Source organism: Chlorocebus sabaeus, chromosome 12 (genome assembly GCF_047675955.1).
Source record: "Chlorocebus sabaeus isolate Y175 chromosome 12, mChlSab1.0.hap1, whole genome shotgun sequence".
Lineage (NCBI taxonomy): Eukaryota > Metazoa > Chordata > Mammalia > Primates > Cercopithecidae > Chlorocebus > Chlorocebus sabaeus.
The window spans coordinates 1,678,364-1,800,259 of NC_132915.1; the positions used below are offsets into that span (position 1 = coordinate 1,678,364).

A 121,896-nucleotide genomic window follows, 5' to 3' on the forward strand; every position below is an offset into this window, starting at 1 on the left:
TGGAATTTAGAGATAACCAATCAATTCTTTTCTGGAATTAGCAGAAAGCAGTCAGAGAGAGATTATCCAAAGACATTTGAAGATCACAGGGAACTTTAAAGGCTAAAGAGCTGCAGCTTTACAGAGCTGTAGTATTACATGTGAAAGAACCAAGCGTTCTTTATTTAAAACAACACAGGAAAATGTGGGGGGAAGGTAATAACTGTCAAATTTAATTTGAGATTTGCATGACAGTGCTTATATTCCTTTAAATCTTGCTCTGAAATTCATTATGCTTTAAAATTAAAGGGCATTTAAACATTCTTTTAAATATCAATATTAGGAGACATTATGCTTTTGGTTTTAATAAGTTATATTTTAAGGAAAAAAAAAAAACAGCTTAACTAAATAGGAAAACGGTCCATATCCTTTTTACCTCAGTCAACCACAACTATGGGAAGCTCCCTCTTTGGTCCACAGAGCTTGACTCAGGAATCCCCATTCCTGAGTAACATGTGCATCAACACGCCCAGGAAATAAAGGTTTCCCATGAGCATCTCAGAAACCTGGGAGTGATGAGAAGCGTCTTCAGCACTGCGAACATGCCTTTGACGTTTCCTATCTAAACTCTCAGTCTTCCTGGCTGAGTAGATGAGTCACCATTCTCAAGACAAGTATAAAATGCAATTCAAATTCACCTCTACTCCGTTTCTGTAATTATAAGATTTAAGTTATAAGATTTGCATAATATTTATTGAATGTCGACTATACACAAAGGACTGTGCAAAACATTTCCAGGGATAGGAAGATGATCAAGACGTAGGTCTTGATCTTCAGGGAACTTATCAGCTACCAGAGAAGAAAAAATGTGTGACAAATAATATCAAACTATGTCAGTAAGTTCCTTAAGGGAGGTGCAGTATTCAGAAGGTAGCTTAGAGATGGAGGTTCAGGGGTGATACGTGGAGCCACTGTCATTTACTCCAGATCTTGACAAGCAGGAGGGCATTTAGGGGAAGGAGCGATGACACGAAGCCATGGAGTTTATTGGTTAAAGCTGGAAATCACAGCCCACGGCCAAATCCAGCCAACAGATGTGTTTTGTTTGGCCACAGCAATGTTTTTAAAAAATTTGAATCGGTCACCAGCATCTTAAAATTGAGATTTCACATACAGTTCTGGACCTTGCAGCTTCTCTTTAAAAACTCAGCTGTTGACACTGGGTGCACATCCCCACATAATCCTAAGAGCCAGCTGGGACTCCACAGCAGCTGCTCGCCTAAGACAGGGCACGCAGCTCAGCAGGGCCCTGTGCTCCCCATGCTGCCCGCCTCAGCCTTGTGGAGTGTCTTGAGTCTCCTGTGGGAGGCGGCCTCGTGGCTCTTGATTTAAAGTCTGAGGGCGGGTCACACCAATGCTGGTAAAAGTTTAACAACAGACACTCTCTTGGAAAAAAAAAAAGGTAAAGATCTGATTGTAGCATTTGCCAATTTCTGTGGTATAAATATTCTCACCATAGCCAATTTCAAGCTCCCAACATTACGTCATTGAAACTGGAGTTGGGGAAGAGATGCACGCAACTGGCTCTCACGAGCCGGTGAAAGCCAGCCCCAGCACACTGCTTGGTTGCATGGACCTGAGAGCAAGTGCAGACCCCCCTAAGGAAGTTTCTTACCTCCACGAGCCAATGTCCTCCTGTATTAACAAGGAGAAATCGTTGTCTGCCTCCTAGTACTATTGTGGGGTTTAAATAATTTCCAGTTCATCAGCTCACCATTCAAAGAGCCTCGTGTTTAATCCTTACCCTGGGGTTTTTGTCAATGCTGCATTTTTTTATTTTTAAAGTTTAGATTTTTTTCCCACATGTTTCTGTTATTTCTAAATAACATCTTGTTTCTGCCTTACACAGGGACAGGACGCAGGCATTCCAGGCATCCTGTTGCCTGTGTTCCTCCAGTGTGAGATCTCTGGGCATTGCCTCTGCACACTCTGTTTCAGAGTGCTTGATTTCCACTGCAATTAGAAGTTTTTCCTGAGAAATCATCTTGGGAAAGAGGTTGTCAGCAGTAGCATTGCTGCCTCTGCTATGACACATTGCAGGCATGCAGGTCTAACCCATGTTTTATATTAATGTATCAACTCGGGCTTCCCACAGTGCCTGAGGAGTGTGGGCCCCCAACTGCAGGAAGGCAATCTCTGCTTCACATCTTCAGGAGGCTCTTCTTCTTCCCCGACCCTAAATAGGCAACCCTTCTTTGCCTGAGCCAGGGGGTGGACAGTTCTTACAGACCCCAACTCTGTGCAGCAGCCCCTCCCAGCTCCCCACTGGCCTGGCCCCAAGGCCCTCGCCCCACAGTGTGCCCCTGGCTCCAGCCCTCTCCCTGACTCTGAGTCCACTCCGGCTCACCATGCTGGCTTTGCTTCGGGGACCTGGGGATTCCCTCTCTGACTTTTGAGTGCACTGTGAATTTTGGAGTTAAAATTGTTACATTTGGGCAGCAGGAGGGGACTGGATGTATGTATGGAATGAAGAGTACAGTTCCTGGCACACACGGGGATTCCACAAACAGGGGACTGTCCTCTGGGAGCAGGAAAGGGCACAGCACAGTCCGTTTACAGGGATACGGATGGGGCCATGCCAGGCCACAGGGGAAGAGATGGAAAAGGTGGGTGCCATCCAGGGCGTGGGAAGGGAAGGAGGCTGTGCTTGGGAGTTTAGAAGATGGCCTCAGACAAGGGCACATTGAGGAGTTCTGAGCAGAAGACTCCATGCAGAAGTTCTGCCTTTAGAATTCGATTCTGGAAGCAGAAGCAGGAAGGTTAATTAGGAGCCTCCTGCCACAGTAATAGGAAGGGGCCACGGGAGTCTGGGTTAAGGGACTCGGTGTGGGGTGAAAACAGGAGATGAGATGCAAGAAACGCTGCTGGGTGAAATCTGGTACTCACAGGCCCCATTGGCTGTGAGCGAGAGGCAGAACATCAAAGGCACCCACTACTGGACTGTTAACAGGAGCACCGAGACAGAACACCCAGAACACAGGAAGCTAAGGATGTATTTAATCATATTTTGGCTGAAGTCGGATCAACAGCAGAAAATGGGTCAGGTGTGGTGACTCACACTTGTAATTCCAGCACTTTGGGAGACCAAGGCAGGCGGATCATGAGGTCAGGAGTTCAAGACCAGCCTGACCAACACAGTGAAAACCCATCTCTACTAAAAATACAAAAAGCAACAAAAAAATTAACTGGGCGTGGTGGCAGGCGCCTATAATCCCAGCTACTTGGGAGGCTTAGGCAGGAGAATTGCTTGAACCCTGGAGGTGGAAGTTGCAGTGAGCTGAGATCGTGCCACTGCACTTCAGCATGGGCGACAGAGCTAGACTCCAACTCAGAAAATAAATAAATAAATGGAAGAAAATAGGAGTTGTAAAGGATTATAAATCATGCTGCTATAAAGGATGATAAATCATGCTTCCTGTCAGGATTATAAATCACGTATGTTTATTGCGGCACTATTCACAACAACAAAGACTTGGAACCAACCATCAAGGACAGGCTGGATCAAGAAAATGTGGCACATATACACCATGGAATACTATGCAGCCATGAAAAAGGATGAGTTCATGTCCTTTGTAGGGACATGGATGAAGCTGGAAACCATCATTCTGAGCAAACTATTGCAACGACAGAAAACCAAACACCAAATGTTCTCACTCATAGGTGGGAATTGAACAATGAGATCCCTTGGACACAGGGAGGGGAACATCACATACCGGGGCCTGTCATGGGGTGGAGGGAGGAAGGAGGGATAGCATTAGGAGATACACCTAATGTAAATGATGAGTTAATGGGTGCAGCACACCAACATGGCACATGTATACATATGTAACAAACCAGCACATTGTGCACATGTACCCTAGAACTTAAAGTATAGTAAAAAATAAATAAAAAAAGAAAATGGGAGTTGAGGCCAGGCACGGTGGCTCATGCCTGTAATCCCAGCACTTTGGGAGGCTGAGGCAAGTGGATCACCTGAGGTCAGGAGATTAAGACCAACCTGATCAACATGGTGAAACCCCATGTCTACTAAGAATACAAAAATTAGTTGGGTGTGGTGGCACATGCCTGTAATCCCAAGGGGGCTGAGGCAGGAGAATCGCTAACCTCAGGAGGTGGAGGTTGCAGTGAACTGAGATTGCACCACTGCACTCCAGCCTGGGCAACAAAGCGAGGCTTTGTCTCAAAAAAGAAAATGGAATGCCATCTGGAGCTCACTGTAAACGGACAGTAAGTAGGTAGCAGGCTTGTCAGCAGGAACTCCTCTGCACACCTCTCCAGATTTCCTCACCCTTGTAGTTCCCATTGTGCTTGGGTAACGAGGAGCTTCAGCGGGAACTAGAGGGAGGGAGGAAGTGAGGTTTGATATTGACTCCCTCTCCTTCCTTTCTCCTCATGGATTGCTCTAGGCTTCCTGCACCCTCAACTGCAGCTTCCCGTCAGGAAGTCTCTGCCCTGAGCACTCTCTAGTTTCTAGTAACTGAGTCCTCCCCTCATGCATTCGGGTCTCTGTGACTAGGCTCAGGTACTGCAATATTCCCTGTGGTTTCCCTACCACAAGCCCCTTTCAAGCATTTCAAGCTGGAAACAGTCACAGAAATCCTTCTGGCCAGCTTCTGAATTGTGTTGAAGAGGAAACTGGAGCCAGCACAGTGATTTGCACAAAGTGGCTGGTGGCAACAGAGAAACTAGACTGGACACAGGTGACCTGCATCTGTGTCCAGAACTCTCCATCCTGACCATGAGCACTGGCCTCCATAACGATAGCGTCACCCTTCCAAAGCCATGGATGAGCCTATTGTGTGGGCACACATACACACACACAAGAGTGCACACACATATAGACACAAGTGCACAAAAACGTACACACACAGATACACACACACTCACACCATGGGATGCAGGCACAATCAGGTTAAAGGGTTATGAAAAGGCATCCCAGGAGGAGCATCGTGAGGGTGCGTAGGAAAGGGGAAAGGAGAGGGCACCCACACCACTCGCCACCCTGGCATTGGAGAAGTTTCTGGAGAATGGCAGCCCAGCTGCAGGTCTTCCCCTGCACCAGCAGGTTGGGTCACCTCCTCCCTCACTGCTTCCTGAAGACATTGCCTGGCAAGTGCCAGGCCCAGCCGGTATGATAACCACGCTTTCCAATCCCAGTCAGGAACACACGCTCCAACAAAGACCTCTGCAGTTGCTTCCAGGTACAAGAGGCAGTCCAGGAGATGTGGTTTGAGCACTAATGTTTTGAGATTTCTGGGCATCTCCATAGTTTATGGGGGAAAGGGAATAAACCATGGGATACTAGGATTGTATCCCAAAATTCAGGACCTGTGGTTGCTGGAGGCAGGGGAGTCAGGAGAAGGAAAGGAGGGCATTAAAACAAGGTGAAGTGAGCCCTAACTCTACGAATGTGGAAGCAAGTTCTGTAGACAATTATGTCTTATTCAATACCCTTATCAGGGCTGACGCTGTCCAGTAAGTTCTAGCCCCCCACATACTGCCAGGCATCCTGAGAATCTATGATCTCCTGACTGTACATCCCACAATCTAGTGGAATAAAGAGTAGCCCAAGAAGTTTTGGGACAATTTATTTCTGTAAGTTAAAACACAAACAGCAAGATTCATATTCGCTATACACTTATACAATCCCATTCCTTGATGCAAACTATCACTTTTGTGACCACCATATCCAGGTAACTTCTTGGTCTTCCCAGAACTATGTCCAGAGGCCAGGACTCAAGTAGAGGAGTTTATTTAGGAGATGCCAGGACACTGGAAGGGGCATGCAGAGGGCATACACGGAAGAAAAGGCAAATGATAGAGGGTGTTCCATCAAGCCAGCTATCACAGTAGGTAACTACAACTTCAGCTTGTGGGGAAACCCTAAGAAGCAGCACAACTCATATCTCAGAGTCATCCACCCACAGGGCAAGGGAGCTGGGGTATTTATACACCTTCCCCAGAGCCACTGACTGAGGGCTACTTCCCAGGTGTATTCGTGTGGGCGACAGGCAGGCCGCAGGGTTTTCTGTAATTGAGGGACGAGGTTGGTGGGGAATGAAACCTGGGAAATGAATCTGGACATTGCTAGTTGGAGGATGGCAAGAAGGTACTAAAGGTTTCCAGAAAAATGGGTGCCATGGGGAGATCATTTAATACCCAGGATATTAGCAAATCCACAATGACTGACACCCAGCCTACAAAAATAACTGTTGAACGCTGCTGGGGGGCAGGGGCTGAATCTTTCTCACCTTTGACCTCCCCTAGCTGAGCTGGACCACTATACCTGGGGTGGCCAAATGGCCCAGGCAGACATATTTTCACCCTGTTGGAGGTCACGGGTCTCCATGTGGGGGGAAGGAAGGAAGGAAGAAAGGAAGGAAGGAGGGAGGGACGGAGGGAGGGAGGGAGGGAAGGAAGGAAGGAAGGAAGGAAGGAAGGAAGGAAGGAAGGAAGGAAGGCAGGCACAAATTTACCAGATTTACATAAATTTACCAGAAACGTCTACCAGCAAGGACCTATTCCTTTCAAGTACTAATCACTACAAACCTTTCATTTCATTTCAGGAACTCATAGCAGTGTTCTGAAAATAAATAAATGAAATGAAAGAACCACTTGACAATGGTTTGAGTGGATTGCAAGTCACCTGTCCGGATCTTTTTCTGATGTAGATCTCAGACAATGTTCCCAAGTAAAGTGTCTAACTTTAGACAAAATTTAGACAAACCTCGACAACTACAGCACCAACAAACAATTGGCACTAAAGAGATGTCTTAACTAAAAGTTTTAGAAGTCAGTTTTCCTATAGCCTTCCTAACGGACAGGGAAGTGGAAGTACCCAGGGGAGAAGACTGTTCAGAAGCAATGGAAGCCAAGCTGGTGAGGACTGTGAGGCCGAGGAGGCCCACAGCAGAGCCCTGGGCTCCCGCCCTGCTGCCTCTGCGGGAGATGGAAGCGGTGGGGTTGCAACAGCTTAGAGGGGACTATTGGCTACGGCAGCCTTTGTGCGAAAAGCTATTGTTCAATAGCATTTTAGGACTGCACAGCTTTTTAACAAGAGGAATCTTAACAAGGAAAATGTCCTTCGGGACGGGCAAGCCACGTTCACTGTTCCTCCCCCCGAGAGAGGTCTCTCCTGGGTGCTCTCTTATAGTCTTTCATATGCTTTTTAAAAAAAGAAAGAAAGAAAAATCGTTGGATTCGTTTATTTCAGGACAATTATAAACAGAGAACAACTTTTGTAAAAAAACAGAGAGGGCCGGGCACAGTGGCTCACGCCTGTAATCCCAGCACTTTAGGAGGCTGAGGCAGGCGGATCACCTGAGGTCAGGAGTTTGAGACCAGCCTGGCCAACATGGCAAAACCCCGTCTCTACTAAAAACACAAAATTAGCCAGGCGTAGTGGCACATGCCTGTAATCCCAGCTACTCAGGAGGCTGAGGCAGGAGAATCGCTTGAACCCTGGAGGTGGAAGTTGCAGTGAGCCGAGATCATGCCACTGCACTACAGCCTGGGAGACAGAGCAAGACTCCATCCCCCTCCAAAAAAGAGAGAGAGAGAGAGAACAAGATTGCATCTGAGGCTGTGAATCTTCTCTCTGAGGCTGGTCTTCTCAAAATTAAGACCCTGGAGGCACAGGCAGCTCCAGCGTCTCAGGGTGTGTGGCAGAGCTCTCAGCTTTTCCATGGCTTTTATTGTGGGAACTAATGATTTTTCTTCATTTAATGGTTTTTAATCATTTCTTTTGGGAAGTGATTTGGAAAACCAGTAATGCTGCCCTCAGATCACAGGAACTCAATCTCACAAATCAGGAAATTGAAGTCCCTTCAACAGCACCAAACAAAAACCAGCCTCAGTGAAACATCGCCCCTTGGGAGGCGGACATCTGGAAAATGATCCAGCCCTCCAATGGGGTGCCTCCCTGAGTTCGGAATCAGAGGCTACTATTCGCACTCACCCCTCTTAAGGATCTGTAAGGAATGCATAGCTGTCCATTGCAGAGTTCAGTGATACAAGACAAATTTGGGCCGCAGGATCCACCGCTCCTGTGTGACCGAAAGCGGGCCACTCCCTCCTCTGAGCACCAGGCTGTTCACTTCCGCATGACGTCCTGGCTCCAACCCCATCTCAACATGCCGCGAAAATAGATAAGGAGGAAAAAAAACACACAGGAAAACTCCTTGCCCAGTAAAGAAGTGACGGTTAGTCACCCTGTGGATAGTCTGCAGGCTCCAGGCCAAATCATGCTAAGTGGGAAATTGTCTCATATAGCCGAATCCTTCTTTCAAATCTCATTTATGGTCATCAAGTTCTAACAGTTATTGTGTGCTCCCACAACATGCAGACCACCGTGACAGGACTGCGAGAAGGACAAAAGGAATCAAGACACAAAGCCGTGAAGGCATCATTTGTGGGTCAGTTTCACCATCTGCCCACTCAGTTCCTTTCACCCACGTGGGAGGGGCCCCTTTCCCCCCTCTTCCCTGCTCATTGCTGTCACGGTTCTTATTTCCTTCTGTCTTCCTCCGACCCCACTCCTCATATCAAAACCTGCTTTCCAAAAAAAGACTCTGGTGCTTATTCATAGTGGGGTGCAAATGACAGATAGCTCAGAATTCCCTAGAGAACCTTACAATTTCCCAAAGCTCAAGGTCTTTAAGCAATGAGGCTGCTCTAGTGGGATTTCTGCCACCATTGTCCAAAGCAAGAGATACCGTATGGGCTGCAAGTTCTATTCAATATGCCCAAAGTCACTTTCTGTAAGTCCCGCTCAGATCAGTGAGTGGGAGCCACAGATGTCATTTGAAAATTTCTAGTGGAAACATCAAAAAACATCATTATCAGAAACAGGTGAAATTAATTCTAATAACAGATTTTATTAAACCTAATATATCCAAAATATTAGTTCAACATATAATTTGTATGAAAAAATATTAAGTTATTATACACTCCCTTCCTTATACGAAACCTTCCAAACCCAATGCTTTTTATGTTTGCAGCACATCTGTTTGCACTAGCCACATCTCAAGTGTTCAGTTGCCACCGTGGCCAGTGACCACCACACTAGACAGCCGAGGTATAAACAAATGACTGCGTAAGACACTCCCAACTTTGACAAATTGGTCAATACATAGCCAGTAAGACTACCCCTTCTTCCACGATACCTCTTCTTCCTCTGCATTCCCCTGCTCCACTGCTCCTCCTCACAGCTAACATTCAGGGAGCACCTCCAGGACTTAGCTCGCTGAAGCCTTATAATTACCCTACAGGGCGGGTACAGGTGAGGAGAGGAGGGACATGGAAGTTGAGAACTTGGCAGCAGTCCCACAGCTGGGAAGTGGTGAAGCTGGAATGAACTGCTAAGAAATCATCGCAAAGTGAGGAGCAGAAAAGCACACGGAGGAAAGAGGCAAGTGCTAGAGCACCTGAGAACATGTATATTATACACACATGTAAGTCTCTTGATTGGCAGAGGGGCTGGGAAGTGTAGGGTCACAAAGTCTGTCTCCCCTACCAGCTGTCTGTCCTTTTCTTCCAAACGAAGTCATGCAAAGCAGGAACCCGCAATCACACAGCCCTAGGTGGCTCTGGGCCCAGGTCCGTTGGCCCTTCCAGACAACCAGTACTGCAAGAATGCAAAGGCAGAGAGGACACAAGCCTGCCTTCCAGGAGCATATAATCTAGTTGGGTAGACAATGAAAATACACCATGTAACTCAGCCCTGACAGTCAATAAACAGGCTAAGAAATCAGGGTAATCCAGGAAGGCTTTGTGGAGGCGAGGGGAGTGAAGCCAGGTGTGGACGGAGGGCAGGAAGGCGGAAGCTGTTCCAGGCGGAGGGAGCTGCTTCAGCTAAGGCTTGCAGGTGGAAAAGAGTGGGACAGGAGATCAACATCAGGGGCTGTGTGAGGTGAGCCCTGGTGACCGAGGGTCCCGGCCAGCACATGGGGCTTTGGGAATAGGGCCAGGGCGCCCTGCCTCAGGTGCCAGTCGTGCTCTCTACACTCTGGCTTATTCATCATCCCACCCTCCAGGTTCTCACCAGGTGGACAAAACACAGCATGATGTCTGCTCCTCAATAGCCATCAACGTTCTAACTGGGGATCCCAGTTAGGGAAGACAGCTATGTAAGGGGGAAGCTCCGAAAAGGAGAATAGGATTGAGATCAAGTTGATTCCCTTGGGAAGACATCCCCACATGAACCCCAGACTGCCAACCCCCAACAGTTGAGTCCCTATTGCAGTTCTAGTTTGCTAAGTGGGAGACATTTATTCCCCCAAGATATACGGTGATTTATGTCAAAAAAAAAAAAAAAATTCAAAGTGGTCCCAGCTATGCAGGAGGTTGAGATGGGAGGATTGCTTTAGCTTGGGAAGTTGAGGCTGCAGTGAGCTGTGATCACACCACTGCACTCCAGCCTGGGTGACAGAGAAAAACTCTGTTTCAAAAAACAAAACAAAAGCAAAATGCAAGTGACTGAAGTAAAAGCAGAGGGCAGATCAATTTTCAAACTCCAAGTCCTCAGGGTTTGGGATCCCTTTCCTACCTGCCTTTCACTCTGATCTCTCCTAAGTGTCAGTTCTCACTCCCTCCTACTCTGAGAGGGAGATCTCCTGTCCCAGCACTCCCAGAAAATACCTGGAGTTCCCTTTGCGTGGGTCACACACCCACCCCTCTGCCACTGGTCTCTCAGGCCAGGATGACCACATGCCTGATCTCTCAACCTCAGCCACGTCCTCCCCGCAGGATCTGGAATTGGTGTGGGTTCACCAGAAACCCCTGGAGATCCTGCCTAGCAGTTGCAAAAAGGCATAAAGAATGGATGAGAAGACACTGGGAAGCAACCATCAGTTGTTCACTAGACACCACCTCTAGGTGTGTAGATCTTGCCCAGGTTTTAAGGAGAAAGTATTGTAGGGTTTGGTTTGGTTTCCAAACATTTGCCATGGGTGACCATTTTCGGGAGTAGTTTTGCTTTCACAATCCAGTTTCCCCTCCAATTATTCACAGCATAGCAAACCACATTAAACATAAATGTCACAAAATAGAAACATCTATGGCAGGGCTTCTAGTCCTTGACACTATGGACATTTTCAGTGGGATAATTCTTTGTCATAGGGGCTGTCCTGTGCAGTACGCTTAGTGACATCCCTGGCCTCTACCCCCTACACACCAGTAGCAAGCTACTGGTCTCAAAAATGTCTCCAGATTTTACCAAGTGTCCCCTGGGGGAACAAAATTGCTCCCAGTTAAGAACCACTGCCCTCTTTGGGAGGCAGCTATGGCCGCCCAGTCAGGTTCAGGAAGAAAATACTGCCTGGGGTCAGGGGCGTGCTGGAGGGCCAGCCAGGCCTGGGCTGGAATTAGCAGCTGTGCCATCCTGGCACCTCTTCTGGCCTGCAGCTTGGGGACAGTGAAGTACCTACCCCAGTGGGTTGTAAAAAATCATGCTGGACCACATACAGACATGTACACATGACAACATTTTGGCCAATGGATGGCGTATACAATGGTGGTCCCATGAGAATTCTATTTTTACTGTCCCTCTTCTATGTTTAGATACACAAATACTTACCTCTGTATTCCAGTTGCCTACGGATAGTCAGTTCAATCACATACTGGACAGGTTTGTAGCCTAGATGTATATACAGTAGGCTATACTATCTAGGTTTGTGCAAATGTCACTGTAATGTTTGCACGACCATGAAATTACATAAAGATGCATTTCTCAGGATGTGTCCCCATCGTTAAGCAACACATGACTGCATACGGAGCCCTCACTAAAAAAGGTAGTCATCAATACCGTTTGCTATTTCCTGACACTGCAATAAAAATTGATATATACTTGTTAGTCTGTGTGTCTTAGGAGAACGTCGTTCGCAGAGGTCGTGGGGAACGTTTGTTTGTTTGTTCTTTTTCTTTCAAAACGGAAGCCCTGCTTTGGAAGAGCAACAAAGAAAATTCTGCTGCTGTTTCTGTGGTTAGACCTCCTTGAGTTTTCCCTCTTTAAACAGCCACTCCTTGTCCTTTAGAAAGGAATGCAAAGAGAAACAAAAGTCAATCAACCTGCTGGTTGGCCGAAGGCTTCCGCGAGGCTGCGTAGTGACAGAGCTGGGTGGCGGCCCAGAGCCCGCCTGCAGCCCGCAGCCGGCCCAGCTCAGGCTCAGACACGCGCGCAGCTGCGCGGCAGGCCCCGCACTCGCAGTCTGCGATAAACAGCTCAGGCTGTGTCTCTCCGTGTGTGGTCCCGGCTGCAGGGGTCCGGGGGCTGCCTGCCTACATGCTTCTCATGCTAGAGAATGGCATTCAGGATTGCAAATCGCCATAAATAACTAACCCCTCTTCCAGAGAAAGCCCAGGTTCGCTCCAAAATGTTGGAGTTTGCTTTGCTTCCCTCCCCGCTCCACCCTCTCTTTTTTAAAAAAATTATGTTCAGTGTCAATCTACACGAGAGGGTTGAAAATACGCAGTGGCAGTGATCAGGAACTTTGGAGTTTCCCAACAGGACATGGAAATCTGGGAAACCGTACGGGGCGACCACACTCTAATTTTATGACCCCAACTTTACTGCCAGCACAGAGGCAATAAAGAGAAATAATAAATGAAACAGCATGCTGGAGCTCAGGAGGCAGCACCCCCAACCGAAGCTGCGCGGGGCCAGGGGCAGAGCCTTTCTGTGCAGCAGCTTTTCTCTTGCCAGGGAAGGGAAGGCTAAGGTTCCCTCAAACACAGACTCCAGGTGGCTTCGTAAAAAGATACGGCGGAGGCGGCCTTTGCGGTGAGCCTGCGCACAAGTTGGCTGCATCAATGCCGAGTATCACAGATGGGAAGGCAAACAAAAGCGTTAGGGTTGGGATTGGGGTGAGATTGGGGGCAGGGCTCGGTCAGGATTAGGGTTGGCATTAGGGTTGGGGTGAGGAGTAGAGCAGGGTTAGAGTTGAGATTAAGGTGTATTCTCAACTGGGTAACCCAGCACACTAAAATATTAAAGCAGCTGAAAATAAAAGTAAATTGTTTGGCTTATGTGTAAATCCACAATACGATCACTCTAAGTAAATTCAGCGTTAAATCCTTGATTATTAGCATATTTTTATGTAAGAATTTGTTCCACTACATTTTTACATGAAAAAGAAAAATTCCTCTATCTTGATTATTAGCGTATTTTTAAATTCGTGATTATTGGCATATTTTTACGTAAGAATTTGTTCCACTACATTTTTACATTAAAAAGAAAAGATTCCTCTATCCTCATCAACATTTTTTTGGAAGAGCATTTTGTAAATTAAACTCTCATCTCTGGCACTTGTTTCTCTTGTTGAGAAACTATATGAATCACGAAAAGTTTAACAAACATGAAAGTCTCAGTACATTGGAACTATTGGCAATGAATGGATATTTCTGTTTTACAGATTCCAGAATTTTTTTTTAACTAAGATATTCTGCCTACATTAAAACGAATTATGTCCACATATTCATAAAAACAATGTGTAATCACACCGAAGAAATGGGAAGCCCATGTTAGTGGTTTTAAATTCTTTTAATTTCATAAAATCATCATGGTGTTGACTCTTAGTGACTATTAAATAAATTTTTCCAACATGGAATCAGTGAACAACAGAAAATTGAGAGAAAAATAATAGAAGTACATGCACACACCTATATATCTATGAATAGTTTAGAAAAGCTGATTTCGTAGACATAACTGAAGTATGCTGCAGAAAATATTTAACAGTAAGTTGTAAAGTATGTCTGACTAAATGTAAAAGGACCAACTGCAGTGAGTGAATTCTGGAAAGTGGAAATCCGCATCCCCATTGTTGCTCTCAGCGTTGGCACTGACTTCTGGGAGACGCTGCGAGTGCGCCGCATTGGCCACGGAACTCAGGGGTCTGCTAAGGTCCCTCCCGTGGCTGTTAACTCATTCCCATCACCTCTGATTCACGGTTGGCCATCCTGCCTTTGTCCTCAGGCTCCTGACCTTTGGAAATGAGGATAAGATCCCACGGCCAGTTGAAGACCCAGTTATAAAACATAAATGAAATCAAAGGGGCCTAATTCACATACCACTAGGAACAGCCACACAGAATCCTCATAAGAAGTTGTCCTGGAGCAAGATAGCTCCGTCCCCACTGTCATTTTGCCAAAGAGGTTTTTCTCCTTTATTTTGAGGTTTTCCTTAAACTCGTTTATAAACTCGTTTTGTGACACACACAAAAGGAACCAAGCCAGAAGTCGCCCTGCGCATGCAGAGGCTTAGCCCCAACACAGCTTTTTGTTCCCACACACTTTCACCCTGAAGGAAGACGATGAATTTTGTTTTCTCGTATTTGGAAACGTTGCCCATATTTCTGTCTGGGAATGGAATCGGGCATCAAAATCGAGGTGACACAGAAGCCAGAGCCAGCTCTGGACTTGGTATAATGCTGGGTTTGGTCTGTGACCTTGGGCCTCCAACAGCAGCTGACAGTCTTTTAAACATTCTGAGCTGTGTTTTCATGGGAGTCCCTAAGGAAGTGATCTGTGGAGACCATTCTTATGAGGGTCCCTGCCCCCAACTAGCCTGTGGCCACGGGGTTGATGGGGTTCTCCTCTGGGTCACTGGTTCACAGCACCATGTCAGCCTTGGCTGAAGAACTGGGCCTTCTGCAGACAGACCCCAAACTCTGAGGTATGGGGGTCAATAAGGAGAGCTGGGGGTCCTCCAGGCCATTCTATTCCTATGTAGCCATTATTTCTATTCCTCAGGCATCCTTGCATTTCATCACAGAGGTGAAATATAGGCCACAGAATCTCCTCACCTCTTGATTTGCTACTTCTTCCCTACTCCTGAGTATCTATTTAGCACCCTTATGGGACCCAAAGATAGATCCTCCCTGGGGTCATCTAAAATATACCACAAGGCCAGGTACAGGGGCTCATGCCTGTAATCCCAGCATTTTGGGAGGCTGAGGTGGGTAGATCACTTAAGGTCAGGAGTTTGAAACCAGCCTGGCCAACATGGCAAAAAACCTGCCTCTACTAAAAATACAAAAATTAGCTGGGCGTGGTGGCACATGCCTATCATCCCAGCTACGCAGGAGGCTGAGGCACGAGAATCACTTGAACCTAAGAGGTGGAGGTTACAGTGAGCTGAGATCGTGTCACTGCACTCCAGCCCGGGTGACAGAGCAAGACTCTGTCTCAAAATAAATAAATAAAATGCCTCACCAGCCCTCAGTGTACTCACAAATTGAGGTCCTCAGGCAAAGCTACCATTTTAGGTCCCACTGGCTAACCAAATCTCTGCCTCCACCACACTCTGGGTTTGCAGGTAATTGGTAGGAGATTGTCTTTCTTTGGTGTTGAATCTAACAAAGGATCACCCTCTCCAGGCTCCCTCAAGAAGATCTTCTCCCTCAAAGATAGGTTGATAAAGAGAGGCAGGTACCTGCAGCAAATAGGACCTTGTTCCAGATAACTATTGCTTCTTAACAAACTACTTCGAAACTTAGTGGATTAAAACGAGCTCCTTGTGAAAGTGCCCCTACCTCCCACCCAACCATTACCCATACCTGCAGGCGTGTGCCACTGGCGACTTATACCAGGCTCTTCTTCAGAAACATGATTTGACAAAACTTGTTCAAGCCCCTCAAGACACATGCTAATAAAATGAGTCTTCTTAAGTCCCTGGGTTGAAAACCTCAATGACTTACCACCACACACAGAATAAAATCCAAACTCCTTACTGCAAACTCTAACAGTCTGTTAGCCTGCCCTTGCCTGCCTCTTCAAGACTTCATTTCTGTTTTCTTTCCCCACTTGTCCTCTCCAGCCACACTGGCCTTCTTCTCTCCAACTCACCAAGCTATTCTCACCTCAGAGCTTTTGCATGTCCTGTTACTTCTGCCAAAAATGTCTGTTCCTTCCTCTTCACTTTGCCATGTGCTTTGAATCTTTCAGGTATATCCCAAATGTCATGAACTCAGGCCTCTCCCCACCATCCATTTTACTTTTTATTACATTACTCTGGTCTACTGACTTCATGCAGGCATCTAACATTATCCCATGAACTAATGTTAATCTACATGAGAGTACTTTGTCTGTATTCCTTGAACTCTGTTCTGTTCCTGGCACATGGCAGACACTCAACTGATACTGAATGAGTGAATGAATGAAAGAATAAGTGAATGAATTCCCCTGGCTGACTTCTCAACCTCACTGGCAGGACTTCTCTCTTTTTGGTTCAAAGTGATACATCACACAACTGGATCAGAGCCCTCCACCCACCAAAGTCACTTGGAAGGAGTTTTAGACAATCTATCTCACGTTTCTAGCTGTGCCTGGACTCAGACATGTGGGAGACTGGGTAATGCCTCTCCATATGTACCCCAGGAACAAAATGCAAATGCAGGCCCAGAAAAAGTCTGGATGTCGAATAGTGCTCCAAGGTAATTCTGCACCTTAAGCCAATAGCATACCTGATCTTCACTGAGAATCCATGCACCAGATTTGTAAATGAAATCTTCATTTGCCAGGAAGGTCAGTTAAGACTACTTAACCTTAACAAGAGACAGTACAGCCAGATAGCCAGTGTTCATAACCTGCACTTCACACTTACTCCAACTGGGACACTTATCTAACCCTTGTGTTTCTCAGTTTCCTCAGCTACCAAATGGTGTTGGCAACAACAACCACAACAGTACCTAACTCATGAGATTGTTATGAGAATTAAAATATATGTAAAGGACTTAGAACACCACATGGCACCTAGTAAGCAATCAGTAAGTATCAATTGATTATTCACCTAATTTTCAAAGCCTTTTACAAGCCAATCCCTACCTACTTTGATTTTTAAAAATGTTCTCTCCTTTAGTCAGTTTACCTGACCCTCTTCCCAAGCCAGACTCATCTTCTCACTCTGAGAATCCAGTGTGAGTTTCAACATCCATGCACTTGCCCATGCTGGGAATCTGCCTCTGTATAGTTAGCCTGATTCCTGTGGCCACACCATATAGCCAAATCCCAACTTTCCTCCCTAAATCAGCTCAAACCCCAACTTCTTCAAGCCATAAAAATTTCTTTTCTTCCTCCAAAGCCCTCTATATAATAGCACAAGATATATAACTCATTGATCAATTAATCCTATGGTTTCCAGTTATTTAAATCCTTTATTTATTTGTCAGTTCATTTCTCATGTATAGAGAGGTCCCACCTCCTCAGCTAGACAGAGTCTCCTGGAGAACATTACCACTGGACCTGCTAGAGAACAGGAACTTGAAATATTAACCTTGAATTGCCACGATTGCTACATGAAATTTGTCCAGTACATTTTAGACACAACTGGACAAATAACCTTAATAAAGTTTAAGGCGTATTAAGGCACTCAAGTCCCATCAGAAGAGAGTGTTTTAAATAGTAGCTTTCCTGTTGACAGCACCACAGATCTCATCAGTCTCTTTTTAAACAGCCAGACTACCAGTATTCATCCTCAGAGGAGACAGAGAAAGAATGGATCATATCCACAGTCAATATCTTGACTCTAGGACTTGTACTTACCTGATTTTAAAAATTACTTTTACTTTTAATTTTTATTAAGTAAAAGTAATTTTAATTAAAATTACTTTTAATTTTAAAAATTAAAAGGATTCATGATTGTGCGAAGCAGAGTCCACACCACCCAACAGTCTAACTCTATAGAGAGAAATAATGACTAGTCCCAAGCAGGGAGTTCAACAGCTGAACTGCCAGCCAACAACTCAAGAAAGAAGTGTCAACTGAGGGACTGAATGACAGACCACAGCCATGCCCAACTGCCCTGCTGAGAAAGAATCAAGAGAGCTTGCAGATAAAGAGGATTAATCAGTAACAGAAGTGTCTTGAAGCTAAATGTGGCTGGTAGAACTGGGACAACTGCCTTCATGTATAACCTCTTTTGCTTGAGTCCTTTTTTTTTTTAGATATGTTTTTTAAAATTTAGAACTGCAGCTAAACTCAGCGCCATCTTCCTTTGAGCAGTCACTTGCCCAGTTTCTTAGTCCGTTTTGTGTTGCTATAACAGAATCCCCGAGACTGGGTAATTTATGAAGAAAAGAGGTTTATTTGGTTCATGATTCTAGTGGCTGGAAAGTTCAAGATTGGTCAGCTGCATCTGGTGAGGACCTCAGGCTGCTTCCACTCATGGCAGAAAAAGGGAGGAGAGCAAGTGTGTGCAAAGAGATCACATGGTAAGAGAGGCAGCAAGAAAGGGAAGCCAAGGAAGCTGAACTTTTTTTAACCTAATCCATTCACAAGAGCAGGAACTCACTCACTCCTGAGGGAGAGCATTAATGTATTCATGAGGAATACACTCTCATGACCCAAACACCTCCCATTAACCCGCACCTCCTGACACTGCCACAATGAGATCAAATTTCAATGTGAATTTTGGTGGAGACAAACCAAACCGCAGCACTCAGCATCACAGCAACTTATCCCTAAGACACTCCTGGAAGGTCCCTGGTGGTTTCCTTTTAAGTCTTACTTTTCTCAGAGTTGGTCTATGGTCTGTATCCTACTCTGTGGTCCATAGATATGCTGAGAACCCTGTGGTGTAAACACCTTGCAGACTAGCATTCATCCAAACCTTTTTGAATATCTATTGGGAATTAGGACAGTCTTCTGTTCTCATATTTAAGTATTTCCTGGGGTGTTGGGAACAGGCCCCTAAGTCTGGCCATAAACTGGCTCCAAAACTGGCCATAAGCAAAATCTCTGCAGCACTGTGACATGTTCATGATGGCTGTGGGTTTACCGGAATGACGGCAAGGGAAACCTGGCCCACCCAGGGCAGAAAACTGCTTAAAGGTGTTCCTAAGCCACAAACAGTAGCAGGAGTGATCTGTGCCTTAAGGACATGTTCCTGCTGCAGATAACTAGCCAGAGCCCATCTCTTCGTTTTGATCCCTTTGTTTCCCGTAAGGAATACTTTTAGTTAATCTATAATCTATAGAAACAATGCATATCACTGGCTTACTGTCAATAAATATGTGGGTAAATCTCTGTTTGGGGCTCTCAGCTCTGAAGGCTGTGAGTCCCCCTGATTTCCCACTCCACCACTATATTTCTGTGTGTGTGTCTTTAATTCTTCCAGCGCCGCTGGGTTAGGATCTCCCTGACCGAACTGGTCTCAGCACTGGGGCACATTTCCACCTGGAAAGGCCAAATAGCCTAGACTTCTACCTTTGCCAGACTGCAAGGGGATGACAAACCCTTATGCCAGAGTGGTGTCAGAGCAGGCAGAGTGGGGAGCCAGGACCTTAAATCCACTGGGCAGTGACCAGCCTCTCTCACATACACACACACAAAGCCCCAAAGTGTCAGTGGAGACCATGTAGGGAGCCCAGAGTCCCAACCCCACCCAGCAGTAATGAGGCATCTCTCCCCTCCCCACTGAAGTGGGATCAGAAGAGGCCAAGTGAAGTGTCTGGGCCATATCCCCCCACAGTGTCAGAGGAGGCCATGTGGGAGCAGTAACATGACAACCCTCCCTATCCCAGCCAGGATGGTTTCAGGGGACTCCTAGTGGGAAGCTGGAACTTTTGAAATTTAAATATGATTTAAATGCAAGACACTCAGTGGCCCCGGCTGGTGTGTACAGGGGCCTGATGATGGAAGGGGAAGTGGTATTCTGATTAGGCCGGCAGGACCAGTTTCTCAATGTGAGCCTGTCCCACTATCTTACAAGACCTCATTCATGTGACTAGAACAGCCCTAAACTGTGGCCACAACTACAAACATAATGCCAACCGTAATCTGAATTTTCAGACCTGTCCACTTCGGGGAGGCAATTGTCAGAGGCTCACTTTCCTGTGTCTCCAGCTGAGTCCTCTATTTTACCAAATCCAAAATCAGTGCCCATCAATGCCTATGGAGTTGGGATTTTATTTTAAGCACGACGGCAAACCACTGGAGTGGTTTAAGTGAGGTCGTTAAATTTGATTTCTGTGTTTTACACTTATCTCTCTTAGAGTTCTGAGGGTCACAGATCTTCAGAAAGGGCAAGAGTGACCACAAGGAGCTCAGCAAAGGCCACGGTCAGGTGGCAGACAAGGATGGCGTGGACAAGGGTGATAGCAGTAGAAACCATGAAAAATGACCAAATTTAAGACACATTTTTAGGGTAGAGCCAGAAGGACTTGCTGTTGGATTGGACATGGAGTGTGAGAGAAGATGAGGAACTGGTGTTTCCAGTCAAAACACTGAATGGGGAAATCATTAACTGGTCTGGGAAAGGCCAAGGTAGGAGTGGGTTTGGACATGAGGAAGGAATTGTGTTTTAGACACTGTAAGTCTGAGATGCCTATTAGACATCCATGCTTTACAGAGAAAATAAACAACATCATCAGCCGGGCACTCCCTCATCTTCCACCATCTAACCCTGACTCCAGAAGCATCTCTGTGCACCTCCCTGTCTCTTCCTACTGCCATGGAGGAAGTCCCAGGTATCCACTTCCATCCTCTACCTTACTTCCTCTCACCTCCACAAGGCTTTGCCTCTAGAAACGTTTTCCTCTCTGGTTTTTGTTTTTGTTTTTGTTTTCAGACAGAGTCTCACTCTGTCACCCAGGCTGGAGTGCAGTGGCATGATCTCAGCTCACTGCAACCTCTGCCTCCCAGGTTCAAGTGATTTTCCTGCCTCAGACTCCTGAGTAGCTGGGATTATAGGCACCCGCCACCATACCTGGCTAATTTTTGTATTTTTTGTAGAGACAGTGTTTCACCATGTTCGTCAGGCTGGTCTTGAACTCTTCACTTCGTGATCCGCCCGCCTCGGCCTCCCAAAGTGCTGGGATTACAGGCGTGAGCCAGCGGGCCTGGTTATCCTCTCTGCTTTTGGAACATGATGCTCTCCTGGTTTTACTGTAACCCCCAGCCATCCTTCTAGACCCATTTTGTTGGCTTCTCCTTCCTCTACCAGACCTCTCAGCCTTGGGGAGCTTGAGGACTCATCCACGCTCCAACCTAGTGATATCATCCAGTTTCATGATTCTACATTCCACTTACACCCTGATGCCTCTTAAATTTTTTTATCTATCACCACTTCTCTCCCGAACTCCAGACTTATCTAGCCTGCTGCCTATTTGACATCTCTCCTCAGATGACTTGGGAAAGAAGAAGGGAATGGAAGAGTCTGAGGCAAGAAGAAATGTGTGAAATAGTCCGATGACTATAACAAGAGCAAACATCGTGGGATTGCTAGGCGTGGTGCCATTTGATATTTAAAGTGAAGCCAGTCATTTCTGTTTAGCAATTTTCAATTTTCTCCAGCTGCTCAGGAATAGGAACAAAAAAGGCAGACAACGGGGTCCAATCAAGCTTGGGGTCTTTACGTAGAGTACTCTGTCTTGATTACTACACGGCAAACCTCCTCGAAACGTGGTGGCTCTAAAGAACAGCAATTTGATTCTATCTCAAAAGTCAGGAATTCAGGCAGGTCTCAGCTGGATGCTTCTTATGCTCCTTGCAGCATTGGCAGAGGTCACTCAATGGGACTCAACTGGCAGACAGGCTGGTCTGGAGCATCCAAGACAGTTTTCCTCCCACATCTGGCACCCTGAGATGGCAGGAAGGCTGGGACCACAAGGACCACTGGGACTGTTGACTCAAGAGCTTATGCAGTCTTTCCAGCATGGAAGTTTCAGGGCTATTGGATTCCTTACTTGATCGGCTGATTTCCCCAGAGTAAGGATCCCAAAGGGACCAGGGGACAGCTGTAGGGCCATTTCCAAGCTAGAGCTGTTACTTCTACTGCATGATTTTATTTTATTTTACTTTATTTTATTTATTTTTACTTTTGTAGAGACAAGATCTTGTTATGTTGCCCAGGCTGGTCTCGAACTCCTGGCTTCAAGCAATCCTCCCACCTTTGCCTCCCAAAGTGCTGGGATTATAGGTGTGAGCCACCATGCCCAGCCCACTGCATTCTTTTAGATATAATGAAGTCATATGGCCAGTCCAGATTCGAGGGCAAGGAATCAGACTCCACTTCTCAATGGGAAATAGCAAGGTCACGTTATGGAGGAGTGGGTGGAAGGATCCCCTTTGGAAAACATAGCCTGCCACATGCAGGACAGAAGACAGCCAGGAAAGGGCACACAGGTTTTTTTGAAGAGAATGATTATACACATGACCACAACATCTAAGTGGGGAATGAGTTAGGGGAAGCCTTTGACAGGCAGAGTGTAGGGTTTAGTGGGTTACAGCCTTTAATGAGATTGAGGAATCTTAGCAGCCAGGAGACTAGAGCAACAGGGAGTGCTTGTCAGAGCATGGAATGCTTGAAAATGAGATTTGGATAAAATGGCTTCTGTGAATGACAAACTCAGCATGTGACCATGGAAGTGGATGGTTGCAGTGGAGGGGAAAAAGGGTCATTAGCAATACAGTGTCAAGGACAAATAGCCAAGGAGGCGGATGGGTGTCTACTTGGGTACTGAACTCCCTGTGACTGAGGACATGAATGGGGGTGAAGAGGGAGGTCAGGCGCTGAAGTCTGTAACCAAGAGGAACGAAGAAGCCAGGCCCAGGAGTCACCATGAAGCTAGCCGGTGCATGGCTAGATGGCTTGACTTTTGGCCAGGAGAGGGATAGAGACCATTTAGAAACAAAAATCAGGGGTAAGAAGGCCACTCAGCTCCACTGCCAGCCACGAGGGCCTCCATTCCAGCCAGCAGGGAGCTCAGTGCTCAGGGGGAGGCCAGGTCCCTCAAATGCCAGACTCAACAAGGATGCAAGGAGTGGATTGAGGGCTTGGGGAAATTGGTTTATCCCAGACTGCAAGCCTTGCAGAGACTAGGGGAGGGCTGGGAAAAGAAGTCAGAGAGCTGGGCGCAGTGGCTCATGCCTGTAATCCCAGCACTTTGGGAGGCTGAGGCGTGAAGATTGCCTGAGTCCAGGAGTTCAAGATCAGCCTGGGCAACATGGTAAAACCCCATCTCTACTAAAATACAAATATTAGCTTGGTGTCGTGGCAGGCGCCTGTAGTCCCAGCTGCTCAGGAGGCTGAGGTGGGAGAATCACCTGAGGTCAAGGTTACGATGAACCGAGATCGTACCACTGCCCTGCCACAGCCTGGGCAACAGAGTGAGAGTCTGTCGCAAATTAAAAAAAAAGTGGGGCAGGGGGGACGCAGAGGAGCCACAAGGGGCTGGGTGAGGCCAGGAAGCCTGAGGGTGACTGCAGAGGCTGCCGCACAAGAGCTAGACAGAAACGGGAGGCAGACAGAATTTGCCCTGACAAATTCTGGAGCCGGAAAGAAGAGAAAATCAAACCTGCAGCCCGGAATACCTTCCTCCGAGGAAGTCTGCTTTCTCCCAAGGCCACACGGGAAGCATCGTGGTGACCTCCAGCCTCTCTCCAGAATGTAGGCAGCGCTCCTAAGGGGACCCTACTCCCTAGCCCAGTTTTCTCTTCTCCCAGAAAATCTGTCTGTCCCTTCAGATGAGGAAGCCCAGGGCTTTGAGCTCCTCTGTCTTCCTCCTGCTGAGAGGCTCTGCTCAGGATACTAGTGGGCTCGGGGCTTGCCTGTGACTTCAGAGGGAGCCAAGGTAAACGTGGCTACTTTTATCCAGCTGTGGCCAGCTTGCCCCAAAAACAGCCAAAAGCAAACGTCACACCACAGGAGGCCTGACTTCATTCCTAAGATGCTCCTTTCTTCTCTGTATGAGAGATCATGTCCCTTCTACTACTGTGATGTTCGTCATATTTCCTAGGAAATAATAAGCTCGGCATCATTTTGCTAAGGAGACATCCATGGCTTCCCTGCCCTGGGTTACATCACAAAGTGTCCTCATCAGAACAGTCCTCATTCATTCATTCATCCAACAATCCTTAATGAGCACCTACTACATGTCAGGCCTTGTCCTAAGTGCTGGGGAGATGCAGTGAACAACATGGAGAAAAAAAACACAAAAACAGACATAAAGTCACCACCCTGGTGGAGCTTATGCTCTAATGAGGGAAGGTGGAAAGTACTTTTAAAATAGTGACAAAACAAAGTAAGGAGGACAACAGCATGTTAGCAGGTGACAAGTGCTAAGGAGAAAACAGGGCAGGGGCAGGAGAGTGGGAGTGGGTGCGTGTGCCTGGGAAGGCAAAGCCTGGAAGAACACGCTCCAGCGTGACCAATCCACTCCCGTAGAGGACCTCAGACCCTTTCCCGGTTGCTCCCTGAGGGAAGGATGAAGTTCCCATCCATGCCAGCCCCTCTCACCCTCCGGACAGGAGCCGGCTGGGGCAGCAAACACAGCTGCCCTGTTTTCTCACGAAGGAGGCACCATCTCTGGCTGCTCACCCTGCCCAAGGGTCCTGCTTCTCCCACCGCCCTGCCTTCTAACAGCCACCGCCTGAGCCACCGGTGCACATTGCTCATGAGTTCTGGGTTCAGGTTGGAGGGATGGAGGAAAGCCGTCCCCACTAAGCCTTCCTGCCGTGGCCTCCTTCTGGCGGCTGGGCCTTCCTGCAAAGCTTCCTTCTGTCACTCACACGCATTTCCTCAAGTTTACTCGGTGCCCCTCGTCTTCCCGTCTTCTCACTCGCAGGACAATTTCACCTCCCTCCATCTCTCTGTTCCTAACAGGCAGCTGTGCGCTGTTGGGTAGAGGGGCGAGCCGATGAGGCACCCTGATGTCACCTATGTGCTGGCTCTCTGTAACATGCTGGGCAAGTCCTTTTCACCTCCTTCTGTTCCACTCGGCTGGGAGGCTGGATGGCTGAGCAACACTCCCTACAGACCAGAAATAACATCATCTCCAGGCAGAACCCTCCTGGACTAATATATTTACCAAAAAGAGAGATCTTCAATTGCCAATAAAAACATCTTGTGTCAATCACTGATGTGAAGGAGTTGCCTTGGGAAAAGCTGCACTCATTCTTTAGGGAGAAGAAAAATCACCAGAAAGAAACGACAGCGTGTCAGAGGCAGCAAGAGGAGCTCTCAGGAAACCAAGTTGAGACAGAGAGTGCATGAGAGGAGAAGAGGCAATGTCATCACGGGCAGAAAAAGAAGGGAAGACAGGAGATGCCAAGTAAACATGAAACACAGAAGTTAACACAGGGGCTGAAGACAAAAGCTGAAAGAAAATTGAGGAATAAATGTGTAACTATCCTTCCCTTCAGCAACTGGGATACGTGACGTGCAGAGCAAACTAGGCTCAGGCTAGCGGCTCCCAGCTGAGGCATTCGCAGAGGAGGACTTCCTGGTTGGGCTCATCTTTTCAGTAGTTCAATATCAATCCCAAAGGAATCTGTTTAGGTAAATGATGAAAACTGCAAAAGAGTGAATATAGTGCATTACCATTGTGTTCTTCCCTACGTAGACACGGACATTCATGCACACACGCACATGTGTCTGTGTGGACGCAGGTCCTATCTGGTTGGAGAGCAAGATGACTGACGGAGGCTGGTTGGAGACAGGAGTGGGAGGGTAACTGACTGATTACTGTATACCCTTTCAAATATTGTCCATGGGTCAGGCGCGGTGGTTCACACCTGTAACCCCAGCACTTTGGGAGGCCAAGGCAGGCGGATCACCTGACGTCAGGAGTTTGAGACTAGCCTGGCCAACATGGTGAAACTTCATCTCTACTAAAAATACAAAAGTTAGCCAGACATGGTGGCGGGCGCCTATAGTTCCAGCTACTCAGGAAGCTGAGACAGGAGAATTGCCTGAACCCAGGAGGCAGAGGTCACAGTGAGCCTAGATCATGCCACTGCACTCCAGTCTGGGTGACATAGTGAGGCTCCATCTCATAAATAAATAAATAAATAAATAAATAAATAAATATCGTATATGTCTTTATAATGTTATACATATCACCTATTAAAAAATAGGAATAGAAGAAGAAAAATAGACAAAAGATTTTAAGCCCCTGAAAACGCCCAAAGGTATTCTCTGAGCTCCATAAAAAGCTAAACAATAGGGAAGGGGGAAATCCACAAAGTAAATTTTATCTAAAACTCTACATCCCCCATATTACCTCCAAATCTCAGCAGAATGAGGCATGAGATGAGAAAGTGTGATACCACAAATGGATCAATTCCAGCTGCCTTCCCTTTGATCTTCCTGGGAGCAAATCCTGACTTGACGAGATATTATATAAAATAAAATGATCTGCTCAAATGTGAATTTACCCAGGGTTTATGCATATGTGTCATAGGGAGTAATAAATCACTAACTCCCTACAAATGTATCTGCAGTACTCCGTCCCACTGTGACTATTTTTTTCCAACATACCTAATTGTGGCTTCTTCAGGTCTCAAGCATTATAAAAGCCAAAATGCCCTAAATCCTGCATTTCTATAACCATTGGCATGGCCCGTGGTCCAGATGGCGGTGATGTGACTCCTTGCTTCTCTGAATCCATCTCACATCTCTGTTTCTTGCTAAAAGCTTCAGGCCTATTTCTCAAAATTAGCACTTCCTTTTCCTTCCCTCCAAGCATGGCTTTGCCTGCTCCCCAGTGAATGAAGAATTGTGCAGCAGTGAAATCTCTCCTCAGTAGATCAATTCAAGCTACAGGAGAAAGTAAACGAGACTTTTGCCTCTATGCTCACCTGAGTGGCTTTTTACTCATCCAGGACGGTAAACAAAATAGCAGCACAAAAGGCAGGCAATGTGCAGACCTGAGAAGACAGGCCATCCCCAGGAGAAAACCTCTAACTGCAGAAAACAGGCTTTATAGTTGGAGCTTCTCACAGGGTGTGAGAAAGCCCACGGAGGTCTTGCCCTGGCTCTGGGTTTCTTCCCCACCATGACTATTTTGGTAAGGAGTAATTCATACCACTTTCTGGAAGGCTTTTTGCTTGCCTGCAGCGTGGGAGAGATGGCCCCAGGACGTTCCCGCCAGGATGTGCCCCTGGGAGCTCAGCTCCCCGAGCTGCCCTGTGCTCCCTCAGTGGGGTGCCTCAAACAACACAATATGTTATTCCTGGGAAACTTGCAGCTCTTTCTCTGGAGGAACTTGGTGACTTTCGGTCCTTGAAGATTCTTTTTCTTCAAGCACATGTGCAAGACACCAGAGTTGCTTCACTTAAGCAACGGTAATTTACACCAAACCCTAAGCGAGGAAAGCTGTGCGGCCAGCAGGAGCCACAGATGTGAAATGGTCCCATGGAATCATCTAATTTAGGAACGCCAGCCCCCAGGGAAGAGTCCTCTAAGGGAGCAGAGTTGTGCAGAAGAGAAAGACGGTTGTTACAATGGTTTTTCTTCCTGCCTCAGACACCGGTTCTCAGACGAGAGCATCAGCAGTTAGAGGCGGACCGATTCCTGCCACCTACCTACTTGTTGGTCAGCTGTGTGCAGGCCACCTCCCTAGTTCAGGCCCTTTTCAAAGGCTTCTTGCATCACCTTTGTAGCTGGTCCGCTTGCCTTAGCATTTCTACATGCTGACATGGCCAGCTAATGTAGACAACAGCTTCAGGTAGTTCACACCTGACATACAGGCTTCCCACAAAGCCCCGCTTGACAAAACCTTGCCTGGCACTCAGCCTCCAATTGCCTCTTCCGGAGTCATGGCTACATCTCCTTCAAGCTACAGACTTTCGAGCTCAACGACCAGAAAGAGTCAGTCAGTGATGACCTGAGCAAGCGTGCTCCAGGCCGTGCAGAAGGCCTGTGCAAAGACCCTGAGCCCACAGGAGTTTGAACAAGATCAAACAACTTGCAGAGGCCAGCATTGCTGCAGGGTCATAAAGAAAGGATCATAGCAGCTTAACACGGGGCAGGAATGAGAATCAGGAGCAGCCTATGCTGGAGAGAGAAGAGTGTGGTTCTCTACAGGGTGTCATGCCTGACCCTGCCATGGCCTAGTTTCTGTTAGGAGACCCCATTGAGACCCCAGAAGAATGAATGGGGGCGAGGAGGACAAGAGCAAAAGTGAGAGCTCATCTAACAGTCCAGGCGTGAAATGATGGAGGCTTGCAGAGGACCAGTGACCACGAAAGCAAAGAGAAATAAACAGACTCAAGATATGCAACAGGCCCGGTGCAGTGGCTCATGGCTGTAATCCCAGCACTTTGGGAGGCCGAGGTGGGTGGATCCCCTGAGGTCAGGAGTTTGAGACCAGCCTGGCCAACATGGTGAAACCCCATCTCTAGTAAAAATACAAAAATTAGCTGGGCATGGTGGCGGCGGCCTATAATCCCAGCTACTCAGGAGGCTGAGGCAGGAGAATAGCTTGAACCCGGGAGGCGGAGGTGCAGTGAGCCAAGATCATGCCATTGCACTCCAGCCTGGGTGAAAAGAGCAAGACTCCATTTCAAAATAAAAAAAAAAAAAAGATATACAACAAAGGTAGATTACAAAAACTACTGGTAGATCAGATGGGAGAGGAGTAGAGTGGACTGAGGAGAAAGAGAAGGGAGAAATCTACCAGTTGTCTAACTGGAGCAACTGGGAGGGTGCTATGGTTTGAACGCACCCTCTAAAACCCATGTGGAAACTTAATCCCCAACACAGCAGTAGTGAGAGGTAGGGCCTTTAAGAGGCTCTGCCCTCATGAATGGATTAGTTCATTCATGGATTAATGGATTAATGGGTTATGATGGCAGCGGGACTGGTGGCTTTATAAGAAGAGGAAGAGAGGCCTGAACTGGCACACTCAGCCCCTGTACCCTGCACCACTGGGACTCTGCAGAGTTCCCATCAGCAAGAAGGCCCTCACCGGATGCAGCCCCTCAACCTTGGACCTCTCAGCCTCCATCACTGTGAAAAATAAATCCCTTTCTTTATAAATTACCCAGTTTCAAGTATTCTGTTACAAGACCAGAAAACTGATTAAGACTGAGAGGGTGGCAACTTTGAGACTGCGAACTGTTGGAGAAGCAAATGTCAGAGTCAAACATCTTGAGCTTGGTTGGGATGTGAAAGTTTGAGATGGTACTGAGATACCCAGGTGGAGATGTGAGAAGGCAGCTGGCTATAGGAGGGTGGAGCTGGAGATCTGGAGAAAGACCTGGGCTAAAAATAGAAACCTGGACACACTGGTGTGTGGATGGTCTTGCAAACCACGGCAATGGCAAGGGCAGTTGGTGGCCCAGACACTCAGACCTTAGCAGATGTCCTGCCTGCAGCAAGTTCACTGCTTAACTGCCCCACGAGGCCACGTCTCCATGCCACATGGACTCAGAAACATCTATCTCCTGCCAGTCATTGAGATTTCACAAGTTATCTGTCCCAACTTGATCTAAGGGATGTGAAAAGAGACTGGTTTGGAAAGCCAAAGGATAGGAAAAGCCTACGGACAATGGGAAGAACCTGATCTTGCAAGCACAAAATGGTTCCCAGTTGCTGCCGCGGTTTCCACACCCCTCTGCCCACACAGGAGCCATCTGCCTGCTGGTGGCCGCTCAGCCGAGGCCAGCAGCTTCAGTCAGGGGGAAAGTGAGCATCTATCTAACAGCATCTGATATCAGCACCCCAACTTCCTGCCCCTCCTGTGAAAAATTCTCCACACCCCCAACCCCCAGCCTCAGAAAGCCTCTGTATTACCATCACGAGCCCTGCGAGGAGGGGGCCTGGCCAAGGATGTGCTGAAAGCCACAGAGTGAGATTGATGTGGGGAGCGGCCGCCCCGGGCATGTGTTCGCCATCTGTCAGGCGGAGGGATCCCTGCCAGCCCTACATGGTTATTCAGTATTAAAAGAATATTCTTTAGTTTGACTGACACCCTACCCTGGGCAGCCTCAGCCAAGACGGTTGGGCTCTGGGATCCAGATGGGATGGAGGGGCCTCTGCTCTCCTGAGGGAGATGCCTCCGGAGGGCTGGGCCACCCAGGGTACTAGAGGGGAGGGGGCTCTCCAGGGCCCGGGAGCAGAGTGTGGCTTGGCTGGCCAGGGCTGGGCAGGCCTGGGCCTGAGCTGGGGCTTTTATGTGGGGCTCAGTTTCAAAGGCAAGGGTGGGACTGAAAGAAAATGTTCCTCACACATTATCCGTGCTTCGTAGGGTCCTTTGGAGAACAGGAATACCGGGCTTGCGGGGTGCCTCCTGCAATGGAATACCCAACGTTAGGCTTTTTCCTGGAAAGTTGTATGTACAGATAAACCTTGCTTATTAATTTCAGGTCAGACACCAAGAATAGACAGAGGGCCCCTTTTCAGTGCTAGCCCTGTTGCCTTTGCCAAATATCCAGGTTTCCCTTCCAGAAGCCACCCTCCTCCAGGAGGGATCTTGTGGATGTGGCCCCTTCCCACTGAACTGAGGCAGAGCCAAGTGACTCCCTCAGGCAATGGAACGCAGGTTGAAGTGGCATGTGCCACCTCTGGGTGGAAGCACTCGAAGGCAGCATGTAGTTGACCTTGTTTCTCTTCCTCCGTCACACCAGCAAGTGGCAGAAAGAGGACACTCCTTAAGCCTGGGTCCCAGGGCACAGCTAACATGGAGCAGAGTGGCAGCCAACCTGTAACGAACCCATGATGTGACTGAGACATGAGCCTTTCTTTCTAAACTGCTGGAATCAGGGGTCTGATTGTTTTTGCAGCAAAACCCAGCTTATCCTGACTGATACACTCATATGCTTGCCAACTCACATCGCCTGCTGTCTTTATATGCACTGCATGGCTTCAGAAGTTTTAACTGGCAGTTGGAAAAATACCTTTGCAATGAGAACATTTAAAGGAAAAACTAAGGGCAGATAGTTAATTAAAATGTACTGCCATGTTAAGTTTTCACAGCTAAGAACAATACCAGGCCTGGGATTCCAGGAAGGTTTCTTAAGAGGCATTGTGTTTGTGGCAGAAATGAAAGCTGGGTACCCAGACCAAAAACCTCCTCAACCAGTGACGCCAAGGCAGAGGGTCTAAGAGTTGGAGATTCTGAGCAAGGTGCAGGGGGCACGCAGAACATGTTTGCAGGTCATTAAAACAGCTCTCTTCTATGCACACATGTGAGTTCTTTTCTTTTCTTTCTTTCTCTTTTTTTTTTTTTTTTTTTAAATAGTGGATGCATGCTTTCACGCAGTCACCCAGGCTGGGGTACAGTGGCATAATCATAGCTCACTGCAGCCTGCCTCCTGGGCTCAAGTGATCCTCCCTCCTCAGCCTTCTGAGTAGCTGGGACTCTAGGCAGGTGCCACCACCCCCAGCTAATTTTTAAAATTTTTGTAGAATTGGGGTTTTGCTGTGTCCAGGCTGGTCTCAAACTCCAGGACTCAAGTCATCCTCCCCTCTCGGCCTCCCAAAGTGCTAGGACTATGCTTGAACCACTGCACCCAGCCATGGGCTTCTTTTTGTTATTAGTCTGCATCTCCAACACTTTCCTCTTGGGGTTTGATCTAATCTCTCTGGGGATGGATTGATAAAAATCAAACTTTAACAGTAGTGCCCATTTTGGTTCATGAAGACAGAAGAATTCTGCTCCTCTGAATCCATTCCAAGCGTATCCTCGAATCCTTCCAGCATGAGAGCTCCTTGCAAGTTCCCAGAGCTGCTGAGAACATGGAGATTTGCCTGTGGTTGAGATGGTTCCCTTTTGGTTACCAGGACATTTCCAGTTTGGTTGCTAGAAGCTGAACATCTTTCTGGTGAGCCATTCCCCTGAGATGCCCGAGTCAACTCTCAAACCCAAATCTCACATTTTCCATTGTGTTTGTCAGCTACGCAAAGAGTGGGCTTACCCCCAGCTACAAGTGGCTCTGAGAAACCTGCATCTGATTTAGCGTTCCGCTAACAACTCAGCACTCCCAACAGGTTGTGGTCATGTGAAGTAGGGTCACAGTACTGCTTACACACATTCACATGGCTATGTGTGTCAAACCGCAAATGCTCCTTCTGCCACGAGGAGGGTCTGCCACGGTGGGTTTCAGTGCCAGCCCCGGAGGCCTGGGTTGACTCGCCCCCTCCCGAGGGCACTCTGTGGCTGGAGCAAGGAGGGGCTGGATGGATGCCAAGTGGCTCTTGAATAAGGAGATGTTTGCCTTGCTATGCCTCCCCATTCCCAACTTTTCCTTAGACATATACCCAGATGTACCCACATGCACCCACACGCATCCACACACACCCACATGCATCTATACACACCCTCACACTCACACACACCCTCTGCCTCCTCCATTCAGAACTGCCCGTGGTCTTGCCTTTTTTCCATGAATAAGCTTCAATTTCATGGCAGCAGAAAAGGAAAGAAAAGCACTGCTATGAAAGTCTAATGCTGTCTTTGACATTAGTTGATAGCAATACAAACAGAAGCTTATTATAGAAAGTGATCACTCTCACCAGACTTTAACACACATTAGACTGAAGCCTAAATGAATGAAGGGATAGAGAAGGAAGTCGCATCTGAGATACCCTGGGCATGCGGGGTAACAGCGTGCAGACAGGTTTTGAAGTCACACCCTCCAGCAAGGCTTGCTGGATTGCCTCTGCAGTCACTGCAGCTGGGCCCTCCTTCACAGTTTTTATTGAATGGGATTTCAGGCCTTAATTCTTCCCTCTGGATTCTTGCTAGTTAAAGAAGCGAGGCTTCATGAGGTTAAGGGGTTGGGGTAGCCATTGTTTCTCCCCTTTCCTCCCCATTAGGCCCTCCAATGCTTTGCTGAGGAACTCACCATGACACACCCATGACAGGGCCCAGTCTGGGGAGTCCTTTGGAGTGAATGCCACCCGTGGGCTGTGTCTTGAGGCCCTGCTAGGAAAAACCTTCTCTTAAAATCACCCAGACCTGCTGGCCTGATGTTTCGTCATGGGCAAGGGCCATTGTTCTGGGGCTGCTGGTTTTAGGACTCAGTTCCAGGAATAGGAAAACTGCTCTGGGTCAAAGGCCAAATCAAAGGCCCCCAGACACAGCCTTGGGGGCGATAGGGTCCAATGGTTAGAGCCAAGACCCTGGAAACAGAGGTCTAGCTGTGTGATCAGGGCAGGTTACTTCACTTTTCCTTTCTCTTTTCTATCAAATGGACAGAGGAGGACCCACCTCTTGGGCCCAGGATGACAGAGAAACAATGGAAGTTACGCTTCACCTGCATCGCCAGTGTCTGGCCCTGGAAAGGGTGAGGTGAGCTCTGCCTATTCTCAGGGCCGCGCCTTCAGCAGAGGGCATGAGGAAGCCAGGAAGAAAGAAACGACACCAGGCCACAGGAAAGAGGAAAAGCAGCTTTGGCCGGGCTTGTGATTCTGGCTCTCTGTTCCCTTGCTAACCCTCATTAGGGCAGATGCGAGAATCAGGAGCATGCAGGCCTGGCGCAGGGGCTCACACCCAGTACTTCGAGAGGCCAAGGTGGGAGGATCACTAGAGCCCAGAGTTCAAAACCAGCCTGGGCAACATAGTGAGACCCTGTATCTACAAACAAGAAAAATAAAAAATTAGCCTGGCATGGTCATGTGCACCTGTAGTCCCAACTACTCAGGAGGCTGAAGTGGGAGGATGGCTTGAGCCCAGGAGATCAAGGCTGCAGTGAACCATAATGACACCGTCGCACTCCAGCCTGGGCAACAAGTGAGACCTTAACTCTAAAAAGAGAGAGAAGGAGAGCGACAGAATGTGTAGAAAGCACACGAAGTGAGAGGACGTGTAGAAGGTAGGCCCGGCATGTTGTAAGTGCCCAATTACTCTTACAGAAATTGAATATTTTGTATCAGTGAACTGGGGGACTGAGTCAGTCAACACTGGAAGTTCACGATCTGGGAGCTTCCTGCACGGTCCCCATCAACCGAGACCCATGGTTTCTGCCTTCCTCTTTTTTTTTTTTTATGATGGAGTCTCACTCTGTCGCTGAGGCTGGAGTGCAGTGGCCCAATCTTGGCTCACTGCAAGCTCCGCCTCCTGGGTTCACGTCATTCTCCGGCCTCAGCCTCCCGAGTAGTTGGGACTACAGGCGCCCGCCACCACGCCCAGCTAATTTTTTGTATTTTTAGTAGAGACGGGGTTTCACCGTGTTAGCCAGGATAGTCTCGATCTCCTGACCTTGTGATCCACCCGCCTCGGCCTCCCAAAGTGCTGGGATTACAGGCGTGAGCCACCGCGCCCGGCCGGTTGCCTTCCTCTTCTTTGGGGTTACCTCCTGGAACCTCCGACTCAGAGAGCAAGCCTTGCTTCTCCTGCTCCGTGTGGAAGAGGTGACCCCCGACACCCAGAGTTGGGGCAGTCCATCTCAGTGTTACATCCACCACTTTCTCGGGGGATGGGATTCTTATGCAAAGGGCCTTTGGAGGCCTTGCCCAATAGCTCAGAATTTGGGGGTGAGCATGTAATGCGGTCTTCAATTAGATATTGCCTTAGCCTGCACCAAGTGTTGGCAGGAATTGGTAGCTGGTGGCAAGGTGAGAAGAGGGCTGAGGACAGGGCAACAGGGACGTGAAGGACTCAGGCTGCCACATGGCTGGGAGGCATTCTCGGTCCAGCTAGGACCTCCAGGACAGTGGAGGTCTTGACTAGAATTGGCCACAGCAGATATCCTTGACTTGTTTGCAGCCTCAGGAGGAAAGTGTCCAGTATTTCATCTTTCTGTAAGGTGTCAATATTTCATCTTTGTGTAAGGTGTCAATATTTCATCATTGTGTAAGGTGCCACACACAGATCTTTCGGAGATATCCTTTAGCATATTATGGAGGTGTCTCTTTCTAATTAGTCATAAACAGGTGCTGGATTTTATCTAATGCTTTGTTTAGGATCTATTGAGATTATCATATGACATGTTTTATTCTCCTTTATTCTATTAATATGATTATTATATTGAATTTTAAACCAGCCTTATATTCCCAGGACAAAAAAACCACTTGTTCATGATGTATTATCTTTTGTATATATTTTTGTATTTTATTTGCTGCATGCCTGCTCATAAGGGATGCAGGTCTGTGCTCTCCTTTCTTATAAGGTCTTGTCAAGTTTTGATATCAATGTTATGCTGGCCTCATAAAATGAACTGAGAAATGTTCTTTCTTTTTCTAGTCTCTGCATCGCTTCTGCACTATTGATATTATTTCTTCCCTAAATATTCAGACTACTTCTTAACATCTGTAGTGGTTTTTAAAATAAGTCCACAAATCATCTGATACTCTTCTCTCCACGTGGTAGAGCTCAATTCTCTTTCTCGTGCGCGGAGCCTTGATTAGGGACTTTCTGCTAATGAGTGGAATAATGGCAGGTCACATCCAAGATTACTTCATGCACTGCAGTTTCTGTCATGGGTTCTCACTCCCATCGGTCCCCCTGGAGAAGCCACCTGCCATGCTGGGAGCTGCCAGTGAGGACCCAAGGCCTCCCAACAACCACGTGAGTGACCTGAAGTGGTTTCTTCAGCCCCAGGCAAGTCTTGAGGTGACTGCAAAGCGACAGCTTGACTGCAGCCTCATGGGGGACCCTGAGCCAGAACCACCCGGCTAAGCTGCTTCCGGACTCCTAACCCTCGGAAAGCAGATGAGATTAGAACACGTGTTGCTTTTAGCTGCCATGTCTTAGGGTGATTTGTGATGCACCAACAGGTGACAGGTGCTGTGGCTCGGAAGTTAACTCTCTTAAACTCACCTCTTGCTTGTTCTTAGAATACCTTTACATTCCACTGGAGCACATCCTACATTAACTTCCTAAAAGGAGTACAAGAGTAGTAAAATTGTCAGTTCTTGCAAGTTTGAGATGCCTTCATTTTATCCTCACACTTGATTCATAGTTTGGCTGGATGTAGAAATCTGGGTGGGTCACAAGTTTTCCTGAAAAGTGTGAGGACATCATTTGACCGCCTTCCAGCTTCCAGGACACTATGGTGAAATGCAGTGTCATCATGATTCTCGTTTCATTGTGTGTCATTGCTTTTTCTTCTCTTCTAGAAGCTTCTGAGATATTAGTTTTAATCCCTGGGGTTATAAAGAATGAGTATTTTTTCACTAATTGTGAAATTAATGGATTCAGTGCAGAGCAGCCCCACATAGTAGGGCTTTCTGTGATGAGGGAACACTCCTCATCAGCCTGCCCAGTAGAGCAGCCACCTCCCACGTGCAGCTCTCACGCACTTGAAATGTGGCTAGCGCAACTGAGGAACGAAAGTTCAATCTCATCTAATCTCAGTTAATTCTCATTTTAACTTAGTTACCCATGGTAGCTAGTAGCTACCATCTTGAACAGTGCAGATCTAGGTATCCTGAGTACGTTCTGATAGAGTGTATTTTTCTTTTTTATTTCTTCTCCTTTCTCTGGCTTCGTTTTTCGGTTCATCACTATTAGATATCCTTGACTGGTCCTCTTAAGTTTCTTTCATTTATGTTCTTCTTGTCTATCTCTGCCTTTTTGTTCCTCCTTTGGAACGTTCCCTTTGTTTTCTACTTTAACGTGACTTTTTTTATTTTGCTTTTTTTCTTTAAGTTTCAAAAGCTCTTCTTATTGTCGGATTGTTTATTTTTAAAGGGTCTCATACTTGATATATGGATGCATTATTTTACTTTATCTCTGAGAGGTTTTTTTTTTTTAAGTTTTTGTGTGTTCTATGCATTTTCTCTTTCCTCTAAGTTCACTTTATTCTGTCTCTGTCATGTGAGTGTTGCTCCTTAAATGTCTGATGATCTGGGGCTATTTGCTCATATTTAAGACTTAAGTGCTAAAAGCCTAAATGAAAGCTTTGGAGGGTGGGCAGAGCTTCTTAGTGGGTGAGAGTCCTTTCAGAGTCCTCAGGTGACAAGCGTCCTGATGGAGGTCCCTAAGAGGTCAGCATCAGGAGGTCTCCTCTCTGGGTCCATTTCATTTCTTAAGGGAAGCATCCTTCAGTCCCGTGCCTGCAGGAGGGCGGGGCCGCAGGTGTGTGTCTGCCTTCCCGTGTTCTGAGAGCAAAGAAAGGTAAGAAAGCTGGAGACCTCACCATTCAGTATGAAGACATTCCCCACATCCCCCCATTTTTAACCCTGCATCTGAGCTCTGTTCTGCACTGTGCTGTCTGATGGCCCCTAGTCCAGAGCAGAAGAGCTAAATTTCTCACCAGATAACCCTCCAGCCTCCTTAGGGGAGAGGGTGGCAATTGCCTGGGTGGATGGGCAACTTCATCCAGACCTTTATCAACCCCTTGGTTTTTGGCTTCACTGAGCATGGCACCTGGTGCCTTTGAGACCTGACAGGTTCTAGGGGACAAGGAAGCTCCTTCTCACCTGTGTCCCCTCTGCTGACATTCAGGATGGACATTTTTGGCCTGTTCTGTCCATTCCTACTTCTTCAGCGTCTCTCTATCTTTCAGGGATATCCTACAATCTCTCTTCCACAGCTATGTTGGTCCTCGTGGGTTAACCTTTGCGTTTCCTTTATTGTCATCCTGGTGAGCTTTTGGAGGGATAGGAAGCAAACCCACAGGGCCCCTGCCCATGTCTAATAAGAAGCTTTGTTTTTGAGTCTGACTCGAGTTCTCCACACTGGCTTTCCTCCACCAATGAGCCTCACCTGCCTGCGCACGTCTTCCCCATTCACTCAGACAGCTTCAGCTGCAGCCAGCGCCTTCTCAATCCCAGCTGCCTTCTTCTGAAAGCTCACGTTGCTTTTCTTCCCTCGGTATCCCTCCCATTTAATTCAACCTCAAATCCCACTATCTCCATGGAGTACTCAATGACTAGTTCAGCCCATAATAAACTTTTTATTCTCCAATTCTCTTAGCACCTATAGTTTGCACATATACTCTAACTCTATTTATTGATTTACTTATTCCTGGATTCATTCCTTTACTTATTAGCTGGGAACTTGTCTCCAGAGCCTTTTGCTTTGTTAGGGTACATAAAATGCAGTCATATAGAGCGTATTAGAATCACGTGGGAAAGAAAAGGAAAAGGCCAAGGTAGACATGTAAACTGGGGCCAAAAAGGAGCCGATACAAGAGCATGCACTGTCACATAATGAGTCTTACATGCTCAATGGGTGCACCAAAAAATCAGCTTCAGGCTGGTGCGGTGGCTCACGTTTGTAATCCCAGCACTTTGGAGGCCAAAGCGGGTGGATCACCTGAGGTCAGGAGTTTGAGACTAGCCTGGCCAACATGGCGGAACCCCATCTCTACTAAAAATACAAAAATTAGCCAGGTGTGGTGGCGCGTACCTGTAATCCTAGGTCCTCGGGAGGCTGAGACAGGAGGATCACTTGAGCCTGGAAGCAGAGGTTGCAGTGAGCCAAGATCACGCCACTGCACTCCAGCCTGGGTGACAGAGCGAGACTCCATCTCAAAAAAAAAAAAAAAAAACAATCAGCTTGAAGTTTTCTAGCAGTCAGTATAAAGATCATTTATCCAAACAACAAGTGTCCAACATGACAGAATCCACCTTAGGAGAGTTCCATTATCCAGCCTCTGCTAGTACTCAACAGGATGGTTGCTGATACGTCGGGCTTTTTTACGAGGGGATCCCATGTCCTGAAAGGCACATATTGTCAGCTCCACCCTCGCAGACACGGGGGGTCTCAGCTCCACCCTCGCAGACACGGGGGGTCTCAGCTCCACCCTCGCAGACACGGGGGGTCTCAGCTCCACCCTCGCAGACACGGGGGGTCTGATAGGACTGTCATGAAAGGTCACTGAGCTTTCCCAGCTAATATGGTGGAGAAAATTGCCAGACTCTTTCATCAGAGAATATTGAATGCCCTTGTCAGAAACAAGATGCTGGACCTCTGGGCTAACACAGGGTGGCATTTCGCCTGTGACCCCAGCAGTGTTTTCTGGGCAGTGCGTAAGACTTGAGTTACAGGCCCAGCTTTTCACTTTTATGAGAATCCCCGGTTTTCTCTGAATTTTGGTTTCCTTCCTTGTAAGATGAAGATATACTTACCCTGCCTACTACTCAGGACTAATGTGAGAGTCAACTGAGTTAATATCCAAATGCTATATAAATCGAATTTAAAATGCTATATATCTGTCTTCTTATTGTCTATGCTTTTTCCTGAAGTCTAAATTACCCTTTTGAGAAACTATGCTGTCCAACCTCATATGGTTCGAAGATGCTAAAGGAAACATGCGTATGACACGTGACAGGGCCTTAAAACATATCGGGCTAAGCTGCCTCTGGAAACAGAAAGCCTTCTCCCAACACTGAATACTCTGAACTTAGAACAGAGAATCTAACACAGCAGATTTTTTTTTTTTTTTTTTCAGAGACAGGGTCTCACTCTGTGGCCCAGGCTGGAGCGCAGTGACACCATCATAGCTCACTGTAGCTTTCATCTCTTGGACTCAATAGCTCCTCCTGCCTCAGCCTTCTGAGTACCTGAAACTACAGGCACGCACCGCAAGCCCAGCTAATTTCCTAAATCTTCTTGTAGAGATGGGGTTTCATCATGTTGCCCAAGCTAGTCTCAAACACCAGGGCTCAAGTGAACCTCCTGCCTCGGTTTCCCAAAGTGCTGGGATTAGAGGTGTGAACCACAGCACCTGGCCTAGCAGATCTTTCATATACGCAGACACGAAACCAGGCTAGATGGAGACTGTGTCAAGCTGCATCTCAGAAAGCCCTTTCGCATTCTCTATCGCATTAAATGCCCACAACAATGCAGTGAGCTAAGTATGACTACTCTCAATTTAAAGAGAAGTGACAGGAATTTTTCAAAAATCAGTCAGTAAGTGGGAAGACACTTCTCAGTCCTAAATCTTGCTCAGCGTCCACACAATCTAAAGAATTTGTCTAACCACGGACTATGATGAGAGAGAGCACATACACGCTCTAAATCAGGGGTCCCCAAACCCCAGGCCGACGACGGGTACCAGTCCACGGCCTGTTAGGAACCAGGCCACAGAGCAGGAGGTGAGCGGTGGGCGAACGAGCATCCCCACCTGAGATCAGCCTCCTGCCAGATCAGCGGCGGCATTAGATTCGCATGAGGGTGTGAACTCTCTTGGGAACTGCGCAGGTGAGGGATGTAGGTTGCATAGTCCATAACAGAATCCAATGTCTGATGATCTGAAGTGACAGCTGCATCCCCAAACCACCCTCCCCCTTCCCTTCGCCCCCGCCCACCCGTCTTCCACGAAACTCGTCGCTGGTGCCAAAAACTTTGGGGATGGCTGCTCTAGAGGACTCCTCATAGTCACTGGCTCTAGGAATGAGTGACAGGCACACAACAGTACAGATAAAGGAAATCCTTTTGAAGGATGGGCTGAACATGTCCTTTGAATTTGGTTTCAAACTGGACTGAAAAGAAGATGCTTCATAGGATCTCTGTTTAAAACTGTGGGGTAAAGTCCTTTGTTGAGCATCTGGTTCCTGCCCTAGGAAAAGAACATTGTCTTTCTTGAGCTTTGCCTAAAATCCCTAGAGCAGACAATTTTCTGTTCTCAAACCACCACTTCAAACATCTCAGGATAGGGGTTAAAAACAAAAGAAAGCTCTTGTTTTTCCCACTACAGCCACCAGCCAAAATGCCAGCGGCTCATGGCTCACCCCAAACCGCTGGGCACTTAGGAATCCATGGTGGCCATTGAAAGGCAACAAGAGATGGAGAGTTGAAGGCAAAACCACTTATGGCAAAATAGTTTGCCTCATCGCCAATGCCCGCATGACTGGCAGAGTGCATGAGCCTGGGGTAAGAGGGGACGGGCATGGAGGGCTCAGGGAGGAGTTGCTGGAACGTTCAGTACCATGGCTGTCTAGTGCTTAAACCAACCTTCCCACTGAAAACCACCAAAATGCTAAGGAAGAAAAAATGTACCTGCACCAAAACCTGATCATTATCAGACCAAACCTACAAGAAGCCAGAACCCCAAAGAGATAGCTGTGATTTGAAGCTCTTTAGCCCCGTAGGCGTTTGCTGAACTCAGCACATTTGAGCTCCAGTTTTTACACTTCCCAGAAGATACTTCGGGACCACCCAAGGTGGGAAACCTAATAGAATAGTGTGGCCTATAAGCTTCCCCGCCCCTTCCCCAAGGCACTGCAAAGAGAAGCTGCAGTGCTAAGCAGAGCAGGGGGAGGCAAAAGCTGCACCCGCATAGCAGCCCTCTCTGTGTTTGCAGCCAAACATACGAAACGTCAAGCTGTGAATTTCGTTAAAAGCACTGCAGGTGGATAGTGGCCTCCCGGGGCAGAGGTAAGTGCAGATGCTCTCCGAAGAACACCCCCTCACTCCAAGCCTCAAAGAGGCCCCACAAATAACCTTCTAAGGCTAGGGAGTGGCCCTGTGAAAAATAAAGCACACAAGGAAAAAGGCATCATGAGTGGGAAGCGGCAGAAACCAAGTCAAGGTACCAGGCTTTCGTTTGAAGCTTACGGACTTTATTACAGGGGAGCCCTGTGGACCGTATCTGACCACGCTGAGATCTAAGAACATTTTAGCCAAAAGGAGAATAGCATCAGAAGAGGAGATTGTCCCCAGTGTGCAGGCTCACACCTCCGACTGACAGATGGCCTCATTCCCCGGAACTTAAAGTTCCTGGAAAAGCAGAGGACGCAGTGTGGTTTCTCTTCTGCTTCTCTTTCCGCGGCTGTTTTCACCCTCCCCTGCCTCATGAAAGAAGCTGACTGCACTCTGTACCTTCCCCGCTGCCATGGCTCTTCCGCTGTGCTCTGGATAACCAGCTCACCTCCACATGTGACAGAGCCCACTCAGCCTACTCTCCAGACAGGATCTGGAGGGCGCCCTCAAAATTAATCCATCTGTCGTCCATCCCATCCACAGGAAAGCATTTCCTGCTCATCTGGCCAGTTTGGCTAATGGTGATTAAAAACCATTTTCATCTGCTTCAAGATCTTGAGACTCTTGTAAATAACCATTTTCGACTTCGGTAACCACGTCCGTGGCCCCAGGAGATCCAGCTCATGAGTCCTCCATTGCCTTCACTCGTACAGCACTGGGGCCACCAGCGCTTGAGTCAGGGTCTATGGACTATGTTCGGTGTCCCAGCTGTACCCCACAACTCTGGGTTCCCTCGGTCATATCTGCAACTCTGCCCTGAGAGCTTTCCCCCCAGAACCTCGGAGGTCACTCTCACCGTATGCCTGCAGGTGGCAGGAAGGACTGAGGAACCGCCACACACCGACCACCCCCACTAGCAGGCCTGAATTAACTACTTTTAAGACTTGGTGTATACATACCCCAGCTCCCTTGCCTCTTGGGTTGGATAATTCTGAGAGGCGAGTTTCCCTGAGTTCCCACAGGATGGGGCTCCTTAGCACTCACCTGCCCTCCTTCCTCTCAGGCCTTTCCAGTAGAATGAGCAGGAGGCACTGAGCTCCCTAGTGGCCTCTGTGAGCACAAGGTCAGTCCCAGGCCGTTCCCTTAGTTCCCAAGTGACTGGAGCCCGGACCTTCTGAGTGGCTGCCTTAATTTTCCCCTTGTCCTCCTGGAAGGAGGGCCCAGGATGTTGAATTCTGGAGTAGCTAAAAGCCTCCACTTTAAACTTCTCCCTCCTCCCTGGGGCTACACCTAAAAAATTCTATTAGAATCACACCTCTGTTTCAGACAGAATCTCCACAGCACCCCCAGAAGAATGGGACAGGGGATGGGAGAGGCTGTGTGGGGCTCAGCCACAGGGACACGTCCTACCAGCAGGGTTAGCGGATCCCAAAGAGAGCAGAGACTCCAGGGAAAGGAAGAAGAGCGCTGAGTCGGCACGGAGACAGTGCTTATCTCCGGGTGGCGGGCCAGGAGGGATTCTTTGCCCTTCTTCTTGACTATACTTTTCAAATTCTCTAAAACGTTTCAGAAATAAGATAATCACAAAGTCTGCAAGTATCTCCCTGCAAGGTATAATCACTTTACAGTGGAGAACACAGCAGACATCACCTAACTAAGTGATAAAGGTGACATCTCCAGGAACGGCTCACATGGGTAACGGCTGCTCCCCGGCGGGGGCGGGGGTGGGGGGTGAACCCAGCACTGCCCCTGAGATTCCGAACCCATCTGATCCTGAGGGAACGTCAGACAAGCCCAAGTTGAGGGACTTCCTACAAGATAACTGGTCCATATGCTCAAAAAATGTCCAAGTCATAAAAAAATGAAGAAAAACTGAGGAACTGTTCCAGATTAGAGGAGACTAAAGAAAACAATAACTAACTCAAGGTGTGATTCAGCAAAGGCCCATTCGTGGGCCTAGGGGAAATATGATGGGGGTCTGTGGAGGGTAACACAACTATATCAATGTTCATTTCCTGATTCCGTCAGTAGCCTGTGCTTATTTTGGGGAGAAATATAACCGAGGCATTGATAGGGCATCAATGTGGGTGAAGGGTGCATGCAAACTCTTTGCATAATTTTTACACTTTTAGAAGCTTCAAATTATTTCAAAATAAAAAGTTAGAAAAGAAAATGGCCATTAACTTTATAATCCGAAAAAAAAAATGTTTTAGGACAAAAATATGTCTCTGGTCACAGCCTGTGCTGTGAATCCATGGAGTCGATTTTTGCTGTCAGCGAAGTTCCCAACAGCTGGAGAAGAACAAGGAACAAAAGCCGAGCTGCCATCCTGAGCTCCCAGGGTCCCAGACACAAAGCTGGCCTCTCCGGCTTTACTGAAAGATAAGTGCTGATAAGGCCTGCGGGTCATCTTCGTCAGCACGGGCCCCCCAGCTCGCTGAGAGGGGCTCGCCCTTCCAGAGCTCAGCCAGACATAAGCCAGAGCAGAGCGTGTTTCTTTTCAGCTGAAAGCTGCAGCTGGTGCATCCACCCTGGGTAGGAGCAGACTCTCAGCAGGGTGCCCACCAGAGTGGGGGCCTGCAGACGCCCCTGCCCAGCGAGGCTGGGAGGCCACAGCCCAGGTCTTCCGGATGGAGATTGAACTTCAGCATTCCGTTTGGATCAGGCCAGAAAAAAAAAAAAGCAGCAGCAGCAAAATCTCACTATCACTCTTAGTAAAACAAGATAAGCTACAAAAACAACTAATGCAACTACTGGCTTACACCCAAGTCTCACCAAGTTCCCCATAAGAACGACCACAGGGTGACCACACTGACTAGTTGTCCTGGCCTGGTTGACCACACTGACTAGTTGTCCTGGCCTGGTTGACCACACTGACTAGCGGTTCCAGCGAAGTGTTGCCGGAAACACTGTCAAGGTAGGGTTTGTGCCTGGTCCCCTCGAGTCCAAGGCTGGAGGTGGGCGTCTCCGTGCCAGCTGGGCCAAAGGGCAGACCTGGCTGCATCAGGGCAAAAAAAGGCCATCATCTCCATAGATGCTGGAAGCTGCTCTCTCGCCGACTTTAACTGTGGGGGCCTCGGCCCCCCGTTTTTTAACTACTGGAAGACGTAGCCCTGAGTCCAACCTCTTCCACGCCTGGCGATGCTGCTAAGAACGCGGAGCAGGGCCGGGAGCGGGCGCCGAGGCACGGAGCCACACTGCCCCCTGGCGGCCGCCTCCCCGCCCCGGCGCCGCCTCGCGAGGCGGAGGTTCAATGTCACTACTGCGGTGCTGAATTCGGACTCGAGACGATTAGTGCGGGGCGTCGGGTCCATCCAGGGGAGGAGAACGTTCCTAATGCGGAGTGTCACGAGCCCTGCGTTTAAGGTCTGGCTCTGGAACTCTCTGATCTCAGCTGTGAAAGGAGGAAAATAATTAAAGCCTGTGTTGTAAAGATCACACGAGGCGATGTGTGTGATACAGGCTTTCCCCGCCCCGACCCGAACACACATGCACAGAAGACGAGGTCATGAGGGATATATATATATATATTTTCGGAGTCTCGCTCTGTCACCCAGGCTGGAGTGCAGTGGTGTGATCTCGGCTCACTGCAAGCTCCGCCTCCTGGGTTCAAGCGATTCTCCTGCCTCAGCCTCCCAAGTAGCTGGGACCACAGGCGCCGCCACCACGCCCGGATATTTTTTGTTTTTAAGAGATGGGGTTTCACCGTGTTGGCCAGGCTGGTCTCGATCTCTTTTTTTTGTTTTTTTTGGTTTTTTTTTTTTTGAGACAGAATCTCACTCTGTCACCCAGGCTGGAGTGAGTGGCGCAGTCTTGACTCACTGCAAGCTCCACCCCCCGGGTTCCCACCATTCTCCTGCCTCAGCCTCCCGAGTAGCTGGGACCACAGGCTCCGCCACCGCACGGCTAATTTTTCGTATTTTTAGTGGAGACGGGGTTTCACCGTGTTGGCCAGGATGGTCTCGATCTCCTGACCTCGTGATCCGCCCGCCTCGGCCTCCCAAAGTGGTGGGATAGGCGTGAGCCACCGCGCCCGGCCGACGGTTATTTTTTAACCCAAACACTGTCCCTTCTAATGTTCTCCGCTGCCGCCCAGTGCAGCTCCGGACGCTAACCCAGGTTTCTGGGGTGGAAGCAGCAGAGGCCCCCGCACTGCACGGAGCCTGAGGGCAGCCCAGCAGTGGGGCCTGAAGAGCCTCAGCGGACCCCACCCGCACTACGGCCAGCCGCGCTGCCCCGCTCCTCTGCGCGCCTCCCCAAGGGCCTCGCTTGTCTGACCCACAGTACTCTCCGCCCGGCACCTCGTGGCTTTGGTGGCTGCGTGGCTTCCGGCTTTGGTGGCTGCGTGGCTTCCGGTTTTGGTGGCTGCGTGGCTTCCGGCTTTGGTGGCTGCATGGCTTTCCACCTGGGAAGGCTATGCCTCCGCACCAAGGAGCCGTTCACAGCTGCGCATTTGAAAACCCCACCGCCAGCCGCGTGTCCTGGAGGAGGGGCACAGTCAACCTGCATGCCCCAAGGTCTGGGCCACCAGTAAAGACAGGGTTTCACCATGTTGGCCAGGCTGGTCTGGAACTCCTGACCTCAGGTGATCCACCCACCTCAGCCTCCCAAAGTGCTGGGATTACAGGGGTGAACCACTGTGCCTGGCCAACAACATGGGTGACTCTCAAAACAATTATGTTCAATGCAAGAAGCCAGACTAAGAAGAATGCCTACTGTGTGGTTCCATCTGATAAGCTTCTAAGAAATGCAGATGAATGTATAGTGTCAGAGCAGATCAGTCATCACCAGAGTTTGGGATGGGACAGGAAGGACATATTTCAAAGGGCACAAGGATATTGGGGAGGGTGAGGGGTGATCAGTATTGTAGTCATTGTGATTGATTGTGATAGTTTCAAAACGTATCAAGTTATGCAATTTTAAAATGTATAAGCTTATTGTATGTAATATGTCAGTGTCACCTCAATAAAACCATTTTTTCTAAAAAACAACAAACTTCAGGTCTCTGGGCTTAGTACCCCTTGGAGAAAGAGGCTACAGGTGGTCAGGAGTAGAGCCTGCAAATCTTTATTTTTCAACTTATCCTAATGATTCTAGGGCATGGTCCTGTTTGAAACTCAATGGTTTAAGCAGACCAAAGCAGAGAAGTGGGCAGCCCAAAGTCCACAGACAGCACTGGCCTCCACACCCAGGCATCCTCAAAAATGTTTAGGGGCAATCAATTGCTCTACACCCCAACAATCAACACCAAGCAATGGCACCATCAGGGGACACTTGGGGAAAGTCAGACCCTCAAAAATCCCATTTTCCCATACCCTCAGCCACCCCAGGAAACACACCATCTAAATAAAATAGCACATCTAGCCCCTCCCCTCAGAAGACAATTCCTAAAACATTCTTAAATAGAAATTCTAAGCCATAAATTTATTTCCCCTTATGCCTTGGTCAGTGACTAACACGCCCACCACTACTCATGACACATTGGTTAGTGCCCCTAATCTTCCTCATCTCCCTAATTTTGGGACCCCAGCGGAAACGGTTCAGTCTTGCTGAAAATGTTCCCACTGGCCACTAGGGGAAGTAGTGCCTGGATTATACACATCCCCAGAGCCCCCAATCCCCAGCTCCTGAAAACTGCCAAGCATGCAAATTTCTCTTTTGGGAGGTAGTCTGTAAAGCATCTTCAGATTCAAGACCCATGTTGTAATGATTCTGGACTTGGTTCTAACTCAGGGTAAAATTCAAGCAGTCTTTTAACTTATCTGAGCCTCAGTTTTCTCATCTGTAAACTTAGCACAATGAGCCCTTTGGGACTAGCCTCCTACAGCACCGGCACCCTTAGTGTAGCATCTCCCTCTCCCTTGGCTATTCCTGCATCCACAGCCAGCAGCAAATGTGGACGAATGGGGTTGAGAGTAGGCAAGGAAGTCCCTGGAAGACAGCAACCAGTGAACTGGGTCATGAGTGTAAACGGCAAGCCCGTTCTTCCCTAGTTCTGCCAGGAGGGTGGAGTGTCAGCAGAAGTCTATGGCGGTTCCTCCCAATTGACCACACTGGGAAATTCTCCCAACAATGACTCTTCAAAGCCATCCTGGTAAATTCTTCCTCTTGAGTGGTTCCCAAACAGTTGTCTCATTTTCCCCAGAACTTTACAAGTTCAACATCCATGGTTTGGATCATGGTTTGGGCTCAAATTCGTGTTTGTCCCTATACATTTATATATTTTTTAAGGAAGAAGAAAAGGTCGATTATGCGTGGTTTATCCAAACAGGTTTGCAGCTTCAAGAGTTTTAAAACTAGTGCTTGGATTCGGGGCTGATTTTCCTTGGTAATTGAGGGCAGTTTTGTTGCTAAAAGGCTAAGTTGCTTCAAACTTCCTTTTATTTCCCTTAATCCCAAAGCCTGTGTGAGACAGTCATTGATGAACATTGCAAACATCCTCATTCTCTTTAACAACATAATTCTCTAGGCCTAAATAAATAGAATAAACTAGAATGGAAAGAAAGGACCATTCAACATAAAAAACTTCTAAGCCAATAGTCCATGTTTTAAATCACTATCCAACAAGCAAGGAAAAATTGGGTAAAAGAAACAAAATCTCAAGTGTCAATAGCAGTGAAATAAGCTGATTACATTAAGAATCACCTCTTTAAAAATATGCTGGCCCAGGCAATTTAGAGATGAGTTATGTTAAATCTCCAAGGAACTGAAAATACTTCTGCTATTTAAACTGTTCTGAAGGATAGAAACCAATTTCAAAATTTCTAAGTTCATTTTACTAATCTAGCACAATCCTGATGCCATGACTGGTGGGAGGATAAATCAGTAGCTATGTTCTGGAGCAGCCAGTGAGTTACAAGGAAATTAGAGTGTAATGTCATGAAGTAACATGAAGAAAGTGTTCCAAGAAGAGTCAGTGACAACTAAAATAAGAACCAAGAAGTGACCATTGGATTGGCAACATAAGGTCATTGCTGACCTTGGCAAGCATATTTTCCATGGAGAGGTGAGAACAAAGGCCAATTTTCGTGGGTTGAGGAGAGAATGCGAAGTGAGGAAGTAGAGACTGTGACAAAGAAAAACTCAAGAAGTTTCATGAAGAGAAACAAAGAGGAGGCAGCAGCTGCAAGATGATGTGGAAACAAGGAAGGAATATTTGTTTAATAGTATATGCTAGAGCTTGTTTGGATGCTCATGCAAATGATCCAGGAGTTGGAGAGAAACTGATGGTGAGGAAAGGAGAGGAGATAGTTACAGGTAATATGGGATAGAAACCAGAGGACCATAGGCCTTGAATGAGATCCTTCATCCTTAGTAAAAAGGGGGAAACAGAGAGTGTGGGCATTTGGAGGGTGTGTAATTATGATGTGCATAAAGATTTTTCTGTATGGACATTTATTGAAACATTGCTTATAATAGCAAAAAATAGGAAACAACCTAAATACCCAAAAGAACATTGACTAAATATTTCAGAGTATTAAGCAGTCATTAAAAGCAATGTTATGTACCTATAACTACCATTAAACTTAATGGTAAAGGCTGAATGCTTTCCCCTCAGATTAGAAACTAGGCAAGAATTTCTATTTTCACCATTCCTATTCAACATAGGACTAGAAGTCCTAGCCAGTGCAATAAGGCAAGAAATAAAAAGGCATGCAGATTGGAAAGGGGGGATGGAGCCTGTCCTTATTTTCAGATGACATGACTATGTAAAATATTCCAAGAAATCTACCAAAAAGATCTCTTAGAACTAATAAATGCATTTAGCAAAGCCACAAGATACAAGGTCAGCATGCAAAAATCAATATATTTCTATAAACTACCAGTGGACAACTGGAAACTGAAATTTAAAACACAATACTGTTTATCATTGCTGGGAAAAGAAAGGAAAGAAGGACAGAAGATAGAGTTGAGTATATATCTAATAAAACATGTACAGGATCTGTATGCTAAAAACTACAAAACCTGAAAGAAATCAATTAAGATGTAAATCAATGGAGAGGCATACCACGTTCATGGATTGCTAAGACTCGGTATAGTAAAGATGTCAATATAGCAAAGGTGTCAATTCTCAAATTGATTTGCAGGTTTAATATAATTCTTATTAAAATCCTAGCAGGGCTTTTGAGAAATATGGACAAACTAAATCTAAAATTTAGATGGAAAAACAAAGCAACCAAATCACTAAAACAGTTTTAAAAGGGAATAAAGTGAGAGGAATTGTATTACCTGATTTTAAGACTTACTGTTACTACAATGATTAAGATAATGTGGTATCGACAAAGTCATAGAGACATAAATCAGTGACAAAATAGAGGGTTCTGAAATAGACCCACACAAGGATGGCCAACTGACTTTTAACAAAGATGCAATAACAAGTCAATTGGAAAGGGATAGTCATTTCAACAAATGGTGTTTGAATACTTGGACATGAACTTCAACCTAAACTTCACATATTAGTCAAAAAACTAAAAACGGATCATAGATCTATGCGTAAAATATAAAACTATAAAACACTTAGAGAAGGCCAACCTCAGCAGCACATGTCTTTAATCCCAGTACTTTAGGAGGCTGAGGCAGGAGGATTGCTTGAGACCAGGAGCTTGAAATCAGCCTGGGCAATGTAGCAAGACCCTGTCTCTACAAAAGAAAAAGAATTTTTTAATTAGCCAGAAATGGTTGCACATGCCTGTAGTCCCAGCTACTTGGGAGGCTGAGGCAGGAGGATTGCCTGAGCCCAGGAGTTCAAGTCTGTAGCGACCTATGATCATGCCACTGCACTCCAGCCTGGATGAAGAGTGAGACCCTGTCTCTAAAAACAAACAAAACAACAACAACAAAAAAAGAAGAAGACTTTTAAAGAAAAACATAGGAGAAATTATTTGTGACCTAGGGTTAGGCACAGAATTTGTAGATATGACACCAAACATATAATCCATAAAACAAAATATTGATCAATTGAATTTCATCAAATTAAAACCATATACTCTCAAGACTGATAAGAGCATGAAAGGAAAAGCCACAGATGGGAAAAAATTTTCAATATCCTATCTGACAAAGGAATTACATCATCCAGAATACATAGAGAACTCTCTAAACTCCACACTAAGAAAATTAAAAATTCAATTTAAAAATGGTCAAAAAACTTGAACAGACAATCATCAAAGAATATACATGGGTGGCAAAAAAGAATGCTCATGAAAAGATATTCATTATCATCTATTCATAACCAATAAAAGTAACTCTGCGCTAAGTCAGAAAAGACAACACTGCAGTTTCTACAAATTTACTGGGACGTTCACTGTTGAAGCCCTGTGTTGTCATGTAAGAAGATATCTATGCTGCAAGGAAGCCCAAGCCACATGGAGAGGCTTCAGTTGAGAGCCCCAGCTGAGGCCCCAGCCAATAGTTCACATCAATTGCCAGATGTGTGAATAAAGAGACATCCAGATGATTCTAGTCCCCAACCATTGTCACTCCCATTTACCTAGCCTTCCCAATTGAGGTTCCACATCTTGAAGCAGATGCAAGTCTTTTCTACCATTCTCTATCCGAATTAATAACCTGCCAAATTCATTAGCCTAATAAAATGATTGCTTTAAGCTGCAAAATTTGGGAACAATTTATTATCCAGCAATAGTAACAAGAACAAACTGGTACTCTTTGTTCCTATTGCAAAACATATTGACTGCAAATCAGTGAACATGCTTACTAACATCTACTAACAAGAATGAAGCCACTCTCTGTCATGTTCGCTTTCCTTTCTTCCTTCCAGTTCAGTTGTATGCTTATGAAGAGACATGTGTTATTTCCAAATCTGTTAATGTGAGCTGTATTTATTACGAAAATGACACAATTGAATTAAAAATATATAAGCCAATAAAGCCTTGGCATGAGAAGAGAGTTACTGGCCGGACACGGTGGCGCATCCCTGTAATCCCAGCACTTTGGGAGGCCGAGGCGGGCAGATCACGAGGTCAAGAGTTCAAGACCAGCCTGGCCAATATGGTGAAACTCCGTCTCTACTAAAAACACAAAATTAGCCGGGCGTGGTGGCAGACGCCTGTAGTCCCAGCTACTCAGGAGGCTGAGGCGGGAGAATGGCGTGAACCCAGGATGTGGAGCTTGTAGTGAGCTGAGATCGTGCCACTGCTCTCCAGCCTGGGCAACAAGTGAGACTCTGTCTCAAAAAAAAAGAAAAAAGAAAGAAAAAGAAAAAAAGAAAAGAGAGTTACCATTATTATGAAAACTCAATGAAAATAAAAGTTATTATTGTAGAGGTAGGTATCAACATAATATCTATAAAATATTGTTGGGGTGATTTTGCAAATCCAAAACAATTCTGCATTCAGATCTCTTTCAAATGTCATTAAGTTCTCATTCCACTTTAAGGAAATCCAAACTGCATATTATAGGTGATGCATTAGATGAGTGTGATTTATGTAAGAAAGACAAGCTGCAATTCCAATCAGTGGCCCCACATTTAAAGGAAAGGACTTGGCCCTGCATCTAAAGATTGGCAAAGGAATATATTTTTATATGTTTTAAGTTAAAATAAAATGTTTAATGTGCCAACCCTTTGACCCAGCAAATCCACTGGTGGGTATAAACCTAAGAGAAATGAAAACATATGTCCACAAAAATACTTAAGCAAAAACGTTCATAGCAGCATTATTCATAAAAACCCAAGCTGTAAAACCAAATGTTCTTCAAGAGGAGAATAGGTCAACAAAATTGTGATATATTCCTACTGAAATAATACTCAACAATAAAAAGGAGTAAATGCAACAACAACATGGGTAAATTTCATGGACATGACACCAAGTAAAAGAAGCCAGACCCAAAAGAACCCATCCTGTATGAAATCATTTATATAAAAGTCCGTAACAGGTAAAACTAATCTATCATGGGAGAACTCTAGAAATTTCCAAGGTAATCAAATCACACTTCTGTGCCTATTTGCCAAAATTGTACAGCTAAGATTTGCATATTTGAATGTACATAAACTTTACCTAAAAAATAGAATTTAAAAGCTCCAGTGGGGAATGGGGAGAAGATGGAGTTAGAAACGAAACAAGAATGGCAAAATGATGATAATTGCTGACGCTGGGTGATTAGTACATGGGACACATTATACTACACTGATTATTTTGTGTATGTTTGGAATTTTCCACAGTAATTTTTTAAGGTAAAATGTTTAAGGAATGTGTTATTGCCTATGATTCTCAGTTGTGACCAACTTTTTTGATGAACTGATAAACTCCCTGCCCCAGTGAGGGCCTCTGCTGCACAGATTCCCCTGTGCTCTCTCCGGAGCTTTGGCAAAGGGTTGGCACCAGTGAGCCAGGACTCTATGCCACATATTCTAACACTTAAATAATATCTGCCATGTTGTGCAACTGATGTATTAGTAGTTCATTAAAATATTAAGCGAAAGGTGAGGTGACAGAGCAGGAGAACAAACAAATATGAACTTTGTTTTTAGACAGAGCTGGGGTCAAGTCTCAGGTCTAGCATTTTTAATCTATGTAACTGAAGGCAATTTAATGTCCCTGAGCTTCCATGCCCTTACCTCTGAGGGCCAGGAAAAAGTTGTGCAGAGGCTGCTGTTGCTTCCCCCTTTATCTGTTACCCCCTTTTTCCCAGTAATCAAAGTATTGAGATAATCAAAGTATTGAGTAATCAAAGTATTCAAAGTATTGAGTATACAGTAATCAAAGTATTGAGATGTGTGTACAGTCTTACACAATGTCAGCCTCCCTTGCAGCTAGGTGTGGGTGTATGACTGAACTCTCTTGTTTCTGTGAGAAACAAGAGTACATCCTGTGACAGCTTCTAGGAATCTTCTTTAAAATAAAACAGGCATACACTCTTTGCTTCTCTTTCATCATCCTTTTTTTCTTACATCTTGTTGTCTTGAATGTGGCTGTGCTGACTGGAGACGCAGCCACCACTATCTTGGACACCATAGGAACAGAGTGGTGGTAAGTAGGCAGGGGCCCTAAAACCTTCCTGGAGCAGAGCTGCCATTCCTGCCTTGGACTCCCTACCCATGGATTTTTATGCAAAAAGAAATAAACATTCTCATTTTATAAGCCACTGTTGAAGTTTCTACTATACAACTGTAAGTCCACAACTGAACTCAAATCTAACAAATACAATACTAACTTCATGGTGTGCAGTGATGAGTGGACATGCACATGTGTATAACATATATTAGCTATTGAAGATAGTAATAACTCATCACTATCATTACAGCCCTTGAGTTACTGTCTTGTTGATTTTCTGCACCCTGCTCAGTTTCTAGCAATAAATAACCCACAGTGGGCTTTAACAAATACTTGTGGGAGTGAGTTGAATATCTCACACTCCAGCTTTTAGTGAGAGAAGACATGCTGGTCCAAAGGAGAATAATTCGATAGTATAATGATAATCATTGGCCAGGTAGGATTTAACATAATTCTAAAAGAAAGATTGGATGAAAACAACGGAATATTGAGATGGGCACCCCCATTAACTACAGGTCGAGTTTCTCCACATTGACAATACTGACATCTGGATCCAGATAATTCTGTGTCGGTTGGGGGTAGGGGCAGTGCTGTGCCCTGTCGGATGTTCAGAAGCATCACTGGCCTCTATCAGTGAGAGATGCCAGGAGATTCTCCTTCCCTGAGTTGTGACAACCAAAAACGTTGCCAGACATTTTTGCAAAAAAATGTGAAGTGTCTTCTGGGAGACAAAATTGTTCCCCAGTTGAGAACCACCGCTAAGATGGAGGTGTATATTCATACAGCTTTTCTAGAAATCACTTGGTAATAAATATAAGGAGACTTAAAAATATTTAGACTTTTTGGCCAGGTGCGGTGGCTGATGCCTGTAATCCCAGCACTTTGGGAGGCCGAGGTGGGTGGATCACCTGAGGTCAGGAGTTTGAGACCAGCCTGGCCAATATGGTGAAACCCCGTCTCTACTAAAAATACAAAAATTAGCTGGGCATGGTGGCGGGCGCCCATAATCCCAGCTACTCAGGAGGCTGAGGCAGAAAAATTGCTAGAACCTAGGAAGCAGAGGTGGCAATGAGCCCACATTGCGCCATTGCACTCCACCTCAGGCAACAACAGTGAGATTCCATCTCAAAAAAAAAAAAAAAAAAAAAAAATTAAATTTTTTATCCAGGAATCCTACTCTGAGGAAATAATTGGTAATGCACACACAGCAATAATTAAAAGACGAACAACCTCATTTTAAAAATGAATGAAGCAGCCGGGCGCTGTGTCTCATGCCTGTGATCCCAGCACTTTGGGAGGCCAAGGCGGGCGGGTCACAAGGTCAGGAGATCGAGACCATGGTGAAACCCTGACTATACTAAAAACGCAAAAAATTAGCCAGGTGCAGTGGCGGGTGCCTGTAGTCCCAGCTACTCGGGAGGCTGAGGAAGGAGAATGGCGTGAACCCGGGAGGCAGAGCTTGCAGTGAGCCGAGATCACGTCACTGCACTCCAGCCTGGGGGACAGAGCGAGACTCCATCTCAAAAAAAAAAAAATTGAATGAAGCATCTCAGTGTACATTTCCCCAAAGAATATATACAAATGGCCAATAAGCCCATGAAAGATGCTCAGCTCAAATTGTTAGCTGTCAGGGAAATGAAAATGAAAACCATAACGAGACACCACTTCCTATACCCACTAGTATAGTTATCACCAAAAAGACCGAAAAATAACAAATACTGGTGAGGATATAGAGAAATTGGAACCCTCACCCTCTGCTGGTGGTAATGTAAAACGGTTCAGTCACTTTGGAACAGTGAGGCATTTCCTCAAAAGGTTAAACACAGAGTCACCACATGACCCAGCAATTCTACTCCCAGGTAAATAAGCAAGAGAAATGAAAACATATACCTGCACAAAAACTTGTACACAAATGTTCACAGCAGCATTCTTTACAATAACCAAAAAGTGGAAACCATCTAAATGTCCATCAGCTGATGAACTAAGAAATAAAATGTGGTCTCTTCATACAATAGAATATTATTCAGCAATAAAAAAGGACTGAAGTACTAATACATGCTACGACATAGATGAACCTTGAAAACATGGTGTTAAGTGGAAAAACCCAAAAACAGAAATCCACATGTTATATTCATTGCATTAAAAGTCCAGAATACAGCCAGGCCTGGTAGCTCACACCTGTAATCCCAGCACTTGGGGAGGCTGGGCCAGGCAGATCACCTGAGGTCAAGGGCTCAAGAACAGCCTGGCCAACATGGTGAAACCCTGTCCCTGCTAAAAATACAAAAAACTTGGCCAGGCGTGGTGACGCACTCCTGTAATCCCAGCTACTTGGGAGGCTGAGGCAGGAGAATCACCCGAACCCAGGAGGTGGAGGTTGCAGTGAGCTGAGATTGCACCATTGCACTCCAGCCTGGGTGACAGAGTGAGACTCCATCTCAATCAATCAATCAATCAATAAAAAAGTCCAGAATAAGCAAGTCAATGGAGAGAGAAAATACATCAACGGTTACCTAAGGCTGGGGGTTCGGGTATGGAATGGGGAGTGACCACTGATGGGTATTAGGTTTCCATGTGGGTGATGAAAATATTCTAAAATTCTTCTAAAGTTGATGATGGTTATGGTTCTACAACTCCATGACTATACTAAAAACAACTGAATTGTATACTTTAAATAGGTAACTCATATAGTCTGTGAATTAAAGTATAAAAAGAAGTTGAAACATCACAACAAGAAAATGCACATACAAGGACGGATGTTGTTATAAGGTTTGGTGGGGGTGTTTGTTTGTTTGTTTGTTTGTTTTTTGAGACAGGGTCTCACTCTGTTGCCCAGACTGCAGTGACATGATCTCAGCTCATGCAGCCTCCATCTCCCGGACTCAAGAGATCCTCTCCTGAGCCTCCCAGATGGCTGGGACCACAGGTGTGCACCACCATACCTGGCTAATTTTTTTATTTTTTGTAGAGAAGGGGTCTCACTATGTCTTAGGCTGGTCTCAAATTCCTGGGCTCAAGCAATTATCCTGCCTTGGCCTCCTAAAGTGATGGGATTACAGGTGTGAGCCACTGTGCCCAGCCTATAAGATTTTAAAATCAGAAAACACCTAAATGTACATAAAAAAGGGATGGTAAGATAAATTATGTTCAGTACTATGAACAAATATTAAGCAAACTTTATAAATCGTCTTTGGAATAGCTACTATCACGAGGAAATATGCTTTAATCTTAAGAGGAAAGGCAGAATATAAAATCTACTGTTAGATTCACAAGCACACACACACAAAACACACACATGAAAATTATAAAAGGAGATTCACAATCAGTGAAGAGTGGTTCATTCTGGATGGTGGGATAACGCTGGGATTTTTATTTTCTGATCTTTTCTCTGTATTTTTTATATTTTCTACCCTGTATATCTAATTAGGAAAATTGTTTTTTAAAGATTTTTAAAAGACAATTTATTTCCACAACTTACTGGGGATTTATAGACTATAAGAGCTGAATTAAAAAAGGATAAATCAGGTATAAAACCTTCTAATTTTCCTGATGAGGGAACCAGAGCCCAAAGAGGCTAAGGGGCTTGGCACTCTCTCAGTCACCTTGCCAGAGCCTGTGAAACTGAAACTGGTCCTTTCCTCCTCTCGCCTCCTTTTCCTTCTTTCTTAACGACCCTGTCCCTTACACACACACGTGTCCACGCACACACACAAAGCAGCTCAAAAAATGGAGAGATTTCTTTGCCCGGATTAGCCTCTGTTCTAACATTTCTACCACATCAGGCAGGAGAGACCCAACAGCTTCTCTCCCAGGACATCAGAGGGCGGTAGCGAGTCAGGCCCGCAGAGCCCCCTGCACAGTGGATGAGCCACAGCGAGGACAATCATCCCTTTTGGCAGGAGAAGCCCAAGAAACTGATTAAAATTGGCCCTGGAGTCTTCGGCTCTCTCTGGTAAGCCCTGGCTTACAGCGTCTTTGAAGTGGGGTGCTCTGGTTCCCATCCACAAGAGCAAGAAAGGGATGACACCCCAGGGAGCCGCCCGAGCACCAGCTGCCAATGCTGCTGGAGCAGCAGCCCGTAATCACCTCGTTTTCCTGCTCCCGGTGCCATCCGAAAGGGCCTCTGCGGCCTTCGGCTTCCTGGGAGGTAACGCAGATGGAAGGCTGCAAGAACGCGGAGGGAACACGTCTATCCAAACGGCCAGTTTCTGCTGCTGGCCCCTGGGGTCCCAAGCCCTCCAAAGATAAGAGAATCAGGCGAGAAACGAGAGCCCAGTACTCTTCTGCAGAAACAAAAGGTCAGTGAAACTTGGCAGGCCTCCCTGTTCCTGAATGATTCCCAGAGGACAGTAAATTTGCAAAGTGGTCAGTGTTGAAATCCAGACATATGGGCCTGGCTGCAGAAGTCTGGCTCCCCTCCTGTTGCCTCCACAACAAGTGAGAGTGAAATATACAAAGTTGAGGGCACGGGCGTTCACCCCTTGCCATTAATTTCGATTAAATAAACTTAGCCCAGACGTAGGGCTCTACTGTTCTGCTTTAGCCAAGGTGTGCGAGAAACTCCAGCTCTGCCACTCACTGGTCAAGTGAACCCACACACATGGGTAAGTTTTCTGTGCCTCAGTTTCCTCATCTGTAAAATGAAGGCAATACTAATAGTATCTACCTCAGTCGTTATGAGGCTTCACATAGTCCCTGACTACAATTAGTGTTCAACGAATGGTAGCTATTATCTGCTACTAATGATGATAAGGATAAAGATCTTAAAATATGGAATTTTTCTGCCCTCATTTCATAAGAAATCAGTTCAACGTCTTGGGGCCTTTACTGTTAGGAAATTCTCTCTTACTTTAGGACACTCAAGAAGCTTGTTGGACAACCGTGCAAATCAAGCTAGAATTAATACACTAGAAACCCCCGTATCACACAGCTAAAACTTATCTCTAAATATCTGCCCCAGGTCATTTAAGCTGACGTGTGTCTCTGTTCTCACCTAAGTTGCTGGTTGTAGAAGTTGTTTCTGAAAGGCCAATTCACCAGGGTTTGATTGGAAGGTTCTAGAAACACAATGTCTACACTTTTATAAGTTGCTCTAGTGCCAGTGGAAAGGCCAAGTAATTCATCATAATAGGTAGATGCTGGGACAAACACTCAAATACTAAGATTAATGAATGGAGAACATATTTTCTAAAGATGGGCATGACAATATCCACCATTCCATCTGACACTCTTCCCATGGCAGGTTTTGCATCTTCTCCCATTGAATCTGGGAGGGCTTGGGCACAATGCCACGTGACTTCCAGGGTTAAGTCATACAGGACAGTGCAGCTTCCTCCCAATCTTCTTTGGGATGCTCATTCTTGGAAGGCAGCCACCAAGCTGTGAGGAAGACCAAGCAGCCACTCAGAGAGGCCCTGCATAGGGGCTTCATGTGACAGCCCCACATGGGGTCCCAGCCAACAACTCCCTCAATCTCCGGACCGTCCTTCAGATAATTCTAGACTAGGGCTGGACACAGCACTCCATGTGTCCCCAGCACCCCAAGAGTTGGAGACCCTCAGAAACCTCATTTCTAGTTACCAACTCCTGCCTTAGAGCAAGGGTTTTTAAACATTTTGAGTATCTTATTCTATGTTTTTGTTTTTACCAACAGTCTTACATAGAACCCCAAACATAAATAAATAGATAAAGCTGGTGTTGCATTCATTGATATGGGTTGGGAGGAGACCAGAAACTGGCCTGATGTAACTGTTGCCTGACGTCTTCCTCTGTTCAGTGTGAAAGGTAAAAAATCTTGGGACCCCAAAATCCTTAAGCCAATGGGACAAGTCAAGCTGGGAGCTGCGTCAGGCAAACCTGCCTCCCATTTTAGTCCTAAATAAGATGACTACAAAGAGAAAAAGCTACAGACCTCCCTCGCAATTTGCCCGCTAGGAAATTTCCTTGTGTGTCCCAAGATCTTTACCCTAAAATGGATCTGTTGAATTTTATCCTGACAATGTAAATTGATCACTTATCTTCACAGGATGGAGACAAAGGACAGAACTCAAAGTCATCCCTCTGCTCACCTGAGACAAGTGCATATCTGATTGCTTCCTCTGATGTAAGAAAGTAGAGTCACTGAGCTACACAAAGCATAAGTGACTTATCCTCTACCTCCTCCCACAAGTGAATTGTATATTTGGTGAAAGGCTGATCAAAGACTCCAAAGAATGCAACTGCTTGTCTCTTACCTCCCCACACCTTTCCAAAGGTTCTTCTTCTTTCCCCAATATTCTCCCTTTAAATATTGAAGCCTTCAAACTCATCACTGGAGAAAGGCACCAACCTGCCTCCCAGGTGCACATCCTCAACCTTTGCAAAGTAAACTTTCTAAATGATTGAGATCTGTCTCAGACACTTTTTGGTTCACACCAATTTCCTGGGTCTTTCAGGAACCCTGTTTGAGAACAGGTGAGCACTTCCGGACGACAGCACAGATAGGCACCGCAACTTTCCCAAAGATCTTCAGACTCAAGTAAAGTAGCAAAAAATGTGTATTCTATGCCTGTGTGACCCCAGCCCCTCCATCTTCGGCGGACTAGGTTGAAGTGCTGTCTGCTCCTCTGGTCCTCTTCAGTCACCATGGGACTGGTGAGGAGAAGGCTGTGCGGGACTCCTCACCGCCCGGCTACCTGACCTTGGTGTTGAGCTTCAGGTACGCGACATAGTGTGTCAGGAGCAGCCTTTGGAAGGCGCCGCTGTAGAAGGCCCAGGCCGGGATCAGGCTCAGAAAGCCCGCCTTAAACAGAGAGAAGCGTCAGTGTTGGGGAGGAAGGAATGACAAGTACTTCAGTTCATCTTTGTGGTCTTTAAAAACATTTTTTTCTGACTACTAAAGTGGAGCCCCAGAACCTTTTATGTCATCGATAAAGTTTAAGGGTCTTGTGACACTTTCTCAGCACACAAGGTTTTCTCAGACACCAAAGGAGCCAGTCCTTTCAAACTCCTTTGGACGACCTAGTAGGATCAGCCCTAAGGAATTTTTTTTCCTTTGAGACAAGGTCTTGCTCTGTCGCCCAGACCGGAGTGCAGTGGCATGATCACAACTTACTGCAGCCTCAGCCTCCTGGGCTCAAGGGATCCTCCCACCTCAGCCTCTTGAGTAGCTGGCACCATAAGAGTGTGTCACCATGCCTGGCTAATTTTTTCTTTTTTTTTTTTTTCTCAGACACAGGGTCTCACTATGTTGCCCAGGCTGTGCTCAAACTCCTGGGCTTAAGTGATCCTCCTGCTTTGGCCTCCCAGAGTGCTGAGATTACAGGTGTGAGCCACCGTGCCTGGCCTGGAAATTCTAAATGAAGAGAACTCTGTGTTAACCACCTCCTGACTTACTCTTTCTCTTAGTAAGTACGTCCCCCCTTGTCTTCAAGTCCTTTCTACCAAGCTTCTGTTAAAATGAAGATCCTGGGCCAGGCGCAAAGTAATCTCAGCACTTTGGGAGGCCAAGGCAGGTGGATCCCTTGAGGTCAGGAGTTCGAGACCAGCCTGGCCAACATGGTGAAACCCCGTCTCTACTAAAAATACAAAAATTAGCCAGACATGGTGACGCATGCCTGTAGTCTCAGCTACTTAGGAGGCTGAGGCAGGAGAATCACTTGAACCCAGGAGTTAGAGGTTGCATTGAGCTGGGATTGTACCATTGCACTCCAGCCTGGGTGACAGAGCGAGAGTCTGTCATAAATAAATAAATAAATAAATAAATAAATAAATAAATAAATGTGAGGATCTAGGAAAGAATCAGAAACGCTTTCCATCATTTGACACAACTCCAAGGCATAGTGGGCGCCAAGCAAATACGTGAAGCCTGGATGAATGGAAGTCAGTCACAGAAAGGTGTGGGTTATCGACATGCAGCACTTGCTTTTCAAAGAGGAGGAAGCCTTCAGCTCAATGCATTTCAGGCGGTAAAAAGATTCTTTCAAGGTACAGGCCTTGAAAGATTCCTTGCCACTAAACTGCAACTGTGTCTTGCACAGTTCAGGGGTCCAGGATCCCGGAAGCAATCATTTTGTTCACAGCATGACTTCATTAATCCAGCATGCCTCAATCCACCTACTCCCTACAGAACAATGGGATTCCAACCAGAGGAAAGCTTGAGCTTTGGGGGGAGTTATTCATGTTTTGTCAGCCAGCTCAGATCCTCAGATCTCTGCATTCCTCTGAGATATTCGAAGACAAGGGACTAATGACAGCTTCTGGGAGCCAAAGCTGACCTCTCCTCCCACTAGCCACGTCGCTGAATCAACACAGCTTCTTCCTCAAGGACTTCATTTTACTCTCCGAGCTTTCTTATCTCACAGCAACATCAAGCCCTTTCAGTAGCTCTGTCCTGAACAAAATGTTTTGGCATAGTGAGGTCAGCCATAAAGAAAATAAGCAACATAAATTAAAATTCCAGCCCCCTTGAAAAAGTCCTAGAAGAGTCCCTCTTCCATCTCCATCTTTGTCCACCCCCTCCCATCCTGGAAGGGCCATGTAAGAGCCAGAAAAGGCTGTGGCCGCAGATAAAAGTGGACTGAAATTCTAGCTTCACCATTACCAGCTGGGTGGTCATGGGCCAGCTGTTGGGGCTCTGAGCTTTGTCTTCCTCCATTGTAAAAGGGTGGCTCTAAGACCTATCTCCCAAGATTATTAGTACAACTAAGCGAGGCAGTGTGCATGAAGCCTCCAAGCACGACAGGGTCTCTGTAGGCAGGGGCTCCATTCCTGCCTCGGTCCCAGCCCCATGTTCCCTGCGGGTGGAGGGCATGCTATCTTTGCCTGGCCTCTTGGTAATAAAAGGGTCACTTATTTACCATTTGATTCTACATGATTGCTTCTCTGTTTAGATACAATAATCTTTCTAAATCCTGGCAAACTCGAAATTGGCTTTAATGATTAATGTATTTTCATTTATTTTCTCTCCTGCTTCACCAGGCACAAAAACTCCTTTTCCTGGTCTGTTCTTGGCAACTGTTTGAAGGAAAGGTCAAGAAAATACTCCGGCCAGGCATGCTGGCTCACACCTGTAATCCTAGCCCTCTGGGAGGCCAAAGCAGGAGGATCGCTAGAGCCCAGAAGTTCAAGACCAGTCTGGGCAACACAGTGAGCCCCAGTCTCTATAAAAACAATTTAAATATTAGCTGGATGTAATGGCATGTGCCTATAGTCCCAGCTACGGCAGAGGCTGAGGTGGGAGTATCCCTTGAGCCCAGGAGTTCGAAGAGGCTGCAGTGAGTTGCGATCCTGCACTGCACTCCAGCCTGGGCAACCTGGCTATGTCAAAATTAAATAAAATATTCAACTTTGACCCTGCGTCAAGATAAAATAAAATTTTATTCTATTTCTATAAAAATAAAACATTTATTTTCCTACAAGGAAATATTTTTCAGATGCTGATGAGTTCTGTTTAAGCTATCAGCATCCTGGAGGACTAAGGTCACAGCGTGCTCCTGAAGATGGAAGGGATGCCATCCCCACTGGAGAGGGCTAAGCTGTGACACCAAGAAAGTGCACAAGAAATATGTAGTTTTGGCCGGGCGCGGTGGCTCACGCCTGTAATCCCAGCACTTTGGGGGGTCAAGGCAGGCAGATCACCTGAGGTCAGGAGTTGGAGACCAGCCTGGCCAACATGGTGAAACCCTGTCTCTACTAAAAATCCAAAATTTAGCCAGGTGTGGCAGTGCACACCTGTAATCCTAGCTACTCAGGAGGCTGAGGCAGGAGAATTGCTGGAACCTGGGAGGCAGAGGCTGCAGTGAGCCAAGATTGTACCACTGCACTCCAGTCTGGGCAACAGCGAGACTCCATTTAAAACAAACAAACAAACAAACAAACAAAAAACACGTAGTTTTTCTTCCCTGGAGAGAGTGGGAAGTGGGAGGAGAGAAAGAGAAAGGCATGGTCAGAAGTGTGTCCTCTGTTCGATGTGAGCTCTAGGCCTAGGCTGGGGGCTGAAGGATAAGGCCTGGCGCATGAAGGATGGAGAAGTGATTCATGAGTAAGGGTGGCACTGAGGGCAAAGCAGGGGCCATTGCCCCCACTCCTCTGGGGTGCAACCACAGGAAATTATCTCAGCATGGGGAGATAGGTGCTGAGATTTGGTTTTCCCAGCTTCCCTCAGGTCCACATTGGTGCTGATGTAGACACAAGAGCCAGGGGTCTCTATGGATCCAAGCTACAGATGAACCTTGTGCCTGCAGCTGGAGGGGAATGTGGCAAGGTGCCGCAGTCCGCTGCCCTCAGTAGCTGGGGAGGCCTTGTCAGGGCATCCACTGGCCAAGTCAAAAGGACAGAAAGGTTCATCTCCCTCATCCTCCACAGACATAAACTTCAGCAAGGTGAACAGCCACCCAGGACACCAGCCCACACACACGGAAGGACCGTCAGGGTCCACAGGGCATCCTCTCCCAGCGCCACCTGGTGGGAGGGGCAGGAAGAAGGGAGGCTCCAGGGAAGACTGAACACTTCTCCCTAAATAACAGACTGAGAGTACATTTCCTAAATGGCCAGTTGGGATGACGAGATCAAACTCAGTTTAGACTCATTGGACGTTTGATGAAATTTCCTGCAGCAAGTAGTGATCTGGAAAAAGACCAGATCAGCAATAGACAAAGTAAAGACCTTATGTTCGCTCTGTGTGTCTGCTTTGTCATGTGAGTCACACTGGTGATTCTGTTATATTCGCTCTGTGCGTCTGCTTTGTCGTGTGAGTCACACTGGTGATTCTGTTATATTCGCTCTGTGCGTCTGCTTTGTCGTGTGAGTCACACTGGTGATTCTGCACATTGTTGAGGTTCTACACAAAAATAATAAGTAATCATGTGAGAAAGTTCAATATCTAGCCGGGCGCAGTGGCTCACGCCTGTAATCCCAGCACTTTGGGAGTCCGGGGCGGGCGGATCGCGAGGTCAGGAGATCGAGACCATCCTGGCTAACAGGGTGAAATCCCGTCTCGACTAAAAATACGAAAAATTAGCCGGGCGTGGTGGCGGCGCCTGTAGTCCCAGCTACTCGGGAGGCTGAGGCAGGAGAATGGCGTGAACCCGGGAGGCGGAGCTTGCAGTGAGCCGAGATCGAGCCACTGCACTCCAGCCTGGGCAACAGAGCAAGACTCTGTCTCAAAAAAAAAAAAAAAAGTAAAAGAAAATTCAATATCTCTTGCCAGAGTCTTCTTTAAGTCCCAGCAGATAAAGGAATGCTTTGGGAGACTTAGCACATGGAGCCATAAATCCTTCTAGCACCCATGAAAGACAGAGAGAAGGAGAGTTCCAATTCCCACAGTAGGAAAGCCAATGAGACAGAGGAGGAAGCTGGCAGACGGTGGGTAAGTGAGGAAACCCCATCTAACTTTCTTTAGTGGGACTGGAGTCGGAGCTATGCCAATGTTATGTTTGTTTCAGTATTAGTGAGCAATACTCAAGTCTACCTTTGTTTCATGTTTGTGTTTGTTTTTAAAAGCAGCCCAGGTCAGGCGCGGTAGCTCACGCCTGTAATCCCAGCACTCTGGGAGGCCGAGGCGGGCAGATCACGAGGTCAGGAGATCGAGACCATCCTGTCCAACTTGGTGAAATCCCATCTCTACTAAAAATACAAAAGCTAGCTGGGCATGGTGGTGGGCGACTGTAGTCCCAGCTACTTGGGAGACTGAGGCAGGAGAATCGCTTGAACCCGGGAGGTGGAGGTTGCAGTGAGCTGAGATCGCGGCACTGCACTCCAGCCTGGCAACAGAGTGATACTGTCTCAAAAAAAAAAAAAAAAAAAACCGCCCAGGAGTGGTAAGAGCCTCTTGTGCCATATGCTGGATCTGTGGTGTGCTGGAGTTGACTTGTACTCACTCATAAGAGCCCGCTGTGATCATTCGCAGCAAACTAACACAGAAACAGAAAACCAAACACCGCGTGTTCTCACTCATAAGTGGGAGTTGAACAATGAGAACACATGGACACAGGGAGGGGAACATCACACACTGGGGCCTGTCGGGGGGTGGGGGCAAGGGGAGAGAGAGCATTAGGACAAATACCTAATGCACGTGGGACTTAAAACCTAGATGATAGGTGCAGCAAACCACCATGGCACACGTATACCTATGTAACAAACCTGCACGTTCTGCACATATATCCCAGAACTTAAAGTAAAATTAAAATTAAAAAAGAGAGAGCCCACTGTGCACCACGCACTCCTGAATTCACGCACACGGCATCATGACAGCGGTTTAAGCTCAGCCATGCTGGGAGTATTTATACCATAGAAGTCAAACATTACACGGCAAAGTGGTTTGTGTTTGTTTTGCTTTTTTCCCTGGAGGGCTGATAGCTAAACATTGACTGGAATAGAGGGTCAGAGAAGACAGCAGCTCCCACGTGGAAGCACCATATATCTTGGTCTTCCCTGCTCAAGAGTTCCTGGGAGCCACCTTACTTTCTGAGGGAAGAGGGAGGCAGCCAAGAATGAGACTTGCCAACTTGGGGGTTATCTAGAGGCTGAGCTCCCAGGCTCCGTCTTCTCCCCACCTTGCCACATAGTCCTTGTCCCTGGCTATCTTACTGCTGGGAGCATACCCAACGCATCGATGAGTGTTCCAGCAGCAAGGAAGAGCTAGCCCAGCCCTGCCAGGGCCACCTGCGTGTCCTCCCTCCCTGGCTTCAAGAAAAGAAGTTATCAATTACCAAGATTTCATGGGCAAGGCAGCCACAGGTTTCACCTCCGATTGTGACATAATTCAGTGACTCTTGGACAAACTCATCAGCAGTCTTGGTTATCACATTGGTATTTAGATATTTTGTCATTGCAGTCGAGACCGCATATGGGGTCAGCACCTACAACGGGAAACAAAGACCATGGCACAGAAGCAATCCACTCCGGAAGAAGACTGAGAAATGAACACTCAAGACCTCGTCCCACCATTTCCCAACCCTTCTCTTCCTAGGCAAGGTTTTAAGATCTTCATTGGAAAAAGGCACAGAACTGGCACAGAGCTGGGAATCAAAAATTTGGTTTCTCAAGATGAGGACTTAGCCGGCCAACATCAGGTGGCCCAAATGCCCTGCCCAACACACAGCGTGAACGGGAAGAACTCGGGTCTCTCTCTCAGAACCGAGTTGCAAGACAGCAAATAAAAATACGGGATGTCCAGTTAAATCTGAAGTTCAAACAATGAAAATCACTTCAGCACAATCGTGTCCCAAGCATTGCATGGGACATACTCATACTGAAAACTATTCATAGGCATCTGAAATTCAGATTTAACTGGAGGTCCTGTATTTAATCTGGCAACTCTACCTCAGAAGTTTGTTTCTAATACATATAACCAAAGTTGGAGCAACTGAAAGCACTTTGGATTCCCACTTTCACACTTCAGTTAGGAACCAAGAGTGGCACATACCTCATAACCTTTTCCTGTTGTGGTAAGAAAAACAATCACACATTGTGCCCTAAAAACCCAACACCACGTTTCCACCTGTGGTCTAACCACATTGTGGCCTGGCACAGGGATTTGTAATAGGGTTTTATTACCTTATTCCCAGAACAAAGGGTTTGCCATCTTTAGAAAGACAAAAGGCCGGCATGATGACTCACGTCTGTAATCCCAGCACGTTGGGAGGCCAAGGCTGGACAATTGCTTGAGCCCAGGAGTTCGAGACCAGCCTGAGCAACATGGCAAAACCTCATCTCCATTAAAAACAGAAAAATTAGCCAGGCACGGTGGCACGTGCCTGTAGTCCTAGCTACTCAGGAGGCTGAGGCAGGAGGATCCACTGAACCTGGAAGGCAGAGGTTGCAGTGAGCCAAGATCATGCCACTGCACTCCAGCCTGGGTAACATCAGAGTGAAACCCTGTCAAGGAAGGAAGGAAGGAAGAAGGAAGGAAGGAAGGAAGGAAGGAAGGAAGGAAGGAAGGAAGGAAGGAAGGAAGGAAGGAAGGAAGGGAGAAAACGTAAAAAAAAAAAATCCACAGAAGTTTTTTTGGTTTTATTTATCTTCACATCACACATTTGGAATTACATTGTTTCATAATTGAACCCAATTATGAGTCAGTTAATCCAAATGAGCAGGTTCCTATGGAAATTAAAGCATGATTAATTTGTATAACACTTTTCTTCCAAGGATCTCAAAGTATTACTCTTTGAGAAATATAAGGAGGGTGCTTTCTCCACCACAGTTTCCAGATAGGGAAGTAATGATAAGTATTTTCATTCTTAAGTGATTTGGGGTTGACAAAACATCTGTATGTACGAAATAGGGGCTCAGTAAATATTGTTTAAACATATGTACCTATTTCCTCATTAGATCTTTACTATAACCCAGAGATATAAGCAGGCATTATAAGCCCCTTTTTATGGATGGGAAAACTGAGGCTCACAGAGTTTAAACAAGCTGACCAGGATCACTCAGATGAAAAGTGGCAGAGCTGGGATGAAATTCAAACCCAGCTCCACAGTACATGCTTTCTCATTCATTCAGCAAGTATTTATTGAGCACCAACTATGTGTGCATTCGGAGGGGCCAATTGGTTTTTGAAAGATCAGTCTTTTCACTTTCTCCTCCTTGCTAGAAGAGCACCTCCAAGATCTCTGCATCAGGGAAGAGACAAGGGACACCATTTCCCCACCCACATCTCCTCCTGACCCTGCTGCTCCATGGTACCCACTACCTCTGCAGCTGTGCCCTGAGGATCAAGATAAGATGCTGCTGAGGGTCACAAGGCTAGGAAGCAGGTGGCTGTGATGATCATTCATGTTTAGAAATCACCAAGGATTCCTGGTTCCTTCTTCTTCCAGACACATGCATGATAGAATCGTACTTCCTGGCCCCCGGTGGCTGTGTGGGACCGTGCAACCAGATTTGGCCAGTGATTTATGAACAGAGGTGAGATGTGTCATCTCTGGGCCAGAGCACTTCATTGTCAAAGCAGGACCCACTAGAACTTCCCACTCCTTTTCCTCTGGCACGTCGGCTGCTCCATCAGCCTGGGGCCCTGTGTCAACACAGTCAGCTAACGTCTTCTGTGAACCCACAGTGGATGTGTCGCGTGAATGCAAAATAGGACTTTGTTGTTTTAAGCCACTGAGATTTTAGGGGTTATTTTTTACTGCAGCAAACTTAGCCCAGACAGAGTTGCAGCATTGCAAAAGGGAAACCCCAGCTTCAGCTGGGATGGGAGCATGGAGACCCCAGCATGGAAGCAGGACCCTCCGATGGCTCAGACGGCTTCTGCATGGCAGAAAAGGGGACTGTGACACGGTGGCAATGCTGGTACAACCACTCACTATGGCTCAGAAATGATATTATTGGCCAAATTCCTACCATTAACTCATATCTGCCTACTTAATAAGCTTTACCCTGTAGCTGGCTGGTTTATAGGAACAGCCGCCTAAAATACTCTCACTGGATATTTTAATTGAAAATCAGTGTGTGCAGCAATAATTTCCAAGATATAATTTTGAATGTGCCTGTCTCCATTTCTAATAGGATACTGTAAAACTTCTTCCCACACAACAATAACAAAACAAAACAAAACAAAAACTGTTTATTCTACACTCCAGAAACTACCTAACTCTAACTGTTGCTGAATAAAGCACAAATAAATCACTGACACTTGAGGAATCACATTGCTCAGCCTGCAGCAGGCGGTGACAGCCCAGCTCCACCCAGGTGAGGACAGGCCATCTCCACGACATAGGGGGAAGGGAAGCAAAGTGCCTCCTCCTCACCTGCTCAAGAACCAGAGTGTGGCGACTTCCGTGGCCCATCACAGATGGACCCCTCCCCTGGTGACTAGCCCCTTCCCTCATTCAAACTCGGATCAAGTGCCCAGTTTTGTTTTGTTTGCTTCTTCTCCAGAATTCCTCCCACATAAGCCTGTGTCCTGTGCCGGGGTCAGAGAGGAAAAGCCACAGCCAACCCTAATGTCTGCTCGGATGAAGCATCAGGTAGCAAGAAGGTCCACAGCATTTCTGAGCAGCCACTCCCCTCCCCCATTTCCTCCTCCAGCACCCAGGGTGTGGGGGAGGGCAGCAGAAGCCACAGCAGCAGGTGGGACTGAGGTGCCCGGAAAACCCACGTGGCGTCCCCAGCTCTTCCTGCTGATCACACGTGCACAGCCAGGCCCGCAGGAGGCAGTGGCCCCGGCCCGCGGGAGGTCCAGAGTAACCCTTCCCGAGGACTCACAGCCGCCCACCTCACCTGGATGATGACAAGGACTCACAGCCGCCCACCTCACCTGGATGATGACCTCTTTTGCTCTATATTCCTCTTGCAGGGCCTTGGAAAATGTGCACACAAACGCCTGGAGCAAGGAGGAGAAACACGTGAGGCACCAGAGTGTGCTCCCCTTGTCGCAGCCAACTTCCTCTGACTTCAAGGGGCACTGCAGAGACACTACCTGCTAGACCTTAAAATAGAGTGGGGAGCCGTGGGTACGGAGGGTACGGAGGGTACGGAGGGTACGGAGGGTACAGTGGGTACGGAGGGTACGGTGGGTACGGTGGGTACGGAGGGCACAGTGGGTACGGTGGGTACACAGGGTACGGAGGGTACGGAGGGTACGGAGGGTACGGAGGGTACAGTGGGTACGGAGGGTACGGTGGGTACGGTGGGTACACAGGGTACGGTGGGTATGGTGGGTACGGAGGGTACGGTGGGTACGGTGGGTACGGAGGGCACAGTGGGTACGGTGGGTACACAGGGTACGGAGGGTACGGTGGGTACGGTGGGTACACAGGGTACGGTGGGTATGGTGGGTACGGAGGGTACGGTGGGTACGGTGGGTATGGTGGGTACGGAGGGTACGGTGGGTACGGTGGGTACGGAGGGTACGGTGGGTACGGTGGGTACAGAGGGCACAGTGGGTACGGTGGGTACACAGGGTACGGAGGGTACGGTGGGTACGGTGGGTACACAGGGTACGGTGGGTATGGTGGGTACGGAGGGTACGGTGGGTACGGTGGGTACGGAGGGTATGGAGGGTACGGTGGGTACGGTGGGTACGGTGGGTACGGAGGGTACGGAGGGTACGGAGGGTACAGTGGGTACGGTGGGTACGGAGGGTACGGAGGGTACAGTGGGTACGGAGGGTACGGAGGGTACGGTGGGTACGGTGGGTACGGTGGGTACAGTGGGTACGGAGGGTACGGTGGGTACGGTGGGTACGGTGGGTATGGTGGGTATGGAGGGTACGGTGGGTACACAGGGTACGGTGGGTATGGTGGGTATGGAGGGTACGGAGGGTACGGTGGGTACGGTGGGTACGGAGGGTACGGAGGGTACGGAGGGTACAGTGGGTACGGTGGGTACGGAGGGTACGGAGGGTACAGTGGGTACGGAGGGTACGGAGGGTACGGTGGGTACGGTGGGTACGGTGGGTACAGTGGGTACGGAGGGTACGGTGGGTACGGTGGGTACGGTGGGTATGGAGGGTATGTAGTTTCAGCTGCACAGGGTGAATTTGTTCTGGAGATCGACTGTACAGCGTGGTGACAAAAGCTAACAATCATAGACTGTATACCGGAAAATTGCTAAGCAAGTAGACCTCAGAGGTCCTCACCACAAAACAAAACAAAACCAAACAAAAAAACGGTAAGTACGTGAGATCATGGATATGTTAATTCGCTTGACTTGATCATTTCACAACATATACATATATCAACCTATCACCTTGCATACTGTTAATAGACACAATTTTTGTCAAATATGCCTTCATGAAGCTGGAGAGTGGGGCAGAAAGAGAGTAAGGGGAAAAATGAACCAGCTTGTCTTGATGGGAGTTAGCACTTCATCCCCTGCTCTGGGAAGAGGGCCCCCCATTCAGCAAGAATGTCTGTTTTGGGATAAACCCATCCCTAGGGCCACTGCATGTATTAACCTCCTTTGCAGAGCGCTCCCTCCTCCTCAGGCTGTGTTTATGACTAGCGCATGGTCAGGCCAGACCGCCCAGTCTGGAAGGAAGCTACAGTGTCACTTGTCAGCAGGAAGACGGCGAGGGCTCCCGGAGGAGGTGAGTGGGGTTGGCATCCCCGGAGGCTGGCCAGGTCGTGCACCGCAGGGCTTCGTGTGCCGGGAGCAGGGGCTTTATTCTAATTTCCTCTTGGGCTTCCCAGTGACTAGCTCAGCCCTGCACAGATGCGAGCGTCTCCAGGCAAACCTTTCCATCAACTTGCCAGATGATCAAAGGAAATTGCCAACTGGGAGAAATAAGAGGAAGAAGGAAGAGACTTGGAAGTCATGACATCACTCACCTTGGAAGCTGAGTACATGGAGTAGAGAGGCCAAGGAAACAGGGCTATCCCGGAAGAAATGTTCAGGATGAGACCTTTCCGCCTGAAAGGCAAAGAAGTGAAGTTCCCATGGTTTTGTTGCCCTACCCGACCTTGGGTACAAAGAAAACAAAGGGGCCAGTGTGAACACTGCCAGACTCTGCCGTTTCCAGGCTTCCGCGTGTGCTGGGGGCTCTGCTTCCAGGAACGGTGAGTGAACTTCCCCCACCTTCCCCCGGAGGGTGCCACGCAGTCTGAATTTCCGGCGCACAGAGATGCCCCCTGGCAGTTATGTGACGTCACATAATGTGAGGGGCTTGCTCCTGGAGACAGAGGCCTTGCTACAGCTGCGGTCGCTCCACCAAAATACTGATAACCAGCTCAGCTCAGGATTTAAGGGGAGGGAATTCTTCTCCCCCAAATGTGACCACATGAGCTGCCGGTCCCTTTGGCCTCATGGACCCACAGCAGGACAGATGTCACATGCTGGAATGTTGTCTTGGGTAGAATTTCACAGTCCAGGACCTGCTCACACAGATACCCTATGCCAGTCTCCAGGAGCCTCACTTGTCCTTTTGAAATGCAGTATCCTTAATCCCTCCCAATCAGACAGATTCGATAGAGGAGTAGGGGACAAGAAACTGCAAATTAGAATCCAAGGCCAAGCCCCTTCTCCCTCTAGGGAGGATAAGCTACAAGCATTTGCTTTTAACGAACACCACCTGAGAAAAACCACCTCCCAAATACGCATTGGAATAGGGTGACGTAAATATGCAATCAGTGGAGGAGCTGGTGGAGTGGCCATTTTCACACTAAATCGGAGTATTCTTTCTGACAAAACCTGAAATTCCTAACAAAGAGATGGTCGTGATCTCAGGACAACTTCTGAAGTTTTCTTTTACACTCGACATTAGTTAATTTTTCTTTAATCCAGTGCGTGTTGAAACTGCCCTTGTCTTCCTCCCTCCGATAGTGTTACATTTGACCTTCACGTCAGATTGTCTATTTGCAGAGCTGGCCTGGCCCGGAACGTTATGTTTTTTTCCCATAATCACCATGTGCTTTCATCATAGCTGTTACCGTTTGTGAAAGCACAGCCAGCTGGACTCTGTGTCCCAGTCCCCGAGTTAGCTGACTGCCAGGGCAGGGAGGCCATGTTGCTCCACACTTTTTTGAAGAAGGCCTTACCTTGATTCCATATGTTTCAGAATTAGCTGTGTCATCTACAAGAGAAGGCCAAAGGTAAGCCCGACAAGGAACTAAGTAGCAGTGCAAGGGGGCGGGATGGAATGGGGAAGGGAGAGCGGGAGAAGCTGGGAAAGAGCGTCATCTTCTCAGAAGGCCTTGAAAATTGCTGGCACTCGTTGAAGGTCACTATGGCCACATTAGAGTCTGGCTGGAACCCACAGGAGCCAGCCTAGACAAATGACAGGCTGTTCTGGGGCCTCTGGTTTCTTCCCCCTAAATCTAATGTCTTCCTGGGAAAAGAGAGCAGTGAAAAATTGGGTGAATTGGCTTACGGCTGTGGGACCAACACAGAGGTTCCCATGATATTCTTCATTCTGCCGGACAGGCCAAAGTGGACTGGCCATGAGTTGGATCTGGGGAGCTATGCGGAAACCTAACAAGACTCTGCAGAAAGAAGAACGCCTCTTCCACTCAACAGCAGCCGCTTACGCAGCCTGCAGCTGGGCTGTGAAATAGCTCTGTGCACACAGTGCGTGGCCACTCCTGTGTATCAGAATCACAAGAGCCTTGAGAAGCCCCTTCCCCCTCCCAGCCTACAGACCCCTGAAAAGGTCTTCTCTGCCATTTCGGGAGCCTAAAAGAACTTTTTGTTTCAAAATTACAAGGTACACATTCTACAAACGAAGGAAGAGGCAACCCCATGGACTGAAATGTTCTCTGAGGTAGAATTGACCGGAATCAGGCCTGGCAGGCCTGGAGCAGATCCTGACTGCAGCAGGTTTGAGACAAGGGACCCAAGTGAAAGGAGAGGGGCAGAGACAGCAAGGCACCTGGGGACTGGAAGACACAGGCCGCCCATTTCTCGATGCTGTCTAGGGGCCCTGCAGCAGCTCCTCGCAGGTGCCTGCTCCCAGGCCAGGCCCCAGCCTGTCTCAGAGCCTCCAGGGAATGTCTTCGCTGCTGGGGGACCAGGGGGCCAGGGCAGTGAGGCGGGGGGGGCGGGGGCTCTCTAGAACCACTAGGCTGCCTGTGGAACACTGGATTTTGAGGAAGAAGAGGGAGGATGAGGGACGACATGGTGTCAGCCCCCTTTCCGTGAATGACTTCCTAGGGATATTGTATAAGCCTTTTCAGCCAGCACCCACATTGCCTCAAAGCCTCCTGAACGAACTCACTAGCCCCATTGGCTGAACGATCCTAATTAGAGAGACAACACTGAATCTCATGGGTCCCTGCCTCAAGGCTTCCCATATTCAGTTTCTTATTCCACCTTCCCTTTGCCCTCAAACGCATATTCTCCCATCCCTGCCCCGAAGAGCACTCGACTGTCTCCAGATGGCTCCTTTGAAATAGTGCAGCTTCTCTAGTCACGTTTCTAACCAGCAAGGTTCACTGGGGCATGGTATACTTAGAAGCTAAACTTCAATTAATTTTATTTGTTACTTAGGGAACTTAGTGTTTATCAATACATAATTTTTTTAAGCAAATCAAAGCATTTCTCTGCTAAAGGAGTCAGAGGGTTGTCAAGTACATTTGGGAAATGCCTATGATCAAACAGCCCAAGACTAAAAGGTCAGTTGTAAAATAACGTGAAAGACTTTAGTGGTGAGGCTGCAGATGACAGTTAGACACATAAAACTCATAATTACATCAGCTGGGGGCTCCAAAAAGCCATCGATTGCTAAGCATAAAAAGATGTGTGTACCCCGTAGCAACTGAGCAGGAAACCATAAAATGCCAGCATGCTTACAGAAAAACAACCAAACAGTTGTCAGCTCAACTCACCCACCTGAAAAAAAAATTTTTTTGTCTACTCTGCCTCCATTTCCCCTCCTTATCTTAACAGCAGCCTGGCTTTCTTTGGGAAATCTGTCCTCCGCTACTGCCCATCCACGGTGCTCAGACGGGTGAGACTGAGCCTCCGCTACTCTCCAACCAGGGTCCCAGCTCCTTGAAACCAGGAATCAGCCTTTACTCATCCCTGCAGTCCCACTGACCTTCCAGAGTGGTCACCGAGGCTGCCATATACAGCTGTGAATGTTGTGTACTGAGCGAGGTGCCCAGCTGTGGGGTTAGCGCAGGTGGGAAGCTCAGAGCTCACTCACAAGCCACGTGCCCTAGTAGAGGAAGAGGGCTCTGTCCCCAGAGGAAGGGGGAACACGTCATTCACACAAAATCCTCATCTACTCACCAAGTCATGCAGCCGCAAGCTGTGTCCATTCTTAAACAGTACCTTTCTCTAAATGGTCTGTATAGGATAGCTTTGAGGGACTCGTGCTATACATCTTTGTGCAGCTGACCCTCATCAAAGAACTTGAATGCTGAATGGTGCCTAAGACATCTCTTGATCCACAGCCATTTTATTTTTATTTTCATTTTTATTTTTTGTTTTTTTGAGATAGTCTTGCTCTGTCACCCAGGCTGGAGTGCAGTGGTGCGATCTCGGCTCACTGCAACCTCTGCCTCCCCGGCTCAGGAGATTCTCCTGCCTCAGCCCCCCAAGTAGCTGGGATTACAGGCACCTGCCACCACACCCAGCTGATTTTTGTATTTTTAGTAGAGACAGGGTTTCACCATGTTAGCCAGGATGGTCTCGATCTCCTGACCTCGTGATCCACCTGCCTCAGCCTCCCAAAGTGCTGGGATTACAGGCGTGAGCCACCGCGCCCGGCTGATCCACAGCCTTTTAATAGCAGATGCAGAACCTCAGGTTCAAGGGGGCTACATAACTTGTCCAGTGCTGTCCAACTAATTAGTAGCTGTGCTGGAACCAGAACACAGATGAACTTTGATTCAACAAATATTTATTGAACAACAAAAGTTCAGAAAATGTAAGCCACGCCCTCCATCAGTTTTCCAAAGTGAGCTTTCCTCTATCTACAAAGCCTAAAATTAGAGGAAGATACTAATTTTTTTTAAGTTGCCTCTGAATCCTGAATACGTTTCAGCATCATCAAGCTTAATATGTTCCGACGTGTGACAAAACTGAAAGCAGAAATAGAATTCAGGTACAAGGGAGAGTTGAATCCATTACTGTATTTTCTAGATGAAAAACAGGACAAGACAATTACAAGACCACGACATGGCCTCTCAACTAAGTGCGGTTCGATTTCAAAGAATGCTGCCTCTACAGTGGACGGGCACAATTCTCCTCAGTCACCAAACTTCAACAGCTACTACACGTTAATGCATTTCGCACATATATTGATCACATACCTTGACTACGGAGGTGATGTTACAATGGATGAGGTTCTGTAATAAATAATCACAGCCACACATCAGCCGGATGATTAGAGAAATTCTCCTGGAAAGTAGTCAGTGCTAAAGAACCATGAAGAGGGTAAAAGTGCATGTCTGAGCGGTTTCATCATTCGCCCTGCAAATTAGGCTCCTGACTGACTTCCAGCAAGCATGCACTAGCGTCCAGACACATCTGACTCCCATCTGTCCTTCTGTACCTATGTCATGTTGACTAGACGTCAATTAAGAGTTTCCGGGAAAACTTGGAACTATATTACTGGAGCAATATACATACGGTTTTTCAAAGAGACTATTCCATTCCCAGCTGGAGGAAGAGGGGTTAGCATATGTGAGTCTAGGAGAACAGAAAGGCAGATGGTTGTATAATATAAGGTAGAGGTTCTGGGCTATGGAGGGCAGGTAAAGAACCCACTAGAATCACCCAAGATAAAGAGAAAGGAAAAGAGGATGGACACAGACACTAGCGCAAACACAGACACACACAGGCAGAGGAGCAAGCCTGGAACTTGCTTCGTGGGGAGGCATAGACTTGTGCCAGAAACAGTGTGTGGGAGACGGAGCCCACACAGGAGATGTGTGGTCCTGAGAGGAGTTTGGTGAGGATGTGCAGCAGACTCCGGGCCTACACAGGACTGCAGGATACCTGCAGAAGCGGGGGATGGAAGCATGAGGGCCTGCTCAGGTTGGTGCAGCCCTGTGACTCCAAAGGTCAGGGCCTAAGGAAGGGTAAACAAATTGTGCCTTCGAAAACTGTTAAATGCGGCCGGGCGCAGTGGTTCACACCTGTCACCCCAGCATTTTGGGAGGCCGAGCCGGGCGGATTACCTGAGGTCAGGCGTTCGAGAGCAGCCTGACCAACATGGTGAAACCCCATCTCTACTAAAAATACAAAAATTAGCTGGGTGTGGTGGTGCATGCCTGTCATCCCAGCTACTCAGGAGGCTAAGGCAGGAGAATAGCTGGAACCCAGGAGGCGGAGGTTGCAGTGAGCCGAGATCATGTCACTACACTCCAGCCTGGGCGACAGAGGGAGACTCCATCTCAAAAAGAAAAAAAAAAGGAACTGTTAAATCCATTAAAAATGTACTCCCAACCAACAACAGCAGCCATGGGTCTGAGTCAAGCTTACTGAACTTATAGTCTGGCCAGCCACAGAGTTTATGTCACATACTTCCCTCACACTAAAAGTTAAACAAATCTTGGTACCTGGGAAGACAGAGAAAGCCAAAGAGCTGGTCTTCTCCCACGTGTGGTCACAGCTGCGAATGTGTTAGGCAGAATTACGCTTTATAAAGTGGAGTGCAGCACCCCAAAAGAATGGGACAATGGACAGGTAAGTTTTGACGTGCAGAGAAGAAGGAAGATGTCCATATCCCAGAGATACACGAAAAGTGGTACTGCTGACTATGGATCGAGTGCTCAGGTGAAGAGAAAAGGGGGCCTGAATACACACAGTCCAGGATTTCGGCCGGATGCACGCTTCCATCACTCGTTCCCTGGCCTGACTCATTACCCAGCCAGGAGACCCAGAACCTGGGTAAGAAGAAAGTATACACAGAAGAGCACAAGTCTACCTGGATTTCATCTGGCGCGTTCAGGAAATGGCTTGGGAGAAGGTTTGGAAGCATTCCAACATTGTTGACTAGCAGAAAGAAGCAAAACAAAAATGTGTCAGAATATCAGGTGGGAGATTTTCCCAAAGAAACATGTACAAAAAGATTGACACGTAAGGTTGCTCATCACAGTGTGATTTGATAACAGTGAGGAAACTGGAGGGAAAATTTTGTCCCGTAGTAGGAGACACCATCAATGAATCATGGGGTGGTCATACGTTGGAATGCAGTGTAGTCATTAAAATCTATGACTGGGCTGTTTACATGGGAGAAGATGCATGATGTAAGTTTTTTTTAAATATATGACAAAACAGCACATATGTATAATTCTGGTTTTGAAAATACGTGTGTTTAGGATTAGAAAAGTATGCACCAAAAGGCTATCTCAGAGTATTGAGATTTTAAGAGATTCATATTTATTTTATCAGCCTGTCTATTCTTTCCAATCTTTCTGCAATGATATACTGTACACTTTCATATATAAAAATGTAATTATTTTTAAAATTCAGCAGAAGGTTTAGAAATCCAATTTGACTTTCTTCTATGTATACTATAAACACTGCACTGTGTACATGGCCATAAAATAGCTTGTCTGTAAATCATTACAGAAACAAATACTATGTTTTCTGAATAAGAAAGAGTCAATTCTCAACTAACTATAGTATTTCATGGATTAATCACAGCAATGTTTGTTTGCTAAACTAATTCCTTTAGGCCAATGTTTCTGGGATTCTTTTTCTGCCAAATGCCAACACCAGTTCCATAAAAGAAAATTCATTTTAATATTAGAAAATATAGTCGGTCCGGCTGGGTGCAGTGACTCACACCTGTAATCCCAGCACTTTGGGAGGCCGAGGCGGGTGGATCACAAGGTCAAGAGTTTGAGAGCAGCATGGCCAATAAGGTGAAACCCTGTCTCTACTAAAAATACAAAAATTAGCTGGGCGTGGTGGCGGGCGCCTGTAGTCCCAGTTGCTTGGGAGGCTGAGGCAGGATAATCGCTCGAACCTGGGAGGCAGAGGTTGCTGTGAGCCAGGATCGCACCATTGCACTCCAGCCTGGCGACACAGCGAGACTCCGTCTCAAATTTAAAAAAGAAAATATAGTTGGGGGTTGAAATATGTATGTTTGATACATTCCAAACCAATATATACATTTTTTTATTCAGTGACACCTCTAGAAGAAGTGTGCTTTGATATTTAACTTAATGCTATAGCTTAAAATATAGTCATGGTTTCAGTATAAATCACCATGAAATAATCAGGTATCACTAATCAGTGTCAGGTTATTTCACTGATGTATTACAACAAGATTTGCATCTTGCAATTTACTCACCTAAAATTCCAATTTCTAAGCCTGTAAGTTTTTCTTTAATATGCTCGTAGATGTCATCTTTGGTAAAATCTGCTTGTATAATCTTCACACTCCTCCCTGTAGTCTGCTCTACATGAGAGACAACAGTTTTTTTAATGAACAGGGATCCAGATGCCCCTTGCCCGTGAAGTTTCCCCCAGTGCTCCCGTATTACCTGAGCAGACATTGAAGAGGACAGCCCATTGCCCCAAACAGAAATGGGAGATGGTGCTGGGTAAATGCTGGGAGGTGCTAAGAGATTGGTGAATGGTGGTTTCTACGTGTCTCTAAGAGTTACTGCAGGGACGCATATATGCATTAAGATAGATTTACTGCAGCGGTTCTCAAAGTGGAGTCCACAAACCACAGCATCAGGGTTACCGGGAAACTTGTCAGAAATGCACATTCTCGGGCTCTACCCCAGACCCACTGCATCGGAAACTGTGGGTGAAGCCCAGCCAGCCACCTGCTTCACACACCTCCGAGTGACTCTGCTGCTTGCTCAAGTTTGAGACGTCGGACTGACAGCTGTAAAAGCAAGGTCTGACACTGCCTCTGCTCACAAGTGTCAAGTCTCCTCCACACAGACCCACCAACTCTTTGTATTTGTCCAATGCTTTAGCATTCACAGAGCATTTACAGACACGATGTCTTATGGTCATCGTCCCTACCACATTCTAAAGTAGACATTATGGTTTTCATTTTCCAGAGAAGAAAATGAAGGCTCAGAGAAGCTAACTGACATACCCAAGACCGTCCACTCTCTGGTCACTCCAAGTTCAATGCGCTCCCCACTACTCTGTGTTTACTTGCCTTCTGTGGGAGTTTTCCAGCAGATGTGAAAGCAACAAGCAGAGTTTACCAGTGGCTTGGGGAGCTGCTTTGCTTTGGAGTTAGCCGGTATTTGTGGGCCAAGCAATCTTGAGGCATAGTTTGGGGGTGGACAATGCTTTCAGGACAAAGACACTACTTACTTTTCAAAAGGATGATAAGAAGCACATTTCAGCATTGTGAGGCAAACACTGAGGACTGTCTCAGTCCTAGTCAAAGTTACTTCTGATATCCAGACACAGAACAAAAGCAGAATTCATGGGTTCAAGGGCACTGTGCTCCACGGTGTGACTGCACAGCCCACACCTCCCACACCCATCTCCTGTCCCAGATCTCCCCCAGGGAGACAAGGCTCACCCCTGACAACCCACCATGGTCTTCACAAGTCTCCAGAACTAACGTCTCATCCCTTTGAGTATTAAATATTAAATAATAATATTTAATTATTAAATTAATAATTATTAAAATTGAAAGGTCCCAAAAGAAATATGATTATCATTATTAACAAAAGAACACTTCAGAGCAAATCATAATAATAAAACATTGTGATATAAAAGTTGCCTCAGGGTTGTACAGTGTACAACCTCCACGTCCATACATGAGGATCCTGGATCAAAACTGTTTTTAAAATCTGACAAACACCAGTAAGCATTGTCGCTCATCCTCCTGCGAAGAGCAGAGCATAGGCATAGGGAAGGGAAGTCCCAAACACTGCTCTTGTTTTTGTTTTTGTTTTGAGACGGAGTCTCGCTCTGTCACCCAGGCTGGAGTGCAGTGGCTCCATCTGGGCTCACTGCAAGCTCCGCCTCCCGGGTTCACGCTGTTCTCCTGCCTCAGCCTCACGAGTAACTGGGACTACAGGCGCCGCCACCGTGCCTGGCTAATTGTTTGTATTTTTAGTAGAGACGGGGTTTCACCGTGTTAGCCAGGATGGTCTTGATCTCCTGACCTCATGATCCGCCCGCCTCCTCCCAAAGTGCTGGGATTACAGGCGTGAGCCACCGCGCCCGGCCACTGATCTTGCTTTTGAAGGGAGTGGCAGAAGCAACCAAGCAGCCAGGGCCTCAAGGATGAGCAGGGCTGATCTAGCGACGAAGGCACCAACCCAAAGGAGAAAGTGGACCTATCTGTGCCTCAGCTGGTTCCTGCTTCCCCCAGCTCACAGAGCCAGTGTGCACTGAAGGTGACACCTTCCATCCCGCCCTCTGCTTGGTAACCAGGCTGCCCAGGAGAGTTGGTGCCCCAGGCTCTGAGAGCAGATGTGGGGATGCCAAGTATGTCAGCTGGCAGGGTGGGCGCAGGCTTGGTTGGTGGGCTCCACACACATCTCCCTTGTTTGGGGGTCACTCACCGATCTCTGTGGCAACGGCCTCTAGTTTTTCCAGCGTCCGGCTGATAAGCACAACATCGAGTCCCCGTCTTGCTAGCTGAGAGTGGGAGTGAAAAACCAAAAGAGACAAGGACGGTGAGCAGACAGGGAGGGTTTGTGTCCAGCTGACTTGGTCCCGAGGCTGTGCGTGTCCTGACAGCGTGACGTGGTGGCTTCACCTGGGTTGAAGTGTGCAGAACGTGACAAAGCTTTCTGGGCTAGGAACAGCGCAACCCCAGTGGCCCAGGCTAGCTAGCAGGCCATCATGAGAGGAGTTAACGCTTGTGTGTTTATTGTGTGCCGGGGACTTTTCTAAGTGCTTTCCTTGTCCAGGACCACAAACTGAAAGTGCTTCTCTGAAGTTCATGGGCTCAGCTACGCATCAGAATTTAAAATACTGGGGACTTTATACTATTCCTTATGTAGCAGGGGGTGGAGCAGCATTCCAGAGTAAAAGCAGTGTTTCTGCCCCTACCTTTTTTTTTTTTTTTTTTTTTTTACAGTAGAGTCTCGCTGTGTTGCCCAGGCTGGAGTGTAGTGGTGCAATCTCAGCTCACTGCAACTTCCAACTCCCAGGTTCGAGCGATTCTCCTGCCTCAGCCTCCCAAGTAGCTGGATTACAGGCATGCGCCGCCAAGCCCAGCTAATTTTTATATTTTTAGTAGAAACGGGGTTTCCCCATGTGTAAAGACGGGGTTTCCCCGTGTTGGCCAGGCTGGTCTCAAACTCCTGACCTCATGTGATCCGCCCACCTCAGCCTCCCAAAGTGCTGGGATTACAGGCCTGAGCCACCGCGCCCGGACATCTGCCCCAACTTTTGAGCTGCTTCCTAAGCACTAGGACACCCTTCTTGCGGCTTCCTCGGCCTGAGACCTTTCTTCCTGTTTTCCGACCCCCGACAGAAGAGAAAATGGGATGGGGAGCACAGGGTGGAGAGCTCGACGTGTCCCCTGAGGCCAGCAGGGCGGCCCTGCAGAGTGGATAACACCTGGACTCCCGAGGGCTACGTGACGGGGTGGGGAACCATGTGCTTCACACAGAGCAGTTTCGGAGAGATTCCACGGGGGACGTGTAAACATGCGTCGCTGGAGGTGTGTCTGTATCTAAAACTGTTACCAGTGAGAAAAGTTAGTTTTTCCTGAAAGATGAAAGGAAAAACCAACATTCGTTTAAACAGAGACGGATGACATTTGAATTAGTGACAAAGGCCCCAGTTTATTGAAATCTGTCTGTGATTTCAGTCAAATGATTCATACTGTTATTTTCTTTAATTGTGGTAAAATACAACATAGCAAAATCTACCATCTTAAGAAAAATGTGGAATACTTTACGAATTTCTGTGTCATCCTTGGGAACTCATGCTAATGTTCTCTGTAGGGTTCCAATTTTAGTATATGTGTTGCAGAAACAAGCACTACGCTGTTATTTTAAGAAGTTATGTATTATAGGCTGGGCACGGTGGCTCACACCTGTAATCCCAGCACTCTGGGAGGCCAAGGCAGGCAGACCACCTGAGGTCAGGAGTTCAAGACCAGCCTGGCCAACATGGTGAAACCCTGTCTCTACTAAAAATACAAAAAAAAAAAAATTAACTGGGCGTGATGGCGCACGCCTGTGTTCCCATCTATTTGGGAGGCTGCAGCAAGAGAATCGCTTGAATCCGGGAGGTGGTGGTTGCAGTGATCCAAGATTGTGCCACCGTACTCCAGCCTGGGTGACAGAGCAAGACTCCGTCTCACAAGAAAGAGTTACATATTATAGAAAACACATAAGAAGCTGAATTATGGTCTATAAGATATAGTCTCCAATAGCCAGTAATTCACTATAGCCCACGGTCTCAGAATCACCCAAGGAGATGTCAAAAAAAAAAAAAAAAAAAAAAACACCGATTCCCACCAAACCATCTGATATGGTTTGGATCTCCTGTCAAATTGTAATCCCCAGTGTTGGAGGTGGGGCCTGGTGTGAGGTGATTAGATCGTGGGGACCATTTCTCATGGTTTAACACCATCCCCCAGGTGCTGTCCGTGGTAAGAGTGAGTCATTCAGGGATCCCGTGGTTTAGAAGTGTGTGGCACCTCCCCCCTCTTCCTGCTGCTCCAGCCATGTGATGTGCTCACTTCCTTTTTGCCTTCCGCAGTGCTTGTAAGTTTCCTGAGGCCTCCACAGCTGAGCAAATGCAAGCATCATCCTTCCTGTACAGCGTGCAGAACCGTGAGCCAATTAAACCTCTTTTCTTCATAAATTACCCAGTCTCAGGTATTTCTTTATAGCAGTGCAAGAACAAAATAATACACCATCCTGATAAAAATCTCTGGGGTGGAAGCCTCAGGATTTTCATCTTTTTCTTTTTGTATTTATTAAATTATACTATTATATGCACAAATACATCCTCATTGTAACAGATTCCAACAATGCCAAGGAAAAAAATGTCTCCAAGCCTGCCCCTGCCCATTTCCCCACCTACCCCTAGGCGCCCACCACCTTTAGATTGTTGTTGAGCCTTCCCTAACTTTTTCTCTACATTTACAGGCATATATCGGCACATATAGAAATAAAGGTTTGTTTTGTGAATTTTATTTATTTTTATCCTACATCAATGACATTATAAGCAGTGTCCTGCAATGTTCTTTTTAACTTAATGACATATTTTATCTCTAAGAATCGTGTATATTTCCATAGCAGTCCACGAAGAACCACTTGATTCTTTTCTATTGCTCCGTGGTATTCTAGAGTTCACCTTTGAACGAGCACTTAGGGTATTTCCAAGTTTTTCTATTACCAATCTTGCTACAGTGAAAGACCTTCTATATAGCTCTTTGTATATATGAGTAAATTAATTCCTATATACTGTAGAGGAATATTTGGGACTGCAGATGCCATCATGCCTGGCTAACTCTTTATTTTTTTGTAGAGATGAGGTCTCACTATGTCGGCCAGGCTGGTCTTGAACTCCTGGGCTCAAGTAATCTTCCCGCCTCAGCCTCCCAAAGTGCCAGGATTACAGGGGTAAGCCACCACACCTGGCCCCTTTATTGTTATCCAATTTTCCAATTATCAGTGGGGCCGAGCATCATTTGCTATGTTATGTGTGAGTTACCAGTACATACCCCTTGCCCATTCTTCTATGGAGTAACTTATCATTTTCTTATCAATTTGTAGAAGTCATATATATCCTGGGTATTGATTATTTGCCTGCCATGTACATAGCAAGTATTTTCTACTTTGTTTCTGGTGCCCTTGTCATACATTATATACTACTTGTAATGTTATCAAATTTGTGAATGTTTTCCTTGTTTTATATGTTCTTTTTGATTTTCCTTAACTTCAAGGATATAAATATGTTTTTCTATATCCTTTTTGTTTATTTTTGAGAATGGTATGAGGTTGAAATTATTCCACAATATGTTTTTCAAATTGGGTGCCTGATTGTCTCAACAACATTCTCCACTTTGTCCATTCATTCCTAATTTAAAATGTTGACTTAGTCATATGCTCAATGCTCATGTGTGCCTGGGGCTGTTTCTGGTCTATCCTTTCTGTTGCACTCACCTATTTATCGATCTCCACGCCAGGGCCACTTCTGATTTAATCATAAGCTTATATTAGCCTTTGATAGCTTTCCAATATTTGTGTAGTTTTGACCTCATTATCTTAGCTGACCCCTCCTATACAATGTTATGGAGGCTCCTACCATTTATTATTCTCTTTTGAAATTTTATTTCATCTTCTTTGTTTAATCTTCCAAATAAATGACAAAATGGTCTAGACAAGTATTAAAGTCGGGATATTTAGGGGAAAATTTGTATCTTTGCAGGAATCAGTTGTCTTACCCATAAGTATATTATAGTAACCATTTTTTTTCAAATCTCATATAGCCTTCTAAACATTTAAATGATTTTTCATGTAAATCCTGGACATTTCTTGTTAGGTTTGTGTTAATTAGGATAACATTAGTTGCTGTAACAAATCACTCTATAATCTCAGCCATTTAACACAAAGGAAGTCTGTTTTTGTCTTATGTAGCAGACCCTATTTCACATTTGGGAACCCATTCAGGACCCAAAGCTGAGAGAGCATTGGTCATCTTTACTGCCAGGTCTCTAAGATTACTCTGGGCTTTGCCATCCAGCTAGTGCCAGGATTGAGAGAGGCTGGAGAAGATGTGCCTCTCTGTTAACCACCTTGATCAAGAAGTGACCCACATCCTTTCTGCTTGCTTTCATTTGCAGAATGAGTCTCATGGCCTCACACAGATGTCAAGGAGCCTGGGAAGTGCCTTGCTGGGAGCCACTTACCAGCTGCAACTGCACTGAAAGACGAGAGAGTAGGGATCTGGGTGGACATTGAGTTGCTCCTGCCACCAGGATCTTATGTTTATTCACCGCCATGGTGACTTGAATTATTTTGGATAGAAGACACTTCAGGATTAAGGAGGTAGGTTCAATTCCTGTCTCTACCACTTATTTCTGTCAGCGCAAGTCAGTTGTTCTGGGGATCACAGAAGGGAATACATTCAAAAGTGTGTGGCGTAGCTGGGCACATTGGCTCACACCTGTAATCCCAGCACTTTGGAAGGCTGAGGCGGGCAGATCATGAGGTCAGGAGTTCAAGACCAGCCTGACCAACATGGTGAAACCTTCTCTCTACTAAAAATATAAAAATTAGCCGGGCATGGTGGCGCACGCCTGTAGTCCCAGCTACTCAGTGGGCTGAGGCAGGAGAATCACTTGAACCCGGGAGGCAGAGCTTGCAGTGGGCCGAGATCGCGCCACTGCACTCCAGCCTGGACGACAGAGCGAGACTCTGTCTCAAAAAAAAAAAAAAAAAGTGTGTGGCAGAGAATCTGTCACATAAGAAGCCCTCAATTGTGTTACCTATTTTTCTATATATTCTAATTGGTTATTAATCGTGAGTGGGAGCTCTTTAAACAGCCACCTCACAGAATTTTTTATTTGTTCTGATAGTCTGTTCATCAGTGTTTGGTTTTCATCACAGACAATAGTATTCTCTACAAAGAGTACAGTTTTGTCCCTTTCTTTCCAATATTTGCATGTTTTTGGCCTCATGATCTTGGCAGACACTTCCAACACTTACAGTGTTTCTCAGGATGCAAGCATGAGGTTTCCTGTCACTTCTGGTAGATGTTCTTTATCAATTTAAGAACAATTACATCTGTTCCTTTTTTCCAAATTACTTTTTAAATAAACTGCTGGATTCCGTTGGCAAATATTTAAATTGGATCATACTTCTCTGATGCCATCCTTGTCCCATTTTGGTATCCAAGTCATGGTCATCCGTCAGGATAATTTATCAAACATGTACGGGATCAACTTGTCCCAGGAGCTTCCCAGTTTTAAAACTGAAAGTCCCACATCTGAAATCACCTTTGCAAAAATTGTAACAGTGAGAAAATTATGGCAATAAGAGATCTGATTTAATCAACCCCTTATCTTGCCCTTAAGCTTTCAAATTATCCTTAATTATTCTTGGGTTTGGGCCAAGCTAACTTTGGGAGATACTTAGTTTATAATTTAAAATAGAACAACCCGTTCCCAAAACTCAACCACCTTGGTAGAGCTAATGAAGGGCCACCAGGCTAGGGAGAGGAGAGGAGCCTGAACTCTGCTAAGGTGTAGACATAAAGGATTACCCAGCATTATATTGGAAGTCAGGAGATAGGCAGCTTCCCCCAGTTACTCTTGCAGACAAATATCACTATTGTACAAGCCAAGATTGGCCTTTTGAGATATCTTTTCAGGTTTTTTGCATTTCTGATGACTGATGGTTCCACCTTGACCTGCCAGTCACTCCTGTGGTCTCCCATTCAGCCGGTTCTGCGTGAATTAAGCTCTTTTTCTATTGCAGTTCTGCTGTCTTGATAAATCAGCTCGACCTCGGCAGCAGGCAAAATGAACCCGTTGGGTGGTTACACATCCAAGGAACCCTCCAAGCACAGAAAAATCAAAAATCAAAGTTAACCATCCTAGAAATATGGGGGAGCTTTTTCTTATTCCTTGAGGATTTGGTAATATTGTAAAAAATGTCTGGACATTTTATTCAGCTGTAGCTCTTCATAACTGCCTCTTTCATTTTTTTCATGACTACTAATCGCTTGGTGTTTTTCTACTTCTTCTTAAGCCAATTATGATCATTTATATTTTCACAGAAAATTGTTTATTTCATCCAGATTTTCAATTTTTCAGTACAAAGATTTAAATAGGATTTTCTTCCTCTCTTTTTCTTCTTCCTCTTCTTTTTAAAATAAATTTCCTCTTCTGTAGCTAGGTTCCTAAAATTGGTCCTTTTCTTTCTTCTTTTTTGTTCTTCTTCTTTATTTTTTTCTGAGACAGCATCTCACTCGTCACCCAGGCTGGAATGCAATAGCTAGATCAGAGCTTACTGTAATCTTGAACTCCCAGGCTCCAGCAATCCTCCCACCTCAGCCTCCTGAGTAGCTGGGATTACAGGTGTGTGCTACCATTCCTGGCTAATTTTCTAATTTTTTGTGTATATGAGGTCTCACTACTTTGCCCAGGCTAGCCTCAGACTCCTGACTTCAAGGGATCCTCCTGCCTCCTCCTCGCAAAGTGCTGGGATTATAGGCATCAGCCACAGAGACGGACCCCCTTTTTCTTTTTTTTAATTTAAGACTTTTCAAAGATTTGTCTCTTATTTGGCATTTTTAAAGAATTGGTTTGACTGTTGGTTTGCTTTAAACGGATCAATTCCATTTCTTCCTGTGTTTTCTATATCATCAGTTTTTGTTCTCCATTAATTTCCTCCTTGTATCTCTTTTGGATTTTTTTTTTTTTTTTTTTTGAGACGGAGTCTCACTCTGTGGCCCAGGCTGGAGTGCAGTGGCGGATCTCGGCTCACTGCAAGCTCTGCCTCCCAGGTTCACACCATTCTCCTGCCTCAGCGTCCTGAGTAGCTGGGACTACAGGCGCCGCCACCACACCCGGCTAATTTTTTGTATTTTTTAGTAGAGACGGGGTTTCACCGTGTTAGCCAGGATGGTCTCAATCTCCTGACCTCGTGAGCCACCGGCCCGGCCTCCCAGAGAGCTGGGATTACAGGCTGAGCCCCGCGCCCGGCCGCTGATCTTGCTTTTGAAAGGAGTGGCAGAAGCAATCAGGCTTCTTGTTCCTTTTCTAGAGTTTCTTGGAAGCTGAATCTGTTTATAATCTTTCTTCTTTTCTGACAGATGCCTTTAAAGCCGAAAGTTTCCATCTGCGTAGCACCTTGGCTGCAATTCATGAGAGTACCCACTTTTATTTTTTCTGTAATCTTAGAAGAACACTGGAGAATACTTTCTGAGTATAGGTGGGGATGGATACCATTTTCTAACGTTATTTTTAATTTTATTGCATGGTGGTTAGTGAATGGAATGGTATATCTTTTGCTCTTTGGAATCAGTCACAATTTCCTTTGTAACCTAGTCAGCAGACAGTTTATATGAATGGCTCCTGTGTATCCTTCAGGAATGTACATGAAATCTTTGTTGGCTACCCAGTCTTGTAAATAGTTGTCTATTAAATTAAACTTGAGGTTTACCAGATGCCCTACCAGATATTTGTTAACCCAGTATGAGAAGATATTCAAATTCCTTATAGCCTGAATTATTTCTTATTTATGTAATAAGATGTTACATTACAAGTTTCAACAGGAGTGCTAAGACACAATAGACATTAGATCACAAAACAAGTTCAGAGAAAGAACCTAGAAAAAACTGTGATATTGTAAGAAAACAATGAATATATGTGATGTTTGTCCCTTGTTCTTGGCACAAAGCTCATAATACCCCAATAATTTCCTGATCGATAGGGATGATATTTGTTACAAAGTTTGGTCTTGGTCCCCGGTTCCTGACACAAGAGTTTCTAAGATTCTTGGAATCTTCAGTGATGAGAGTGTGTTTTTGTTGTTGTTGTTGTGGTGGTTCCTTACTGCATTGTAGGAGCCTCTCATATATACAACATCAGCAGTTTCAGCAGCAGATGGCACACCAAGGAGCACTTTTTAAAATTTATTTCCACAGGTGTTTGTGGAACAGGTGGTATTTGGCTGCATGAGTTAGTTCTTTAGTAGTGATTGTATGCTTACGAGATGACTGGTGGCTGGGGGCCCCTAGAGAGCTTCAGGATGGGGGCTGGTTGCTGGAGAAACCAAGTGTGTGATTGCAGGGTTAGAACCTTCAACCCCACCTCCCGACCTCCTTCTTTGTTCCAAGGAGGGAAGAGGGGCTGGGGATGGAATTAATCTCAAATGGTCAATGACTTAATCCATCGTGCCTATGTAACAAAACCTCCATCAAAACCTTTAGGCAACAGGGTTGAGAGAGCTTCTAGGCTGCAAACACACGGAGGCACTGGGAGGTAGTACCCCCAGAGAAGGCGTGGAGGCTCCAACCCTTCCCCACACCTGGCCCTACGCATCTGTGGTTTGGCCACTCCTGAGCGATATCTCTCATAATAAACTGGTACCAGTGAGTGAGGTGCCTTCCTGAGCTCTGGGAGCCATTCTAGCAGTCTTGAACCTAAGGAGGGGTTTGTGGGAGTCCCTGATTTATACCCAGTCGGTGAGAAGTACAGGAGACCTGGGACTTTCAACCGGTATCTGAAGGGCATGGGGGCAGTCTAGTGGGACCGGGCCCTTAACCTGTGGGGTCTGTGCTAACTCTGGGTAGTGTTAGAAATGAATTGAATTGGAGGACATCCGATTGTGTCGAGAGAGTTGGAGAATTGGTTGGTGTGAGGAGAAAACCCCACGCATTTAGTGTCCGAAGTGTGAGCAGAAAGAGCACAAAATAATCAGATGGAGCAGGGACCCCTCTTAGGAGCCCGCTGACCACTGCCACCCCTACCAGCATGAAATGAAGGACAATCTTAGTCCCTCCAAGGGAAATTCCAGGCCCCTAGCTAGCCTGAGACGCACACGAGCAACCCGATGAGCAGAAAGGGAATAGCAGCTTCACGTCATGGCCACGGAGGTTGGCCCGAGATGCCAGTTCCCCACAGCGACTAAAGATAACATCTGGACACGTGTCCCTGAGTTGTTCTTCGGAAACCCGGACCCCCCACCAAAAATCATGGCAAAAACCATGATTACTTTTTCACCAAGCTAATATTATTTCTTCTCTTGAATTACATTTTGTCTGATACTGATGTTGCTTCTATTCCTTTTCTTTTGTTTTCATTTTCCCAGTATGTAGTTTTTTCATTCACTTATTTTCAACCTCTCTGTAATCAACGTTGGATTTTTAAGCCCCATCTGAGCATTTGCCATTTATCAGTAAGTGTAACCGTCGTATTTATTGAGATTGCAGATTTGTTACACTGACTTCTGCTGTCTTATTTGAGTTTCCCTTCACTATGCTTTCTTTGCCATTTGTCTCCCTTTTATGACTAGTAAGCAGGATACGATCGGCAATACTGTAGTAACAAACTAGCCCCAAGGCTCAGTGGCTTCTTACAAGAGGCATTCGTGCTTCCTCCTGCAATGTCTTCTTCAGGTAATACAACAGTCCAGGGCAGCCCCCTCCCTGCAATGATACAGGGTTCTAGCCTTTCTCCCAGGGCTGAAACTAGGATGAGGCAAGTAAAGCACTCCGGATGCAAAATTTAAGGAGGTGCTCTTTCTCAGGTTCATGGTCACCTCGCAAGCCTCACCTTAGTCCTGGCCCTGCTTTTTCCATCTAGTGGCTGCACTCTTCAACACGAAGCCTACACTGGTTTGCCTCATACTGAGTAATTGAGCACCAAATTTGATTACAGTGTAGCAAAGGCAAATTCATGTCTGCAACTTAAAAATAAGCTACAAGAGCAGGGCGCGGTGGCTCACGCCTGTAATCCCAGCACTTTGGGAGGCTGAAGCGGGTGGATCATGAGGTCAGGAGATCGAGACCATCCTGGCTAACACGGTGAAACCCCGTCTCTACTGAAAAAAAAAATCAAAAAGTTAGCTGGGCGTGGTGGTGGGCGCCTGTAGTCCCAGCTACTTGGGAGGCTGAGGCAGGAGAATGGCGTGAACCCCGGAGGCAGAGCGTGCAGTGAGCCGAGATGGCACCACTGCACTCCAGCCTGGGCGACAGAACAAGACTCTGTCTCAAAAAGTAAATAAACAAAAAATAAAAATAAGCTACAAGAACAAGAATAGTCATTTTCTGGGGTGGGGGTATTGGGAAGATATGGCTCAAAGGATACAAAATTTCTTTTTTGTATCCTTTGATGGAAAAGTATAGGAAAAAAAGTTCAAGGGATCTATTGTACACCACGTATACACGCTGTATTAACTACAGAGCACAACATCTCTAGTTAGTAACAATGTATCATATTCTTTAAAATCAATGAGAACAGGTTTTAAGTGATCTCAGCACAAAAAATAGTAAGGTAATTTATATGTTAATTAGTTCGACTGAGCCATTTTACAATGTATATATATTTTAAATGTCATTTTGTACCCAATAAATATACACAACTTTTATTTGCCAATTAAAAAGTTAATTAACTAAAATAAGGAAAAGAATAGCCATTTTTTGCAAACTGCATATAAAAATACTAGTTCTACCTGTGGATTAGTAAAACACTGACATAAAAAATGCACACAAAACAGTAAACATTTTCTAAAAGTACATACAAACAAAAAGATGCACATCAAACATATTAGGAAGGTTGCATATGGGAAGATGGGGAATAGAAATGGGGGGTGGGAATGAAAGAAAATAAACGAGAGAGGGACTGTGTATGGATCAATGATAATAACTCAATAATCTATGTCTTTGACAAAGAAGAAGGAGAAGGAGGATAAAGAAAAGGAAAGTGGGATAAAGGATCAGAAAGGGAGGAAAATAGAAAAAATTAGAGTATGACTGCCAGGGTAGACCTGTTTTATTATTGCTGGGTTTTTTGGTCTGTTTGTTGTATTTTTAGTAGAGATGGGGTTTCGCCATGTTGGTCAGGCTAGTCTCAAACTCCTAGCCTCAAGTGATCAACCCACCTCAGCTTCCCAGAGTGCTGGGATTACAGGTGTGAGCCACCACGTCCAGCCCCTGTACTGCGTCTGGCCTCCGTGGTAGACCTATATTTTGATGGAAGTAATATGTATGTAATTTGCTACTTATTAAGTAAATTATACCAATTCCAAATTTTACAATACCCATGATAGAAAATTTCAGATTCTTGTCTATAAAAGCTTATTTTACAACTGCCTTTAACTATTCTAGTTTATATTTTAGCTAAGGCTGGTCTTATCAATTAGTAAGACTAGAATCACATACATTCTGACAAAAAAATTTCATATTTTTATGTTAAATTGTTAAAGAAAACTTTATTCCAGACTTCAAAAAAAGCAAGCTGATGATTGCTTGAGTTTTTAAAAATTAGTATCCCCCTAGAATATTTTTTAATAAGCCTGTTTGACCTCATCTGACACCCTTGGGCAGGTAACTTTGCTGTTACCAAACCTTTGTTTAACAATTCTCAGCCAGTGAAAGTGCAGACAGTTCACGGCCAGTGACGTTGGAAACAGAGGAGTTGTCGGGACATTATAGCTTGACAGAGAAGCTGACCTCCAGGTGACACGGACAATAGCCTTCAGAAAGTCAGCCCACTGGGTACCTAACTCAGCAATATTATTTTGCATTCGTTTTTAGACTAACTATATACATCCATATTGCTTAAACGCTGTTCAGTCAGATCTTTTGTCTTCTTGCTTAGATCCTTTGTTACTAAGTCAATATAAAACTTTAACAACTGCTAACATATGTCTTTGAGAATTGTGCTCTTACAACACTGAATGTGAAATGTTTGATCCTTTGAGTTATTTGGCTAAATGGTCACAACAGTTATACTATAATCCTAATGTCTCTAAGATTTCGGAAATAATGTAATAAACATACTACCATGCTCTACTAAAGACAAAGAATATCAAAAGAAGTTTTAAGATCTGGCTTTATGATATTTTCAAGAGATAGCCTAAAAGAGAAAGTTGAAGTGAAGAAAGACATACATATATATATATGATATTTATTCATATCAACTAAAATAGGCATTAAAACAAACAAGTATTACTAGAAATAAAAGCGAGTTAAAAGGCTAAATTTATCAGGAAGTTATAGCAATTGTAATCCTGGATTGCTTACTAAAATAGCTTTACATAAAACTACAAAGGGAATTGAAAACTACCCATCAGAGTGGGAGATTTCATTTTACCTTTTCAGTAATTGTTGGGTGAAACACGCAGACATTTGGTAGAGATACAAATTACGCACACCACATAAATAATGCATCTGATCTAAGGGCCGTGTCTAAACACAGAACAGGGGCAGATGATGTTCCTTTGAAAGTTGGCTCTTTGAAAACACTGATAACACTGACATCTCCAGCAGAATTGATCAAGGGAAAGAAGAGAGCACAGGAATAAGCGGCACACAATATGAGGAATTTTAAATGAGTGTAATTAGAGCTACAGCCAAGATTTAAAATGTAGAAAAAGGGTTGAGAGAGGAGAGTGAGCACACACAGTTCATTTTGCTGCCTATTGAAATCCTTTTAAACCATAGGAAATTGTGTGTGTGTGTGTGTGTATTTTCTCCTTTTAGCTTTTAGTTTTTTCCTAGGAAAACAGAAATCCATGGGGAAGGTGACAACAAGGGACAAGTGCAATCCCAAAATGTTTGTTTTTGGAGACAGGGTCTCACTCTGTTACTCAGGCTGTAGTGCAGTGGTGTGATCTAGGCTCACTGCAGCCTCATCCTCCTGGGCTTAAGTGATCCTCCCACCTCAGCCTCCTGAGTAGCTGAAACTACAGGCATGCACCACCATGCCTGGCTAATTTTTTTGTGTGTGGTAGAGTTGGGGTCTTGCTATGTCGCCCAGGCTAGTCTCAAACTGCTGGCCTCAAGCTCCCCTCTCGCCTCAGCCTTCTAAAGTGCTGAGATTACAGGCATGAGCCACCATGCCCAGACCTGGCCTACAAAACTTTTGTTGCTAGAAAATGGATGGGCAAGATCTCAAATCCTAAACCAGCAACAGAGTGCGCTGAGAACTGACAAAATGTATACCAGTAAAATCCTCAAAAGTCTCAGGCACAGCCGGTGCAGAACCTGGGGGAGAGAAGCCAGACTCAGGAGGCTTGGGTCAGAGTGAGAAGTCATCATCCCCGGATGCCATTCTCCACTCCAGGCAGGCACTGAGGACAGGGCCCTCTCTGAGAGTGAGGAGATAAAGCAGTGGGTACGCATCGCGTGCTGATTCCAGAACAGCAGGTGGCCTTCACTCTACAGGCAGGAGGGAAGATGGTTTTTCTCTGCAGAATCTGACCCACCCCAAGGAAAAGGCCTCAAGGCACTTGCTTAGGACTCCTCTCACCCTGATCATACTCACAGATACAAGACCCACTCAACACAAGGAATGTCCAGGCAGGTTCCTAACCTGACCTAATCAAACGACAACAAGACAACAGGAAGTGTCTATGAGCAGCAGCTGACTTGAAAGACAGACTGCCAAACAAACGCAGAAAGAGCAACTTGGTGGAACAGCGCCAGGCAGGAGACAATTTTTTTTTTTTTGAGATGGACTCTTGCTCTGTTGCCCAGACTGGAGTGCAGTGGTGCAATCTCGGCTCACTGCAACCTCCGCCTCCCGGGTTCAAGCAATTCACCTGCCTCAGCATCCTGAGTAGCTGGGATTACAGACGCCCACCACCAGGGCCAGCTAATTTTTTGTATTTTTAGTAGAGACAGGGTTTCACCATGTTGGCCAGGCTGGTCTCGAACTCCTGACCTCAAGTGATCTACACACCTCGGCCTCCCAAAGTGTTGGGATTATAGGTGTGAGCCACCGTGCCTGGCCAACCATTTTTAAAAGAAGAAAAAAATACCTTTGGAGGAATTAGAGAAGCTACTACATCTATGAAAAGAACAGGCTGCTCCACAAATGAAAATTCAGAAGTATAAAAATTTTTTAATTTCTTTAAGAATTTTAATTTTAAGAAATTGAAAAAGAAAATAGCAAAAATGAAAAACATGCATTTGAGAGGATGGAAGATACAATTGATGAAATCCTTTCGCAGAAAGGAAAGCAAAGGGGCAAAGAAATAGAAATGATAAGAAAAAAAAGGAAGAGAAATAAAGAATGATTTCAGGATTTGCGTAATAGGAGTTCCAGAAATAACATTTTTCAACATATAAGTGACAGGAGATTCAGAAAGAAGAGACAAAGCAGACAGGATGAATGAGAACACCCCGGCCAACCCTGCTCTGTGCGGCAACACTAGCTGTGCCCCCACTGCCTTCTCCTCCATATCTCTGTTCATTTTCTTTTTCCTTTTTTTTCTTTTTTTTTTGAGACAGAGTCTCACTCTGTCACCCAGGCTGAGTGCAGTGGTGCGACGCCACATCGCCCAGCTAATTTTTGTACTTTTAGTAGTGACGGGGTTTTGCCATGTTGGCCAGGCTGGTCTCGAACTCCTGGCCTCAAGTGATCCACCGGCCTCGGCCTCCCAAAATGCTGGGATTACAGGCATGAGCCACGCGCCCAGCCTCTCTGCTCATTTTCTGAAATGGTTCTTGAGCCTTCTCAGTGATTTTGTGAACTAGATGATAGCTTTACAATAAACTCATTTCCTGCTTAGGTTTTTTTAAACATAGTAAGATAATATTACAAAAAAAACTTTTTGCCAATCAATTTGAAAACTTAGGTGAAAGGGATATATTTCTATAAAAATATAAATTACCAAAACTGGTGCAAGAAAAAAATTAACCCAAGTAGTTCTCCCACCATTAAAAATTAACAATAATAACAAGATGATAATGATAATAAGTGGTCCCACAAAGAACACTGCAGCCACAGATAGTCTTAAGATAGATTCTATCACACATTTACAAAACCAATCATTCCAAAATTACACAATCCTTTTCAAAAAATAAAATGCCTCTATTCAGTTTATGAAGCTTATGAGAACATGACGCAAAAACTTTGGAAAGCCGGGTGCGGTGGCTCATGCCTGTAATACCAGCACTTTGGGAGGCCAAGGTGGGCAGATCACCTGAGGTCAGGAGTTCAAGACCAGCTTGGCCAACATGGCAACTCCCTGTCTCTACTTAAAATCCAAAAATTAGCTGTGCGTGGTGGCACACCCATGTAATCCCAGCTACTCGAGAGGCTGAAGTAGGAGGATCGCTTGAACCCAGGAGGCAGAGATTGCAGTGAGCCGGATCGTGCCATTGCACTTCAGCCTGGGCAAGAGAGTGAAACTCCATCTCAAAAAGAAAAAAAAAAAAACTTTGGAAAAGTTGGCATTACATCATCACATATGTCACTTAACAACAGGGATATGTCCTAAGAAATGCATTATTAGGCAATTTCATTGTGCCAGCATCACAGAGTGCACTTACACACACCGAGAGGGTGTAGCCTGCTACACAACTAGACTATGTGGTAGAGCCCATTGCTCTTAGGCTACAAACCTGTATGGCGTGTGACTGTACTGAATACAGTAGGCAACTGGAACACAGTGGTAAGTATTCGTGTTATCTATACATAGCAAAGATATAGTAAAAAGATGGTATTAGAATCTTACAGGACCACCACTGTATATGCGGTCTGTCACTGACCAAAGCGTTTTGTGGCACACGAGTGTATTTAGTAGTGCTGACTATGTAAGCTGTGACCCAGTAATTCTGTTCCTGGGTACATTCTCTATTCATCCATGTCAGCATGGATCAATTTCAGAAGCATAATGTTGATTTACATAAAAGAAGCAGATTAGGCTGGGCACAATGGCTCATGCCTGTAATCCCAGCACTTTGGGAGGCCGAGGCAGGCGGATCACCTGAGGTCAGGAGTTCGAGACCAACCTGGCCAACATGGTGAATGAAACCCTATCTCTAGTAAAAATACAAAAATTAGCCAGGCATGATGGTAGGCACCTGTAATCCCAGCTATTCAGGAGGCTGAGGCAGGAGAATCACTCGAACCCAGGAGGTAAAGGTTGCAGTGAGCTGAGATCGTGCCACTGCCCTCCAGCCTGGGTGACAGAGTAAGACTCCATCTCAAAAAAACAAAAACAAAAACAAAAGCAGATTATAGAATATATAGGACTCAATTTACATTAAGTGCAACATAAGCAATAAAACCAACATATTATTTAGGCATATTTGCATATGTAATAGAACCACTTTGTTACAAAGCAAGGAAATTATTAAAGTAAGTGTTTCACATGTGTGGGGGTGAGGGAGGGTAACATAAATATGGCATACAGGCAGCTTCAAGGACACCAGTGATGTTCTGTTTCTTAAGCTGAGTAATAAATGACAGGACTGATTCTATCATTTTTTGTAACCATATCTATGCATTACATACAATCTTGTTTGATCTGTCCCCCACAAACACACACACAGAGAGAGAGAGAGAGAGAGTGCCATGGCATACTATAATGTACTTAGGATATTCAAAGCCTGGATCAGAAATTGTAGGGTTGAAGTCAAGTAGCACAAGAAAAAAGGAATGAATCTAGAGGAACATAAAAATAATTAAAAGCTGCTGTTTTCACTTAAGACCAGATGAAAGAAAATATGCTGAGAGTGCAGATGGAGGAATTTAGACTAGACATTAGGAAGAAGAATTTCCTCGCTGGCCGAAGACACTGCCATATATTGCAAAGTAAGCATGTGCTGTTATTCAAAAACAGGGCAAGGCAGTGATTTTTCTTGGGTTGGTCTGAGACAGAGCTAGCCCAGTGATTTTAATCCAGGGGCCAACTGTGTGCCATTACCTGAAGCTATTGGGAACACTGTCTTCAGAAGAATTCTGACTGCCCTGTCTGCCACACTGGAGGTGGGCAGGCCTCCCAGATGTTGCCTTCCCAGGTATTGGGAGATGGCACTAGAATGGCCCAGATGTGGAGAATGAAACTCAGCTAACCTTTCATCTTGTATTTTGGCTCTAGCATTCTCTGAGCAATAACAGCCAAGAATACAGGTTTACACATATTAGAGTGACAAAAAGTAAAAATAATAATATTTCATACAAACAAGTGTAGTGAAAAGATCTCTTAAATCATCTTGGGGGGGTTTAAGATTGATATAATCAAATAGGAAACAATTTGGCAATGGTATGCAATATTTCAAGTCACATACCTATTGAGCCAGCAGTCTTACTGATAGAGATGTAGTCCTGGATGTGGGCTCAAACTTATGCTCAAAGAGGCGGCTTGCAGCATTATTTGCAAAATGAAAAAATGACAATTCACCTTAGTGTTCATCCCTAAAGGCTGATAAAAGAGACATGGTACATCCATGGGATGGGATATCCTGAAACCGTTAAACAGAATCAAGGCCATCTGTGTGCCTTTGCTGTGCTCAGATCTCCATGCTATATTATTAAATAAACAAAGCAAAGTTTAGAACAGGGTTTATGGTTGTGTGAGGTAGGATTCCATTTGTGTTCAGGGGGCAAAAATTAAACAATTTTTAATTCTGATAATTTAATTCTAATAATGAATTCTGATAGAGAACTGCTGGTGGGACTAAAACTTGTTCTCTCCTTCTTCCTGGGTAAAAGGAGAGCAGGAAGATCTTTAGGATTGTGCCTTCAGGGCTCGTGAGAAAGATGTTAGCAGACTCCACCACTTACCCAAAGTTAGCCTTTAAGAAGGGGGTTTCCACACTATAATCCCTTGTGGTCACCAGTGATCTCTGACTGCTGTTCAGAAGAAACAAGAGGAGTGGGTAATGTAAAAATCCGAATCAGTCTTCTAACTCCGGGCACATTGGAATCAGCTAGCAACCCCGTATCAGCTGGGTTCCAACAGTCTCCCAGTTCACGGAAAGCCTTCTAATTTAGTTTACTTGGGATAATTTTACTTTTTTTTTCTTTTTTTGCTGTTGTGGAATATATTGCCGTTGTACTCTTTGTGTAGGAATGCAAGACAAGTTCGCTCACCGTTTTCTTAAATTGGACACTTATTAATCTTCCAGATATCACCTTTTGTTGGAACTTGGACTTATGAATGACGCTCACCATACTGATGCCTTCTCGCTGAGCTCCTCTCTACCCTGAACACAAGAGACCCTAATAGTTTAGGCAGGAATATCATTGCCCCTATTCAGCCTGAAGAAGTTACAGAAGATGGATTTTCATCCCTCTGCAACCCTTAGGATTAAGAGTTCTCTTATAAAAGGGAGGGGAAATGTCAGAGGCGTTTGAACCAGAGCGACTCCATCTTAAGTAGGAGTTGAGTAAAATGAGGCTGAGACCTACTGAGCTGCATTCCCAGACGGTGAAGGCATATTCTGAGTCACGAGGTGAGATAGGAGGTCAGCCCAAGGTACAGGTCATAAAGACCTTGCTGATAAAACAGGTTGGGGCCAGGTGCAGTGGCTCACGCCTGTAATCCCAGCACTTTGGGAGGCCAAGGCGGGCGGATCACAAGGTCAGGAGATCAAGACCATCCTGGCTAACACGATAAAACCCCATCTCTACTAAAAATACAAAAAATTAGCTGGGCTTGGTGGCAGGCACCTATAGTCCCAGCTACTCGGGAGGCTGAGGCAGGAGAATCACTTGAACCCAGGAGGCGGAGTTTGCAGTGAGCTGAGTTCGCGCCACTGCACTCCAGCCTGGGAGACAGAGCAAGACTCTGTCTCAAAATAAATAAATAAATAAAAATTTTTAAAAAGACAACTTTGCCTTGCAACCCAGAGACTCCACTGCTAGGTAATCTACCTGAAGGAAAGAGAAAAGTGTCCACACAAAAACTCAAGTGTCAGTATTCACAGCAGCATTATTCATAATGGCCAAAAAAAAAAAAAAAAAAAAATGGAAACAACTCAAACAGTTGTCAACTGACAAATGAATAAACAAAATGGGGCATATCCATACAATGGAATATTATTCTGCAATAAAAACTAAAGCGCTACTGACACACGCTACAATATGGGTGAACCTCCAAAACAATAGGCTAAGTGGAAGAAAACAGTCACAGAGAACTGCACCTTGTATGGTGACCTTCATATGAAGCATCTAGAAAAGGTCAGTGGCAGCCTAGGGCTAGGGATAGGAGTGCAGGATTAATAGCAACCAGGTGTACATGATCTTATTCAAGTGACGGAAATGTTCCAAAACTGGATGGTGGTGATGATAAACCACTCAGTTAATTTCCTAAAAATTACTGAAGTGTACACTTGGGTGAATTTTATGGTATATCAATTATATCTCAAAAAGCTGTTCAAGATTAAAAAACTGACCCACATGTACATGACGCCATCGATGCTGAAGTTTTAAAAAGTCAGTTATATTCACTCTCACAGGTGGTCTTCAGCCGTGACTCTGGACAGCTGAAGCTGTTAACGCCACAAAGGTATTGCCACAAGTTTCCCCCAACCTGCAATCCGCACGGTGAGGTTTCACTCCATGAAAAAGACAAGCAATTAGGCCAAGTGAGGTGGCTCATTTCTGTAACCCCAGAGCTTTGGGAGGCCAAGACAGGAGGATCACTTGAGGCCAGGAGTTCAAGACCAACCTGGGCAACAGAGCAAGACACCCCCACCACCATCTCTACAAAAATAAAAATTAAAAACTAGCTGAGCATGGTGGCACAGTCTATAGTCCCAGCTACTCAGGAGGCTGAGGTGAGAGGATCACTTGAGCCCAGGAGGTCAAGGATGCAATGAGCCGTGATCCCACCACTGCACTCCAGCCTGGATGACAGAGCAAGACCCTGTCTCTAAAAAAAATCAAAACCAGAAATAAAAAGATGAGCAGTCACTAGTTGTTGCGTCAATTGTTTCTTTAAACAGTTGATTTCCTGGGGGGTGTGTGTGTGTGTGTGTGTACAGAAGTGGGTAATGGGGGAGGCGGCGTGTGTGGGGGCAGAAGGCTTATGGGAAACCTCCATATCGTCTGCTCAATTTTTCTGTGAACCTATAACTGCTCTAAAAAATAAATTCTATTAAAAAATGTTTTTTCATTTTAAAAAAAAACACTAAACCAAGACAGTCCTATTTCAAGACTGACCCCTGCCAATGCCATCCCCACGTCTTCTCTCGTTCTCTCCACGGAAAATTCCCTACCCCCACCTGTAGCCTCCATTTTTGGGTCCTGGAATCCATCAACGGGATGGCTAAAGAATTAAGCACCTTTGTCTCCCAATTCACTTCATCGGCCTCCTGAAGGGGAGATTGTCCCATCAATGAAAGACCATTTGCATTTTCAGCACAAAGGATGCTCTCTGCCTGGTGCGCTTCCAGCCTCTCCTTAATTGTGTGTTTCTCTCAAGAGCCACAGGCCTTTTAGAGGTTCCATGTGAAGTGGTCTGGGCCAGGAGGGGGGCGCCCGAGAACACTCGATTGTCTGGGCTGGCATTGTTCCCTTTGTCTGCTTGAACACGACTCAATCTTATTTCCAGAACGTCCAGGCTGACAGGCCCCATACACAGGTTTGCCACCTCCTTTTCAGAAAGTTAAGCTGCAAAAGCCTCCCTTTCCCAGAATTCACTGCCGGGGCCCCATCCTGATGCAGAACGGCTGCCGTGGGATGAATGGGCCTTGTTTTCCTTCTCCTGTGTGTTGGGGCCTGGGTCAAGGAAGGTGCTCGTAGCTGCTAATCTACAGTGGGTGGTGGGAACACCGGGAAAAATAGGGCTTCCTCTGTGTGGCCGAGAATAAAAGACAGGCTTGAATTCAGGTGCTAAAGGAGTGGAAATGGTGTGAAAAATAGAGTGAGCAGTGGCTTCAGAGGTACGGGAGAGTGGGCCCACTCTCATCCTCCCTCCACCCTTGGCCCGTTCCTCTCCACAGTTTTTTCCCACCTGCCTCAAGTAATGCTTGAAATTCTTTTAACAGGAAGCAAACCCTCTCCTGCCACTCTAAATGTAAATGCAGATTTGGCTAAGTGCAGTGCAGAATAAGCTTCTGCAAGAGTGGAGGAGAAGTGCTTTCCCTATTCCCACCATCAAGTGCATCCAAAAAAAACCTGGACACAGTACATAAAACGGACAGAAGAAGACTCCAGAATGTGAGGAGAGGTTCATTTAGAGGCTTGAAACCCGAGGCAGGGCACTGTAGCATTTCCTGGGCTTTTTTTTTTTACCTCCCCCCCCCCACCCCCGGCCACATATCCCAGACATTGCTGGAGAAACTGATGGTTCAGAAATGTCAACAGGTTCAGATGTAAAAAAGTCTCGCCGGGCACAGCGGCTCACACCTGTAATCCCAGCACGTTGGGAGGCCGAGGTGGGCAGATCACAAGGTCAGGAGTTTGAGACCAGCCTGGCTAACATGGTGAAAACCCATCTCCACTAAAAATACAAAAGTTAGCCAGGCATGGGGGTGGGCGCCTGTAATCCCAGCTACTCGGGAGGCTGAGGCAGGAGAATCATTTGAAACCAGAAGGCAAAAGTTGCAGTGAGTCAAGATTGCACCACTGCACTCCAGCTTGTGTGACAGAGTGAGACTGGGCAAAGGAGTGAAACTCCATCTCAAAAAAAAAAAGAAAAGTCTCAACAAAAGCCTGCCTTCTCTAACTAGAGGACCAGAAAAGGGGATGCCTAGCAAGACAGAAAACACTTACACAGCAACTGCTGTACTCCAAGCAAACACCTTGGGAAAAACCGTGACCCCACCCACACCCTTGCCAGTAAAGGCTGGGTGGGGAGCTGGGCCTTCCACGCCGGTGAGGCTCTGTAGCAAGGAGCCTGGGACTTTCATCCCAGCCGCCACCATCCCCACCAATGTCAGTGGAGATCTGAATTCCACCCTACCTGGCAGCAACAAGGCACCTCTTCCCCTCTTTGTCCCCTTCCTTTGCCTGGGATGATAACAGAGGAGGCCTCATGGAGAGCCAGGACTTTCACCGCTGCCCAGTGGAATGAGGCCACCTCTCCCAAGTGTCATCGGAGGCCTTGTGGAGAGCTGGAAAGAGGTGTTTCTGCGCCTCCCGGCCAGAGTGGGATCAGCAGAGGCCCAGGAGGGAGCCAGAACCCCACGCCCGCCACCCAACAGTAACAAGTAGGCAGCCCCCCACAAGTGGAGAATTGAGCCCCCACTCCCCCTGGTAGAAACTAGTCAGTGCCCCCTCCTCTCCCTCCCAAAACAATGTCAGTATGGACCAATATAAAGCAAAGATTTAAATAAGATCCAGAGTCCCATAACATAAAACCAAAATGTCGAGGATTCAATCAAAAGCCGCTCATCATACAAAGAACCAAGATCTTAATCTGAATGAGAAAGTACTAACAACAGATGCCAACATGGAGATGACACAGACATTAGAATTATCTGACAAGTTTTGGAGCATAAAAATGCTTCAGTAGGCTGGGTGATATGGCTCCTGCCTGTAATCCCAGCACTTTGGGAGGCCACAGCGAGCGGATCACTTGAGGTCAGGAGTTTGAGACACGCCTGGCCAACAAGGCGAAACCCCGTCTCTATTAAAAATACAAAACTTAGCCGGGCATGGTGGCAGGCGCCTGTAATCCCAGCTACTTGGGAGGCTGAGGCAGCAGAATCACTTGAAGCTGGGAGGCAGAGGTTGCAGTGAGCCGAGATCGCACCGCTGCACTCCAGCCTTGTGACAGAGCGAGACTCTGTCTCAAAAAAGAAGAAAAAAAATTCAGTAAACCATTATAAACACAAAAAAACAAATGGCAAAAATAGAAAATCTCTGCAAAGAAATAGAAGATGTAAGGAAGAACCACATGAAAATACTTGAACTGAAAAATATAATCACTCAAGTTAAAACCTTGATGGATGGGCTCAGTAGCAGAATGAGTGGGACTAAGAAAAGAATCAATGAACTTGAAGATTAAAAAAAAAAAAAGAAATTACCCAATATAAGCAACAGAGAAAAAATATACTGAAAAAAATTGAGCAGAATCTCAAGGGCCCACTGAACTATAAAAAGGGCTAATATTCATGTCATTGGAGGGTTACAAGGAGAGAAGAGGGCAGGGCTGAAAGAGTATTTGAATAAATAATGGAAGAAAGTTTTTGAAATTTGTTTTCATTTATTTATTTATTTTTTGAGATGGAGTCTCACTCTTGTCACCTAAGCTGGAGTGCAATGGCACAATCTTCACCTCCTGGATTCAAGCAATTCTGCCTCAGCCTCCCAAGTAGCTGGGATTATAGGCACCCACCATCATGCCCAGCTAATTTTTATATTTTTAGTAGAGACGGGGTTTCACCATGATGGCCAGGGCGGTCTTGAACTCCTGACCTCAGGTGATCTGCCCGCCTCAGCCTCCCAAAATGCTGGGATTACAGGCAGGAGCCACCACGCCCAGCCCAAATTTGTGAAAAGATGTAAACCTACAGATTCAAGAGGCTGAGTAAACCCCAAACAGGGTAAAGTCAAAGAAATCCATGCCAAGAATCATTATATTTAAACTTTGAAAAATAAGACAAAGAAAAAATTTTGAAAGCCAAGAGAGAAGCAATCCTTTATTTGTTGTGGAAAAGCAATTCAAATAATATCAGATTTCTCATCAAAAACCACAGAGGCCAGAAGAAAGTGCCACCATATTTTTCAAGTGCTGAAAGAAAAGGTCTGTCAACTGCAAATCCTGTATCTAGCAAAACTATCTTTCAGGAATGAAGGGGAAATGAAGCCATCCTGGAATGAAGAAAAGCTAAGAGAATTTGTTGCCGGCAGACTAACCCTAAAATAATAGCTAAAGGAAATTCTAGAAACAGAAATAAAGTGACTTAAAAAAGGAATCTTGGGACATTGGGAAGGAAGAAAGAGCAACAGGAAGAGAAAATGCTGGTAAATACAAGATATTCTTCTTCTCTGTAGTGGTGAACATTGTGTGTCAACTTGGCTAGGTCATGATACCCAGCTACTTAGTCAAACATTATTATGTTTCTGTAAAGATATCTTTCTATGAGATTAACATCTACATTAGTAGACTTTGAGTAAAGCCTATTACACTCCATCAGGAGGGTGGGCCTTGTCTCATCAGCTAAGGGCCTTTGGAAAACAAGATTGACCCGCAGAGGAACAGGGAATTCTGTCACCTGACAGATGGCCTGTGGACTTGAACTGCAGCTTTGCCCCTTCTTGGGTCTCCAACCTGCCAGCCTACACTGCGGATTTGGGACACACCGGCCTCCATAACCGAGTGTGTCAATTCCTTCAAATAAATCAACCTCTCTCTCCTCTCTCTCTCCCTCCCTTCTTCTCCCACTCTTCTCTCTCTATCTCCTTCCCTCTCCCTTCCTCCCCACTCTCTCTCTCTCCCCCTCTGTCTCTCCCTTCCTCCCCCACCCCTACTCCCAGCTCTCTCTCTGTGTCTGTCTGTGTGTGTATGTGTGTGTGTGACACATAACCCTGATTGATTCTGTTTCTCTCGAGAACCATGATTAATACACTCTCAAAAAATAAAAAAGCGGTATGTGTAAAAGGAATCACAGTTGAAATATCCAATGAGAACAAAACCTAACCTTGGAAAGCTTACTGTAAGCAAACCATTTTGCCTGTCTCATCCTACTTAACCCTTACAAAAGCCTAGGTGAGCCTGTCATCACCTCCAGCTCACTGATGTGGAAATTCAGCCAGTGAGCCTTGGAGGGAGGCTTTGACACACATCTGATCAGTTCCCAACCTCAGGCTTTTACCCATTACAGTCCACAGCATCTCAGGCTCAGCTGCACTTCTTGGAGGAGCAGTTAGTGCGAGAGAACAGGCTCTCTGGAAGGGAGAAAAGCCTGCATGAAGGAGGGGTTGGGAGCCCAGAAAATTGTGTAACACAGCCTCAGTAAAGAACATAAGGAGGCTGGGCACAGTGGCTCATGTCTATAATCCCAGTACTTTGGGAGGCCAAGGCAAGAGGATTGCTTAAGCTTAGGAATTTGAGAACAGCCTAGCAACAAAGTGAGACCTCATCTGTACAAAAAAATAAAATAAAAAGGCAAAGAGGAAAAAAAGTCCACAAGGAGAAGTGCAAAGCAAGAATTCGTCAAGGACAGAACACAAAGTTGGCAAAGACCCAGAAGTGCAGAAAGGATGTGAAACTTGTCTGAAATCTCCAGACAGCATCACTGAAGGCTGGAACCCACAGCTCCTGACCCCCAGGGCCATTGCTTTGTGAAACAATAAAGAAATGAATGGCTAAGGACAGCTTCCACACGGGGTCTCCCCTAAGCAGAAAGAAGAGTGGCTGAGTCTTGCGATAGCAAGGGACCACAGAGAGGTCAGGTCAGCACGAACCTGAGAAAAGATTCTGAAGAATTGGGAAGACTTGCTTGGCAATCCAGGGAATTAGAGGTAAGGTGAAGAACCTTTTGGTTGACATATTAGATCTTTCCAAACCCTGGACCAGGGTGAGAAATTGTTACATAAAAGGTTATATAGTTTTAATACAGTTAGAAACGCTTTCCTCCTGATTTGGGGGAATGGAAGACACATTGTTTTGAAAAGTGGCTGCTGGGTGATCTCTCCAACTCCAACACTCATATATGACCACTCATCTCCCGAGTGTCAGCCACTCCTGATCACCAGTAAGTTGCTATACATGAATTAGGATAAGAGTAAAGAACTCCTTGTCTTATCTTAAAAATAAACAGAGCTGAGATAGAAGGGTCAGTGTCAAAAAATCATCAGCAGCAGATGAAGGATGGGGTCAGACACGAGGAGCTTTTTTTTTTTTTTGAGACAGAGTCTCGTTCTGTCTCCAGGCTGGAGTGCAGTGGCGCGATCTCGGCTCACTGCAACCTTCGCCTCCCGTGTTCAAGCGATTCTCCTGCTCAGCCTCCTGAGTAGCTGGGATTACAGGTGAGAGCCAGCACTCCTGACTAATTTTTGTATTTTTAGTGGAGACGGGGTTTCACTATGTTGGTCAGGCTGGTCTGGAACTCCTGACCTCATGATCCGCCCACCTCAGCCTCCCAAAGTGTTGGGATTACAGGCCTGAGCCACCGCACGGGGCCACAAGGAGTTTTTTTGTTTGTTTGGTTTGGGTTTTTTTTTTTTTCCAGACGAAGTATCACTCTTGTACCCCAGGCTGGAGTGCAATGGCACAATCTCAGCCCACTGCAACCTCCACTTCCCGGGTTCAAGCAATTCTCCTGCCTCAGCCTCCCAAGTAGCTGGGATTACGGGTGCCTGCCACTACACCCAGCTAATTTTTGTATTTTAGGTAGAGACGGAGTTTCACCATGTTGGCCAGACTGGTCTGGAACTCTTGACCTCAGGTGATCTGCCTGCCTCGGCCTCCCAAATTGCTGGGATCACAGGTGTGAGCCACCGTTCCCGGCCCACGAGGAGCTTTTTTAACTGGCACGCTTGAGGTTTGTTAACTCCCCAAAGTTTCCAGCAAGTGCGTCCCAGATGCCTTGCACTGCTGTTTCACATAAGATGGCTTTATTATGATGCAAGCCTTCTGGGACAAGAAAAGGCGTGGGTACTGTACTGCAGTTGAATGCATTTTTCATATGAGCCAAATGGTTTTTTTGGCCCCCTCAAAATTCATATTTTGAAATCCTAACCCCCAGTGAGATGACACTTGGAGGTAGAGCTTTCAGGAGGTAATCAGGTCATGAGAGTGGGGCCTTCATGATGAGATTAGTGTCCTCATGACAAGAAACACCAGGCCAGGCATGGTGGCTCATGTCTGTAATCCCAGTACTTTGCGAGGCCAAGGCAGGCAGATCACTTGAACCCAGAAGTTCAAGACCAGCCTGGGCAACATGGTGAAATCCCATCAGTACAAAACATTTTTAAATTAGCCAGGCTTGATGGCACACACCCATAGTCCCTGATACTCAGGAGACTGAGTGGGAGGATCACTTGAGCCTGGGAGGCTGAGGCTGCAGTGAGCTGTGTTTGCACCACTGCACTCCAGCCTAAACAACAGAGCAAGATCCTGTCTCCAAAAAGTAAAAGAGAAGAAACACCAGAGAGCTTGCTTCCCCTCTCTCTGCTTTCTGCCATGTGAAGCTACATCAAGAAGGCAGTTGTCTGCAAACCAAGAAGAGAGCCCTCACCAGACATCAGATCTGCTGGCACCTTGTTCTTGGACTTCCCAGCCTCCAGAACTGTAAGAAATACATGCTTGCTTAGGCCACTCAGCTTATGGAATTCATTCTGCAGCTCAAGCTGATGAAGACAACGTCTCTCTCAGAAATGGGTGTAAATTACTATCACATAAATGGAAAGCACAAGAACCTTATGTATATTCACAACCTCTGACCCAGCCAGGCCACCCCAAGGAAAATAGCTCCCAAAATATTTGGAGAGAAGCAGAAAAGTTTCTGTATTTACTTCCAATTTTATATAAAATGAATAAAAATTTGGGAAAAAAACTAATTTTTTTTTTTTTTTTTTTTTTTTTTTTTTTTTTTTTTTGAGACGGAGTCTCGCTCTGTTGCCCAGGCTGGAGTGCAGTGGCCGGATCTCAGCTCACTGCAAGCTCCGCCTCCTGGGTTTATGCCATTCTCCTGCCTCAGCCTCCCGAGTAGCTGGGACTTCAGGTGCCCGCCACCTCGCCTGGCTAGTTTTTTGTATTTTTTAGTAGAGACGGGGTTTCACCGTGTTAGCCAGGATGGTCTCGATCTCCTGACTTTGTGATCCGCCCGTCTCGGCCTCCCAAAGTACTGGGATTACAGGCTTGAGCCACTGCGCCCGGCAAAAACTAAAATTTTTACCAAGAAAATGGTTAAATTATGGACCATCCATTTGATGGAATATTAGGTTGCCATTTAAAAATCATGGCTTTGGGCAGGCTGTGGGGGCTCATACCTGTAATCCCAGCACTATGGGAGGCCAAAGCAGGCAGATTGCTTGAGCTCAGGAGTTTAAGACCAGCCTGTACAATAGAGTAATAGTGAAACCCTATCTACAAAAAAATACATGAGCCTGTAGTTCCAGGAGGACACATTGCTTTGGGAGGCTAAGGTGGGAGGATTGCTTGAGCCCAGGAGGTCAAGGCTACAGTAAGCAGTGTTTGTACCATTGCATTCCAGCCTGGGCAACAGAGCAAGACACTGTCTCAAAAAAAAATAAAAAATAAAACCCCACAGTTTTGACATAAGAAAATGTTCACAACTAATGTAACATTTAAAAAATAATGGTATGTATAATATGGGATTTGAGATAAATTTAGGAGAAACTGTTAGATTTCAAATATCTTTCTCTTCAAGAATATGGTACTTTTTTCTCTTATTTGGAATATCTCTTATATTTCTCAATGGAATTGTATAGTTTTCTTGAAAAAGACCTAAAAATTTTATATTAACTGTGTTTCTAGGATTATTTTTCTATCGCAAATGGAAATGCTTTTCATTATATTTTTAAGATGTTATTGACTTTTTTGGGGGGTGGGGGAGAAGAAGTCTCGTTCTGTTGCCCAGGTTGGTGTGCAATGGCACAATCTCGGCTCACTGCAACCTCTGCCTCCCAGGTTCAAGAGATTCTCCTGCCTCCCAGGTAGCTGGGATTACAGGCACCTGCCAACACATCCTGCTAATTTTTGTATTTTTAGTAGAGACAGGGTTTCACCATGTTGGGCAGGCTGGTCTCGAACTCCTGACCTCAGGTGATCCACCTGCCTCGGCCTCCCAAAATCTGGGGATTACTGGAGTGAGTCACCATGCCCAGCTGGTGTTACTGATTTTTAAACAGCCTTCCTCTTACAGTTTCTAGAATTCTTTCTATTCTTCTACTGTATTCGATGTGGTTCTAGACATCAGTTTAACAGGCATGAGGAAGAAATAAAAGACCTAGGAATTCCAGGAAATAGTGCTTCATTAATAAAAATGTGAAATTTGTAATAATAATAGCACCTAAAGCCACATATGTTATAAATGCATTTTTTAAAGTATAATTATCAATACATCTCTCTACAGAGAAATAAGCCTGGAAGGAAATACCCAAAAATACTAATTGTGTTCTAATGACTCTCAGTTCTATCAGACCTTCTTTTTACAGAATATTTTATAATGCCATTAATCTCCTTGAAATGAAAGTCACTGATGTTTTGCCTAAATAAGTGACTTTTAAAAAATCAATATATGCCCTAGCTTAATGTAAGTAATAAATAAAAGGAAAGTAGTTTATAATGTTTTGAAAAAATTATATTTAAGAATATAAGCTCACACGGCACAATTACACTAGAAAATCCCAATACCCCACAAATTCCCAAAACAATCCCAAGGCGAGGTACTGTCACCTGTGAGTATCATTGTGTTTAAAAAAAGAGGCCCAGGGAGTGAGATTCTTATTTTTTTTGTTTGCTTTTCTATAGAGTATTTTTTCTCCTTTAAATGAATGCATACTGCTTTTATATTCAAAAATCGAGTGTTGGGGTAGATGTCTCAGGACTGTGATGTGTTCAATACAAGGGAGGAGAAAGTCCCCAGGAAGACAGCTTACCTCGAATGAGTACGCTTTCCCAATTCCATCGCCTGCTCCAGTGATCACTGTGAAAAGCAGGAATGTTTTTAAATGACAGAATTCATCTTTAAACTTCTCTTTCTCACTGGCTACGTTTTCTCACAAGCCCAGTCTCCAGGACAGTCAGTGCTCCAAAGGCGCATCCCGTTGCTCTCCAGCCCACGCCCTCGAAGCCCCTCGCTAAACATTCAGGTAAAAGGATTGGTTGGTTGGTTGGTTGGTTTTTTGGAGGGATTGGCGAGACTCTGGAAAACATGTTCCAAAATGAAACAAAGAGCCGTAGCCAGGGAACATTCCCTGCAGGCCCCATGAGGATGCAGACACTATGAGCCTTCACCCCGCAAGGGCAGGCGGTGTTCCCCATTATCTCTCTGCCCAGGCACTCATCTGTCATTGTAAGGACATTTCAAGGTTCCTTCTAAAAGCAGAGCTGTGCCCCCTTCTCACCCCCACCCCACAGCAGCAATTAAAGGCCTATGGAAGGTAGAGAATTTAGCAAAGAGGAAAATACAAAAAAGCAAAAAGAAAATGCAGTGAAATGAAGAAACCTGAAGAATTTATACTCAACAGAACTATCTGTTAATATACAACAATCAAATAGGTCTTCTAGTCCTTTTATGTCAACATTACAGACATATTTAATGATTGAGCTCTAGGATACGCCTCATCCGTGAGAACATCGCAATTTCAAAATTCACTACAATTCGTGAGAACATCACAATTTCAAAATTCACTACAATTTGGCATATCGTAAAACTTACAATGTATCCTTGCAACAACAATTAAAGGGCTTGCTTTCAAAAAGTGTGAACAAAAGATACACTCAGCTCACTTGAGAGTGAGTGCAGGCCAAGCTCTGCAAGCTTCACGGACCACACTGACAGAAGCACTCTGGCTTTAATAATTACTAATGATGTATCTGTTCATTTTGGAACTTCTAGGAGGCTCCATGCACACCGTCTGCAGCTCCGGGTGCAGGAACTATGCTCAGGGCCATCTTGGGCCTCACCTTCCCCTCCCTGTGGGGAATCTTCAATCCACCCAATACAGGGCCTGCACCACAGGCAAGATGATACCATCAATGATAACAACGGATAACGGTCACACACTTACTTCTTGCCATGTACTGCTTCTAGTGTTTTAGATGCATCATCCCATTTAATGTTCAAAACAAACCTAAAATGCAGGGACCATCATTATCCTTAGTTTGTAAATGAGGAAGCCAAGGGGAAAAAGTTCGTAAATGATGACACAAGGACTTGAACCCAGGCTGTCTGACTTTGGGGCTCCCAGTCTTTGAATATACACCAAGAAAAGAATTAGGAAATCCAGCACAGAGTTCAGGGTACTCCATCTGAGGAATTAAAAATTTAGCCTCTAGTACTTGGGTTTCTTTTTTGTCCCCTACTTGAAATATATTATCTCCCTGATATCTGCCTCTGCCCAAACACATTTTACTCCTGCTAGAGGGTAACTCACTCCATCTTGACTCATAAAAACAGGTTAAGACCATGTTTTTACTTTGAGTCACCAAATGCTCTAAGTCTCTGGACCCATTTGAACTTCTTTTAGAATGTGGGTTCTTAGAAGGGCTTTGCCTACACAAACGACAGCAGGGATGCAGAGTGCTACGTCCACCCACACATGGGCATCTGAATCTGTGTGGAGTGGGGTATTTAAGTCCAGAACACACAGGTCAAGCTGCTGTGCAAGTTCACTGCAGACAGCATAATGCCCCAAGAGGACACACACACACACACCCCAAATGTAAGAAGCAGCAGTCAAAAATCCATTCGTCATCCCGAACAATTTCTCACATGGTAATTTTTTAAATTTCCATTGCTAAGTTTTTAAGGTTGCCAGGTTTAGCAAATAATTATACAGAATGCCCACTTAAATTTGAAATTCAGGTAAATTATGAATGGTTTAATATGTGTCCTATGCAATATGTGAGTTATAAAATACTAAAAAAGTGTTCCTTTCTTCTGAAATTTAAATTTAACTGGATGTCCTGTATTTTATCTGGCAGCCCTATAAGGATATCAGAATCTTTCCTATTTCACCTGGATAATATCTCTAACGTCACTTAATCATTTTTGTCATTGGATTCTTTTTTTATTTTTATTTTTTGGTGTCCAAATTTGAAATATAAGCCCCTGCAAATACCTTAGCATTTCACTCAAGGAGATGCTGAAGCCATGGCCTCATGCTCTTCACCTTAACCTCAGTCATAGGGCTGAAGTTCTGCACAGGCGTTCCAGTAGATAAATCCCATGGGGAGGCAGCATTTAATTGACACCAGCCAGATTCCCTTCCATACCATCCTGAAAACATGGCTCCACAGAGATATGTGTTGCCTTGATTTTGTAATACCTTCATTTCTTAAAAACACTTGGATCCTTTTTTTTAATACAGTGAATTAAAATTATTAAGATTTCAAAATTTGGAAACACCTTCTAGTAAAATGAAAACACCCGAGCTTTTTGTAAATCTGGAGATGAGGATGTGGAAATTTCTGCGTTATTTATCATTTGCATCAGCAGGAAACTCCCAAAAGAAGAAAACTCATCTAATGGGGTCGGGAGGACAAGTGCTTAGCAAGGGCTGGGTAGCCTTCTTCCCTAGTGTTCCCTTAATGCCCTACGGCTTATGTTGCAGACCGTTCTAATTTCACTCACACTTTGTAATCCCTCCAATTAAAATTACCCAAAGGAATTACTTCTTTGCTCTCAAAGGGAAAAGATGCAATATCCCTTTTGAGACATAAATAATAAGGCTGGGTGTGGTGGCTCACACCTGTCATCCCAGCAGTTTGGGAGTCCAAGGTGAGTGAATCACAAGGTCAAGAGTTCGAGACCAGCCTGGTCAATGGGGTGAAACCCTATCTCTACTAAAAACACAAAATGTTGGTCGGGTGCGGTGACTCACGCCTGTAATCTCAGTACTTTGAGAGGCCAAAGTGAGCGAATCATGAGGTCAGGAGTTCGAGACCAGCCTGGCCAACATGGCAGAACCCTGTCTCTGCTAAAAATACAAAAATTAGGCTGCTGTGGTAGTGTGCGCCTGTAATCCCAGCTACGCGGGAGGCTGAGGCAGGAGAATCGCTTGAACCCAGGAGGCAGAGGTTGCAGTGAGCAGAGATTATGCCACTGCACTCCAGCCCGGGCAACAGAGTGAGACTGTGTCTCAAAAAAAAAAACAAAACAAAAAAAATTAGCCGGGTGTGGTGACAGGTGCCTATAATATAATCCCAGCTACTTGGGAGGCTGAGGCAGGAGAATTGCTTAAACCTGGGAAGTGGAGGTTGCAGTAAGCCAAGATCGCGCCATTGCACTCCAGCCCAGACGACAGAGCAAGACTCTGTCTCAAAAATAATAATGATAGTAATGAGCAGGAACAACAGCAGCAAAAAAAATCACGAGATAGAAAGCTCTTACCTGCCCACTGTCCCATTGACCGCAAGAAAGGCTTTGGCAAAACTTTCCAGTAATTCAGTAAAATACATCTGGAGAATCTCATGCACTTCACCAGGCAGGCCAGGCACACCAGCAGCCCTGTGAGGATGAAGAACTGTTCCAGAACGTCCCCCATGGCTGCACTGAACAGACTGTTTCGGCCCTGGCCGTGGCCCTCTGTGCATGCCTCCTGGGACCGCGCTGCTCTGGAGACCCCCAGATATTCTTCCCGGAGTCACTGGGTGTGTTCCATCAAGTCAGGGGCATCTAGATTAAAGTAACTTCTTTACAGAATCCTCTGATTCACAGGCCTTTGAATGAGGCTTTTGTTACTGTGGAGGAGCTGGTGAAAAAGTAAAAGGTGGAGATGAAGGGAAAAAAACAAAGCCTGGACAGATATAAAATGGCAGCCCATGGTTCTCTCACTGAATTTGGAAACTTAAAAAGGACGCGGAATTCGAGGCATTCATTCATGTATTTAGCGCTGTGTATTGGCTGCTTACCAGGTGGAATCCCCTCTTGAAGACATTAGGAAGATAATAGTGACCACACAGGGTCTCTGTGGTTGGGAGCTTAGATTCTGGTAGTGGGGACAGATGATGAGCAGATAAATAAGATAATCAGGCCGGGCAGTGGCTCACGCCCGTAATCCCAACATTTTGGGAAGCCGAGGCAGGTGGGTCACATGAGGTCAAGAGTTCGAGACCAGCCTGGCCGACATGGTGAAACCTCATCTCTACTTAAAATACAAAATTAGCCAGGCCTGGTGGTGTGCACCTGTAATCCCAGCTACTTGGGAGGCTAAGGCAGGAGAATCACTTGAACGTGGGAAGCGGAGGTTGCAGTGAGCCAAGATCACACCACTGCACTCCAGCCTGGGTGACAGAGCGAGATTCTGTCTCAAAAAAAAAAAAAAAAAAATGTATGTGCTATGAAAAAGCACTATTGAACCACGTGTTTGAGTAGCTACTCAGGGAATGCTTCAGAGACGGTCTTCAGGAAGGAATTCTGTGAAAAGGTGGTGTTTTTAGTTGAAATTTGAATGAAAGGAACCAGCTCTGCAAAGGTGAGTTTCCCCCTCCAGGCTAATGGAACAGCTAGTACAATACCTGAAGTGAGAAAAATCTGTGTATTTGAGGAATAAGAACTAGGACAGTCCGGGCATGGTTGCTTAGGCCTGTAATCCCAGCACTTTGGGAGGCTGAGGCAGGCGGATCACGAGGTCAGAAGATCGAGACCATCCTGGCCCATATGGTGAAACCCCATCTGTACTGGAAATACAATAATTAGCTGGGTGTGGTGGAGCCAGCCCGTAATCTTAGCTACTCAGGAGGCTGAGGGAGGAGAATCACTTGAACCCAGGAGGTGGAGCTTGCAGTGAGCCGAGATCGCGCCGGAGGGACTGGCCACAGAGAGCAAGGGAGGAAAAGGCCAGAGCAGGAGGGAGGAGCCACGCCCTACAGGTGAGTGTGGACTTTCAGAGCAACCAGAAGCCGTTGCACAGATTTAGGAAATAGAGTTCTATACTCTGAATTATGCTTTTAAAAGGCCATAATTTTAAAAGCTGAGGGAAAATGTCCTTTTGGGAGTGGGATGGAGCGTGGGTGTGACAACTGAAGCAAGGGCAGCCGGGACGCTGAAGTCATCCACACAGAGGCCACAGAATCAGTCCTTGGCCTTCTCTCATTTCTGCCTGTGCTCATTCCCGGCTCCCTCTGTGCTGCACTCAACAGCCTTGCGCTCACCCTAGAAGCAGAATTTCTGGCCAGAACATAGATCCATACGTCTTTATGCTAGATATTGTCAGATTTGCCTTCATTTTGCGTTCACGCCAACAACACGTGAGCATGTTCGTTTTCCTGCTGCCTTAGCAGTAGAGCATGTTGTCAAGCTTTGGGACTTTTGCCACCCAGTAGGTAAGAAGTAGCATCTAATGTTGTTTTAAGTTTAAATTATCTTATTAGCCAGGTTGGAGAGATTTTCATAAGCCTAGGGGCTATTTTCACCGTTTTCTTTGTGAATTTTCTCTCTCCTGCCCGTTTTTCTATGTGGTTTTTGGTCTTTCCCTTCTCTGTATTTAGAGATGGTTTCAGAACTCTGATTAGACGGAAATCCGACCTGCTCACTCTGTCCTTCATGTTCATTGATTATCTCTTCAGGTGTGTCTGATCATTGTTAAATCAGCCCATTGTGGTTTTTATTTTAATGACCTTAACTTCATTTCTAAAAGTTCCTTTTGTGCAAAACTGAGGCTTTTCTTCTCATGGTTTTCTGTTCCATGCAGATATTTTTAATTTTGACTTTCCTTACCTCAGCGTGATTGTCTTGTGATCTGGCTTTAACAATTCCAGTACCTACATCGGCCTTTCTGTTGCTGTCTCCTCTCTCTGGTAGGTCTCACTCATGGTGCCCTGTTTCCTTGTGTGCTTGATAATTTTCACCTGTACACATCCCATTGTGCTTGGAAATTTCTCTGAGGTTTTCTGATGAAGCCATATTCCTCCACAGAGGAGGTGATTTTGCTTCTACCAGACACCTAGAGGAACTTCCAATTTGGAAAATTAAATTCATGGCTAAATTCATAGTTTTCTAAACTATGCAGGTGAAGTGAATTTGGTCTGCCATGACAACCCACCCTGGCCTGTGTTGATTAACCCATAGGACGGTTCTCTGGCCATCTCCACCCACCACCGCCTCCTCTGCTCAGTGTCAAGGCGCATTTCCTTGCAGTCCGGGAGTGTGTTTCTTCTGGACCACGCTTACCCTGAGGATGCAGAAACCTTTTGGGACCCCAGCATTATGGAACGTTCATCTATTAGATGACCTTCATTTCTGTCCTGTACCATCACCACCGAAACTCCCCCATCACCCCATCCAGCAAATGCGGGGCTAGTGTGGCTTCAGTGCTCAATTTACCTCTCTGTGTTGCTGCTTTCTCTTATACTGAAATTTTTGACTATCTTAATACGTTTTTGCTTTTAATAAGCTCTTTGAGAATATCTCTTCTACCCACAAAAACATGGGTGAATCACATTTTGTCGAGCAAAAGAAGTCACAGAAAAGTACTGCATTAGTTATCTATTCTATATAACAAATTAACCCAAAACTTAGTCGCCTAAACAATGCCATTTATTATCTCATGATTTCTGTGGGTCAGGAATCCAGGCATGGATCAGCCGGGTCCTCTTAGGATGTTATTTATAGGAAGTTAAAGAACAGGCAAACATAATCTTCAGTAAAATAAAATCAGAACACTGGTTGCCTAGCAGAGGTGAAGGGATTGGCTGGTAGAGTCATAGGGAACTTTTCTGATTGATTAAGATGTTTTCTATTTTGATAAGCAATGTATTCGGAAGGACCTGCCTTAATCAAAACTCACTGTACTGTACACTCTTAAGCTCTGTGCAATTTACTGCATGTAAATTATCTTGAAACTTCAAACAAATTTTGTCCTGCAGTTATTCTTTGGATGGTGGATAATTTAGACTTCCATTACCAGAATCGTAAGCAGCAATTCATCCGTGTGCTTGGTCACAGACCAAGATTTCCCCACTTTTACTTTTCAGCATCAAAAACTGTATCCAACCCCATATAATAGATTGAGAAATTACATACCAATATCTGACTGTGAATTCAGCAAAGCTTTTGAGTAAATGTGTATTTTTCTATTTACAAGATGCTATGACTTGTGTCCCTCAACCCCTGGCCTCAGCCAAAATTCATACATTGAAAGTCTAACCCCCAATGTGATGATATTTGGAGATGGAGCCTTTGGGGGGTGATGAGATCATGACGGTGGGGCCTTCATGGTAAGACTAATGCCCTTAAATGAAGAGACACTGGCTAGGTGCCATGGCTCATACCTGTAATCCCACACTTTGGGAGGCTGAGGTGGGCAGATCACCTGAGGTCAGGAGTTCTAGATGAGCCTGGCCAGCATGGTAAAACCTCGTCTCTACTAAAAATACAAAAATTAGCCCGGCATGGTGGCACCTGCCTGTAATGCCAGCTACTCAGGAGGCTGAGGAATGAGAATTGCTTGAACCCGGGAGGCAGAGGTTGCAGTGAGCCAAGATCACACCACTGCACTCCCAGCATGGGCGATGGAATGAGACTCCATCTCAAAAAAACAAAAAAAAAAGACGAAGAAGAGACACAAGAGGTCTCCGTCTCTCTCTCTCCACCACATGAGGGCACAGCAAGCAGACTGCTGTTTATCAGCCAGGAAGAGAGCCCTCACCAGGAACCCAGTGGGCCACCACCTTCATCTTGGACTTCTCAGCCTCCAGAACTGTGAGAAAAAAATTCTGCCATTTAAGCCACTCAGTTTGTGGTATTTTGCTATAGCAGCCCAAGTGGACACAGAGTACATGGGAACATTTAAAAATTAAATTCTTCAATGTGGAGACATGTTATTTCCCCAGCATATGTTTGCTGTTGTTTTCTGCTCCACTTGAGAAATGCGACTGAATGACTGATACTATTATAGCAACAACATTAATGCCAATGTAAAACTTCTAAATACATGATCTTCAAAACTCAATAGTTACCAAAAAAAATTTTCTTACCATACATCTAGCAACTCTGCACAGTTGCCAGGCAGAGAAAAGCAGTTGAGAACTGGGTCTCCGAAACAGGGATCACAAACTCAGATGCTTACAGCGGTGGAAGGCAAGTGATAGAAGCCCATGAAACAGGGCAGGGACCTTGTGCTGTACTTTTTTTTCTTTCTTTTTGAAACACAGTCTTGCTCTGTCACCCAGGCTGGAGTGCAGTGGCGCAATCTCAGCTCACTGCAGCTTCTGCCTCCTGGGTTCAAACGATTCTCCTGCCTGAGCCTCCCGAGTAGCTGGGATTACAGATGCTCGTCATCACGCCTGGCTAATTTTTGTATTTTTAGTAGAGACAGGGTTTCACCTTGTTGGCCAGGCTGGTCTCAAACTCCTAACCTCATGATCCGCCCACCTCAGCCTCCCAAAGTGCTGGGATTACAGGCGTGAGCCACCGCGCCCGGCCTTATGCTGCTCTTTCCCCCACAGACACAGAGCAAGTATAACGTTCACTTCCACAGACAAATGCACTCTCTTTCATTGTCTTTGAAATCTTGTCTCTCTTGATTTAGTTTTTATTTTCTTGCTTTCCTCTCAACTCTACTTTAGGAAATGATGCTACAAACACCCTGAAGGATGGAGACCGACCCTGAGCCTCCGCTCGCGGGACGTAGAGAGCAGGAACGTGGAGAACATGATGAAGCCGAAACTGTCCACTCCGCCCCGCTCCAGCTGTCCTGTGGAACTCCGGCCTAGCTGGCACATCATGATTTTTTTTTTAAGTGATGAAAAAGTCCAGTTTCTAATATGACGTTTCTCCATTTTTATAAAAAATGTTATGAAAATAACAACTGGAATATAAAGCAACAAACTCCAAAACCATGTTAACACTGCATAGACAAAATAAAACACATCTGCAGCCCGCCAAGAGCCCGTGGATGAAAGGTCTGAGGCTTCAGATTAAGGGGGTGAATTAACTTAGTTAAGTGCGGTGTGCATGTACTCGGCGGGGCAGTGGGCTGGGATTGAAGGGGGTGCGGAGACAGTGAACAGAACGCAATAACCAAGTTCACTGAGTACCCTCTCCACAACACTACAGTAAAGGTAGGAGCAGCAGAGGCAAGAACAAATACGGAAAAGCTGGCAGCACTGAGAAAACACATAAAGTCAGAAAACCTAGCTTGATATGGGTCCAAACAGGGCCTTAGATGCAGGACATAAGGGAGCAACTCAAAGGTCAAAGAACATCTTGAAGTAAAAGACATGAGCAGAAAATTGGCCGGGCGCGGTGGCTCATGCCTGTAATCCCAGCACTTTGGGAGGCCGAGGCAGGCAAATCACAAGGTCAGGAGTTCAAGACCAGCCTAGCCAACAGGGTGAAACCCTGTCTCTAATAAAAATACAAAAGGTTAGCCTGGCGTGGTGGCAGGTGCCTGTAATCCCAGCTACTTGGGAGGCTGAGGCAGGAGAATTGCTTGAACCCGAGAGGCAGAGGTTTCAGTGAGCCGAGATCGCACCACTGCACTCCAGCCTGGCCAACAGAGTGAGACCCCATCTCAAAAAAAAAAAAGACATGGACAGAAAATTAAACTAAATGAAGAAATACAACTAGTATGCAAATGTGTGGAATGTGTAACCTCATACGTTATTAGAAATGTCAATTGAATGAGTAAAATACTACATACACATAAACTAGTAAATAGAGCATCAGGCTCGCTTGCAGCGTTCGGGAGGATGCGGTGGAACTGAGGCTGTCCTCTGTGCCTCTGTGGTGGAGATGAGACAGCAGAGGCTTTCTGAAATACACTCCACACACAGCAGGCCAGTGCTCGCCTGGGGCTCGGTGAGGGCATGGGGAAGGGGAATGTTTTGGGGGTCGTGGAAATGTTCTAAAACTGTATTGGGGTGATGGTTGCACAGCTCCATACATTAACCCCCCGTCATTAAACTGTACGCTTAAATTGCTGGACTTTAAGATATTTAAATAAAACCTCGGTCAAGCTGCTTTTTAAAACGAGGACGTGGCCCCAGGCCATCTGATTCCAGAGGCTGCCATCACACAACTGCTGCCCACCTGTGCCATCACAACAGGAGAATAATGGCACCTTTGGAAAAGCCCAGCCACCCCGATGTCAGCAGCTTCCTTGGTTGGTTTCCTAGGTAAAATGCACAAGGACTGGGTGATCTTATTCAACTGCCAAGGGGACCCCATCCACCCTGCTCTTCAAGCCAGTACTCCAAGTTTGAGATGAAAATGCAAAAACAACTCAGTCTAGAAGAATTGTTCCAAACTAAAGTTCCCAAATCACTAGTGAGTTCCTGAAAGCAAGAATGGCCATCCTCAAGTCATTTTCAGTATCCCCCAAAAGTCAAGTTTTCAGAAGACTTTTGTATCCCAAAGCTATAAGGATTAAGACAGTCATCAGCTCTCCATGCTTTCGACTAGAATTAACCCCCATCAGCTGGTTAGTAACATCAGCTGTCTCATGTCACCAGAAATTCTAAATGGGAATCACACAGTTTTGACAAATACAAAATATAGATTGTGCACAAGTACGATTTCATGTATTGAAAGTTTTTTCAAAGCATTAGACTGAGGGAGCACTAACCAGGGGGTGCTGGGGTTGAAAGAGTGGGAAACCCCCGGAGGAGAGTGCTACGGGATTGGTTCCTATTTTGGGATCTCACAGATCACAGAATGGGGACGCAGTAAATGGTCGTTGTCATTAACAGTATTGCTGTTGCAGACGTGATCACATTTAACAAAACCTGGGGGATCGATCACTTCTATGGTTGTGAGTGGCTAGCAATGGCAGAAAGGGTGTGCAGTCTCAGCCTGTCAATAAAAAGAGCCCTTCTGTCAGCTGATCAAGAACACCCTGGGAGTCTAGAAGACGCGGTAAATGCTTGCTTCTTGCTCCCATCCAGCTACCTTTCAGGGCCTGGTTGGCCTCCGTTCAGCTCACCATTGCTAGCTGTCCCTATCCTATGAAGTCCCCATTCGTAAACAACCTACACACAAACCCAACTCTATCTTGCTAATATGCAGGCTCTGTCATGCCAGGGGTGAGCATGTGGATGGACAAAGAAGAAGAGAGCAGGGAACCACACCCTGTCAAATAAACTCTCATGAATGTTCCAAGTTTAGTGTACTTAGGAAGAGAGAACTTCACCTTCATTTACATTTTATGTCAAGATAAATTAATTGAAGAAAAACAAGAACATTGTGAGGCTTGCCCTTTGATTATATGGTCTATTCATTCATTCAACAAGGATTTTTCCGTACCCACGTGTACCGGGCCTTGTTCTACTCAATTTAGAGTTTTTAGAGCCAGCTTTATGGGCATAAATTCCTCTTTAGGAATCACAGTGTTTTTCTGTGCCAGAATCAGTTAAAAGCCAAATAGCGACAAGCTTTTTTGTAGCAAGTGCTCACTAATGTTTCTCTCTATTCTTTTCAGGGTAATTTTTTCTTATCTATATTGAAAATGTTTATTAAACTAAGGTTCACCACACAAAATAAGCTACATA

General features: G+C 45.9%; 1 protein-coding gene, 1 long non-coding RNA gene and 1 other non-coding gene across 6 annotated transcripts; 1 reads left to right on the forward strand and 2 right to left on the reverse strand.

The window, feature by feature from the left end:
• Window positions 1-59,595: 59,595 nt before the first annotated feature.
• Window positions 59,596-113,951, reverse strand: HSD17B3 (hydroxysteroid 17-beta dehydrogenase 3). Its single transcript, XM_073021398.1, has 11 exons — window positions 113,798-113,951; window positions 110,340-110,386; window positions 80,950-81,025; window positions 78,750-78,857; window positions 77,376-77,443; window positions 75,757-75,792; window positions 72,541-72,575; window positions 71,335-71,416; window positions 69,321-69,386; window positions 65,767-65,916; window positions 59,596-59,858 (listed from the first exon to the last, which is right to left on the reverse strand). The coding sequence occupies exons 1-11, from the start codon at window positions 113,949-113,951 to the stop codon at window positions 59,748-59,750; spliced, it is 933 nt and encodes a 310-aa protein (XP_072877499.1). The 3' UTR covers window positions 59,596-59,747.
• Window positions 71,425-100,736, forward strand: LOC103219819 (uncharacterized). Of its 4 annotated transcripts, XR_012094716.1 has the most exons (6): window positions 71,432-72,594; window positions 81,870-82,058; window positions 83,108-83,181; window positions 83,882-83,976; window positions 85,200-85,404; window positions 88,175-94,789. It is a non-coding gene; the product is annotated as an uncharacterized lncRNA (long non-coding RNA). The 4 variants fall into 4 exon arrangements; XR_012094717.1 differs by lacking the exon at window positions 88,175-94,789 and adding an exon at window positions 98,948-100,736 and having other exon boundaries at window positions 71,425-72,594; window positions 83,108-83,976; XR_012094715.1 differs by having other exon boundaries at window positions 71,425-72,594; window positions 83,108-83,976.
• On the reverse strand, window positions 82,279-82,382 carry LOC119624572 (U6 spliceosomal RNA). Its single transcript, XR_005240736.1, has one exon. It is a non-coding gene; the product is annotated as a U6 spliceosomal RNA (small nuclear RNA).
• Window positions 113,952-121,896: the final 7,945 nt, after the last annotated feature.

What these genes read in the sequence shown, in the direction of transcription:
- HSD17B3 (XM_073021398.1), bottom strand. Translation starts at nt 113,951, where the DNA reads ATGGGGGACGTTCTGGAACAGTTCTTCATCCTCACAGGGCTGCTGGTG. An exon ending in GGAAAGCGTACTCATTCGAG is followed by an intron (nt 81,026 to 110,339) that starts GTAAGCTGTCTT and finishes TCCCACTCTCAG; the next exon opens with CTAGCAAGACGGGGACTCGA. An exon ending in CTGAAACATATGGAATCAAG is followed by an intron (nt 71,417 to 72,540) that starts GTAAGGCCTTCT and finishes TTTGCCTTTCAG; the next exon opens with GCGGAAAGGTCTCATCCTGA.